Source organism: Blennius ocellaris (genome assembly GCF_963422515.1).
Source record: "Blennius ocellaris genome assembly, chromosome: 11".
NCBI classification, from domain to species: Eukaryota; Metazoa; Chordata; class Actinopteri; order Blenniiformes; family Blenniidae; genus Blennius; species Blennius ocellaris.
Window position 1 is genome coordinate 13,557,048 of NC_137660.1, and position 141,222 is coordinate 13,698,269.

General features: G+C 40.5%; 12 protein-coding genes across 16 annotated transcripts in view; 4 read left to right on the forward strand and 8 right to left on the reverse strand.

Moving 5' to 3' along the window:
- Nucleotides 1-19,076: 19,076 nt before the first annotated feature.
- Nucleotides 19,077-23,346, reverse strand: lmo2 (LIM domain only 2 (rhombotin-like 1)). Its single transcript, XM_080505610.1, has 3 exons — nt 22,969-23,346; nt 21,610-21,825; nt 19,077-20,219 (listed from the first exon to the last, which is right to left on the reverse strand). Exons 1-3 carry the CDS (start codon nt 23,007-23,009, stop codon nt 19,994-19,996), a joined length of 483 nt encoding a protein of 160 aa, XP_080361736.1. The 5' UTR covers nt 23,010-23,346; the 3' UTR covers nt 19,077-19,993.
- Nucleotides 23,347-32,222: 8,876 nt separating this feature from the next.
- Nucleotides 32,223-43,583, forward strand: caprin1b (cell cycle associated protein 1b). 2 transcript variants are annotated; one of them, XM_080504690.1, is made up of 18 exons: nt 32,223-32,359; nt 33,496-33,660; nt 33,831-33,893; nt 34,005-34,091; nt 34,167-34,405; nt 35,090-35,172; nt 37,291-37,461; nt 37,546-37,598; nt 37,686-37,769; nt 38,916-39,083; nt 39,160-39,268; nt 39,358-39,419; nt 39,496-39,588; nt 39,794-39,940; nt 41,316-41,469; nt 41,578-41,757; nt 42,833-42,939; nt 43,043-43,583. In XM_080504690.1, exons 2-18 carry the CDS (start codon nt 33,496-33,498, stop codon nt 43,127-43,129), a joined length of 2,052 nt encoding a protein of 683 aa, XP_080360816.1. In that variant the 5' UTR covers nt 32,223-32,359; the 3' UTR covers nt 43,130-43,583. The 2 variants fall into 2 exon arrangements, with proteins under 2 accessions (XP_080360816.1, XP_080360817.1); XM_080504691.1 differs by having other exon boundaries at nt 37,291-37,455.
- Nucleotides 43,584-45,862: 2,279 nt separating this feature from the next.
- nat10 (N-acetyltransferase 10) lies at nt 45,863-55,858 on the forward strand. The gene is made up of 28 exons (XM_080504317.1): nt 45,863-46,017; nt 46,094-46,185; nt 46,742-46,913; nt 47,501-47,623; nt 47,704-47,765; nt 47,860-47,974; nt 48,587-48,694; nt 48,802-48,935; nt 49,022-49,115; nt 49,213-49,311; nt 49,409-49,545; nt 50,254-50,378; nt 50,477-50,627; nt 51,094-51,190; nt 51,277-51,393; nt 51,531-51,632; nt 51,720-51,794; nt 52,827-52,943; nt 53,063-53,196; nt 53,280-53,328; nt 53,406-53,502; nt 53,590-53,697; nt 54,231-54,403; nt 54,489-54,608; nt 54,696-54,794; nt 55,272-55,345; nt 55,434-55,514; nt 55,595-55,858. The coding sequence occupies exons 1-28, from the start codon at nt 45,904-45,906 to the stop codon at nt 55,734-55,736; spliced, it is 3,111 nt and encodes a 1,036-aa protein (XP_080360443.1). The 5' UTR covers nt 45,863-45,903; the 3' UTR covers nt 55,737-55,858.
- A 155-nt stretch (nt 55,859-56,013) lies between these two features.
- Nucleotides 56,014-59,144, reverse strand: mapda (N6-Methyl-AMP deaminase). Its single transcript, XM_080504318.1, has 10 exons — nt 59,013-59,144; nt 58,745-58,875; nt 58,540-58,600; nt 58,377-58,464; nt 58,223-58,304; nt 57,913-58,039; nt 57,426-57,506; nt 57,205-57,343; nt 57,011-57,111; nt 56,014-56,223 (listed from the first exon to the last, which is right to left on the reverse strand). Exons 1-10 carry the CDS (start codon nt 59,052-59,054, stop codon nt 56,032-56,034), a joined length of 1,044 nt encoding a protein of 347 aa, XP_080360444.1. The 5' UTR covers nt 59,055-59,144; the 3' UTR covers nt 56,014-56,031.
- A 489-nt stretch (nt 59,145-59,633) lies between these two features.
- On the reverse strand, nt 59,634-75,804 carry LOC308136109 (tyrosine-protein kinase CSK-like). Its single transcript, XM_080504330.1, has 13 exons — nt 75,477-75,804; nt 67,247-67,380; nt 67,044-67,157; nt 66,779-66,891; nt 64,168-64,387; nt 63,002-63,095; nt 62,819-62,884; nt 62,024-62,123; nt 61,839-61,929; nt 61,679-61,752; nt 61,159-61,354; nt 60,980-61,066; nt 59,634-60,444 (listed from the first exon to the last, which is right to left on the reverse strand). The coding sequence occupies exons 2-13, from the start codon at nt 67,259-67,261 to the stop codon at nt 60,259-60,261; spliced, it is 1,356 nt and encodes a 451-aa protein (XP_080360456.1). The 5' UTR covers nt 67,262-67,380; nt 75,477-75,804; the 3' UTR covers nt 59,634-60,258.
- Nucleotides 75,805-78,022: 2,218 nt separating this feature from the next.
- Nucleotides 78,023-81,173, reverse strand: edc3 (enhancer of mRNA decapping 3 homolog; the record flags this gene model as incomplete). The annotated part of the gene is made up of 7 exons (XM_080504291.1): nt 81,062-81,173; nt 80,698-80,863; nt 79,566-79,792; nt 79,145-79,483; nt 78,903-79,056; nt 78,448-78,665; nt 78,023-78,357 (listed from the first exon to the last, which is right to left on the reverse strand). Exons 2-7 carry the CDS (start codon nt 80,859-80,861, stop codon nt 78,023-78,025), a joined length of 1,437 nt encoding a protein of 478 aa, XP_080360417.1. The 5' UTR covers nt 80,862-80,863; nt 81,062-81,173.
- Nucleotides 81,174-82,408: 1,235 nt separating this feature from the next.
- On the forward strand, nt 82,409-90,332 carry LOC308136158 (uncharacterized protein). 4 transcript variants are annotated; one of them, XM_080504390.1, is made up of 19 exons: nt 82,409-82,535; nt 82,617-82,681; nt 82,783-83,053; nt 83,668-83,765; nt 83,842-83,974; nt 84,078-84,203; nt 84,298-84,423; nt 85,382-85,611; nt 85,706-85,970; nt 86,512-86,617; nt 86,755-86,797; nt 86,907-86,970; nt 87,411-87,489; nt 87,579-87,661; nt 87,737-87,832; nt 88,325-88,444; nt 88,537-88,662; nt 89,582-89,642; nt 90,156-90,332. In XM_080504390.1, the coding sequence occupies exons 1-19, from the start codon at nt 82,449-82,451 to the stop codon at nt 90,317-90,319; spliced, it is 2,343 nt and encodes a 780-aa protein (XP_080360516.1). In that variant the 5' UTR covers nt 82,409-82,448; the 3' UTR covers nt 90,320-90,332. The 4 variants fall into 4 exon arrangements, with proteins under 4 accessions (XP_080360516.1, XP_080360517.1, XP_080360519.1 ...); XM_080504391.1 differs by having other exon boundaries at nt 90,159-90,332; XM_080504393.1 differs by having other exon boundaries at nt 83,842-83,947.
- Nucleotides 90,333-90,838: 506 nt separating this feature from the next.
- syt18b (synaptotagmin XVIIIb) lies at nt 90,839-95,129 on the reverse strand. The gene is made up of 5 exons (XM_080505127.1): nt 94,837-95,129; nt 93,330-94,324; nt 92,769-92,925; nt 91,297-91,457; nt 90,839-91,174 (listed from the first exon to the last, which is right to left on the reverse strand). Exons 1-5 carry the CDS (start codon nt 94,979-94,981, stop codon nt 91,028-91,030), a joined length of 1,605 nt encoding a protein of 534 aa, XP_080361253.1. The 5' UTR covers nt 94,982-95,129; the 3' UTR covers nt 90,839-91,027.
- Nucleotides 95,130-97,971: 2,842 nt separating this feature from the next.
- LOC308136074 (AT-rich interactive domain-containing protein 3B-like) lies at nt 97,972-109,551 on the reverse strand (the record flags this gene model as incomplete). The annotated part of the gene is made up of 9 exons (XM_080504286.1): nt 108,442-109,551; nt 107,023-107,613; nt 103,031-103,105; nt 102,856-102,928; nt 100,921-101,104; nt 100,296-100,546; nt 99,896-100,165; nt 99,722-99,811; nt 97,972-98,111 (listed from the first exon to the last, which is right to left on the reverse strand). The coding sequence occupies exons 1-9, from the start codon at nt 108,466-108,468 to the stop codon at nt 97,972-97,974; spliced, it is 1,701 nt and encodes a 566-aa protein (XP_080360412.1). The 5' UTR covers nt 108,469-109,551.
- Nucleotides 109,552-114,437: 4,886 nt separating this feature from the next.
- On the reverse strand, nt 114,438-117,635 carry cox5aa (cytochrome c oxidase subunit 5Aa). Its single transcript, XM_080504360.1, has 5 exons — nt 117,497-117,635; nt 116,357-116,473; nt 115,147-115,268; nt 114,924-115,045; nt 114,438-114,826 (listed from the first exon to the last, which is right to left on the reverse strand). Exons 1-4 carry the CDS (start codon nt 117,567-117,569, stop codon nt 114,932-114,934), a joined length of 426 nt encoding a protein of 141 aa, XP_080360486.1. The 5' UTR covers nt 117,570-117,635; the 3' UTR covers nt 114,438-114,826; nt 114,924-114,931.
- Nucleotides 117,636-122,725: 5,090 nt separating this feature from the next.
- On the reverse strand, nt 122,726-134,826 carry LOC308137006 (protein mono-ADP-ribosyltransferase PARP6-like; the record flags this gene model as incomplete). Its single annotated transcript, XM_080505562.1, has 24 exons — nt 122,726-122,822; nt 122,920-123,004; nt 123,175-123,238; nt 123,345-123,424; nt 123,531-123,600; nt 124,047-124,119; nt 124,629-124,741; nt 124,882-124,930; nt 125,056-125,123; nt 125,236-125,301; nt 126,109-126,234; nt 126,323-126,415; nt 126,514-126,609; nt 127,092-127,223; nt 127,357-127,498; nt 127,588-127,737; nt 127,844-127,910; nt 127,994-128,084; nt 129,468-129,528; nt 129,619-129,713; nt 129,981-130,058; nt 134,048-134,341; nt 134,477-134,577; nt 134,748-134,826. 24 exons carry the CDS (start codon nt 134,824-134,826, stop codon nt 122,726-122,728), a joined length of 2,370 nt encoding a protein of 789 aa, XP_080361688.1.
- Nucleotides 134,827-138,240: 3,414 nt separating this feature from the next.
- The window catches only part of pkmb (pyruvate kinase M1/2b), a 6,606-nt gene continuing 3,624 nt past the window's right edge, over nt 138,241-141,222 (forward strand). Inside the window, exons 1-3 of the mRNA XM_080504525.1 lie at nt 138,241-138,368; nt 139,215-139,390; nt 139,525-139,616. Of these exons, the coding sequence (XP_080360651.1) occupies nt 139,237-139,390; nt 139,525-139,616 (246 nt within the window). The 5' untranslated portion in view covers nt 138,241-138,368; nt 139,215-139,236. The remainder of the gene's footprint in view (nt 138,369-139,214; nt 139,391-139,524; nt 139,617-141,222) is intronic.

Sequence of the window (141,222 nt, forward strand, 5' to 3'; positions counted from 1 at the left end):
TTTGCAGGTCTCAATTTGATCACTGAAAAGAAAACGCGTACAGTATATCTTGTCAAAAATGGGTGTGTTATAATCTTCTGTACACCACAGTCTACTGGATTGTTTTCCATTTTTGGAATACTTTCGATATCTGTGCAATAGGTTTTTGATATTTTGAAGCCACAATATTGTTATATTCTTCCATGTGACCACATTCTCTACTTCTCGTATGACAGAAAACCTTCACCTCAGTCCAAAAAACAACTCTCACCTCTCGGTCAACTCTGAGCCACATCTGAACTCATTCATACATGATCAAATGACAATTCAGCTCCTATCTTACATCCTCACAAATTCATAAGCAGCATCAACACTTTTAAACTTTAGATAATATAATTTGTCTAATTGTATTATTGAAAGTTGAATGTGGTGAGGCAATGTGCAATTCAACTGCAAATTTAACTCAAACATTTGCAAAACTTTAACTTCCAGAGCAAAGTTGCTTGTGGTTCAGCATTTAAAATCCGATGTTTGTTGAAGATAGTGACTGAAGACTTCAAAGGGCACTATAGTATAATAGTGAGAAGGAATATGATGATTTCCTCTTTTACACTGACCGGTGGTCGGGAATATTGTGACGAGCAGACCTGGGAAAAAATTGCTTTTGGACTTCTTTTTTTTTTTGCTTTTAAGAGAAAGCTTGGGAGCCATTGTTTTAGCGAGACATGATTGTTGTGTATTTAAGCAGTACTATGTTGTCGAGGGAACAAACCTTTTATTTTACGAAGTTCTAATGTAGAATATCATAATTATTCCTGCAGTAATGGAGCATCTTCATTTTAATGATGTTAAAAATAAGGCATCTTGTTGATTGTTCAGACGTTAGAGGCATAAAAACTTCAGAAAGTCATGTTGAAAAGCTACGGATTCTTAAAGAAGAATCATCACTATTTCATATTAATTATCAACATATTTGACGTCTGCAAGACCACTTTCACGTCAAGTTAGCAGATGATCAGTTGTTGGCATGTTGGTCGTGACCTTTCTTGCAAGAATCTGATCTCTGAACAACCTCATGATGCTGATCAGCAAAATCAGCAGTTACAAGATCTGAGATCTGTTTGGAAGATTTGTAGAACTTCTTCCAGGACTCCATTTCACCATACAGCCTTCCCTTTAGCTGTCGCAGAGCTTTTGCTCATCATGAAAAATTTTACTATTTAACTTTATCCTGTCATATTGACATTTTAACTATTCTATTCTATTCTATTCTATTCTATTAACCACATCTCCTTATGGGACTTACTCATCAGAAAGAGTTCCACTGCAACTGCGGAAATCATCTGGCTCTTCGTTTGTCTGTGGAGCCAGGCCCGGACTCGGTCACCCACACAATGCCCCTTCTACTGCGACAGAAATTAGCCGGAAAAGCCATTTCCCCCAGGGCAGTCCTGGGAATCTTGCTCATCATGCAGCACCCTTGTTCCTGCGGTAGTATACTTGGTGACTTCTGTCCTTCAAAATGCAGGGTACCTTCTTACTGCAGAGAGCAATACATGTGTAATGTAGAAGTGACAGTGGCGATCCAATGATGCGATTTTCACTGGCCTCATCAGGAGTGTATGGTCATATGATCTGACAAACCAGGTCAGTATGTAATTCAGCCAAAAGGTTTATTTTCCGTTGTAGACTTGTGGAAGTTTAGGACATTTTTGTTTGTATGTAATATTCCTGAAGACAAAACTCAAAAACTATAGTCTGTGTTGTGCTTTATGAAGCTGGTTCCAAGGGGCCAGGAGACGAAAACCAATGGTTGCCAAGTAGCTTGAAGCAAAACTAAGAGCAGCACCAGAAAAGTTTGCAGCGTGTCACCATCATTCTGCGCCATCTTGGTGATGTTAGTTATGCTTCACACAGACACATGGCTGCATGCTGACTACTGACCGTCCCTGTAACCCGGCACCATTATCCTGATCCAACACACAGACACACAGACGCACACACACACACACGCACACACACGCTCACATAAACATAACTAGACATGAACGTTTCCTCCATCTTCCACTTTGTTTTGTCCAACGACCCACGCTCAGGCGTGGTTCACGGAACACACAAACACTAACATACACACAGGAACATTCAGCTTTATTTGACCAATGTGCAGAGTCCCTACACACCCCACCATCCTCACTGTGTCAAAACATTTCATTTGGAACCATCATAGTCAGACAATGCAAAGGATACTGTGAAAGGACTGATGCAAAGCTGCAAGATTTTCATATAAAAATTGTGCAACATTTTGAAGTAACTCATTCAAAACCAGTACACAGGAGATTGCGCTCCTCTGTGAGGTGTGGTCGTCCTCTTGACAATTTTATTTGCTCAAGATTGTATTTATGGTTTTTGTTAGTTTTTGTCTTCGTCTGTGATCTTACACTCAGCCTGTGGCGTCATCTCAAGATCATGCAAGGTAACATCTAAAAATATGGCATCATTATTTTTACACCCAGGCCTTTTCTGTCTGCCCATTCGATACAGTTCTCTTAGGTGTTTGGATTGTAACGGAACACCACATGTGTGCTGACCCAGCCTGATCTTCCCACAGCAGTGTCTGGATCAGGCAAATAGATGTGCACAGAGACGTCGGACCTAAACAAAACAAATGGGTCTGAGGGATCTGTCGATCCAGGGTTCAGCACAGCCACACAGAGCTCAAGGAGGACTCCTATCTAGATGGAAAAAGAGCCACATTCCCCCGAAATGAGCTTCTATGGGATGAAAGCCTTGTGTGAGCTCCCCAGATGACCCGCGACCCCGTCTGTATTTGTGCAGGGGGGAGCCCTGATCCTGGGTTCTCTGACTCCCTGCCAGGATCCTGGGGTGTCGGGCTGGGGTGGCCAGACAAGCCCACCATTCTACCCTCGGGTGTTTTGCTTTTAGGGTAAAGAGAGACCCTCAGATGAGCCGGCACTGTCACAGCTATAACCTTTCACCCAAGAAGGTTCAGAGCCGGACCGCAGGAGTTTGTTCCTGGTGTGCCGTGCTATCCTGTGTCAGTGTTTGGAGTCAACTTAGATATCAGCAACTCGTGTGATCTGCTTTCTCTGTTTAGCTTCAAAACACAGTTTGAGAGTTTGATATTGGCCAAAAAAAACTCTGATGTATCTCATTTCAAATCACAATCGTGTGATTTTACCATATTGTAGAGACCGAACGATGGCCAAGTTCTGCTTGGCAGGGCTCAGCAAAATGCATAATGGCTCTAGAAAATCGAATCTGTGTGAGGAGGTGAGGAAAGAAGCTGTCATCAGAAACCCGTTTTCTCCTTTTATCTCTGCCAGTGACGCTGTGCTGACATCTTCACACCCATCAGGCCACGACTCATTCAAAGGGTTCGAAGAGTAGAGGTGCAGGTTCATACAAAAAAAAAAAAAATCACCTTTCAGACTCAAAACAGTTGAAAATGTCTTAAAAAACTAAAGATGCTCAAAGTTCAGCAGCAGCAGAAGTCAACGTGGGGTTTTTCACCCTGAGCAGAGGGCACAATGCGGCCATGATGACTAACCTCTGCCCTACCCCTAAGGCTTTTCAGGATGTTACACTCAGCCCCAAACATACCCAATTACAAACAAACACAGATGCCCGAAATTCCACTTTCACTTGAAACAGTTGGCCGACCCCCCCTTTCGCCTCTGTTCAGGTTACCTCTACCCACTCTCCCCCTCAGGCCAATGTTAATCCAATAGAAAGCTCACTTTAAAGGGAGTTGAACAGAAAGACAATGTGGGTGAGCGGGGTCGAAATCAACCCCCTCTCCAACTTTTGTTCGAGAGGAGACTTAAAGACCAGTGACCCGATCATCACCGTTACTGATAAACTATGCTATAAAAAAAATCTACAGCCACACTACAGCTTTGTGAGCCACTACCTAAAAAAGCAGCTAAAAGCAGGTTTTTGGAATGCCAATATTCACACCCACAATATTTAACACTGCTTTGTAAATCAAAAAAACATTTCCACAGGCAATAACATAGTTGAAAAATGAAATGAAACTTATTGTCAGACTATGCTTAATGACAAGACGTATAACAACTCATCCAGAAGCGAACAGAATGTCTGAAATTTGTTCTTTGGAAATGTTCTGTGAAACTGTAAAACCCCAACTAAAATCCACAAATAATACCTGTGCAGCATATCGGCAATCCTTGCAGTAGTATTTAATACATTCTTGTTTGAATCAAAGGGGTAGATGGAGCAACTTTCTCATCCCTAACATTATGTCAGTGTGTAGATCCAACACATTGACATAACCATAACCCTAATTTAGGGTTCATATGCTTGAAGGGTAACTTTTATACCTAAAGAAACAGTATATATTTTTTACACTTATGCCACTATTATCTCTGATGTTTCACATTTTCTTCACTCCACTACTCAATATTGCTTCTCTTATCTTGTGCCACATTTTAGCTTTCGCTGCAGTCCAGTGAGAAATATCCGACTTTATGGCGATATCATGAAACAGTCTGACAGAGTGGCGTCCCGGTTCATGCTCTGGATGGTCCTGTGGCTGATCATAATATTCTATCCATCTGAGTGCCGGTCGGTCCGTTTCATTTTAATGTTGCTCATTGAACATCTATCCATCTTCTTTACCACTTCATCCTGTTCGGGGTCATGGGGTGCTGGATCCCAGCTATCTTTGGGTGAAGGCAGGTACACCCTTGTCAGGCCACCAGTCCATCACAGAGTGAAAAGAGATGCAGACAACTGCACACTCATATTCATACCAGTGGGCAATTTGAGGTCACCAATAAAAATCACATTTTTTGAGAGTGGAAGGAAACCATAGTGCTGAGAGGAAAGTGCAACTGTGTGGTCTCTGCCTTGCAAGATGGAAATAAACTTTAAGTGAATACTGTATTGTCTTTAAGCTTAAGTGATTATTAATCTGTTTCGTTGGCTCCTCACCTTGTTGCTATTTCAACTGCAAATCTGCCTCCAGATGCAGCACATGGTTTCTTAGCATTTCAGACTCTCAGGTAGTCACTGACCCAACGGACAAGGTCGGCCTTCGAGAGACAAACAGAGCTGTACTCATCCTTCTAATTGTCAGGAATGTTCTTATTTGGACAAGAAAGAGGCTCATTCACATGGCATCTAATCGGAGTCATGCTCTTTCCACTCAGTTTGGGAGGACACTTGTTAAACAACTGCCTTGTCCCCTTTCAAGCAGCTGCAGAAACGTGGAGTCTTGCTCGCCTCCACTGAACTGCCACAAGAAAATATTAGTTCACAGTCTGGCCTGTGTCACCATTTCAGTAATGCCACATCCGTCCAGTTACGTTTAACAACACCTCACTTTATTCTATTGTACTGCTGTGGATTATGCTTCTTTCTCCGGGGTTAAAGATCTGAGAACATCTCATAGAATTATATATTGTGTCCTATTTTTATTTTATGTATTTTATGTATTGACCATAATTTTTCCCTTGCATGGTGATAAATGGTTAGCACTGTTGTCTCCCAGAAAAAGCGCTCATGGCCTGAAGCCACTAGTTTACGAGGCCTTCCTGTGTGAAATGTGCATGTTCTCCCAGTGTAAGAGTGGAGTTTTATTTAGTTTTTTTAGGTACATCGGGATTTTGGTTTACTGTGTTGTGTTTGCCTGTCTCTTTAGCTGAATTTTGACCTGGTGATGACCACCAGTCTAATGAATTGGGTTGAGAACATGGATGTATTGTACATTTTCTAAATTATTTTTCTTAATTAGTATTTTTTTATAACCAATACAAGCATTTTTACTCACAATTTCAGTTGTATGAATTATTTGACATTTTATATATATGTATGTATGTGTATTTATATATATATATAAAATATCCTATTTATGGAAGACGTGAATATACCAATATCTGAGTGCCATCAATCCCGTTATGCACATGGGCTTAAGATATGATCTGAGGCAGCTAGAGTAGTCATCAATGCATTCAGGAGTCTCACAATTAATTGTAACAAAGTTTTACTCCATATAACATGAGAATTAGACCTTTAGCTTCCTTGCAGACCTCTGCTTTCTTCAGCAGAACACTCCTGTAAATCTAAGGGCCTTCTGGTCACAATTCAAGAGAGTGCAGGCGATCTTTAACAATATGACTGTTGGCATGTAGAATGATCATGCATTAAAGACATATGTTGGATAATACACTTGTCCACACACAACCAGTTGACAAGATTGCTTCCACAAGTTTATTTTTTAAACGGTGGCTCGAATTCTCTGACATCTCTACAATCCTGGATTTAAAGTTAAGATTTTGTTTTATATTTTATAACCAGTCTTGACTTCCTAATCCCACTGAGAGCGCGTGTCCCTTTGGTTTAGCAGCAGGCTATATTTTACAGACTTCAGCCTCTCTGAGGACTTTGATTTACTTTGAGAATTAGCAGACGAGAGATAATTTATGGAATGTTTTCACTGCGTCAGAGTAAAGCTTTGGAATGGGTCATTTTCATTTTCTCTATTATAATGCCAGCCATTTTCTGCCAAATTTGCATGAGCCGGGACAGATTGACAGTACACAGCTGTGAGAATGCTAGACGAATGGGTCTACATGCATCGGTAATATTTCTCAAAAATTCAGAGAGAATTCACAATTTCTTGAAGCTTTCTAAGTTGGAGTTTTTCTTATTTCACTTGTTGAAAAGCCTCACATTGATGCACTCAGTGCTGTACCCTTGGATTAACTCTTGGCCCATGCCTAACGTTCGATAGTTATATGACGGCAAACATTCCTGATGTATGACAGCAATGGTATTTGTGGATAATGCTGTGCTCAGACAATATTGTGGGCTGTTGCCGTACGATTGATCATCTAAAAAATTATGACTCACGTGGCAAACACAAGACACATGGCAAGCTAAAACCTGTGAACTGCGTAGGTCCTGAAATTGGTGGCCGAGACAACTGGACTGGTCCTCCCAGGGGTGATGGCCAGAGGCCGATCAGGCCGCGTGATTTAGCCTGAAAGGTAGCAGCAATGATGGAGGATTTTGGACAAAGGATCCACTCACCAGTGCTCTTTTGCTTTACGCCTCAAACTCACGCGCGCTGCCCTTCGATTGCTTATTGAATTACATCTAATCACTCAATTAAAGTCACATGGAGGACCAGCGCATATTGTCTGAGCCGTGCCTCAGAATGGCTGATAACGGGCGCTGTGTTGTTGTTCGTGGGAAGCTTGAAAACAACATGTCCGCACAGAGCAGCACTATAACGGGAGCCTCAATCTTCAAACTCTATCTTGGGAAAGCACCATCTCAAATCTCTAATATTTTTCTTCAGCCTGTTCTCACAAATATTTCTAAAATATTTATGTGTGAGCAAAAACACATTGGTGATGAAAGTAACATTCACGGAATTTATACTTAACATCTGTCAGAAAATGAAGGTATTTGAAAAAAAAGTGACATGCTCGATGATGACTGACTATCAGTTTCAGTTTATTTCAAAATCATCCTTTTTCTCAGAGTTTCATCTGTCTATCATGAGACCAACAAGCACAGCTGGCAAAAATACTCACTTTCAATACTAAACACAAAGTACAGATGTTTGTTTGGAGCAGGGTACATCCTGGACTGGTCACAAGTCCACCACAGGGAAACACACAACACTATAGAACTGAAGACATGATACGAAAAATGCAATTAGACATAATATGCCATGACAATATAGAGTTTGACACAATATGACAAGCTAAATGTGTATGTATTATTTGATAGTCCATGACAAAAAAAAGTAAAGCATCGATAAAGATGTAAAGTGGATGAGTGTCTCTTTTTTCTTTTTAATTCATTCTGTTTGTTTCTCGTTTCCTTTTTAATGTTTTGTACATGTTGGATATAAACAAATATATATCACAACACAAGTTATGATGCGAGATAGCCCAATACAAGTCGGCATTATATGACACATTATATGGCGTAGTATGATATGAGTTGATGCAATACAACATGACTCAATTTAAGAAGACACGATACAATATGACAAGTTGCTTCACATTATGTTACGACACAAGATGCAACATTCCAAGGTACGAGACAACGTGATAATCTACTCAGACTAAGATGGCTGAATACAACCGCACAGGACAAGCTACAATATGAGACGATGTGAGACAATACGACACAACACGATCAGTGACGCAATGACAGTGATATCTTATGACACGACAAGATACTTCATAATCGAACACGACATAATACAACACAAGATAAGGCACAATAAGCTTCAATGCACGACGACTGGATAGCAGATGGCATGAGATGAAGCAATGAGACAACACGATACAATACAATATAATACGATATGACACAATACAGAAGGATACATAGCAAATAGGATATGGTGAGAAATTACTAAGATATGACAAAATAAGTTGTCATATAAGATTACATGAGACAATGACGATATACTGTACAGGCAATATAAAAAAATGTAAGTATCAATTAGCTGCTTCACCATATCCATTAATCCATCAGCAACTGGTAAACACAAATATGAATGCAAATTTATGTGCTTTGATTAGACGTTAGACAGACCACACATTTTTCCAAATTAAACCAGTTAGTTCATTGTTACTGTGCTTAAAAATCAAGCTGTAAAGTACGTTTTCATCAGCTCATTTATAATCAGCAAAGTACTGACATTAAGAAATGTATCTTTAAAGTGTTTTACTTCATATTTTAAATATTAAAAAAAGAAATGCATCTACAGTGAAGCTATTACTAAATTATTGTTGAAATCATTGTAATCATTCCTTTTTCAGTTGATGTAATGACAAAGAATTTGATTACTTAAATTGGCTGAAATGAGGCAATTATTGGCACGCTTCTACATGTGTATTTAAGGCATTATGTGGGGTCACTTCCAAGGTTTTCTCAATCTATACAAGTTCCATGTGGAGATCCACGGGTCTGGAGCTGGTGGAGTGTTGAGAGTTAGCAGTGAGTGAGGAGGAAATGGGGTCTGGCATGTTGACTCAGGAGTAAATCCCCCTGGACTTCTCAAAAGGCTGCTATTAGAGTTTAATCACCCTGCGATCCTGGACACACTGAAGCCGAGAGAGATGACTGATGAGCAGACGGCGTACGAACTGTGAGCATCAACTCATTCAGAAGCTGCAATCGGCTCTTTGAAAAGAAAAGTGTATTCAAATAATGGAGAAACAGACAGTGCTGCAGAAAAGTGAAACTTTGACATCTAACACTACCATTTGATCCATTTCATTAAAAATGCACTCGTTCCTTTGTTTGGAACCATTGGTTTGTAAAACAATTGGGTTATACGGTACTTGTGAATTATACTTCAATGGTGAGCACAAGTTATTTGTCCATTTATTTAATTTTATCTCCTCAATTTTCACATCAGCGCACTCAATTTCTCAACAAGCGAGGCCCTTAGTTTTCATTACAGCCTGATTATTTATAGACAAAGCCACCACTGACTTGTCTGCAAAAAGCAGAGCACCAGTAAATTGTTTCATGGAAATTTGCATAATCTTTCACGAGTTATTTTGAGCCGGGTTTCCACCTCCCAGAATTGGCTGTTGGTGCTACATGAGAAAAGAGAGAGGAACAAGTGTGGATAGAAACCGACTAGAAAAGAAAGTAACTGAGCTTTCATGTTAGGACACTTTGATTGTGTTACAGATTGGTTCCAGGTGAAGCAGCTCCGACAGCGTAATCCAATGGAAGACAGAGGTTTATAACCAGGGTTGGTCCTGCCGGTATTCAAGCATTAGGACAAGATGTAGAACAGCAGGTGTAGAGAATAGATGAGGATCAAATATTCTCTTAAGGTGGGTGGGATCAACATGAGACACTCCAGCCGTTTTTGAAAGGGCTCTTATAATTTAATTTAATTTATGTTCACAAATGAATGCCAGCAAAGGAGAGTATGTGTGGCCATTTATACAACTGTATATTTCAGAAAATGTTATACTGTTTGCTTGTTTAATTTTACATTGTACATTTATTTTGAATAGATGTACAATCTGCGATTTTTATTTTTTCACATTTTTTCCACAATAATATCTGTGTGTAAATTATATGAATTATTTGTAAATTATTAACCTTGAAGCTGGAGTGGAAGATTATTCATCAGGGAGGTTAATCATTCAAACCACAGCCTTAAAAACAGGATGTTCAGGAAGTGATCACATACTAATCGTATTATTTAGTTTGCCTATATACCACATCTATTAGACTGTCATTATTTTTCAAAAAAACAGTTCGTATTCACATTTTAAAATTGCAAACAATCTCTGGATATTTAGAGTAATTATTGAAGGTTGTGGCGAGGGGGAGCAGTGGAGACCTAGAGGTTAGGGAAACAAGCATGTAACGGGAAGTTTGCCGACAAGCTGTGACTGTCAGTGGCTGAACAAGGTCCTCAACCCTCAGCTGCTCCCTGTAGACTGTACTTCAGCACCCCACTCGTATGGAACCACACTTTCGACGAGCATTTTCTGTGTTCTTCTGGTGCCCGACCCAAACCCTGGGTGAATGTCAAAGGTTCTGTCAGGAAGCGTTGCAAAAGAGAAATAAAACATGCAGATCACATTATCCACTGTGCGACCTAAGAACAGACCAGCCGAAAGACAAAATGTAATTGATCCAATAATATAATGAATTTATATATATATATATAAAGAGAGAGATTTTTATTTTTTTTAAAGTGTGAAGGAGACAAAGATGGCTCTGTGAGACATTTTAATATATTACTGATTTGAAGTGATTTGGTGGCATACAGCTACCTTGCAGCCCAATTTACCAAATCAACAAGTTTTCCATTTCACATTTAATAGGATGAAGGACTGTAATTTCTCTGTTGTCTCTGTACCAGCAACATATGTTTCAAAGAAAGATAATACGTGCATATGACATATTGCACAGCAGAGGGTGTTTTAAAATGCTGGCTCAATGAGCTGAATTGAGTGAGTTGAGGGAACACAGCAAACCAGCTTTTTTTTTCATTAATTTAATTCATTTATTTGTTTGCTTTTAACAGGAACATCGCTCCAGCAAAAAACAGTTTTTAGGTGCTTTTTTGGTGATCGTCGGTAACGTTTCTCTCATCAACTGCCTATCGGTAAAATTGTTTTGGATACAGTCACTAAAATGTCTGTAAATAAAAATGACACAAATCTTGCTGTCAATTGTGGTTTGCATTTAATATAATTATTATTTCGCCATTGGTAATACAAAACCGGACAACGTACAATGTAGGAATCATACACAGGCACTGTACCCATGGTACACCATCCGGCCCATGTCTGCCTGTTTGTAGTGATTGGAAGCAGGCATTGCGTGGGAAGTCCTATTAGAGACGGAAATTGTACAGAGGCCCGTGCAGTATAGCAAAGGTTTGCAGCATGGTCACTTACCTGCACATCTGCATTGATTTTTTTATTTTTTTTTATTTTTAAGCAGTAGCCACCTTTTTCCACCACCTTAATTGGAGTTTCCATTGCTTGATTACTTGAAGGAGGAATGCATTGACACGGTCTGCTTCCTGGTAACAGTTTGACTTTTCACAGAAGTTTGGTGAGAATGAGGAGGAGGAGGAGGAAGTGGTGCATGTCAGATTTTGATTTATACCAGGAACTCCTTTTTAATGCTTGCAAATCTAAATTTATGGGGTCCCCACGATGTGTGGAGCAACAGGTCATCCACTGGAATCGTGTGTGAATAAGATATATGCAGAAAGGTGTTGTGTTTAATGAGAAAATGATGGTAGTTGACCACATGAAAAAAATATCACCAATCAATCACTTAAATGTTAATAACTGAGCATTCTGTGGTATTTGTATGTGGAGAAGAATAAATCACAAAAGTTATAGAGAGTTGTAGTTATGAAAGAGATTTTTCTGCTTTACTCGACGGGCTCACTATTCATAATGATCCCCTCTCTCTGCTTGCACCTCAGACCGAAGTTCACCTTTGACCTGGAACACCGTATCTCCTCACTCATGGTCATACTGAACCCTCAAGAATGTTTTCATCTGTCATGTTCCTTCAATTTCTCAACCATTCATCCATGAAAACAACTCCGTGGTTTTGCAGTTATAAAGCACCTAATTCTTGTGGCTGTGCATTGTAATCGACATTATGTGGTCTCAACCTGCAGCTACATTTATTGCTCCATAATTTTGCTGCTTGCTCTTTCCAGCAGTGCTGCATTTTCTCGCAGCATGTTCGATGCAAATCTTTGAATAAGCCTCTTGTGCAACGTATAGCTGGTTTATCAGAAGCCAGAAACCCCGCTCAGCTTGTGGGGATCGGAGAAATGTACGCAGCAAAAAAAAACAACAAATACAGCAGATAGGCTAAAATCAGATTGACTATCCTTCTATCACATGTTTTTTCCAAATCAAAAGAATTTAGGATAAACTTCAAAATAGCTATGTGGGACAACTCGGGAAAGTTTACAAAAAGGAATAGGGTAACGTCTGTATGTGATCATGATAGTAAATGTGTATCTGTCATTGCTGAAAGTTGATGTATCACAGTAACATCTAATCTGAAAATATGATGCACAGATTACACATTGCACAGCAATACTGACAAACCGTTAGTATCATACTTAGTGAAGAGTAAAATTGCATTTTAAAGTAATTGCATATAGAATATATGCAATTTTAGAATATATTGAAATGAGCTTTCTTACCAGCAAGCTGCAGTTAAGTAACATCTTTTTCTATATTGCGCATTTTAGCAGCATGAGAACTCAGAGTAGTGACTACTAACAAACTATTATATCAGTAGCATATGAAGGAAAAGGAGGAAGGCAATTAACATTAAGGAGATGGTCGTTTATGCAGTATTTTCTAAAAAGGGGATTGAGGAGGTCAGATTAACCAGTTTTTCCAGTTTTCAGTATTTAAGCTTAACTAAATGAAATGATAAGTAACGCTGTAAAGAATGAAACTGAACACATTTAACAATATCTTAACATTTTTGTTTATGTACAAATTCAAGTGTTTTGGAATTATTTTATTGTAATATTTCACTAATATCAAATTAGGTCTTTTTTTAGTTTGTAAACAACTGCAATATGATTTAACAAATCAAACAATTGATTCTGAACCTTTATTAAAATGTATTATGAATGTGTCATTATACATTATTTCAAAGATGCTACCATAGATTTATAGAACTGTAATATTTTTATCTAATAAAGCAGGAACCAAAGATGGAAGTGGAGCTTTGGATGTCAACTGATTTAGATGTGGTAATTAACAAATGACCCAACCACAGTAAAATGTGCAGTAATTTCTGAACATGGTGTGAGAACAGCAGAGTGGAGGATCATGGTGATTTTGTCCCATGCAGCAAAATAATTTCTGGATTCTCGTTCTTTCTGTTCGAAGTTGAACAAACTGGTCTGAAGCCTTGGCTGCAGTGGCAGGCTTAACTGATGGGCCTTTGCTCTCTGTCGAAACTAAATTAACTCAACTTTTTGGGAAAATTAAAAAAAAAATTTAAACAATAAAGGAGACTGAGTTGCTCTGTTTGGCAGGATTTGTTTGTGAACTTAAGGCACACGTAGCAGGTAAACATAAAGGCTGTACTAGATGTTTTAACTTGCTATTGACTGGGGGATTAATTCATGCAAACAACAAATATGTCACATAAAAAACATCAACCAGTTCCATCCTTACATTTTTGAACTATCTTAAAAAGTTACAAAAATAAAGTCCAGAGTTATGTAATATAGATAATTGTGTCTTTTAACGTGATTCCAATTTACATTTGGATATAGTAGGGTTTTTTAATTTAATTTTACTTAGAAAAATAAAAATAAGAAAAGCCAAATTAATAATATTCCTCAAATTTATAAGAAAAATTAATGAATGCATGTTCTCATATATCACAACTATCTGATTTTATGTTCTTTTGAAATCTTTTATGTTCTATTTTACCTATAGCCTCTGCAGTACTAAGAAGAGTACTGGGATTAGGGTGAGCGTTCCACTTGAGAAAGTCAGATTTTAAATCCTTTACATTCTACATCGTTTTGGATTTTTTTTGTTTTGTTTCTTTTAATTTGGCTATGTGATTAGCAAATATACAATGCTGCTCAAACATGCTTTCCTCTGGAGTAACATGGCCGTTGTTGAATAAGTTGATCTGAACGCTCATTGCACCCCTGTGTTATAGTCTCTAAGCATTCCCTCTTGGCAAGCCAAAGCAGTAAGCATCATAATAATCAGAGTCTGTCACGTCACACATCTGTACACATGGCTGGCTGAGAGAACAATGAAAGGGAGGAAAGCTTGAAAGCCTTTAAAAAAAAAACTACAGAGTAAAAATGGATGTGAAGGGAGATGAAAATAAGTGAAGGAGATTGTGTGAGGTAAAAAGAGAAAATATAAGGTGGGAGAGAAGTCAAAGTGGAGGCAGCTCCGTTGTGGAGTTGTTTTGGGGACCCCAGAGGTTTTCTACCCAATAAATCCTCAGCACATATTTAATCCAGTCAGAGGGACAAGCCCACTGAGAGTTAAAGGATGCACACTTATTACGCACCTCTCCAGATCTGAATGTGCTGCCATACCAAACCCCCCCCACCCCAAAACCCTACTCCCACTGCCTGCCTCCATCCAGACTGCAGGCGCTACAGGCTATCAGAAAATCGGAACAGGAATGTGACTCCTGACAGACGCATCTCTCAGGACCTCAGACTGAATATGTTCCCAATTAGCTCCATCTGATAAAGTGTGAGTGCAAGTGAAACCCAAGGCGGGCATGATCAATAGCACTTGACTCATTTTTTTCAGATGGGTTTGACATTGACAGGCCGCACTGTGATTAATCACCACGCTGCTGCAGATAATTGTCCAACCACATCTTCCTTTGTAGGTGTTGTTTAACCCTCAGTCATGTCCATGGTGCTTTCAGTATGACTCCTCACTTTCAGTTCACTTCTAATTAATCTCCTCGTGAACTGGCAGCCATATGAAACCCAGCTTTCTACTAATCTGCCTGTCAGTTATTTCACACAAACACACTCGCACAGTGATTTTTTTTATTTTTTTATTTTCTTGCAGTGCCCAAAATACATGTACCTGGAGGAGAACTGCCATCTGCTGTCCACGGTGCACACTGCAGTGAAGTGAGGTCTCTGTGTGGTGGTTGTTTCAGTGGGGTGAGCTGTTTGATAAAAACAAGCTGCAAGCCACTGCGGTTTTATCCTCAGAAAGTCTCCTTGGTTTTCATGCGCGCACAGCTGGATGTTTTTAGGTTTGCCCATACAGGACTGCTGTGACATGGGCACTGGAGATGAAACAGGCCTCCCTCGGCACACAAACACAGCACTACACTCCCGGCCTTGTGTACAGCTGGTAAAGATGACACAAGAGGTACAGGGCTTTATTGAGTCCTGCTGAGGCTGCTGTGCAAGTCAGCGCAGTGCTCTGGCAAAGCTCAGCCTGCAGGGCAACAGCGGAGAGGGGGCCGATGGAACGCAGGCGGCCTGGCCGATGCCGAGCGTCTCTGTAGGCCAGTGTGCTGTGTGTGAAGGCTGTGATGATGAGACCTGCCTGCTGCTCAGGTCCACTCTTATTAAACCCTGTGAACTCTTTCAAGCACATTACGAATACAACACAGTTTCTAACTGTGTGTTCTGTTTTTACGCCCCCCCCCCCCCCCCCCCCCCCCCCCCCTGGTCTCTCATTCAAAGTGTTCAAAATACTCCTTAAGTAAATGTACTATTTGATCATCTAGATGTGGTTGTATTTCTGGTATTGAAGAGTTCAAGAAAAAAGTTGGATAACAGGTGTTCATTCATAATTTTGATTGTTTTTTGATAGCTATTTGACAGAAAAATTTATGAGAATATCAAAACCCCTCTCAGTTCTGTGTCTCCAACTCCGGTCCTTCGAGGGTCCGTGTCCTGAATGTTTTCGTTCCCTCCCTGCTGCAGGATGTCTGAATCTAATGATGATGTCATCACCAAGGTTCTGAAAAAGCCCAATAACAAGGGAGAGAGTTAAACTCTGCAGGACAGGGGCTCTCGAGGACTGAGGTTGGAGACCTCTGGTTCAGGGTGTAAACTAACCAACAGAGGGCACACACTCACAAGGAAAATAGAGAAACGGCTCACCTTAAAGGAACCATGACCATCAACCTGGAGATCAACCTCCAAAACATTACGTCCCACTATTGTCAGCCACACCTTTCTCTATGAATGACATTCTGACAAACAAAAATCAACGTTAAATCACTATGTAATGACTCATGTATGGATAGTGTTGGACCGATGCATTATGTGATTATATTATATTTCTTTTTCCAAAAAAGAATGTTGGCCTGACCTCGATTTACTTGCTTCTTACACAAAGATGCCCCAATAATTTTAACCTATCTACAGACATAAGCAAAAAATATCTATATTTCAATTACTAAATTGTGATTTTTCCTCAGTTCTTCTGCAAAGCATCACTTTGGTATTTTGGTATTTTTAAAGACAATACTGCATCTCTGAGGCCTTAAATGTTTATTTACCCTACCTGTCTGCATGTTGATTGTTGTCTCACCTGTTTATGTGATGTCCTCATAGTCATAAAGTTATGAGTTGGGTTTTTTCACTTACTATGTTGATTGACTATCCATTCTAGCATGCCGAAAATTGACTCTCCATAATGGCGCAGTTGGAAATACTGGACTATTCATTGATTACCTTAACCAGACTGACATAACGTGTGTGCACGTCTTTATTTGACTCCCAACTAACTGATATAACTTCAGCTGAGAATTCTAAATAGAAGAGATATTTAAAATTACCCCAGGAGTTAATTTTGTTTTATTAATTAATATAGAAACATAGTAACTAGTATCTCTAATCAACAACAGATTAAAAAAAAACCTTGACCCGCACTGTATATATTAGCTATTTGTTACTATGTAATATTCTATGAGAGCAAGTGTTTCAAGGTCATTTTAATTTAGGGGCCACACACAGCCCCATTTGATCTCCATTGGACCAGACTAGCAAATAACATGTGTGTTAACAGTCTTTCAGTGCAAAGAACTAGATTCTAAAAAAGGGTCCCCAAATTTCTTTTTTTTTTAAATTGTGATCTAAAGTTCTCTTGGCCACAGTAATTCACTGCATACTAATGTTTGCAAAAGCCTGTGACTTCTACGAATGTTTATACTTTGTAATGCCACTGAGGGAACTGGATTGGACCCCCTGGTGGGCTGGTTTTGTCCCGCAGGCCGTATGATCGCCATCTCAGGAGTGCATAGTGCATTCACTACATTTGGTCTTCTTCAATCAGCACTGCACTTCTGCAAGTTAAAAGAAGAAATGGTGTGGTGACATTTGCAAACGTACACATTTGTGAAATAACCAACTCGTCATGTAACTGTCTTGTCTTCACTCAATCACTTTCTTATCTGCTGCTAAACTGTTAATCATTCATATATTTAACATGTTGCTCATCTACTCTCATATGTTAATACTTCAAGCCATACTGACGATTCTATAGAACTCCAAGTGCGGAAAGGCCCGACATCCCTCTGTGTGCTTACGCCGTGTATTCCTTTCTGCATTGTGGGGAAAACCTGTAAGTTACTACAAGTATCTGTTTGAGCAGAAAGACAATCTCAGTCAATCAATCTGCAGCTTCTGTGTTCGAATTGGTCCTGGTTGTAAATTGTTTGCTCAGATAGCGTGGCAGGTATCCTCATTCTTGGCCAAACACACACCAGCAGCTCTTGGGCTGTTATTCACATTGAAGCTGAAAAGGCTACCCTGGGCTGGCAGGACGCTGTTGGATGTCCACTGGAAACGCACAACATGAGGCGAGTTCAGAGTGAGCTGACAGCTGGAAGTCAAGAAGAAGAGAACAGAGAGGACCATCTCTACGGACAGTCAACAAACAAGGAAAAAACATGTAAGTTTAAGCCCTAAAACATCATGAATTAATTTTTAGCTTCTATTTCTTGTCCTTCATTCATGTCAGTTGAATTTATTGCGATGGTCTATGTCTCATAACAGATGAACAAATCACTGCTTCATTCAACAGCTCTCCTTCTGTAGACAACAAAAACAGCTTCTCCAAAGAGACTCCCACTTTCAAAAGTTAGAACATATACATCTTTTGGTGACCTCTTGTGGCTAAAAACCAAATTCTAATGCATGTTGAAGCAGTATGGGGGGGCTCCAATAAAAAAGGTTGAAAGCCACAGCCTTGAATTCTGTATTATCTGTCACACTTAGTGTACAAAAGAAAATTCTAGTAATGTAACATGTTTTGAAGGAAGAATATGAAGAATATATGTCCTCCAATAGGAAATGATCAATCTATTTATACTGATAAAAGAAAATAGTTCACTTTCTGTATTCGGAGTGTATTTCTAAATTCTTCAAGAGCATCTAATTCCACTCAGTCCCAGACAACAGCATTTTGCATGTTCTCTCTGAGTGTTTTCTCCAAGTACTGCATTTTCCTCTAATGGTCCAAAAACACGTGTTTCACACTATTTGAGGACTGTGAAATTACCCCACGGTGTGAATCTTAACGTGTGATTGTCAGCTTGTCGAGGAGAGATGACTGAGGTGGTGTGACATACAGTCTGTCCCATCGAGAAGGAAGAGGAACAAGTATGTGACTTCATCATCATACAGGTTTTTCTTCATTTCAGTTGCAGACTGTTTTTCTGTTGTTGCACTTTTTGTTGTGTGTTGAGACAAATACTACTGTACCATAGGTTAAATCTCTATTTCAGTAGTCGTTCTTGGGTCATAAACTGTGATACTGCTCTTTCAAAATGCACACCTTCATCTCAGTGGAAGTTCCTGAGAGAACAGTCATGATTGTAAAACAAAACAATGAAGAAAAAAGGAAAAGTCAATTATGTCTCGTAATCTGATACATTCAACCATAATGAATATGATCCTTTAAAAAAAAAAGAAAAAACATACCTTGTGACTATTTATTTTGAATAGGACATATTGGTTATTCTTTGGGAATAACAAAAAGACATCACAGAATGTTTCAAAACATGTTGTTTATTAAATAAGCTGACCAGTAAATATCCAAAACCTTCGGGTGCATGTCCAGTACGCTGTTACAAATTACAAAAGACAGGCTAAAAACTTCCAAAAAGTCTGTGATATAATTATTGCATGGTTCCTCTCTGCCACTGGGACATGCTACCTCTGCAACCTGTCAATACAGAGAAATCAGTCTGAACCTGACTTTTCAAAAGAATTTTGTTTCACTCTCATGAAAACCTCATATACTTTCATTCAAATGTCTGGAATGATTTTCTCCAGATTTGTTAGGGGATAACCATACAGTGTAATGAGACACTCATAAGTAAATATGAGTGGAGCACATCAATCCAACATTGTAAAATGACATTTTTCCTCTGGCAAACAAACTTTTGCATATTAAAGGAAATGTTTCCAGTCATGAATAAATAAAAACTGACTTATAACTTAAATTTGAATGAAACAGACCCTTTAACAAGGGGTCCCGCTTTCAACACGATTAGGAAAGCATTAAGTGATCACATATCTATAAAAATAAATTACAGATCAAGTTAATATCAGAGCAGACTGAGGTGCTGCAACAGTGTTTGACAACAAACAAACGCGCCAAACGTTACATATTTTGTTCAATCCTAAAAATGTGAAATTTCAGTGTATAAGAAATGACTAACATTGCATGTTGTTGTTTTTATGTTTTTTTTATGCTTTCAATGAAGTGATCTTAGAAAGTAACGATATTGCTGGTGCAGTCTTCATTTGTCTTCAGACGAAGAAATCGCAGGGATGTAACTTTCTTTTTTGTATTTAAACGATTCCATATGAATGTCACTTTCATGATAAAGCCTGCATGTGCGACACATTGTTCGTCAATGCTGCACTCTCTTTAAAGTCTGGGGTGGGGGTGGGGGGGTGGGGGGGGCAGCTTCATTATTCAGCCAAAAAGAGATTCTTCTAAACTATAGTGTTGTTATTGAGCTTGGTCCACTCAAAGATGTCCTGTTCACACACAATGTCGGAGTTGATGAGAAGGTAGCGATCACCCACACAAAAATGCTTCTGGCAAGCGGCGCACTTGAAGCACTCCAGATGGTAAACTTTGTCTCGCACACGCATCGTCATCTCGAATGCCCGGATCCTCTTCTCACAGGATGCACAAAGACCGTCCTGACCAAACAGCCTGAGTCGGAGAGAGAATAATAACATCTTATAGAAGAGAAAAAGAAGACATCCATGAAGCTCTAAAAGTGGTCATCAACATAATTTTGAAAGTGCTGTACACCTGTACCTTGGCCAAGGGTAAATAATGCTTCTTACAAATCCTGTATTAACATCAGCAGAACTGTAAAGCTTATATTTTTCAGCAAGTGGTATTTCTACATAACTTAAAAATGTGGGTACATTAGGTCATCAGCAACACAGTTGGGCAAATTCAATCATTTTAAATCCTCATGGCCAGATGATCCAATTGTAGCAAAGCTCTGCTAACAATAGGATATATAAGAATTTTTAACTTCCTGATGTAATCAAAATACATAAATGAATTGAGGTTAACTTTTCCAATCAAGGAGGACTTGGATAGTTGTTGCTGAGCATTATTATATGCATGCACATAACCATTTTTGCCACAAAATGCTTTCAATAACACAGTATTTACGGAGTAACTGCAGTTGTACTAGTGACAGTAGTCGTGGACTTAAGCTAAATAACTTAATTAAGAAATGGCCAACTTCTTCTCAGTGTACCCTCAGTGCAACACATTCTGACTATTAAATAAAAAATATCCAGCAGAGAGTAAAATACACATAAATATATTAGAGTAGTTGGGGATTTTGTATTTTACATTCCCCAAAATGTTTTTGGCTACCCTGCATGCAAGCCCAAATACAAATCTGTTTTTGTGTAGTTTATAAAAATTGATAATAAATAAAAAGATATGAGCACTACTGAGAATTTGGGATTTTTCTTTCAGATCCTCTAACATGAACTAATTCATGGCCTTCTTGCATGATAACCATAGCTTGTGATACTCGTACAGTCTCTGATAGAGTGATTTGGGCCATTCTCAAGTTAAGCTGCTGTTTCGACAGACCTTCTTGAGAAAGCCGAGTTTCTCTCCTCTCTTGGCGAGTAATCTGTGCTTCCTTTACCACCTTGCAGGGATTTAAGATTGTGGAACTGGACGTTTGTGATCTGTGCCTCCTGCCCCTACCACATCTGCAGCATGTGGATTACAGTCCAATGTCAATTTCTTTTTCTTTTTTTTTTTGGTTTGCTTTCTATCTTCTTCTCTCCTGCTATCCCTATCCCAAAACCAAACAAAGATGAAATCTCCACCTCTACGTCTAATTTTGTTGTCGGTTTCCTTCCGATTAAGATTTTCCTTTCCTTTGCTGCCTATGCTTTCTGGCATGGAATTATTGTATTTTTTATCTATATTTTAATCATTAATTAAATAATTAAGTATTATGGCTATGTTGTGACAAGTGCAAAAAAAAAAAATACAATTGAAAAAATTAATTTCAGGACTCCAGAGGACAGTGTCAGGACATAACGTCAAGTGAACCAACCTGAGATAATCTCTCCGACACAGTTTTCTTCCTAGCTTGTAGTAGAGACGACGGCCCACCTCGCCCAGCCGGCACCCGCACAGGTCGCAGCTCAGGCAGTCCTCATGCCAGTACTGCTCAATGGCCTTCAGGAAAAATCTGTCCCCGATGCTCTGCTGACACCCACCACATGTCAGCAGAGACGGTGGCATCTGGAGGACCTCATCCACTGGCTCCCTAGAGAGGAGACAGCGTGTTTTCTTCAACGGTGAATTAACCAAAGATTTCCTCAGGTGTTTGATCCATACTTTTAGTATTAAACGTCTAAGGAGGCATTATTAGTGCTAGTTTCATCCAAAATGAAGGGCTTTTTGAAGTGCTAACCCCAAGACTGGAAATGTCCATATTGCCTAAATAATTGTACGCTCCCAATTGAGTAGTTTCCAAATAAAGTGAAATATCAATTAATGAATAATATAATTTGATTTTATACACTTAAATGCATTCTGAAACATCTTGCATAGATTTTGTTTCCAGAGTTTAGCATTGTTACAGCAATGTGAAAAGGATTCAGGTGAGACGATGCACCACATAACAGCAGAAAGGGGTCAGATTGTTCCAAATTAATTCTGCAGCGGATTAAAATGGCTCCAAACAATCTGCCAGTGTTTTATGAGCTACTTTTAGTGTTTCAAAGAATAAGTGATCTTTGGAGTAATGGTGTGAACACTACTTAACTGTGATCTAAACATAAATAAGTGTGTGTTTACGTGAAGAGATGAGGGAGGTGAACAGGACTGCATCCCCGCTGAGTTCTCCCAGATGTTGTGAAGATAACAAGATAACCTATAATATGTATCTTCTTTGATCTCTTACTTTTTTCATTGTATTTTGTTCCTGTCCACCTGAGGGAGCCATCAGATTTAGGATGTCCAAAGAAAAGGCGTAATTAATTGTAATTGTGAACCCTGCAAAAGCCCCCCACCACCACCTCAACACACCCGGTTTACTTGTCAGTGTTGTTATGAAGTTATGCTGACGCTGTATTAATATCCATGATTGAGCAGAGACACATAAAACACGCAGAGCAGTGATCACCTCAAGACGAGTGTGTTTAGACATTTAATGCGAAACCAATAAAAGTAGCCATAAACAGTGAAGTGACTTAAACAATGTTATCTCTGTCTGCTCTTGACTGGGACTTTCGTGTGACAAAAGCTCATTTAATGTCCCTTTTCACACTCAACTTAGTGTCTGAATAATTTCCAACTTGCAGGAGAACACTTGGAATCCCAGATAAACTGCAGTATCTTTTTACGCGCGGGGATGTCTGACAGCCACTTCAATAACATTTCGGCGTATTTTTTTAATTCTACTTACTCGTTGGCCTCCAGTGTCTTCCTCTCGATAGTGGATGTCATTCTTGAAACACTGCGTCCAGCTGGAGGCAGATGAGAGTCCACAGCCAGCAGTTCTACCTGTGAAGCGGTCTGCACCTGCTCCCACCACAGATCGTACTGAGTCCAGTCGAAATGGCCGAAAGGCAAGAAATGTTAAGCTGAGCGATGATGGAGGACGCTGTCATCATTTCCTGAGGCAATAACGCGCGGTGACACTTCCATGTATTTCAAGTGTGTTTCTCTCTCCCTCTCTCTTTCTCTCATCAAGCTTTGAGGGCGTTATCAAACCGCTCCGATGCGATCAGAAGGTCACGCGCCTGTGCGTCTTTCTGAAGTGCGTCTTTCTGCAGGCGCGCTCCTCCACATGAAGCCGCGGCTGCAGTTATTGTGCGGCGGCAGCGGCATCGTGTTTAAATACGTCGGGCCCCCCTCGATCTCTGCTTTCGTTTCCCTCTTCCTGCTCACGACTGTTTAACAATGGGGGGAAATCGGTCTTAAAGCGACAGCTTAACACAGCGCATGCTGCCCTGCCAGGCGGGGAGCCGCAGGTCGTGACTGAGACTAATGAGTTCATTATACGCTTTGTTTCGCCACGGTGCTGATGGGACAATAGATAAAGACTGGCAGGGTATTATTAGGACAGAATGGCCCTGTGTGTGTGTGTGTGTTTTTTTTTTTCTTTTTTTATTCTGATAATTAGACCACAGCCACCAAGAAGGAACAAGACCTGTATGAATTGTGTTGTGGCAACTAATTGCTTGACATTCAATTTCATGAAAGAGATGGGAAGAGCATGACAAATGACTGCTTATACAACTAACTACAACACGCTATACTGTACTCAGTTACAAGCGAAAGTATACTCGTCTCTGAAACTATCTAAAGTCGTAGTTAAGTGCCTCTGTATATCTACATTTGAAGCACATTTCTCTTACAAATGACAAAGTACATACAAGTTGCATGATGGTTATATGCAGATTCCAAACATAACAATAAAACTATATTATGATTTGAAAGCAGCAAAGTAGATTTAATATTGTGTATTTGTGCTCGAGTATGACTAAATACTGCAAGTACCCAACATTCTTCTTAAATATAAGTTGTGGCAGTATTTGCAGTAATGTCTGGTTATAGGCAACTTGTAAGACATAAATTGAGAATTGTCAGGTGTGAAATACCATTTTTGAAAGACAATCTTAGCATTGGAAGGTAGGAGTATTTAGTTAAACATTGTGTTTTGGGGGACTTTCAAAACTTTTTTCATCATTGATATTGATTAGGTTGATTCAATTGAATTTTCTTTTGAGTCATTGCCTTTTGTTGGCTCTTCATTCACTTTCTTCAGTTTCATGGCTGATTGGGCCCATTCAGACATGCACAATGTCTCTAAACTATACATTCTTTGTTATCATGTAGAACAAACATTTCTTGAATTTATCGATAAAATATTAAGATACAAAATTGCATCACATTTTAAATTAGATTGTTGTTTTTTTTAAGTCAAATTGTAGTACGTGATTTCAAATAAATGTATTATTGTTCAAATTAGAGAGACATTATTACTATGTGGATCACACCGACTGAACGCTCGACTGTACAAAGAGAGGTCTCCAAATAGGATGTTTTGAAGACTGTCTCTCTGTGGAATTAATGCAGTGATATTTTCACATAGTTCAGTGTATTTCTCTTTCAAACCAGAGCTGCTGTGGGCCCTTCTCTTATCTACTGCCAGTGCTGTGAGGCTGCCTGCAGGAGGGAGTGACACAGGCAGCAGTTGGACTGGGCAGAGAGATAAAGCACCTCAACTCCCACAGCCAGAGCTGGCTCCTCAGCCAGATGTAGTGGAGAGATCGCATAGAAACTCGAGATGTAGCCTGTAAGCGTCCCAGGGATACACACAGTTGTTGGACTCGGTAGGCCCACTGGATGAATACCAAGCTGAGAATGCCCAGGAGCAAGGTGAACGTGGCACTGCTGTGTGCCAGCAACAAAGAAGACAGTGCAGCTTGACAAAGATAAAGCTCGAACTACAAATCCTTCACATGAACAGCATTTCAACAATGAGATTTTAACTACTGGTTTTTTTGTTTTTTGCTTTTTTTTATAACACACAGTACAGGGGGCCCAAGGGCCTCTGTTAGTCTGAAGTAAATAAAAATACCACACTTATATCACACTAAAATCTCACAGATAAATGATTGAAAAAATGTCTTTGAAATAAAATGTTTACAGTAACGGAATATTAACTTTCACAATCACTCAGCTTTGATGGGACCACTTGCATACAAAGCAGAAACGTGTAAACACCAATGATTCTTTGCTATATCAATTATGAATTTCTGAGTTCATGTTTTCATAGACAAACATTTATTTGAACTATCACCCTTATCTCAGAAATGTAGTCTGGCATTGTTCATAAAAAATGTGTGTGTGTGTGTGTGTGTGTGCGTGTGCGTGTGCGCGTGCGCGTGCGTGTGAGAGAGAGCGAGAGACAGATGACAAAAAGTCATCCACTACTTCCTGTGGAGTCAACTGAAAAAGCCCAGAGGATGTGCAACTGGCATGCAGAAATAATGTCCTCGGGGGGGGGTCATGGGGTGCACATTGAATTCACTTCCTATCCCCCCTCAAACCCCCCCCCCCCCCTACACGATGGCACCTCTCACATGGTTTCCCAGATAGATCAGCAACTCCAGATGGTTTGACACCATAGCAGAAACATCAAACCTCTAACAACATGTTGCCATCAGCCTGTAAAACTCTTATCAGTGTTTTAAAGCCCTGGTTGATATCAAAATGAGATGCGCTTCCTGTAGTGTGTCATGCGTCACATTCTTGTTACAGCAGAAACACGCACATGAAATATTTTCAAGCACTGCATCTTTAACTTCGCTGCTTTGTAAAGTTGATGCACTTTGATCCGTTTTTGCTCTTATTCCGGTCTGCAGGGCGCTTTGGGTAGCAAATGGTTAAGAATGGAGACCAACTTCAGGGAAGTGGTGTCACTCATGTCCAACTTCCTGTTTTGCCTGCTTCGTTCTGAGAGCATTGTGGAGTTGAAAACAAAGTGGATTTTGAGGCCAGCTGGAAATACTATCAGCACTCAAGCGATCAGTAAAGTTAACCGAAAGATCCATCAGCAGCTGTCGGGTTATTACCATCACCTCCAAAAAATATTGAAAGGTTGCCTCGCATATGGTACAAGTATGAGAGTCAAACTAACAAAGATGACTGAAACAAAAAAATGGATTGTCTAAACGTCGTGATCGACGTCGGAATATGCTCGCAGAGCCATTTCCTGAGGTACAGAATAATGTTGACATTCAGATAACGCTGACTATGGACCAGCAAGAGCACAAATCAACCACTTTCTGCACAATCTTAAATGAAATGCAGGCTATTTACTTGCTATTACAATTTCCAGAGCCTCAAGTAAACCTACCGAGATGTTGTTGTCAACAAAGGCAGAAAACTGAGGAAGTAGTGCATTTAACCCAGAAAAGGTTTTTGCAGTAGAGATCAGAGGTCAGGTGAGCGCACACCCTGCTGTGGTTCTGGAAAACGGCTGCTCGGCTGTTGCCTGATTGAAATACAGCAGGCTGCGGAAATGAGTCACTCGTTGAAAGGGAGCTTCATTCACCCCTGGGAACCTCCCATAATCAGTATTATCCCTAAAAGAAAACACTTTCAGTGGAACAGTGCAATCAAAAGGCTGTGCAGCCATGTTAACTGCTTCCTGTATTTGGCAAAACAAAAGAGAGCTGGTGGTACATTCTTTCTCGTGCTCTGGTCTCCCAGTTCCCCTTCTAAAAGACCCTGAAATCATGTTGGGTACAAAGAGAGGGACATACCTGGGCACTTTTCAGATATCAGAACAGTTTCTACAATAAATGATGCAGATAAATGTCTCCTGATTTGGTGTGCATTTCTGCTGTTTGGAATGGAGAAAGAATAACTTGACTTTAATTATTTGATTTTCTTGAGGAAAGAAAGTATCCATGTCCACATACTTCAAATCGGTAGCATGTCATAGCATGACCTTCATCTGGACGAGTGCACTGTCCATGTTTTGATGTTGATCACATTGCTGAACTTTACTGCCACCTACTGTAACAAAAAAAAAACAAACAAACAAGCAGTTCTGGACTGAAGCTGACAGCAGTCATGGTCTCCTGTTTTAAATGTGCATTTCAGTTTCCATGAAAACAACTGTATCGGATTACATGAGTGTATCGGTTATAGGATGCTCCCTTTTTTCATTGTCAGAGATACATTTACAATTACCAGTGGCGGACCTGGCTGGTTTTCCGTGCTGGGCAGCTGCCCACTTTGCCCATAGCAACACCCCCCCCCACTGATTATTGTTTTTGTGATAAAACCACACACACACACACACACACACACACACAAATATATGATGGAGAAGCAGATGGTGCACTACACAGATATAGATATTATACATATATAGATTCTTTTTTGTTCTTTATTATTATATTACCGGTATTTTTATATATATATTCAATAGTTGTTCAGGAGAAATCACACTTCACAGTGTGTATTAGGGCCACGCAAGGGGGAAAAAATAGAAGATAAAATAAATGCCTTCTTGCTCAAAAAACACATCTCAACATTATATTTTGAATTTTTTTCTCCAAGAGCACGATGAAAAAAAAACGTAGAAACATTTTTTTTTTTTTTTATGTTCCCCTGATGAGTGGTCCTAATTCTGTCCACTTATGTAGAGATTAATTAGATTCATTATATTATGACTCAAGGAATAAACCAAACATCTACTTCAAATTTGTTTCATTGTCCCTTTTATTTGAGTGCATTGAGTGTGTAGTCTGTCTTCCTGTTGCCTTCGCAGGGAATGAACAGTGGATCTTTACGGACTCCACCGAGGAGGATTATCCTGGACATTTTTTTCTGCAAATGATGTTCAGCTCAAAAAATCTCAAAACACTTGGAAGCCCGGCATGACGAGGCAGGGCCCTGCAGCTGATGCTGAACCTCAGAACACAGAGGTATTGGCAAAATTTCACAAGAGAAACATACTACCTACACCACACTAATATTCCTGAATACAATGTGTTTAATGAAAGAGCTTCATCCACAATAGCCCAAAGCAAATGACTCCTTATCAGACAACCACCATGTCTGATAGAGCACATTACATTATGGTTACATGATGAGTTAATAATCTGATAACTCCAGAAATCACTGGGTGTGCATGTAAGCATGCTAATTAAATGATGATCTCAGTTATTAAGCATTTTTTTTATAATTCATTTCCCCCCAGGAGCTCCTCAGGAAAGTGTGCGGTGTCCTAAACAAAATGACCCCAGAGAAATTCGACCGTCTGATGCAACAGGTGACTGCTCTGGAAATAAACACGGAGGAAAGACTGAGAGGTGTTGTCAACCTGGTGTTGCAGAAGGCCATCGCTGAGCCCAGTTTCGACATCACCTCTGCAAAGATGTGCAGCTACCTTGCCACTGTAAGCATAATTTATTCATTTTTGGCTCAGGTGACAGAAAGTTGATTGAAGAAATGCACATGTTGTTGTTGGTCTGCTCACTTTCTTTGTCCTGAATGAAAGAAAAAAAAATACAGTTTTAGACCAGTTGTCTGGAATCACCATCTTGCACAAGCTGGGAAAATTAGTGCTTTAAGAAATGTGTTAAGTGCGGTTCACTTCTTCTCGTCAACTCAAACTCTGTCTTTGATTCACAGTTAAATTTCCAAATGAGAGACGATACGAAGAGCACTGTTAGATTCCGCAGCCTGCTGTGGAGGCGCTGCAGACAAGAATTCGAGAAAGAGAACGACGTGGAGTTTCAGAGATGACGAACTGGACTGCTGTATCGGTATACGTTGATTAAACTTCAGATTTTTGCCTGGATAAATCTGTAAAAAGTTGCAAGAACAAGTGTTTGTGTCATATCAAAGTTAGCTTTTGATTCATTGAAGGATATTTATAATCTTTATATTTGAATATATCGGTCTTGTAGGGTCAATGCATCTGTTTACCCATGTTTTAAATTACTGCAAATTGGAAGAAAAAAAATACCGGTAATCACCCACTTTATAATACTTTTGTCAAAAGCAACAACAATATTCACAGGAGTATTAACTTTTTTTTTGTGGGGAGCTGAAGTGGTCTTAAATCCTTTTCAATTGATCTGTAGTTAGCTCTCCCTGTTCACTCCCAAACATAGTAATGATTTTTTCTGATTCGAATTTCTTCATAAGAACAGTAATGACTCTTTCTGATCTTCAATCTTATCATAATATCCGATGCTTTTAGTGTCAAGATTTGTTTCATGAGAAAACAAATGACAATGGAATGCAGGAAGGCCATGTGCCATGACTATGCCATTCACTCAATACAGAGAGCCAGTTATACTCCTCACGTCAGCATGCCTGTCTCAATTAAAGGAGCTTCACAGGAGGAGAGCTGAGCTTCAGCCACCACAACAAAACATGCCTGCTTAATTAAATGAACTTAATTAAATGGATGGTGGACCATGAAATGGAACTAAACCACCTCTACAAGTGAAGTCAAACCATCTCCTACACTTGTTGAGCTGGAGCAACATAGAGATCACAGCTGACTTGACTGATCTGTGGCCCTGAACAGATGACCAGAGTGAGCACTCCATAGTTTCTGAACTTGTGCTGAACAGGCTGAAAAGCTGTAATCTGGCCATCAAAAAGTGACGGGCCAAGGTAGAAATTGTAAGACCTCACTGTTGTCTTAACACACCAGCTTCAGCCATTACATGAAATCGACCAGTGCAGGTCCTTTAAAAAAATCAAGTATCTTAGTGACAGGCAACTGGTCAACTCACAAGAGACCCTTCATTCAACCATGAACAGGGTTACCAGAGTCAAAGTCCACAGTGCCCACAGCTTTCATCACTGCCTCATCATCGAAAGTCATCATATAGAAGTCCAAGGTCAAACATTCTTTACTTGCTCGGCTAAAGATCACTCAGACTAACCTATAACTCCCTGACTCCACTGAGCTGTTTAAATGTGAGATCTCAGCTGACCACCTAAGGTGGGAGGAAGCCAGACTTGTTGCTGATTTATGCTTTCATTGTTTAACTCCACTGAACAGGAAACTTGGTCAAGCACATTAAATTGCTCTGAACAGGACTGCCAAGGTTATGGAAGCCATTTATATAAGGAAGGCAGCTGCCTTTTTTTCCCAGCCAGTCTGCCTAAAGATCTGGGTTAAAATATCAAGCATAGCTTAAATGTGGATACGATGTATCTAATTGCAGTGTAAGCTACACCAAAAGAATGGGACACACTTCAGGAGAGCAATGTTTCAAAAACCCAATCACAGTTTACACTGTAGTGGATTCCTCTGAAAGGCTGCAGTATGTGGCATGGTATCAAGAGTATAATTTATGAGTACAATGGCCACTGTGGGAGGGGCCAAATATATGCCAGTGCCCATATTCACAAAGCATCCTCAGGCTAAAAGTAACTATGAGTGATGTCACATTTAAAAAAGTCTTAGAATTCCTTAAATTTTAAGATTTTTCTTAGAATTTTCCCTTACTATGATTAAAGTAATTCACAAAGCATGTTAAGCTCTGAAGCTGGAAAACCGTTTAAAGGAGCGAGGCAGACTTTTAAGAAGCCTAAGAGTTTCTAAAACAGACCAGATGGTGTAAAGACAAAGAGAAAGGAAACATGTTTTCCGTTGATTTAATGACATGCTACCGGCTTGATCATGCATGGATAATGTTTGTGATCAACTTCATCGGGGATGAGCTAACAGGGCTTTCTAGTTCTGTTTTTGGTATCCATTCCATTTGTTATTTTCATCATTCTGCCAAATCAAATCTTTTTTTATAAGAGCTCCACCAATCACAAGAATTGGTGACAGCTGCGTTCACGTCCACCACAAATATCAAATACATTAAGTGGTAAAAATAAGCAGCATGGACAGAAAACATAACAATAAATTAATTAATATAATAATCAGGATGTGGACAAGGTAAGTGCAATTATTTTTAAGCTGTGTACAAATTAATTAAATTTTTCTGAGTTTCATCATCATGACAAATAAATTTTTAATAATTACAGGTAAGATATTTGATTGGTTAATTCTACTCTCCATTCATTACAAGGAGCACAGAGTAATTTTTCTTTCTTCCTTTCTCTAACAACCAATCACAACTTTGAGCAGACTGCGTTATACATAGCAACGATTTCAACCACACCTCCTCACTAAGATAAAAGTTTCTGTCTACTCCTTACTCAGAGTTGCTCTTAGAAACTTCCTGAATCACTTTTATGCTAAGATTCCTTGCTATGAATTTTTAGGCTATGTTAGGAGCTCTCTGAGAGGACTCTGAGACACTTCGAGGATACGGACAAAGGTCTATACGGGTATTTTAGGATTGCTTCTTGTGGATAAAGTTGACGTAATTTCTATTAGTCATCCTTAATTTATGCTGGGAGAAATAATGTGTGGTCTCAATAGAGGACCAGAGCTCACAATATTACATACAATTTAATTTGGCATGTAAGATTGAACAAATTTGCTTGTGTGTGGTCATTTATAACATTGTATTGCAATTAAGATTAGGATGAAACTTGAATACAAACATAGCCAGGAGCTATATTAGACGAGACTTGGCAAGATTTGTGATAGCAAAAGGCTGGGTAAACCATCAATTGATTAATTATTGGAACATGAATTTGGCTGGGAGCTAATATCAAGAATTTTATGTTTGGGAGCTTGTTGTTTGAAATCTGTGAAACATAATTAATTACTTAGTGTGTCACTTTTTGCACAAACTCTAAAAGATCTACGTATTATTTGTTTGATTTATCTTTAGTTGTGTTGACTTCCTCTAATAAAGACACTGGAGGAAACGCAAGTCCTCATCCAACATGGCAGCTTATACGGCCACTTGGGGTCCATCACATAGCAGCCTAATCAAAGCTAATGATTGTGCAGATTTTCTGAGAGGAGGCTGTTTACAATAGTGCCTGAATATAAATAACAACTTCCAACAATTTAATTAAAATTATCTACAGCAAATGTATATAAAAAATACACTTTCATTTGGTTTTCTGGTGTTCAATGTGGTTTCAAATAAAAACTATAAATTTTTAACATTTATTTCTGTCATTTATTTATTCAGGCAGTGCGTAGGTGGCTAAAAATGGATATTCGCCTTTATAAAGAGTTCCTCCGTCTTTCGAACAGTCTCAGTTGTCGGTGAGGCCGGCGGGGCGGATCCCACACTCGAGAAAAAGAGAAATTAAAGCAACACAACCAAAATAACAACTTCACCTTTCCTATATTTCGCTAGCCAGCTCCTCTGTGGATTTATAGCATCAAGGTGGGTGAATGTGGGCTCCTTAGTGCCAAGGTAACGGCTCAGCCGGCCGGCGACTTGCTAGCACGCGTTAGTGTAGCTTGGAGATGCTAAGTCAGAGGTGTGTGCTAACGGTGGTGCGGCCGGTGCTCGATGCTCCGATGTTACACTGGACAGCCGGCCGTCCCGTTATGGCAGTGCACGGCCACACACCCGGGAACAAGAGATACAGATATAGCTTTGGTTAGGCATTGATTGTATTGTCGATTAAAGCATGGAGCGCCACCAAACCTCTTCAATCCCGTTCAGTCAATTGAGACGAAAGTTAGCAGCTGCTAAGTGCACAGTTAAGATGCTTGACAAGCACGTCTATTGTAGTACAGTCCAATAGCCATTTTATTTATGTTCTATTTTTGCTTTCCATTCAGATGAATACCACAAGTGCCTTGACATTTGCCTGTATTGTGTTGCTTATACTATGACTACATCTCACCTCGATACTACACATATTTCCATTGAGACTGATCACACTCCTTTAGCCCAATGTGTTTACAGTTTTCATATAATAGCACCACATGCCCATCCCTTCTACTAAAAGTTGATCTGAGCCAAGAGTTTATTCAGTGCTGTGTTATCTTGAACTGGCCAGTCTGACTTGAGCTGAAACTACTACTAGTTAGTGTTTCTTAGTCAAGCTCGCTCGACTTTGAATGTAAAAACTAGCTGTCTATGATTTCCCGGAATAGCTTCAGTAACCTGTAATACGAGATCAGGGATTGTGTGTTGATAAGAGCTGAGTCAGGGCCACTGAGGATGAGTTACTGTTGTGTACAATGATGCTATTGTTAAACGTGCATCTGCACCGATAATTAGCCAAACTATGTCATGTGTTATTTCACACATTCTATTTCAATTATTTAATTCAAATAATTCTGAGAACAATCGTCAGCCAACAGCTGAATTCATAATCCCCTTAACGGTGAGGTCAGTTGTCGTCATGCAGCCATAATTTGCTTCGAGTCAAATTTCTTTAATGATTTTGACAGGTCTGCATATTTTGATGAGTAATGTTTTGTTCACTTTCTGATTATGAATGCTTTATTAATGAAAACATCCATTTACTGTCTGCACAGTTATGTTCTTCACTATTTTATTTTCAGATGCCCTCTGCAATGAATTCAAACATGACAGTGCAATCTGCCAGCCCAGATGTGGGATCCGCTCCAGGGTTAATGGGCAATTTTGCACTAGGTGGACAGTCTGACGTCTTAAAACAAGTGCTGTGTGTCATCGACAAGAAAGTTCGCAACATGGAAAAGAAAAAGGTGTGAATTTCTTGCAGGAAGTTGTTCCACATTTTCTAACAACTCTGTTTTAATTTGAGGCTGTGTATTGGTGAAGAGACTACTCAGACATCCTGATAACATGGGTTACTTTGCTTGGTGTGATAAAACCTGAGACTAGTCCTTCATTTTTTGATGTTTTTTTATTACAGAGCAAACTGGATGATTATCAAGTGAGGAAGGATAAAGGAGAGGGTCTCAATCAGGATCAGCTGGTGGGTGTATACAAGCCGTCAATGTTTTTTTAATTTGTGATCCTGAAATTCTTACTTTAAAATATGTGAATCTTTTTTTCTTTCTTTCTTTTTAAAAAAAAATCTTTTTAGGAAGCCCTCTCAAAATTCCAGGAAATCATGAATAACTTGGAATTTGCGCGAGAGTTGCAGAAGACTTTCATTGCATTGGGACAAGATGTAAGGCGACCCCATCCCCATGAGCTTTCAGAGTTGTGTCTGTAATGCTTAGCAGTAACTTCCCTTTTTCTTTAGATTCAGAAGGTGGTAAAGAAGTCTGCACGGCGGGAGCAGCTGCAGCGAGACGAGTCAGAGCAGCGGAGGCTGAAGACGGTTCTGGAGCTGCAGTTCTTGCTGGACCGACTGGGAGAGGACACTGTGCGGCAAGACCTTAAGCAAGGAGTCAGTGGCTCGCCACTGCTAACGGATGAAGATCTTGTTGCTTTTGATGAGTTTTACAAGTTAGTTGGGCCAGACCGTGACCAAAACATCAGGTAGCTCGAATGCTTCTATTTAACACAATTATAAAGTTTATGCTCTTGGCTCCAACAAAGATTTGCTACCGATCATACCTTTGTATTTTGTTAGTGTGATGAACACCCAAAAAACTCAAATTCATCACATTTATTCTAAGATAAATTGATTTCACTTGTGTAGTGTTTTCCACTGATTAGCCACCCCCAAAGCACGCCAATGACAGTGTTAGTCACATTCAAATGAGGCAGCTGCCATGCAAGGGTCTCAAGTCCATCCATTGGGAGAAATTTGGGATTCGGTGTTTTGCTCAGAGACACTTCAACATGCGGACTGATGGGGGAACAAGCCTGCAACCCACAGATTGAGAGGCAGTCCGTGCTAACTGAGCCAAAGCATTGGTCTTCTTTACTGTAGCTGTTTTTTTCTCCTTTCATTTGCTGTCAATCCCTTTTAAGTGGCTTGTTGTAAATTCAGTTAAATTACATTTACTACTGTAGTTTCCATTCTAACTCTTTATCGGCTCCATCAGTGTCTCTCGTTTAAAAAGTAAATTATTTACGTCTTGTTGCACCGGTCAAGGTGTATGGAGATTCAACACTAAAGCATAAATGACACCAATGTTGTAGATGTCTTGGTAGCTAAACAATACAAGAGGTTACTGATTAATGAAGAGTCTTAAAGTGATATACTTCGTCTTTCAGGTTGGTTGACCAGTATGAGGATGCGTCTGTGCACCTGTGGGACCTGTTAGAAGGAAAAGACAAGGCGGTTGTTGGAACCACATGTAAGTCAAATTTAGCTTGGACTATTTCATGTCATGGAAATGTGGATGATATTTAAAGCTTTGGTGAAATATCCTCAGGATTAACTTGATAAATCTAGCACTTTTGCACCAAAAGAGTGAGACATTTTCTCACGTACTAAATCAGCTGCCGTAAACATGTGAACCTGAACCTTTCATATTGTAATATTGTTTTTCTCTTCTTGCTGTTGATTGCCACTTTAAATGCCAGTCACGAAACAATTATCTTACAATTTAAGTATTTGATTGATTGGCTTTTAAAAAAAGAAAGAAAAAAAAGTCAGTTGTAAACATACTACATTTTATAGCAAGACTACGTTTATATAACGGTTTCATTATTCAAGGCAAACTGGCTTTATTTACAAGCCCAGCTGGTGGTGAAAATTGTTGGCAGAACATTTTATCAGATGGCTGTTGACACCACAGTCATCAGGAAGCTTCCTGTCACGTTGAGGCAGGCCATAAGTGATCTGTCACATACGTTCATTTAAGCGTGATGTAAGATATTACGAGATGGCAAAAGCTCAAAACTGTACCTTCTTGTCAAAAGTTATAGCCGCCATTCGCCAGTCTTATGTTAATGTTGCATGTGCACTGTGTTTTGGTAATGCAGCATGTGTGCAGTGCTGTGAAGTGAATAATCAGGGCTCGGGTATATTGGCTTACTGCATTCTCAGCGGTCTGGCCTCAAGCTTCACACTGCTGCATTCTGCTGAGGGGCTGGGAGTTGTGGGCTTATCCTGACTCAGCAGCGAGGCAGGGTGCCAGCGGCCACGTCGCCTGTGGTCCCACTGGTCAGATCTCTGGAGCCATATTCAGATACTGGTGACGAGAGTTGGTTCAGTCTTACCCGTTTTCAGATCATCCAGTGGTCACCTGACTGATGCCGTCCGGTGTTGGTGGTCGAGTCTTACCTGTGAAAGAACGTCAGACAGCAAACCTGTGTCTAAATTCAAATGTTGACATCCCATAAAACATCTTCGTTAGCTAACCATAAAAAGCACTCTACACAAACCCAACGGTGAAATGAAAATTCAGAGCACGACAACGGTCTCCTAATATATCGTCCCATAGAAATTATGTTTCGCATCGCTATTTTATTTTGACAAAGGTCTTTAAGAAAGTGCTTTGGTGCTGTTGATATGTATGATATTAAGCTTTGTTTTCATTCAGAAACGGATGCATGAAGCTGACATGGTGCACATCACAGTGTTAGATGCGGTCAGCTTTCTAAAGTCAGTTGTCACATGGTGAAACTGAAGGTTCATTTGGGAGATTTTCGAGCATTTCCCACAACCTTTGGTAGATCGGACACATAATCTAACTCCTTTGAGCTCCTTGTGGATAACCAATCGGCACATGACTACTGTTGACCTAGTTTACAGTTGTGCCATGAGTCAACCTAATTGCTGTACTTACAAGCTTCAAATCCGTGATGTACAGAAACGTTAGTCATTGGCTTGGATTTTAGGGTTGTATTGAAGAGGGTTTTTTTTCACTTCATCCTTGGATTGTTACGTGAAACCAAAAATCCTAATTGTTCTTCCTTACTGGTTCCTAACTTGCTTTGTTTACTCTCAAATGTCATATATTGTGTTTTAACATCAAAATGTGATGACACACTTCTCTCTTGTATTGTGAAGACATTCTTTATAAACAAATCTTGTTTGATTGAGCTGGATACATACTATTTTAAGATATTAGAATGGAGATTTAGGCTCTGTCATATGTGTAATGTGTAGTTTAAAAGCAAATAAAATCATTGTGTGTGATTACAGAAAAGACTGCACGTAATCTTCACTTTAAAGAGCCTGCATCACTGACAGTGGGAGTCAAGTCACCATAGCCTGTTTATAGATATTAGTTGAATTATAATTTATTGAAGTACTAAGGATCACAGTAATCACCATCCAAAGTACAATTGTGGTTTTAATTCTTCAAGGTGCTCCTTTGTTGCACATTATTTAGTCCAATCTTTGCTTGGTGTCTCAGAATTGTATTAAAAAAGAAAAATGTTTTAAACTTGATTGTGAAAGTTAAATGTGTGCTTCATTTGCTTGATTGTTGAATGAAATGCTGACAACGGTCTCCCTCTGCTAGACAAGGTGCTGAGAGAGACTTTGGACCAGGTTCTGCTGAGTGGATACTTTGACCGGATTCCGTCTCACCAGAATGGAGTGTGTGAGGACGAGGAAGAGGAGGAGCCGGTCGCGGCAGCAGTAATGACTGAATCGTCAGAAGCAGAAGAGCAGACTGCTGATCCAGGTTCAGGTTGTTCCCTTTATTCACGCTGCATAAACCTTATATTAAAATGTAATCGGTTGAGGAATCGGGGCTAAATTTCTCTCCTTGCAGAAGCTGAAATAATTGAGGAATTCCCAGAGCCCATTTCAGTGGAAACGACAGAGGTGAGAGCAAAGGCAAAATCCAAGTCTTGATTATATTTGTTGATTTTGCAATTTTGAGCCAGTTTCCTTTTATTTTCTCCCTTGCAGTTTGTAAACAGGCAGTTCATTCCAGACAGCACGTACAGCGGCAGTGAGAAGGAGCAGGGTGATGATTGGACCAGGGAAACAGAGGTAACCTGTAGTGATGTTCAAATTCACATCAACTTTTCCTCCTTCTTCCAAAGTCTTTTCATGTAACCGTGTCTTACATCCCGAAGGCTGTAAACGGTTGGATTGAACAAGAAGCACTAAGCATCTTTCTAATCAGTCCCTCTGATAATTGTCCCCTTTTAAATGCTCTCACAGCATGTGGTTTTGGAACTCTTAAGTTTATTACGTACTCTACTGTGCATCATGTCAGTAGGTTTGACAGCACATTGTAAATCTTTTCAGATCATCATGACCTACGTCTCTATGAATAACGCCTGTGTCCAAACAAACCTAACAAAGAATCTCCCAGTTGTTGTGGCTTTTATGTAAGCTACAACATGATCAGCAAGTTGTATCAGTGAAAGTTTCCATACAATCATTTGATGTGGAAATATAGATGAAATAATAATACATTCAGTGTACTGAAGAATAGATTATTCTCTGTTTTTGCATCTGTTCCTGTTATCTGGCACCAGCATCTCTTCAAAGACGTGCAAACCAGTTGTGCGGTATCCAGTTAGCTGATGTGACAACAGATTTGATCTTCTGGATTTTTGACAATAGAAACGCATACAGACCATTCCTGAGTCGAGTCTTGCTGATGCTTTTAACACGAGTCATGTAGTTGTGATCGGAGCAGTCAAATCATCAGCAAGCCGTTTCCTCAACAACCTCTATATGGTTCTCTTGCATTTCTTTGTGTTTACATTGAAGGTGGTAACTCGTTTGCTGTTCTGTTTGTTTTGAAGTTTCAAAAATATACCATTTTGTTGTTGAACTCACTTAAACAATAAAAATCTTTTTAGGACAGGTGAGGATTTCTAACAGGTGTCTTGATTCATACAAAGGCTTGTTATCCAGTAAGTGCTGGCAGGCGGATTTCTGACCGCCGCTCTGATACGATCTCTTATCAGTGGAGTACAGCTTGGGATTTGCATTGTACAGCATGGGCCAACAATTGGTCTGCATGGCAACAAGAAATGTATTTCGACAATGGAAGGCAACTTGTACTGTGACGTTTCATTTCGAACGATGTGACCTGAAATCCAATTAAAGGATAAGTGGGGAAAATGGCACTTGTTTGATTGTTGCAGGTTTTTCATTGCTGTGTTCTCTTTCTGCACTCAGGCAGTCAGCGCCTTGCAGCAGCCTGTACAGCCTGCAGCTCCCCCTGTTGCCTTGGAGACTCACCCCATGAACCTAGCATCTCCCGCATCGCCCACTGACCCCCTGGTCAGGAAGCAGGTGGTGCAGGACTTGATGGCACAGATGCAGGGAACATATAATTTTATGCAGGTGAGGCGTTCAAGCCCCAAGCACTCTTTGTTTGCTTCGGATGTTGTCGCGTAGCACTGATCACTTCTGTTTTCAGGACTCCATGTTGGAGTATGATGGACAGCCCATCGATCCCGCCATCGTGTCCGCACAGCCCATGAAACCTGCTCAGAGCATGGACGTACCACAGATGGTGTGTCCTCCAGGTATGTTTTTTTTGAAAAGTGCTCTGTGGCCTGCAAGTCTTTCAGTTCACATTGTGGTTGACCGAATTACATTGTTGAAACCGTTTCAGTTCACCCTGAATCCCGGCTATCACAACCCAACTCTGTCCCTGTCCAACCTGAGCCTACGCAAGTGAGTACAAGATCCGGACAAGTAGGATTCAAGCTGCACGTGGCCATGTTTAATTATTGCTCACGTCCGTTTGCAGGTCCCCATTGTCTCCCCAACACCTCCCCCTATGTATCAGACTTCACACACACCAGACCCCCGACCCTCGACAGAATCCATCGATCCCATCCAGGTAAACCATGCTGCAGTTTAATAAAACAGCTTGGATTGAAAACGTTTAGCTTCCTGTGCCTAGTTTTCATTTTTCAGTACAAAGCAAAAATTCATTTTTGATTGCCTGTTGTTAAATGCATGCACACAACATGTTTGCTAAACACAGTGTGTCAGTGTGGTAAAGTGCAGTTTCACATGCATTCTCCTCCCCCTTCTATGGTTAGACGTCGATGTCCTTATCAACGGAGCAGCCTCCACCTTCCGCGGCGCTCCCTCCCGCCTCCCAGACGCAGGTTTTCCAGCCAGTTTCCAAATCTCCTCACAGCAGCGGCATCAATGTCAACGCAGCACCATTCCAGTCGATGCAGACAGTAAGGCTGTGATGACACCGAATCCCTTCACATGTTATGAAATCAGTCGTCACTCACTCCCATAACACATGTTTGGAAAGAAGAGCATGTTCACTCAACATTTTCTGATTGCAAAAGAATAATGCTATGAATCGGTGGATAGCTACAAATTGCAGGTTAACAATAACACTTTATACTGAAAAAGGATCCTTTTGACTTTTAATTTGAGCTTTTTAAGAAATGCTTCCTTTAACTGCTACGATTTAAAGCAAGTAATGCTGTTCAAAAGCACATGGAATTCTTGGAGCTGTGCTTGTATCAAAGTACAGTCGGCAAAAGAAATGCCCAATACACCACCAAGTTTGCATCCAATATTGACTTTTGCATATAACAATGTGATTCAATGCATTTGCAAACTCAGCGTTTAATATTTTGAAGTACTCTGAAGTATTTCCAAGCACAAATGCTGGCAGGCGGCCTGCTGTTGTTTGTCCCTGTTTACATGATGATGATGATCGTTTTTGCCTTTTTGTTCAACTTCACACGGCAACTTTTGCGAGCATCAAATAGAATGAAATGCCTGAACCACTGATGTTTGCATGTCAGGCTCATCTTTGTTGCATCATTCAGTGTCTGTTATATGTAGGAAAAAGAAAAAAAGCATTTAAGTGTCCCCACATGGGATCCAGATTCTTGCTCTCTCGCTCTCTCTCCCTCTCCCTCTCCCTTGTTCCATAATTTGACTTTTAGAACAAAATCTTATTTTCCAATGTGTGTCACACCAATATCAGAGTGCAGACAAGACTAACATATTTATTCACTAATAACATTGAATGGTTTTTATCTTATTTTGTGGTTTTGAGTCAGTTGCTGCATAGAACTTTCTGCACTAAATGTTTGCTTAAAAAAATGAGCCAAATGTTTTTTTGTGTATCTCCTTTGCTTGGTAATTACATACAATGATTTCTCCACGTCATATTTTTCAGCTAAACATGACTCAAAAAATCTGCCATGCTTGATGCCGTTGTGTTTTCTTGCGCGCGCGGTGCATGTTTGCATGTATTGGCTTGTATTGCCGTAGCATTCTCGGTTGTATTGCAGCTCTGCAGATGTTGTCGTCCATCCTGGAGTGTGATCAAAGTCTGTGTTTACTCCAAATTGGAGTGTCAGGCCTGTCGTGCAGAGGAAACCAACTGTTCTGCCAGAGTCCAAACTCAATTGACTTTGATGAGGAGTTTCTTGTTTAGACCTTAAGTGCTCTGGCGTCAGATGGCATTTATATGGGTATGGAGTGGAAGAATCCGGAGAAGAGTGGGTGAAAGATGTTGCCCAACGAGCCTGTGACCTTTCCTCCAGTTTTAGCTTCACCACAATGTGGCCTTTGTCTGTCCCTCAGGTGTTCAACCTTAATGCCCCCGTCCCACCGGCTAATGAGGCCGAGGCTTTGAACCAGGCCAGCCAGTACCAAAACAGCTACAACCAGGCCTTCAGCAGCCAATCGCAGCATCCTGTGGAGCAGACGGAGATGCAGTCGGAACAGCTGCAGTCTGGTGGGCGCATTATTCCTTCCTGCTTCCATTGACGTTCAGTTATTTTAATGCCTCGCGTTTGATTGTGCCTGGAAATTGGCCTGAGTTTGTTTTGGGGGTGTCTTTTAGTAGTCGGTGCCTTCCATTCGCAAGAGCAGCCAGGAGGCCATCAGCAGCCCCCTCAGCAGGGCCCGGGCTTCGGGAGGCAAGCTCAGTCCTTCTACAACAGCAGAGGCATGTCTCGAGGCGGACCCCGCAACGCCAGAGGGCTCATGAACGGCTACAGAGGCTCGTCCAACGGATTCAGAGGTACGTGATGATGGATTTATGTTTTTCTGAAGTTTTAACGAGAAGAACTGGAAATGTTACATATTTAACACCTGGTACATGAATTAGCTGTGAAGCACTTGATAGTAGCCTTGAATGATTCTCTTGTTTTTATGATGCATCGTAATGAAGTTGTTTTTGTTCTATTTATTCGGCATAAAAGTGAGTGAAAACAACAGGGAGATAGAGCTGATTTTAATAGTAACTGTAGCGTCAGCACAGTCTCGTCGTTTTGATCATTTACATTATGAGGTTTTAATGCTGTACTCTTATTTTGTGGTAACTTGGTACAACCCCAATTTATAAAAACAGCAAACAGCCAGTGACCATGTATGGAGGATCAGTCCAAGTCCAGTCAACCTTTAAAAAACAAAAGTCTAATTTAAACTGTCAATTTTAGATAATGACATGAAATGTCTGCTCTACTGGATCTCCAGTTTTGTTTTTGTTGTTTTTGCAGACAGCTTTCACAGTTTTTAGCAGTCACTTGCTCTTTTCTCATTTCTTACTTCACTGACAAACACTGTGTTTTGGTTTCTCAGGACAGCGTGAGTTACTGATTAACTATGGTCACCAACCATTAGTTTGTGTGTGACTTCACTACCACTAAAGTGTATTTTTGTGGCAGCTTAATGTTAACTGGTGTGGGGGTTTTTTTTATGTGTATTTGGGTTTCTGTCTCCCTCCTCTCTAAACTGTAGTTGAAAAATCCATTTAATATCTACCAATGAGTCTTTACCACAATATATACAGCACCTGCTGTTATCCAAAAATGAGCTAAGACCCAGAAAATTGTGATAATGCAACATATTTGATATTGATAATTTGGTCTTGTTTAACTTTACCAGACTTTCCTGCATAAAAAGAGGAATTAATGCAGAAATAGTAACTTCAAAAATCTAATTAAAAAAACGATGACCTGCTCGATGCACTATAGAGTTTGATAATCAGTGGTTTAGTTTCTAAAGCAGTCGTGTGGTACATCCTGATATATTTACATGTGTTGTATATTTGTACAAGTGTCGAGTGAAAATAATTGTAGCTTCGTTATGGCTAGGTGGCTATGATGGCTATCGTCCCCCCTTTGCCAACACTCCAAACTCTGGATATGGACAGACTCAGTTCAGCACACCTCGGGATTACTCCAACGGGAATTATCAGAGGGTAAGACAGGAACATTCTCTGCCTTTTGTTGATTAAATGTCACCAGCGTGTTTGGGTGATTTGTTAAATATCTTTTCTTTTTTTTTAACTTCTGTTTCTGAAGGATGGTTACCAACAAAACTACAAGCGTGGAGCCGGTCAGGGACCGAGGGGAGTTTCAAGAGGCAGCACTCAAGCGATGCGATCCTGAGAAGGCCTTTCATGAAGACTGTGACTGATTCAACTTGCACCACACTGAAAACTCAAAAACTCAAAACGCATTTTCCCCAACTCAGTCATGTCCTCTTTTGTTTGTTTCTTCATCAGTGGTACTTTTCCTGATCAAAGTAATGCCCACTTTGGTATTTGGAACTGTTAAAACATTAAAAGGTTAAAACACAAGCAAAGCTGTAAATCCAATCATTGATTTACAGGGAGCCAGGTGTTTCAAAACTCTTGTAAACTTGAAAGATTTCATAAGTTATTTTTTGTATTAAAAAAAAATGCACCTGCCACTGCTGGTCCAATCTTTGGGAGTTTTACCCCCTTTCTCAGTTCTTTTCTGTCATTTTGGTTCAAACAATCGTTTCAGGTTCACGGAGCTCCCGTTTTCTTGTTTGTAAATTGATGTTGCTTCGAAAGTTTCAGTAAAGTTGTGTTGCATACCTGTGCTTCAGCCTTGAGTTGTTTTTGCTACACATTTACTTGAAGTCACTCAATGGATCACCGCATCAGCCGTCACATGTAGCTGCACCAGGAGCAAAAGAGCTGTTTTTGTGACTTTCCACCAAATCGAATATAATTGGCACTTCAAAAGACATTTAATCTTTAAGATGAAGCAAATAGGGTTTTACACTAAAGCTTCTGGTTCTAGTGACTCATGCAGCCTCAACAATCCTCCCACATCCCCCATGAGTCTTAGTCCAGGTGGTACCTCCGTCACTTTCGAGATCAAAGACGTCTAAAATATGTGTACAGTCAAACCTCAGACGAGGTTCATCGTGCATGGAGGGGTTTTCACTGTTCACATACCTTAATGGGTGGACAGCTTCTGTGAGGTTTCACTTCAGTTAAACATAAACTGGCTACAAAAGGCTCCAATCCAGCCCCACAAACCACTGAGCAAGGTGGTTATGTAAGATTTATAGGAGGGCTATTTTAACGCTACACTTCATTTTGCCCCAGAAAGTTTCATTAAAATTAACTTTATGTTGAGATTGTAGTCATTTTCAGTACCAATTGTTCAATCTTGCCAAATTATGGACAGTTTCATCACGTACCACATCAAAGCAAGACTTTCATTTATAGCAATAGCTCAAGCTGAAATTGGACCGTATGTGCCCCCTGAAGTCAACTTTCATTTTGTATACCTCCTTGTATATAGTATATTCATGTATTCATTGTATACATCTTTGTATTGGATCAGTTATGTACCATCCACAATTTTTGTCAGTGGGGCTGCATGAAAACCCGTCTTGCAGCTTCGGTGGCTGAAGTGAAACGGACTATTTTATTGTCCCGACTGACCCTCCTCTATGAATGAAAGAGAAGAGGTGGGTGAAGAAGTTTTACGACTTTGTTTGAATTGAGGTTCTCCTTGCAACTATTCCGTGTCGGCATTCAGATTAAACCAGTTATTGTCACTCATTTTAATCCAGGACGCACAAGAGAAATTTTTGGACGACTCAAGAGGCTGGGTTTGCGACTTGTTCATTTGTCGACAAGTTTTTTTGTTTAGTAAATGTTTTGTGATCTTCTCTATTGCTCTTGGTCTGATATGAATGATGTGAATGAGTCCTCTGAGTGTGATTTTCAAATTTTCTATGCTTTTTAATGTGTGGGGTCGACGGTTATTCAGTGGTGATTCAGTGAAAAGTGTCCAGGTTTGTTAATGTTTGTAAATGTTCAGATATGCTCACGGTTATTAATGAGTGAAAATATAAGAGCTTAAAGAAGCAGACAGTTTATTTTGCAACACGCTGTAGTTTGGGTGTAGAACATTTCACTTTTGTGTTTTTCATGGTATTTTCCCACACATCTAAGTGGATGTTTCATGATTTCTCAGAATAAATAGAATTATCCATCTACTTGTCCACTATACCACTTTGTACAGTTCACGGCCTTGTCCGAGACTCGATTCCATTGTGAGGTGAGATGGACTGAGACACTGACAATTTAGGGTTACCTATTAACCTCATCAGCGTGTTTATGGCCAGTGGGAGGTGACTGAATTACCTTGAAAAAATACACCTAAGAATACACAGTACACAGAAAGACCTGGAGCCTCATGGTGAGTGTCATAACTAAATTGTTCATCAACCTTTACACCAAAATGTCTGGAAAACTCCATTGAAAATGTCGACCAATGTTTTCCCCTTTTAGGCCAGAAGATGACTCTTTTCAGTCTTATATACATTAGATGTATGATACAAATACAAGTATGTGACGCTGTGCTGTGGGAACCCCAAATTGATGGAGAATGACAAGTTGAGCATCAGCTTCACAAGGACCTTCCGACATTTCTCAATCCTAAAATAAGGCAGTGCAAGATGACAAAAATAAGTACAGCCAGAAAACCACATGCATTCTGTCTGAATGTCAAACGGCACCATCTCCTGTCCAATCAGTTGAACTACGTGGAAATAGGCGGAAAAGAAGTCGTAGTTTTACTTGTTCCAAATTGTATCGCTTTTCTGAAACATTTTATTTTTACAACCTGATTCTTGCAATGATTTATATTAATTATAGCCGTAATCATATCGTTCTTCAATTTATGAAATACATTTTTTTTCAGTAACTTTTCAGAAGTGTCGCGTACTAGTGACGTCACGATGGGGTCCTCCATGAACAGTCGTCTCCACGTGAGAGTATCAACAGCGTGATGGCTGCGGTGTAAACTCGTCTGAGCTGAGTTGGTTGGGTATTTTTTTGTAGAAACTTTCAACCAAAACACCTGGAACTTGTGGAATTTATAACGGAAAAACGATGGCCACCGTACGGAAGAAAGTAGACAACCGGATTCGAGTCCAGATCGAGAATGGCGTCGCTCTGAAGCATCGCTCCATGTTTGTGGTGGTGGGAGATCGCGGGAGAGACCAGGTAATCTGTCAGACCCGTATGACTCATGTTGGATTGTCCCTGCATTCATCTATTCCACCCTGTGTGTGTGGTCCAGGTGGTCATCCTGCATCACATGCTGTCCAAAGCCGCTGTGAGGGCGAGACCCTCCGTCCTGTGGTGCTACAAGAAGGACCTGGGCTTCAGCAGGTGAGGCGCAAACATTTCACACATCCATACAGCTTAGAAATGTACTAACAGACTGTAAGTTACAGCACAAGTAGACCTTGTACTCTGACATTTTCGTTGACAGCCCGAGACATGTCTCCCAAGTAAGCACTTTGAAGAATACTGCAAATCTCGTAATATTATATTACTAGATTAATAATAATATTTAATTGTATTTATCAGCGCTTTTCGGGACAACCTGGATCCCTATAAACCGTGCACATATTAAAATAGCATTGGAAAAACAAAACATTGTAACAACATAAAATAAAACATTCATAATTTACAGTAGACCAACACTGTTTCACATGAATATTCTTGTTTATAAATATTAAGTTTTAAGGTGGGATTTCAAAGTGTCCAGTGATTTAAAGTTACCGGTGTTGGGTGGGACTGAGAACACTGTAAACGATCAAACTACTGGTTTCCATTTATTAGGCTTCACATTTAATTTAACATATTTATTCTCAAACGGTATTTCCGATTTAATTTGTTAATTTGTTTTAATCTTCCCACCTGTCAAATGTGTTTGAAACAGCAATCGAAAGAAGCGCATGAAGCATCTTCAGAAGAAGATCAAGACGGGAACTCTCAATCTGAATCAGGACGACCCATTCGAGCTTTTCGTGGCAGCAACTAACATCCGCTACTGTTACTACAACGAGACACACAAGATCCTAGGAAACACGTTCGGCATGTGCGTCTTACAGGTGAGTCTAACTGCCGCGGCCGTGAAGCAGTGACTCGACACGATCTGCATCTCAAGTTGTTGGGTAAGACGTCATGCCGTGTTTTGAAACTCGTCATAATTACAACTATTCCCAATTTATCAACCCATGACTGAATAGTGGATTTCAGCAACATGCTTTAATGAAAACTAGTTACATTTTTAGCTGCGAAATTAAAATTGTCATCAAATTCATAGTGTGATGCTGAGCTTGACAACATGCATATAGCAGAGATCTTACAATCTAAGAAGTGATCGCTTTTGCTCAAATCCATCATGTTTTGTTTACATTAGATATATATATAAAAAAAAATGTTTGTTGCATTGCACTATAACAACGGGACAATTTTCAGTTGTCTTTGTTTTTAAGACATTGTGGTACTTCCATACTGATCCTACCCGGGTGAACTCAAACTATATAGCAGTGGAACTACAATAAGTTTGACACCCCATGTCTCTAACAGAAATTATATTCCGTCTACTAAATGCTTACTGAGGATTTTGTAATTAGTTGATGTAGGGAGGAGTTTTTTTCAAGCTTTTGTTTCTGTTGTGTGATGTGCTGCGCAGGATTTTGAAGCTCTCACGCCAAACCTTTTGGCAAGAACCGTTGAAACAGTGGAAGGAGGAGGTATTGTGGTCATCCTACTGAGAACCATGAACTCTCTGAAGCAGCTGTACACCATGACCATGGTGAGGTTTTATTCTATTGTACATCCACACGTCGGGCTCAAGTCTGTCAGCGAAGTGACCTTTGACCGTTTTTCTTCCAGGACGTGCACTCTCGCTACAGGACTGAGGCTCATCAGGATGTGGTTGGACGGTTTAATGAGAGGTGACGCTTCACAGGCTTTCACGGGCAAATTTCACCAATGGAATGAAAATTAAGTCGGTTTTCTTTTCTTATCTATGTATTCATTTGTTTGTAGGTTCATTCTGTCTCTTGCATCCTGCAAAAACTGTGTGGTCATTGACGACCAGCTGAACATCCTGCCGCTCTCCAGCAACGTGGCAAATATCAAGCCAGTGCCCCCCAAGACTCAGGTAACCTGCTTTAAACTGGAGATGCATTTCTGAGTTGATTAAATACTCAGTTTTGTGATTGAATATTAGTTTACATCAAATATCAGGCCAGGTCACAACATCTACTTGAGAAGGTTTTCTGTTTTTCAGAGGGAAAATGTTTTTTTAATCGTAATTCAAACCCATAAGTCATGAAAAAATAAAAATACTTTATCAGACTGGATTAAAGTATTTCACAAGATCCAGTTTTTGTTTCAGAAGTTGTATTTATCACAATGCTTGAAACTTTGAAGTTTATATGTTATGGTTGAAGAAAAAAAACTACTAACACTTAACTTTTCTATGCTGTAATTTTTCGATTGGCTCCTGTATAGACACAAATCATGACATTAAAAGCCAGTCTTTTATTAACTTTTTCTTCTATTAAACCAAAGAAATTGCACAAACTATGACTGGCCTCTTTTATCAAAGTATTTGTTAAAAGGAGAATCCTCTCGAAGAATAAATTTAGATATTCTTGATGTATTGTTTTTTTTCCCAAATGTGTTTTAACTGTTGGTGGGTACATGAGCCCAGCTTTCCTGCGGGCTCGTTTCTTTCCCTAAGCAGCTCTCTCTCTCTCTCTCCCTCCAGGAGGACGGGTTATCTCCTCGTGAGCAGGAGCTGAAGGATTTGAAGGAGTCCCTCCAGGACACTCAGCCCGTGGGTGTGTTGGTGGATGCCTGCAGGACCATGGATCAGGTCTGGGTCTTTCAGATAATACCAACACACTCATGTCTGTACGAGTCATAAACAATCTGTGCTCACCGGTGTCATTTCTTGTTTGAAAATCGCCTGTTGTCCTGCAGGCAAAGGGCGTGTTGAAGTTTATCGAAGCGATTTCAGAGAAGACTCTGAGGAGCACCGTTACTCTGACTGCCGCCCGCGGTAGAGGAAAGTCTGCTGCTCTTGGCCTGGCCGTTGCTGGAGCTGTGGCTTTTGGGTAAAGTTTTAGACATCCATTATGTCATTGAAGCCCATTCTGCTGTCATCATTTGTTTGCAAACCAGGGTCTGATGTGTTGTACAGTTACTCCAACATCTTTGTAACCTCGCCGAGTCCAGACAACCTTCCAACCATGTTTGAATTCATCTTCAAAGGCTTTGATGCCCTGGAGTATCAGGTAGGCCGTGTCGGTCTCCTGCCCACATCATCGTTCCTGCTCGGTGCACATATACCACATGTACCACTTCATCCTCCTGTCCTGCTTGTACTCATAGGAGCATCTGGACTACGAGATCATCCAGTCTTTGAATCCAGAGTTCAACAAAGCTGTGGTGCGGGTGAACATCTTCAAAGAGCATCGGCAGACAATCCAGGTAAAAACCCCCCAAAAAGTTTTTGTTTTATTCCTCATCATTTACAGTGCATCGATGAAATGTGTACGTCTGACCTCCCTGTGACTGTGACCGGCAGTACATCCACCCAGGTGATGCAGTCAAGCTGGGACAGGCTGAACTGCTGGTGATCGATGAGGCTGCAGCCATTCCTCTGCCACTTGTGAAGAAGCTGCTGGGGCCTTACCTGGTTTTTATGTCATCCACCATCAATGGGTCAGTCACAACACAGTGTTGGTTGTTTGATTTGATGCTGTATCTATTGTAATTAGCACCTTTGGACACATGAATCAGTGGTTGTCGGAGAAAGACGTGATGACTGAAGATTAGTAAGAATTGATGGTGCCTACTTAAAACTTCAATTAACATGCTCTGGTTTTGTGAGAGTTGGTTGGTTCTCTGTCATTAGTGCTGAGGAATGATGGCTGGGTGTGAATTGTGCAAAGAACCATTCATCTTCTGTATCATTTTGTAAAATTGGGGGAGCTGGAGCTGATCCCAGTGGAGTATGGGTGGAGGCAGGTACACCCTGGACAAGTTCATCCCAGGACAGATACAGAGAGGGAAACACACACTCATATTTACAGATACAGACGAGAGGAAACCAGAGTACCTGGATGAAACCCACACATGCACAAGAACATGCAAACTCCACTCAGAAAGACATCATGGCCCCAACGTACATTTGAATTGGAGATAATCTTCCCATGAGGCGAGAGTGCTCCCCACTGTGACTTCTAAAGAAACAAACAAAAGGTGGTGCAGAGAGGCGTATATTGTCTGGGCCCAGGAATTTCAGATCTGTAAGATTGGCTGAAAGGAAACAGAACTGAGGAAAGCAGCAAACATACTCATACACTAGTTATATGGAATATGTAATTTACATTCGGTTGTATTCTGCTTTGCTTTTCCTCTTCTCTGCAGGTATGAAGGAACTGGACGCTCGCTGTCCCTCAAACTGATCCAGCAGCTGAGGCAGCAGAGTGCAGACAGTCAGCAGAGCATGTCAGCAGAGAACAAGACCATCAACACAGCCAGGCTCGCAGCAGGTGCGTATAACACTTCCTTCACTGCGAGCATGCATAGGTGTGTTCAGTGTGTCTCTGCAGCCTGAGTGATCGCTGTTGGCCTGTCCCTCCTCCGACAGCTCGCTCCCTCCATGAGGTTTCTCTGCACGAGTCCATCCGGTACGCTCCGGGAGACGCGGTGGAGAAGTGGCTAAATGAGCTGCTCTGTCTCGACTGTCTCAACATTCCCAGACTCATTTCTGGCTGCCCACTTCCACAGACATGCGACCTGTATCCTTCATTCAATTCACAGTAGTTTAGTCAAGGCTTATGACGCTCTAGGGGCCAGTGCCTCCGTTTTCACTGAGGTGGTGGGAAAAACAAACAACACACTTCAAGGTGAGCTTTTCACGGCAGTGTTTACTGTAAAAACTGTCTAATGCAGATTTATATGAATTAATCTGTGATTGATTCATCCTATTTAGTTGATCTGTAAATCTGAAGTTCACCCTGGTGTGTCGGGTAATGGAGACCTACAGTAAAAACCATTAATCAACAAGAGGAGGAAGGAAAATGGATGCATCAGCTTCCGTTTTGACTTGAGAATGAGGGACCCCGGTTTGAATCCCAATTGTGAAAGGGAAGACAATCTATCATAATAAAAATTGTCTAACTTAACACTACCTAACAATTACAGTTTTAAACGTACGGGTGTCTGCTGTGTTAAGTGTGATTGTCTTTAACTGGCACCATCCAGATATTACGTGAACAGAGACACGCTGTTCTGTTACCACAAAGCTTCGGAGGCTTTCCTGCAGCGTCTCATGGCTCTCTATGTGGCGTCACACTACAAGGTGAGATTCGTCTTTTTCGTCACACGCAACACCTGGGGTTGCGTCATTTGCTGACTCTGTGTTTTTCCTGTTGTTCCTGGCTCCAGAATTCCCCCAACGACCTGCAGATGCTGTCTGACGCTCCCGCCCATCACCTCTTCTGCCTCCTGCCGCCGGTTCCGCCCACACAGAACTCACTGCCTGAGGTCCTTGCCGTGGTGCAGGTAACGTTTGTCATTGTATAGAGCTCAAACACTCATCTTCAAGTAAATCAGCAGTGTATATATATATATTTGTAATTTTCTATGAAAAAATAAATGTGCCTTGTACTTGTATGTTTATATATTGTACGTGTCCTCAGGTGTGTCTCGAGGGGGAAATATCCCGACAGTCCATCCTTAACAGTCTGTCCAGAGGGAAGAAGGCCTCAGGTGATCTGATTCCCTGGACCGTGTCAGAACAGGTATTAAATGCTCACACACACTTGGAACAGAACTGCCTCAGCTCTTCATACTTTACTGGGTGGTGATACATTTTGCTTTCGTCACAGTTTCAAGACCCGGAGTTCGGCGGCCTTTCTGGAGGCAGAGTGGTGCGAATAGCTGTCAATCCGGACTACCAGGGGGTAAGAACGGGAGGCTTTCCATCTGTTTCTTGGTTGTCTGGAGGGCCCTTCCCCCGCAACAAAGGGCTTCGTAGGACTTCTGTCTAAATGAGCTTTTAGTCGGCGTTCACACGTAGTTCCCTTGTTTTAACCAAGCATTAAGAGTTGGCTTCATATTGCCTTATTGTCACTTAATCAAGCACTTAATCAAAACACGTGTTGCTGCGATGTTTATTCTGTAGCCTAACTTCCACAACAATACTTGCACTAAATGTAGCGCACTGCATCTTGGTTGATTTTTACCAGCTGAGAACTCACTGACAACCGATGAACTATATAAAGGAGTCATAGCAGCAGTGGGAATCTTCCCAGTAATTCAGTTCAATCACAATAAACTGCGAGGACACATTGCTTCTGTCGTCTGTCATGACCTGAATTTGATTTGCCTGCAGCTGTTTGGTTCACACCCGAGCTGTAGGTTAACTTTTTGTGTGCACAGAAATACTGTACAATTATTTGAGGCTATACATTTAAAAGTGTAACTTGACCGCTTCAAGGAATTATGAGGGGTTTTTCTTTTTGTTCATTTCAACGTACTCACAGTGCAGTCAGTGCATGCGCTACCATGGGGTACATAAACCATATTTGCTTTTCACAATGGCTGAATATGTGAATTGGTCGCCCCTAAAGAAGCCACTTCAGGGTTTTATTAAGGGGGTGGTTTCCTACAGACAAGTCTGCCCAAATATCTTTGAACGCAACAACACGCAGATATGATGTATGATAGACATCCAGCCATCTCAGCATTGTGGTAACATCGGACGAGTACGAATAGACAAAGTTATTCTATTAAATTCTCTTGGGAACCAATTCTAGTTAACATCCCGCTGCTGCAAACACACAGGATTTTAAAACTGTTGTGTTTAAGATAGATCCACTGGCTATTTATCGTAGTCTTCCACAAGCTTTGACGCTGAGATATTTCCACACGAGTTGCGCAGCCTGTCACCGAGTAGCTCTTTTGTGAGACTTGACTGGTAATGCATCTCACAGATGGGTTACGGCTCCCGAGCGCTCCAGCTGCTGCAGATGTACTATGAGGGCAAGTTTCCCACCATGGACGAGAGCGCAAGCTCAAACCACAAGGAAATCACCTCTGTCAGCAGTGAGGTAAGACGTCACAGGATTCACATTATTTCCTCAGTTGAGCTTCAACAAAATAGAACTCCCTGCATATCAGTCGAACAGATACGTCTGTGACACAAACGTAATGTTTTTTTTCTGTACAGGCCGTCATTCTGCTCGAGGAGGTGATTACGCCTCGCAAAGAGCTCCCTCCTCTGCTGCTGAAGCTGAGTGAGAGGAGAGCAGAGAGGCTGGACTATTTAGGAGTGTCCTATGGCCTCACTTCACAACTACTCAAGTCAGTTGAATACAGAGAAGAATACGGAATTGGTTTCAAATCTCTGAAGAGTCAAATATTAAAAATGGTTTACAACTCAACAGGTTCTGGAAGAAAGCCGGATACACGCCCGTCTACTTGAGACAAACTCCTGTAAGTGTGCATTTTGTGTTTCTGGCTTGTACTGCGCTGCACTCTCGCTGTAACTCTTAGCGTGCGGTTTTATCTAGAACGACCTGACAGGGGAGAACTCCTGTGTGATGCTGAAGGAGCTGAATACAGACGAAGGCTCGGAGCAGGGTCAGTGGCTGTCGGCCTTCTGGAAAGGTGAGCTTGTTTATACTTGTGCAGCTGAACTCTTGTGAGTAATCTTACTTGCATTCCTTCTGAATAGTCTTTATTATTTCCCTCTAGATTTCCGCCGGCGCTTCCTGTCTCTGCTCTCCTACCAGTTCAGCAGCTTCCATCCGAGCCTGGCTCTCAACATTTTGCAGAATAAGAAATCCAAGGAGGGGATGAGCAGTAAGACACTACACATTATCTCATTAAAGCTTTCTCAATATTAAACACGTTTCAGATTGTAACTGAAAATGCTTTCCAGCTGATTAATTGTGATCATGGTGGTTATAATCTCCATATGAAAAAAAAAAAAGTTTTTTTTTTTTTTTTTTTTACAAGATTCCTACTAGGAAGTTTATAAACAAGAAATATGAAAAATACACAAAATTAAACCACTGTTACCATTAATGGCAACTTATGTGTGAATTTCCCCTCGGGGATGAATATAGTGTCTAACCATCTTTACAACTTATCACTCCTGATAAGATTCAGTCTCCAGTGTCCTCAGCCTATTTTGTTTCGCTCTGCTCGCCCCTTCTTTCCGGGTAGTGCATCAGATGGAACATCCCAAAGCCGTTGAGCACCTTCAGCTGGCTTCTCATCCCCCAGTACAATCACCAAGTCACTGTTAATAAAGACTCCAAAGACAGAATATTGAGCTGGATAAAGTCTTGACGAATTACCAAACCTGATTTGACCCTCTCTTGTCTCGACAGTTCTCAGTAGCGCTGAGATGGCAGCCCATTTCAGCCCGTACGACCTCAAACGTCTGGAGTTGTATTCGAGAAGCATGGTGGACTACCACCTCATCATGGACCTGATCCCGGCTGTGGCGCGCATGTTCTTCCTCAAGCAGCTCGGGGACGTCTCTCTCTCTGCTGCACAGTGTGTGCGTATGGCCAAGCAACATACCGCATTGGATGTGTGTTCATGGCTGCTTCAGTAGTTGTTGATCGGCCCCCGTTGTTCTCCAGGCTTTGCTGCTGGGAATCGGACTGCAGCATAAATCTGTGGAACAGCTCGAGAAGGAGATCGAGCTGCCGAGCTCGCAGCTCATGGGCCTCTTCAACCGCCTCATCCGCAAATTTGTCCAGGTGAGTCGACATCACCAGAGTGACGCAGCAGAAAAACGGCAACAGTGACGCTCATGCTTCCTCTTGTTTTCGTCCACAATCGATCAGGTTTACACAAGCATCCAGGAGAAAGCCATCGAAGCACAGATGGTCACCACCAAAGAAGTGACCATGGAGCCGACCATTAGTAGCCTTCAAGAAGATCTGGTACGCACTTCAGATATGTAATGGATCATTAATGCTTGAACTAATGATCAGATAATAATAATATGATCTGTCTGGGTTTTTTTTGTTTTTAATTATGCTGAAATGGGGAACACGTAAATTAATAGATTTGTTTTTGCAGTGGAATTATAAAAAAAAATTCAATTCTGTACTGTTGTATTTTCATAGATAAGCTATAATAACAAATATCTCTGGTAATATTCAATTGATAAATTTGAAGGAAAAAAATTGTTTAGTATTCAGAACATGTTCCGTTTCATGAGGCTCTGTTCAGTACTTTTAATATGAAGGATGTAAGCTTTTGTGCAGCCATATTTCGATTAGTTTTAAAAAATTTTGATGACTTTGGAGTCAACATCTCTTCTCCCTTAATGAAATGTTGGTAGTCTAATGGTTTGTTTGACACTTGTAATCGTAAAGCTACTTATCTGTTTGACAGTAAAAATGTAATGATTTCAGAGTGAAGCGGCGAAGGAGTTCGAGGAGAGGCACAAACAGGATGTAGAGAAAGTAAAAGAAATGGACCTGGACGAGTGAGTGTGGAAGCTCGAAGTGGGTCCTTCTTCCATATTAGTTTTTTTGGAACCAGTGTTTCCTCAGTGGGTTTCTTTGTTTATTCAGGTACAGGATTCGTGGAGACGATGAGGAGTGGGACCAGGCCTTGAAGAAGGGCGGGAACACGGCCGTTGTCAGCATCAAAAGGTACAATAGTATCCAGGGTCTTTTGCAGTTGAAAATAATGCCGTTGAAATGTGTTTCTCATCGTGTCGTATTGCCCACAGCGAAAAGAAGAGGAAATGGGAGGGAAATGCTGTAGCGAGCAATGGCGCACCGCAGCACGGAAAACTAAACAAGAAGGACAAGCAGCATGGAAAATTCAAGAACAAGGACAAACGAGGAAAATTTGGAAAGAAACTACATTAATGGCGATGCATCTGAATACTTTGGACTGACATACAGATGCTGAAATGCATCCAGATGACTGTATGCCCCTTTTTTTTATTCAATTCTATTCTTTTAATTCATCATAAAACACACTGGCGATATTCCTTGGTCCATTGTTTTCCCTGTAATGAGTGTATGCAACGCTGCACAAACGTTATAAAGCAGTATAAAAGAACACACATTAGATGTCTCCACTAAAAGAATTAAACTGAAAGGATTCCCATTAAAACTGAAAACTTGAGGTATATAATTGTGTTACGCTTCACTGAACTGGTCACTTGAACACCTGAGGGTGTAAATCGTTCCACTTCTGTTTGAGCTGCTGCTTCACAGCGTCTGGTGCAAAGATACAGTCTATGGCCTGTTGGGAGAGCTTCCACATATCGGCACGGCTCAGGCCGAAGGTGGACGCTGCCAGATGGTATTCCTGAGACAAGTCTGTGCAAAAGACGCCTTTATCATCCGTCTGTGAGGAAAGAAAAGGCACAAGTAGTGAGTTTTCCCTTTTCTACTAGACTTTGTATTTGATAACTGATACTCATGGACAATGCTAACAAAAATGCTTTAACAGCTGGAGTATTTTATCAAAATAAGGTACGACGCATTCATACACGTGGAATTGTTAGTTCACATCTCATTGACATGAGAAACATAGTCTTAGGTACTGAGAATTGGATGAAATGAACCTCAGGAGGCACTTTTATTTTCACACCTTTGTGCTGTTAACATAGTTGTAACTATTGCGTTAAAGTTTCCTTCTAAAATTTACTGTGGACAGTATAAATAGAAATATTTTATATTGAGGCATCAATCTTCAAGCAGACACATCAGGCTTGAAATATTCCACTTCATACATCCATAATGAGAATTGGTGAATATGAATTGAAGATTTGAAAGAAAAATGTGTTTAACATCTCAAGCAACTGATAGAAAAGTAATTGATAATGTTTTAAAAGATATACTTTGCATTCTAACACGATTCATGATTTATAAGCTAAAATGATAAAGAATAATACAAAAACTGTTATACGCAATAAATGTAAGCTATTTTGAGATTTCTGGGTTTGAATGCACTATAACAGTTTTCAATGTGCCTGTCCATTCAGCGTTTGTCTAAATCAGGTGTATAGCTTTGCGCTCAGTACGCTGGTCATTATATTAGCTTGCATACATTTCACACAACACAAAAAAATACAAATATTCAGAGAACTTTCTTTTCGAAAGGCTTACTTGCTATGAGAGATAAAACTTACACAAATGACACTTGGGTGTCCTCGCTGGTACCAATATTTGAAGTGATGATCGGAGTAACGCGCCACAGTGCTCCCCTTGACGTTGGATGTCAGGCAGAGCTCTACAAAACAGATCAAAACAAGACATGCATGTAATCTATTAAAAATTCTTTTCACCATAATGAGAACGTTGTGTGATGTGGCCGGAGTGTTACCCAGCGGTATGTTGTTCTTCACCACTTTGTCAACCAGACTCTGAGATCCACCAACTGCAGGATGTAAGAAGGTCCCGTGACCGATTCTGTCAGGTGGAAGATTCAACAGCAGGTCTGTTTCCTCAAGCTGAGATGGAACCTGTGGCAATTTCCTTTTTAAATGACAGCACCCACAATGTGACAGAATCTGATTAACACAAATACAGCTATTACATTCATACTTCTGAGAGATGCAATGACAACTTCAGTCCAGAATTTTTGGCTCTCTGTAGGGCAGGAAGTAGGTCTTTCCCATGGCCCACCTTAAAAGGAATGAAAAAAAGATAGAACAACTAAATAAACATGGAAGTATTTGAAGTCAAATACATTTCCATCTCATTTCAAGAGGTTGAGGTTTGAATTTGTTTCATGATTTGTGTGTTAAATTCCTGATTTCTGCACATCGCGAAATGATTAAAAGACATATTTAATAACCAACAGCATATGTGCAAATGTGACAGCATTTCAAGGGGGAAAAAAATTCTAAATGATTATGAACAAGCAAGCACACAAAGATGTTCTTGGATGAGTGGTAGCTGACCATTAATAATGAAATGTTCCAAAAGCCTTTGAATTCACATATCATAATAAGAAAACTATCCTTCACTGAAAAGGCTGTAAACCCCCACCCCAGAAAAAAAAAATTATTTAAAGTGCCACCAGACAAACCGTGGGATCTCCGCTGAGGTCGAGTCCCACCACCAAACCATCAGATGACAGCATGAACTCTTCAGCCAACTTCACTGTCTCCATGGCAACCTCAGTCCCATTCCTGCGGTCAATCGCCACCAGAAACCTTCAAGATAGAAAAAATTATTATAATCTCCACATACAAAACACTGTAAAAAACAAAACCTACGATCTGCTTTGCTCAAAATATCTGTTCAAACATGATTTGTATTTTTTTTTAGTGGCTTCATTTAAAAACAATCTACATTTCTATATTTGATAGACTTGCAGGAACAGGAGATCTCTTTACCTGACATCAATGTCCACTCCCTCACTTTTACACTGTTGAATTGCGCTCATGACAGTTTCAACATAGCTCCTCTTTGTCAACCCTAAAGAACAAAACACATGTAACCACCAGCTCAAACAATATAGGCATTCATGTTCCACACCGACATCCTTACGTGTGTGTTTCTCCTCCCTCGGTGTACTTCTTAGCTCCAAATATTTGACACCATCAGCTGCAAACTCTTTTATTACATCTGTGGCGACCTGAGAAGAAAAACCAACAACTGTTGCTGACACTGAGAAGAGAGCAGGATTAAAGAGAGCAACACTCGCCCTCACCATCAGGATGTCCTCCTCGGTGTCCACCAGCTTGTGAATGACCTTAAAGACCTCAAAGCACCTGTGGACATGCTCGGTTAATGTTGACCAGTTCAATCACGCGCGGGTAAATACGACATATACCTGTCCATCATTGAGAAATCATATAAACTAGACTTTATTGGATTTCATGGCGAGATTTGAACGACGGGTTATGAAAACACACTCATCCAGTGTCCTCAGCTGGCCCTTTCCGATGGCTGTCATGCTGTGTTCAATGTTGAGATGCGGTTTTCTGCTGATGAGTTTCTCGATGGTTTGAAAGCTGACTGAGCCGTTCAGGTGAGCGTGAAGCTCCTGTGACAGGCGAAAAACGCCGACGTTAGCATTCAGTACAAACGTCGACTTTTTTTCTTAACAATCTCTCTTAAAAGCACTTTACCGGGTAACATTATCATACATTATATATTGTTATAGTTTTTGTGTGGACTCACGACTTTTGGCAGCTCACGATAAAAAGCAATCTCGTTGTCCATCTCAAAACGAAAACGATCCCGAGAGACGAACGCCGTGCTTCGTTTTCTGCCTTCAACCTGCTTTTGTTTTCAGGATGTATTTCCCCGCAGCACTACCGTGTGCAACAGAAACACCAGTCCCTCTACTGCACATGGTGCCCCTCTTAAAGTTCCGCTTGTATGTATCGCGCAGAAGTAAGTCAGACAAAAATGAACTACTTCTGACAAGAGAAAGAAAAAGTTACGTCTTTGTTTTAGTGCAGAGAAGAATGTACCTTCCAATGTTTCCTTTAGACTAAATCAGTCAGAAACCGTTTGTGGCACAGTGCTGTTGTATGTTTGACACCAGCTCCACTACATCACTGCCCCACTTCTTGAAGTCTTTCTTTAAATAGTCATTTTTAAATAGCAACAATTCCAGAATGAGATTTAGATTTTGCAACCTCAGTAAATACTTATAGCTTCAACCCATTATCAACTTTGGAATAAATATTTAGTATATTAACTTGGATTGTGTTAATGATCAAAAAAGATGTTTCTTTAACAAATCAGTTTAAAAATAATTGTTTTATTGTTGAAAAGGGCATAACATGACACTTATTAACATTCTGTTGTTCCCTTACATAGAAAAGTCAGACCTTTTATTGAAATCCAAAAGATTTGCTTAATAAAACCTTTATCGGTACTTGAGCTCCCATTTTGCTGAGAGATCACAAAGTAGGCATGACACATTTAACCCTACATAATAAAGATTAAAAGCTGCACAATCAACAGCTGTATTTTCCATTTAATCCCACATTCATGCAAGACTGTGTACCTGGAAAAAACATATATATACAGCTTTTACTCATGTATCAAAATTGTATTTTTATTTTAAAAACATTTTTTTTTCCTTGAACAGATTCAGTCAAGTGAGTTTAATGACGTTACTCATTGGGAACATTATGAATGAACACACCAACATGACGATCGATACAAATGTAAAGGAATGAGTCAAGGCACTATGGCTCTGAGGCAGCGCTGTGTTTTGATGATATGACAATCATGTTGATCTGTAGGAAAACATAATGAACCTCGATGTTCTGATTCAACTTTGTCAGAAAGACATTTTGCAGTTTAAACAACCAGGTGTGAAGCCTGTTATTAAGACAAGTACATTTGGACACTTTTTTGAAATTATGGTGGATTGGACAGTTTCAGGGTTACAGTTCAAGTGTCAGATCTCTCAATGTCTTTTTTCCACCCCTTGGCTGATGTGCTGTAACCACTCCTTCAGCATTTGAAAGCTTGGTCGAGCAGCAGGATCAATGTTCCAGCACTGCTTCATCATGTTATACACGACTTCAGGACAGCCGTCTGGACAGCCCATCTTGTACCCATTCTCCACCCGAGGCACCACGTCTTTCAATGGCTGCAAGGAAAAAGAAAAACTTTTTTTTTATTTTGCTGAAACATTTTTTTACAAACAGATGCCAGAGAACTGACATTTAAACTATGTGCCTGGCAATTTGGAACCTCAGATGACCTTAAAATACTTTTGATACTTGAAAAACATTTTTCTCTGTTGCTACATGCATTTTCTCAGGGCACTCTTCCTCCCGCAGTACAAAGACATGTATTTGCTGGACAATAGGAGACTATGAATTGCCCGTAAGTGTGAATATGAGTGCGTGTGCGACTATCTATATTGCTGTATTTGCTTTTTATGGACTGGTGACCTGTCCAGGGTGTATCCTGCCTTTATCCAGAGTCAGCTGATCGACCTCACAGAAGCTGGATAATTCACCTAATCTCATTTTAATATTTAATTAAAATGAGACTAATCTGTATTAGTATATGTGAGTGTTGCTCTTAATTCAGTCTATTTTAAATGAGATCATCTTCCATCTGATGCTCTGTGAGAGCCGCATGCAAACGTCTACATCCAAAGAGATATTGATGCTTACAATTCTTGGGTAAGGGACTCGGCCAAAAGAGTAAATCTCCCACAGCAAAATGCCGTAGCTCCAAACATCTGATTTGGTGGAAAACTTCTGTTGATTAGTGAAGAAAATAAAAACAATCGAGTCAGAGCTTTGCCTCATTGTGTGGATGGGTTTGCAAGTCAAATCAGATTACAACAGACCTTTTCTCTGAGGGCCTCTGGTGAGGTCCACTTCACAGGCAGTTTAGCGGAGTCTTCAGTGGACGAAGCCTCCTTGGTCAAACCGAAGTCACTGACTTTGGCGATGTTGTCCTCTGACACGAGAACGTTTCGCGCAGCCAAGTCTCGGTGCACAAAGTTATTGGCCTCCAGGTATGCCATAGCTTCACAGACATCTCTGTTACAGGCGTTAAAAAAAAAGAAGATAAAATACACTTGTGAGTTTGGATACAATAAATTCAAACTATATATAAGGACTGAGGCAGGATGAAAAACACTGAAAGAAGCTGGAAATGTCTGTTGATAATGTGCTCAACCAGGTGTGTTATTTCTTAGTCTGTTTAGTGTGTTTATTTGCTGATGCCTTCTTCCCTCAGCTTTTGTGTTTTGCTTCAATATTGCCACAGATATAATCATTGATCTGTTTAGAAACACCCTGATCCACAGCGTCGTTACTGAAAAGCCGGCAGGTTCTCATCATTGATCACTGAGATGTACGTACAATGTAAAATGGAGGAGAGCGTCTCCATCGAGCACTGTCCGTCCTCTGGAACGCAAGTAGTCAACTAAACAGCCCTGAAAACAAAACAAACAAACATGTTATACATTATTTGCATTGGTACCTTGGACGTTGACAGATCATTGGACTTTTCCACTCCTACCTTTGCCATATACTCAGTAACTATATACAGGCTCCCGTTCTCCTCTACGATCACTCCCAGTAGCTGGACAAGGTTATCGTGTCGTAGTTGCCTGTTCCAGGGGAGAAAATATGAAGGAATCTTTGTGTTCGTATTTCCAAATAAAAAAAAACTAAAAACATTAGGAATGTGGATTATTGTCTTACGTCATGACAGAAGCCTCTGCAATAAAAGCCTGTGCCGTTGCATCGTTTTTAATGCACTTCACAGCGACTTTAGTCCCTCTGTAGTCTCCCACCATGACATCTGGAACAATTCCAAATGGTGAAATATCAGTCTGGGTGTATTCCCAGGAAACCAATACGGAGAGGGGAAAAGAAAATGAGAAGACTTTGTGTCTTTTGAGATTTGAACCTGGATCAAGTGAAATTTGTTGACTGACGATGCGTCGCAGTCTAGTGGTTCAGCTTCATTGTGAAAATAGTATAAATAGCCCCTCTATTTTAAAGCACTTCCTGCAGGTTCATTTGACAACTGAAAAGCCGATTGCAACTGGTGTAATCTTGAACTTCAAATGTTACCAAACTAATTTTCAGTTCTCCAAGCAAAGCATTCGACGGGAAGCAACGGTGCAGCTGAATGACTGAGGCAGGCCACTGTTCATACTCTTTGTTGAAGTATGTTTCAGCTTAGTTCAAATTATTTTATTATTATTATTTTAGATTCTGCTAAAGTGAGAATGATGCTTTAATATTGTGAAACACACTTAAAAATGAATATTGACTTAAAAAATCACAGAATTTTAAACATGAAAGAAAACAGAGGTTAACCAAGATAAACTAACTGAAAACTTTAAAATCATTCACAATGTGAAGCATTTCATTTGTTCCTAAAATATTGACAAATGTGGTCATCACACACTGTTAACAAAAGGGATTGTGGTCACATTAACAATACAGTGCAAAGTTTGCCAAACTGAACATAAACCTGAGGTGACTTGCCTCCAAACTCTCCTTTTCCAATAACTTGGTGCAGCTTGAGATCCTTTGTGTTCAGCGACCAGCCACCTGTTGGGTCATTCAATGAGGAAATCATTCCAGTTAAAGACACATCATGCACATATGATTCCCAAAACTAAAAAGCTTTACAATCGGTTGTAGTTGCACAAATGATTAAAAACTCACTCCTGGAGAACTCGTCCTGAGCAGCCACTGTCCCTTCCTCCAGCTTTGGCTTGATTAGTCTGGTGCACAGGCCGTCTGCATCTTTGGTGTAGTGCTAGACACGAGGAACAATGATAGCCGACAATGAGCCAACAGATCACAAAGAGTCATTTTTGCTAACTTTTGGGGCTTTACATCACGACAATGAGTCGCCCAACAGGACAGGCTTTTGTGTGAAAAAGTATAAATAATTCATGCAAATTTTTTTCTAAACAATACATCATTTTATTAACAAACTTATTATTATGGCCTTCCAAAATAATATTCAAGATTCAAATTAGGAGCTCTAATTCAGACTGATAGATTTTAGACTGTGCAGTGCGGTGTTGTACTGGTGAGAACTGTTGCCTCGCCACAAGACAATCTGGGTTTAATTCTGAGTTTAGGCCTCGTGTAAAGAGTTGACATGCTTCACCTGTGTCTGTGATTGTTTTTTCTATGTATTCAGGTTTCTTCTGACAATCCAAACACATAATTAGTTGATAGGCTATGTATCCAAAATTCAGTTGAGCCTCATTGATTTTCTTTTAAAGATTATACCAAAGATCATATCAACCTTCACTTCTTATCTGTACTATATTAAAGAAACTGTCTGAAGTGCAAACATGATACAGTTCGCGGTTTACTGTCTTCACCTTTGGTTTATGATCAAATAAGTAAACACGGTAATAAAACTGTACCAGTGTTACAGTTCAAAAGCAGTAAAACTCAGAGAGCAATGCATCGTAATGCCCAACAGAGGGCCGTCTGGTCACATGAGTTCAATATCTAATGGCAGAATAATAGCTTGAGTGGGTCACTCTATGTTTAACCATGTACCTACAGTACTTCAGTCTGCAGGATTTTTAGCATCACCAGCTGAAAACGAGCCTCCCACGCATGAAATGGAGTCAATCTGACAGTGAATCCTGCACGGTCTCTTTGAGGTTAGAGTTGCTACCCTCAGCATAGCGTTCGCTTCCTCTTTCACGCTTCCTGTTCATGACATGTTCCAGGAACTGCATGTCGCTGAAGTTAACTCGGGGCCTCCCACACATGCTAGTAGACACTCAGTGAAGGGACAGAGTAAACACAAGCGACACACTCTTTGTTTATTTATCAGCCAGATATTTATCTTGATCCTCTACCTCCACGAGCTGCATGAGGTTCTCAAAATAGCCCTCCTCGTCAATGCTGAGCTTGCCGTTGTGGTAGATGATGCGGTAGTGCTCCACCTTTCCGTCGCAGCTCACACACAGAGTGTAGTCACCCGGGAAGTGGGTGCTCTCTCGAACCAAGAACAGGCCCGTCTCGGGAGGGTTGAGCAAATGCTCGGCTTGATCTCGAGTTATCTTCCCATGAAACCATCTGGAAAGAGACGAGCCGGCAGGAGGTCAGGTCAGTCAGTAAACTCGCCTGACACATGGTAAGTAGTGGTGTACTCATACAGTATGTATATAAACTATCCTGTTATCCACCACACTGAACCTTCTGTCAGTCAAAAATCCTCCTCCTGCACACTTCATCATGTCAGAATCATTTGCTGTGGAATATATGATGTTCATAATGAAAAATTACAGTAAAACAAACATAAAAATAAAGTATCTGACAATAAATACAAAAAAATTACTTTAGATGCCACAAGACATAAAAAAAAATATATAACAGATTGATATTTGATTTCACTTGTTCATATGTTTATTTTCAGTAGGCTGGATTATTGTCACACTGTGTTTACAGTTCTCAGTAAAAATAATCTATCAGACAGCTGCAGCTCATCCAGAGGGCTGCAGCAGGAGTCACAAAGACGGTGGAGCACATCACACCTGAGCTTCAATCTCTGGCTGCCTGTGTGTCAGAGGATCCACCTCAAAATTGTGCTTCTGGTCTATAAATCTTTATAGTTTATAGTCTCAGGCCTAAATAAATCTCAGAATTACTGGTTGAATATATAACATCCTAAGAATATGAAACATTATTAAGTTTCTCCAGAGTCAGAAGGAACAAGGTGAAGGAACTTTTAGTTCCTACCCTCCTCACCTGTGGAACAAACTTCCTGAACACCTGAGAACTGCTGACACACTGATTTCCTTTAAATCAGGCCTTAAAGCATTATTATTTGCTCAGGCTTTCCATTAGACAATAGATTTGATTAATTTCATTAGCTCTATCTTAAAGAAAAGTTTATGCTTAATTTATTCTCCTTTGGATGCTGTTCTTAATTACCTTGCTTTCATGTATTCCTTTTATTTCTTTGTAAAGCACTGTGAATTGCCTTGTTTCTGACTGGAGCCATGTGAATAAATTAGCCTTGGCTTGTGTGACACTGTCACTCAGCCGCTTAGGTTTTATTTCAGATTAATTTCACGCTTTGTCACATTTTATTTTTGCATATAATTATCCTTATCAAGATGGCTAAAGACTTACTGCAAGTTTGGTGGATTTCATTTCTCTATTTTTGTAATTTTGAGAAGTAGAATATTCATATATGGTGCATTATTTAAATGGTGTTAGCACTGACTGTATTTAAGACATTTTATGTTTTGTATTTTAGAATCGTGGTCAGTCGTAGTCAGCCAACTTTTTCTTTCTTTCTTTCTTTCTTTGACCATATGACCTCATCATGAGTCTTCAAATAGGCAAATATGATTATTTCCAGCATCCAGATATACACTGTAGATTTTAGTCATTTGCATACAACCAGTTTTATTACTGACGTAGTCCCATATTTAAATGCAGCTTTGAGGAAATAGACTCAAACAATTTGCATCTGATTCCATAAGAAAGATGCATTTGAATATGATACAGAAAAGCTTGTTGGAAAGCTGACACTGAGGTTTGGGACAGACTTTTACAGACATCATGACGCCTCTTCTCTGAGACCCTGCAGGCGCATCAGCATTCTGGTGTCAAATTCATTCCTAATGGTATTTAATGAAGCGCGCACAAAAATTGATGCCATGAGTGTTTGGCAGATTACTGCGATGTTGTAAAAAACAATACCACGCCTTTTATAATTTTGGAAATTCAGAGTTTCTTTCGATATTAAATGCTGCTATTTTTGCACAAACACGCATTTGTGGAATAAGCAGCCGAGCTGAGTATGAAGGTTGCCTCCATGAAATAAATGCCCAATCTTCTCTGCCCATGCCAAGCAGTTACAACAAAGAAATGATTTACTAAATCACAAATATCCCTTGTGTGTGTAATTGTAACTGCATATTAAACAATGACTTCCGTTGACTTCTGTTATATCCGTGTTCAGCTGACCAGCAAAAACAACTTGGTTGAAAATGAAACAGCTTCAAATCCCCCCCAAAGAAATGGAAAGGCCATTTCCCCATAAAAGTTTGGTCAGTCGGAGACGTCTTACAACTATGGATAAACCTGACATTCATTCATATGCAAACAGAAAGTACATTGTGAAGAAAAACAGGAAGATTTAAAAAAATGACTTTTGTCTGAAAAAGAAAAGAAACAACCGGAAATTGTGCTGAGATCTTGAGGTGGAAGCAGACGCAACTGCACTGCAATTACAACACAGCCCGACCAAACTGTGGTCTCCATTCACACAACTCCAGCATGACTGGTTCAACAAATAGGCCGTCGGCCTTCTGCAACCACACAGCCATATGAAGAGGGCGAAGTCGAGTCCTTTTAACCACGGCGGACAGACATGACACGAATCAACACAGCAGATATGTTTCCATTGACCTGCTTGCTCAGAACTCAATAAAGCATAATAATCTGTATACTTACGGCATTAAACTCAGCTTGCCTCCAGATTTCACACCTTCCCTTTTCAGAACGTAGTTGGCGGGAATTGTTCCCTCGCGGCCTGCAGTGTTTTTAGCTTTGTACCAATTTGGATCCTGAAACAAAATACAAGTAGCTGTTGAGATGAATAAAGAAATCTAAATACCTCTAAATCTAAATACAATGTCCAGGGTAATGAACTAGACGGCCCGCACGAGCACTCAAACAATAAATAGACCTCACGGGAAAATAAGCACGCAAATTTTACCTTTGTGACAACGATGATCGTCAACACATCTCCTTTGTTGAAGGGCAGATCATGCTCCGACGTGCCTTTAAAGGTGTACCTGGCCACACACTCTGTGCCCTGCGGCCATGGAATCTGCAGCGTCGCAGACAGACGGCGGTTTAGTTGAGGGCAAATGAAGGAATGTTGTATTTCTGAGTTTGAAGGGTCATCACTGCTTGTACCTGGACCTCTGTCATGGTGAGGTGGTTCGATCCTCTCACAGGTGAGGTCCTGGAGCTGCTACCATGAGAGCTGTTGAACACACACACCCTCACATACACACACACTCACACTCACATACACACAAACACAGTACCTATGAAGAGAAAAGGGCAGTGATCAGATGTTTAAAGTATTAACACTTTTTATTTTTATATTTTGGGGGGGTGGGTTAGTGACCATATTTGGTAACTTGATCATGTTTTACATTTCCTTCAAACAGTTGTGTTATAGATTAGGTGTACAGCTTCAGCTTTTTTTTGCTGACCTTCTCCTCCCCAAAATGTGTATTATACAAAATGAAAGGTAACAGAAGATTTAAACAAGACATATACATACAGAGGTCATTAAGCATAATGCATATCATTGCAGGAAGTTAAGAAACTACTTTTTTATTTTTTATTTACCCTAATCCCTGAATTCCGCTTGGAAGAATCATCTTAGGACATGAGCTGGTCATAGACCTTTGACACAAAAGACTTGGTGTGGATTAAACCTCAGTAGTTCGTCCCAGGGTGTACTGGGAGGTCGGAATGGGAAGTCTACGAGAGAAGACTGCTTTGGCACGCTCTCTGTAATAACACTTTAAGAAATGATTTTACAGATGGTTTACTTTTTATCCCACAATAATACAAATTCTTTGTAGCACTTATCAATAAGATAATCCTTTAATTCTGGAATATGCTTCATCAGAGGAATTAACAATTCCATTTGGTGTCTTTTGCAAATATCACACCATTTTTGACCATTGTTTAGACTGCTGAGACACTTTCTTCTTTTTTTCTTATACAATATTTGATTAATTTAGAACTTGTATGAAAACAAAACAAGCAACATAAAAACACAACAAGTCTTCAGGTACAGATGAGGTAAAGGAGGACGGGGGAACGAGACACCTTCTTTAATGCAGTGGTTGTCTATCCTTTCTTCACTTCACATATGTTCATATGCCATTATTGTATGTCAATGACCTCGTGTGTCTCCCTCCTCCCTGTATATTCCTGCAAGATCTCTGGCTGTAGATTGTGCCCTCTCTTGTCTTCTCTCTTATTGTCCTCTAATCGGCAACCAGTACGGCAGAAAGCAGCAAGCTGTGCATCTGGACCTGCAGAAGGTTTCTCCCTATGAGCAGGGAATTTTTGCTGACCAACGTCATGTACACTTCCTCTTTTGAAACGGCAGGTTTTTCTTCTACATGTCTCCTTAATGTAAAATACCATGAGATGGCTTTTGTGACTGGAGCCAACAAAACAATTGACTAAAGCAGTGGCTAAAAGTCACCCGTTGAATGTGAAAATATTCTCCTTTCTTATCTCAGGCAATGATTCACAACAAGGGGGGCGAAAGACTCCTGGATGGGCAGAAAAGCCCTCTTGATTTTAAGGGGTATAACATTTTTATGGCATAAAAATTGACGAGTCATCATTTAATTAATTTATGGCACAATACAAATACATTTAAGCATTTATGCGAAATGAATATAATTTATTAAAAAATACTAATTACAAATTGTGCCTGCAATATAAGCATAGGTAAGTTTGCAAAGTAAGCAGGGGGGTTCAAATGGCAGAGCGTCAGGCTAAAGAAAAAGAGGAATTAATAAAAACAAACAAACAAACAATAAAACTATACCAAGAGAATATTGAAACAATGGACAAAATTCGAGCTGAAAGAATATTTTGCAGTGAAAGTTTTAAATTGTAAGCTGAAGCGGCACCAGTAAACCAAACCCCTCTGAGACGGTGTGTTAACTCAGTGTTTAACCTCAGAAAAAAAAAAGAAAAGTAATGGTTACAGAATATGACAAAGACACTGTATTTCACATGTAGTGTGTTATGAGGTTCCTTCCACTTTTTTTTGGTAAATTGTGTAGGGTGTGTTGTGGCTGTCACCGAGGTTTACTATGGTAGGAATGTGGGTCGTCTAGAATGTTCAGAACCACAGATCTAATGCACAGTGGCCTCATGGTGAAAATGTCTCTGGGAAATTTTGTGTGTCGTTTGAATGATTGCAAATATGTGGCAAAGTTTCTCTTTTGTCAGTGGAAGTTTTTGCATTTGTACTTAGAATAAAGTATATTGTGGACTTTTGTTACTTTTGCTACAGAAAGAGAAGACCCTCATGCAAAATGCTGGCAAAAATCGTTGAGTGGGCAGTTTTTCTTTGTAAAGACAGGGAAATTCTCAGTAGGCATGTCAGGCACTGTCAAAAACCACTCAGACTGCCTTTATAAATAACTCAGTCATACAGAAAGCAGAAATAACAACTCTTCTTTTTTTAAACACACTTTCACAACTAGTGCAGAATGTTTCCATGACGTAAGACAACAGTAAAGAGAAGCTTTCAGGCTGCCAAAGAACCGATAACGCAGATTACAAAATCCTATTTGAGCTTGAACAAAGATTTTGGAAAATTCTGATGGATAAAAATGGGAAAGCTTGGTCTACATTGTACTTTATTTTACTCATGAAAGCTGAGCAAATGTTTTAACTAAAGCCAGATCTGGTTCTCCATCGAAGGCCCAGCAAATAGGCCCTGTCGGAATCAAAGTCTCTCTTCAGTTTGGGGAATGCAAACTTGGTGGTGAGATCTGACCAGACCCGAGGGACTCATGCAGCCCAACGTTTCTTCATGTCAATAAAGCAGCCACCAGTAACCCCAGGCCTGAGTCACCCTGGGACTTGGGTTTCCATGACACGTTCACAACAAATGGGAGCGCAGACGTCACGGCGAAGTGATGACGTGAGGATTCAGCCATGCCCCCACAATCCCCCAACGCTTCTCCCAAAAACCCTCAGTTCCTCCATCATTTCCCAGGGAGGGGTGGCAGCGGTCAGGGCTCAGGGAAAATCCTGGCTCTGTTAACCCGTCACTTTACATGAGGTCATATCCTTTGACATGTTCAGTACAGTGCAGTCCTCTTCCTGTGCGACAGCTTCAGAATACAGCGACATCCCCGCAGACTGGCGTGGGACATGAAAGACGGCACATGTGCTCTTCTCTTCCTTTTAAGGATTTCTCATCTATCAAAAGCATCATGTGGAATTTTTCACGGTGTCACAGCGTAAATAAATAACCAGCCATTCCTCACACGTCAAATGTGAGACGAAAAACTTGCATGTGTCCCAGACAGGACTGTCTTCATTCCAAATGAAGGCGGTGTGACAGATGTGGTCCCCTACGGAGCTCTGCAGCTGTCTTCTCCGTCGAGGGACAAAACTATCTGGACACATTTCCCACACCCTTCAACCCCACAAGAACAGCCCCACACCGCTCATCTCAGCATCTCCTCTATGTTATACTTTCCAGTTATTTTAGCCATAAACAGTGTTAAAATACCTGCTCCAGATTCTCACTTGCAGCCGCACTCTGTAATGGATTTATAATACTTATTAATCACGAGTTGTTCAATCACAGTCACTCAAGTCTTCTCACATTGCTTTGAGTATTGAGGCGTGGAAGTCTTGAGACCATCCAGTAACACGCATATGAAAAAAATACCCCGTTTGCACACAAGCTATGGTTCACTGTAGTAATCTTTAAGCACACGATAGTAAACACTATGGTCACTTATGTCAACAAGAGGAAAACATGCTAATCTGGGTATTGTGCTCAAAGCTACTCTGTCTAATGCTGCACCAGTCACATATGTGTCAGCATTAAACTGTGTTACATTACCCTGTGATAAACTGGGACCTTGGCACATCTGCACATGAGTGACCACGACCACGACCACGACCACGACCACGACCAGCACCCTGTGACAGTAAGTTGGGTAAATGAATATAGAAGATGCAGTGGGTGAGAGAGAAAAAAAAACTTTTATACACACTCTGTCTAACTTAACGTCATGGAGAAGCTGGTCGCCAGTTCATTACAGGGTAAACACTGAGAGACAGTCAACCACACACACTTACTTTTTGACCTATGGGCATTTTAGAGTCACCAATTAGTCACCCACGCATGTTTTTGGACTGTGGAAGCAAATCGAAGTTAAGAAAGAAATGCATCCACACACAGAAAAGTCCTCAACCCTGTAATCCAACCAAAAATACTCTTGAAGTGAGGCAACAGTCTCAACCGTAACACCAATAAGCAAGCAAAATATACATCAAAATAAATAGAAGTAAATATCTTTTGATACTGGACAACCACTTAATTTATTAATTTCATAGAGGAGATTCTTCACAAAATATAAAAAATTATTATATTGTTTTGACAATATGTAACAGGGGAATGTGTAGTTGTGTACATGGATTTATATGTGTATCAGTAAATTTTAGGGCACAACTCTGAGTTGTGTTCTTGCAGGGTTATTTTTTCTCTTTCCACAAACATGTCACTTCACTTACACGTTCAAAAATTCTTAATTATCAATATACAGACCATATTTTACAAGTCACAGATTCAAAACTGACACACTCACATTATTTGCTCTTGTTGCAGTTCATTTGGCACAAAACACATTTGTGCACCTGCATCGAACAATGTGAATTTGTGGACAAAATCTAAACATGTGCAAATCTATTGCTGCTGCAAACACATAAGAGCAGTATGAGCACGAGTTCTCCCTTTGGGAAGGAAATAGAGCTCATAAGGCTCTCGGATCAACGAAACCAACAGAAATAGGTCTGTACTTGGATGGAGGAGCGAGTGAGGAACAGCTCGGCAGTGGCTGCTAGTTTTTAATTCATCTGGTCTGAGGCACTGAATGCAGTGCAGCAGCAGGGGAGAGCAGCAGCTATGAATGCAACAGAACTCAGTCTGTCCGACAGTCACACTGCCGTTCTCAGAGAGCTTGACATGGAACTAAAGCTTGAGCTACTCAGGAAGTGCACAAGGCTGTCATTGTGAGTCTGTCGAGTCTCTTCTGACCCCTCGAGTCGTTGAGAAATCCATCATCATCATCATCAAGCTGTCTTGTGAGCGGCTTCCCTGAAAGCAGTTTGTTTCACCGTGTCAGAAAGTATGACCTGTTTCTCATATCTTCAAATGCTGCACAGTTAACTTGCACTTACCGCTCTGATACAATCCCATCAAATATTTACACTGAGATACCGATGATCATCTTCACTTGATGCAACTAACCCAACTATGAGTACATCTGATTAAGAGGTGCTAGGAGAGAAATACATAAACTCATGAAAGCAACAGGAAATTAAAAAAAAAAAGAAAAGAAAGAAAAATCCTGTCAAAATCAATGTGAATAAAGACCGTAAAAGATCACAAGACATGAGCATAAATGTAAGAATGAGCTAAAAGCTATATTTAAGATAATCTTACTATTGTTCCAATCAAACCTGTTGATCAACACCGACTCTTGTCTGGTGTAAGTCAGTCGGGGTCTGAACGGCAGAAGTGAGCTGTAGCCTGACAGCACAAAGCAAGACGGGACAGGAATGTAGAAATATCTTCTTTGACCTTGTTTGAATCTGCCACTCCCTCATCTACCTTCAGACAAATCATGAAGTAAAAAAAAATAATAATAAATGCTGAACATAGTTTGTACGAGGATGTCAGGCAGACAGATCTGCAACCTTAATGAGAAAAACAAAAAACATCATTGTACAAGACTTTGTTCCTTAATGTGAAAACAAAACATCCTTCAAAGTGAAAAAGGTTTGAAGGGAAATGATTTACGTAACATTTCTGGAGTGTTTGTTCATTATTGTTCTGGCACTTCCACCCAAGTATCTGTGGGGCTCCTATCCCTTATTTGGGTGCTGGAGGGTGATGGTCCTCCCATCCTGAATGTCCAGCCTTGTGACGCTGTGCTGCTGCTGCCCTGTTATCATCACTGTTACAGGAGCGGGGAGGCAACAGGACAAGTGAAGAGAGGACGAAACGTATCTTTCTGTCCACGTCCACTGAGCTCCTATCTGGCAGGTACACAAACAGAACCACTGACCGGTGAGAACTGTGCAGAAAGAGAGCGAGAACAAGCCAACAATTCACACCGGGAGCCTGCAGATGGCTTCTCCAAAGAAAGAAATCAGCTCAGCCTCTGGGGCAACAGCTGGACTGTGGTGCAGTAGCATGTCTCAGTGAAACAACTGTCTAAAAGAGGAAGTAGGAATCCGGTGCTTCGGCCTCGAAAAACAAGTCATTGCTGTACCGTTTCTAATGCTTGGTGTACATTCCTGTGTCTGTAACGCAAGCATGGAAACACATTACTGAGTTTATGGCTGAAATAGCATCCTGAATGTATTAAATAAACAAAAAACTTAACACTGTGAGACAAGGTTTTGTTCACAGAAGCAGGAAGTGTAAAATCACTGAATGTAAGTCTGGGGCAATCCCCTATATTTTGGCTCCCACCCATCCCAGTGAACTTTGTATTTTACTCCCATCCAAAGTTCAAACGACACACTGAACCTCTTCACGCTTATCAGACTGTAAGGAGAGTCGATTTCACTGAATAAACATAACGGAGAACACCATATAAGTGGAAGCTGCAGTGCAGACGAACACTTCCTTGCTGCGGTGCTGTGCAAACTTGCTCCGCTGGTGCAGCCATGCAAAACACATTACAGGGCAGCAGTTATGCTCTGCTGTGGTTTCATGAGCTCCCTTCATTTCCAGTTGAACAGCTTCTTCAGTTTTGCCACACGAAAATATAAATCCCTGATGCAAAAAAAAAAAACCCCAGTTAATGCAAACTTTTAACTATTTAATAAAGCAGGAGCATCTTGTTTTAGACTGTGTGAAGACGCCTCATGTGTTCCCGCCTCCTAACTTTCATTGGTTCAAAATGATGTCTATTACTTTATAAGGTAATTGTAAATGAAACTTCAATGTGAAAGCTATTTGAACATAAAGAATAGTACAAAACGTATTATGTCACTCATTGTGAAAGACTGAAGTAAATATTACACAATGTGAGACAGAGCTGTTGTTGTTTTTCCACCACTGAAGATACTCATGATGCTGTTCAATAGTTTACTAAATACAAAAGGGGATAATAATGTTCAACCTAGCACTAGTTGAGACTGCACAACAATATCTAAACATGTAAAATGTTATATTGTTATCAGGCAATATGACTTTATATATATGTGTGTGCGTGCGTGCGTGCGTGCGTGTGTGTGTGTGACATGCTTTTATAATTCCTACTTTGAAACAGCACTGTTGTTGAGAACAGTGGATCCAGATGTAACAACCTGATACTACTGGGCTGCATTTAGCTCCTTTTTGCTCACATGCAAAGTAATATCATGAATGCATAGAGACAAGAGAAATCAGGGATTTCGGAAGTTGTGAAGTTTCGGGGGGGAAAAAAACAAAAACATTTCTGGATCACCTACATATTTAATGGAATCTTCCATGGCCCAATAACTCCGTGTAGTGAACATTTTGACAAAATCCCTGCAGCAGTTTTGACGTAATCTTGCTGAAAGACATGCAGACAAACAAATATATGCTGTTGATTTCATTACGTCCTTGGTGGATGTAATAATAAATTAGCAAAATGTCATGCAGCACTAATAGTACAAAGAGAGTTCATAATCATTTTCATTTTTGATGGTCAGATAATGAATTAATAGAGGTTAAAAAAAAAAAGATGTGAACAACTAAATACACAAACTAAACACTTTTAGTTGGATTTCACTCAGTAGTCTGAAGGGGGAACCTTACTTTTAATCTATTCTATACTACTCGGTACCCCTTGTGCCCCTCAAATATTATTTAGATCCGCTCCTGAACAGATCGTCGCCTTCAATAAACAGCAGCTTCAATAGGCTTTTTTTTTTCTGTGGCAAACACACTTAACGCAAAGGCTATTTTTCATAAACATCAAGTTTGAGACAAAACAATGGGAATTAATAGTTAAAAAGAGAAGCTCTACTTCTTGTTTACATGGATATGCACGTTTCTGTGAGCCAGCGATACAAACTCAGCAACAGCTGTTTCCAGATGTGATGAAGGCAGAATACAAGTCATCTTTCAGTGTCATTATCCGACATGTCGCGACAGAGTCATGTCTGAAGCTGCACGATGCAGCTTCTTCGCCCCAGGAAGTAGAATATCTTCAGGACACCTCTCGACCCGAATACCTCTGCATATGTGCAATCGGTGTGAAAGCAACGTGTGGATAAACTCCGCACTTTGCATGCACATGCACACGATGATACGCTTGTTGTACCAACAAATCACATTACAGATATATTTACTCGAGTACCTCCAAGATCTTACCTGTCTGCAGGTTGAAGTGATTGTTTTCTGGCAAGTTGATCAGCTTCACGCGTCCGTTTGCATCCGAGCAGCGGAAAACAAATTCCCATTCAAGGAAAAAAAAAGGATTTGACAGTCTGTGTTGATGCGCAAGAAAGAAGAGAAGAAAGTCAATAGAGATCCGTACTCAGATAAACCGCTCCTGGTGCGTCTTCTGTAAACATCAAGCACACAAAAAACTAAAGAAAACAAACAAAAACTCTTCTGCAGAAACGTTGCCGCTTTTCTCTTTGTTAGACTCAAGAATAACCAACCAAAATAAAGAACTCATCAAAAGCGTCTGATCTGAGTGCACCTCTTCGGCACTTTTCCCGTCTCAAACGTTCAACTTTTTTTGCCCCACCTTGACTTCTCAGTGCGCATGCGCGCCGATGACCGGCGGCTAAAAATATCTATCAAAGGACCCGTTTCAGTCAACTTGATGGAAATTGATCAATAAGGCAATGTTGACAAAAGACAGGACAAAATAAACACTGCTTGATGTCTTTATTGGTTCAATCTGCAGACGTGACACGTGAGGACTGCACAGTAATTCTTGCACAAGAAACTTGACAGTGAACTTCGACCCCACATGAAAATAGCTTCAGTATTATCCCCCCCCCCCCCCCCCCCCAACTGTCTCCGAGCTGACCTCAGCCTCAGAGTGATGTCCATCACACTGCAGATGTGAAGACAACCCTGGTAAACAGAGAATCCACCTGCTCTCTGGTCCACAGTGTCCACAACCCGAGGCTTCACTTCCGTTCACATTTCACAGAGAAACAAAGTCATTTGAGAAAAATGGCATTAAGTACAAAGAGCTGCAAGCACATCTTGAACAAGGAAGCGCCGCCCGAACATTTGGCTTCACTGCCTCCTGGTGGTCAAACAACCACAACCGAAAATAAAAACGGATTTCAATTCACATTCAAAGACTTGGCTGATGTTTCTAGTCCAGACTTGTCTCAACAGATGTGATGTTCCACATCAGGCCAGAGGAATGTTGAAGGACTTAAACCAATGTGCATGTAAGACAATCAGTATATAAATCCTCTGGTTTACAGACTATTTTAGTCATATTTGCACATCACCATCTGGATTCAAAATGACATCAAATATATGAACTGGAGCGCTTCGTTTGTAACATAGCAAGAGTGGCCAGTTGGATTGGAGTCCGCTACATACATGGACCTCAGGTAGTACTAGTAGTAGTATTACATCTACATGGCTGCTCACTGATACAGCAAGTCATTGCTAATTTCTAAGTTTTAACTGCTGCCACAAAAGGAATTCAAACCGGGGTCCCCCCCCTACTCCCGCCAAGTGATACCGAATGAAACTGAAAGAAGCCTTACGGATGAAATCATCCTACATTGAAGACATTTCTAATTAATGCAGTCTCCCAGAGACAGCTTTAGATTTTGGTTTGACATCAGAGCCTTGAAACGGCACAAACATGCAGCTCGTCTTAAAGTAACTTCTACAGCTGAATCAGTGCGTTAACAGTTAAATTTTAATGTTCGATCGTACTGCTTACATTTTGTTTAGTGTTCGAGGCAACCAGGGCATTTATTTTAAAAGTGACATGAGGTGTGCTTCAAAACTGCATGACAGACTCGTGGTCCCTCTGAGGGAGTTCACAAAAATACTTCTCTGGAAAACAATCATGGATGGAAACTGACATCTTTATAGGGATTGAACCAAAGCTTAATGTTAGAGCCTGGAACTGAGGAGGATTTACAAAATAAAACCAATGCACCTTATTTGAAGGAATTGTAATTCTCAAACATCAGTAAAGCCCTTTGGCTCATATAACCTAGATCAAAACTTGGCGTGGGGGTTTTTCTCCTGCACCGAATGGTGACGTTTCCACAGCTTTTGTCATGCCGTGCCGAACGAGCAGAGCTCTTCATTTACCCCAGACAAACAATGTTAACTGAACTCCATCCAGTAAGATACCCATTCAACACCGGTGTAATCTGAACACGCAAATCTAGAAGAATAAACACTTCATATTTGTGTTAATGCGAAATGAATCCCACTGAAACACCTGGCGACAGGTAAGCGAGCGCTGTATGGCGAAGGCTGTAGGAGAAGCCAATGAGCAGTGGAAACAGCAGCATGAACAGTATTCACCCAGTAAGATTCTGTTTGTAATAACTGTGTGTGTGCACGAGTGAGGCTCTATGTATATACTGGATGGCTTTGGAATGAGGTTAGATTACAACGACATTCGGAAAGATTGTCCAACTCAAAAGTATCACGTTGCATCTTTTTTCACCTCCGTCAAGATCCTCTTTGTCCAAATGATTTGCGAAAGCAACCACTGTAAACATCATCAATATGTACCCAATTCTTCCAAGAACTATTGTACACAGTGATCAACCCTTGAATAAAAGGGAAATGTCTGGTTCAGACCAAGTAACAAACTTTGATTGAAAAAAAAAACAAAAACAAAAAAACTGCAGAATATCTGGAATATCAGGGTTAAAGGAAGGTGAAATGTGGAATCGCGACCAAACGACCCACTACGCAGAGTGCAAAGGGATGACAAATTTGCAGCCAAAGGGAGAAAGGTATTTGATTCCCACTTCCTGGAAAACCTGGCGAGGAATACCGATGTCACAGAGGTACACCCTGCCAGCCCCCTCAGCCAGGGGGAGGGGGAGGCAGAGTGAGAGGGACCATTTGGCCTCCACGGCTTGACCCTGTCCACTAATGGGAGGGTCCAGGCTGAGGACTGGGGCTCTATTCTGGTTCGCCCAGTCGGCTGCAGCCCGGTACCACGGCTGATCCATCAGGAATGTGTTTTCATGGCAGTCGAGACAGTTAATGATTAAATCCACCGGGGTGTCTGGAAGGTCTGTGCGGTCAGAGAGAAAAGGATGAGACACCTCGAGGAAAACAAACGAGGCCAACGGCAAAACTGCACGAGGCATCAAAACAAGCTCACCTTTGATACTGGAGACCTGTTTGCCTCCAGTCTTGTTGAAGAGCGTGAGCTCGCTGGTCACAGAGTCGAGCATCTTGACAAAGTTTGGCAGAAACAAAACGACTTCGACTTCATGGTTGGCCAGGTGACGACCGCAGCTGATGCCCTGAGCTCCCTGAACATGAGGGCCACACAGCAGCGCCACCGTGGGATGCTGGTGTAAGTTTTTGGGAGTGAATCTAAAGGAAACACAAGACGGTTCAGCACGAAGCGGCACACAAACACCAACGGTTACATGTCTTGCTATGAAATCAATTAACCAATCAATCATATTAATGTAGACCAAAATAAATGTAGTGCAACGAGACGTCACTCAAGTGTACTGGGTTAAACAAGGACATCGCCCATATACAATAAAAACTTAAAATAGTAACGAAACAAGAAATCCAAAGTCGGTAGCACCACTCCATGCTGACCTGTTGGGACCTCCCAGCAGCGTCAGTGCCATCTGACTGGCGCAGACTCCCGTCATCTCAAGTCGTCGCTCCAGTGAGAGTCCGTGACGCTCGGCCACGGACAACAGACGCTTGTGTAGCTCATAGGGGATACTCGGTACAACCAGCCCAGAATCTGTAAGGATGAAAGAAACCGCCTTGAGAAACGTACTCTTGTCCGCACCGTCACTCGTGTCATTTAAAAAAAAAGGACAAACACCCACCAGTGCAGTATTCTTTGGCCCCGGGCTGAGGTACAGTAATCTGCCTGTACACGATGGGTTTGGCCTCCAGGATGTTCTCATCGTGACGGTAGCGTGAGGGCGTCTGCTCTTGGGGCGTCCCCCGTGACCTCGCGCCGTTACGGCGCTCCGATATGTCGATCTCTGAGAAAACTGCCGCTTTGTCGAAAAGAGCCAAATTCCCTTCAAAGTCAAAGTCTGTATCCAGGCCGTCGTCCACGCCGTCTCCAAAACACTCGTCGTCTCTGTGCTTCATCTGACCGTTCTTGACCCCGTTCTTCTTCGGCGTCACCTGGTTTGCGCCGCGACTGCTCGACGACCCTGATGGGAAAGTAAATACATCCGTTGAGAAGAAATATCTTATTTATAATTTCTTCGCGGCCCGCATCAAAAACGGACTTACAGGAATTGTGTCTCCTGCGAAATCCTTTAGGCTGGCCCGGCACATCCAGGTGTCGCTCCCCGTAACTTTTTGAGCAGTGCTGTGGAGAGTTCACCTTCTCCACTGATCGGGGGTCACCCTTCGGGACGGCAAGTGGAGCACTGCTCGTCTTTGAAGACGACGTTGTGGTAGGCCTAATGCTGCCATTTCTTATATCCAAAATCTTGAGTTCCTTTATGTCAATGGCACTGCAGATGAGAAAGGTAAACATCAGCCGGCGGTTTTTCCAACCAAGGAGAAAAAAAAGAAAAAAAAAGGAAAGCTCACAAATCCTGCGAGTTCCCATACAAAAGGGGAGGAAGAGAGTTTGGTCCGTTTTTTATTGATTCCTTGTAACTTTCTTCTTTAAACTGCTGAATTAGGGCAGGAGAAGGGTGTACAGCTCCAATGCCACTTCTGACCCGATTATCTACCCTGTTAACATTTTAACTCAACCCCTCTCTACTTTGTACTCTTCCCTCAGTACTTATTTCAAACACTACTGTCCTTCTATTCCAAATAATCTAAATTATTGGGGTTTTCATGATCACCGAGTTATTTTTTTTGATAATCAACTCAATTTATTCCAAGCAGGTTGCTCTGCAGAGTTGTAATGTTGAGCATCTCGTCTGTTCAGCAGAGCTAAACATTGCAGCTCATATGAGCAGCAGGCCAAAGGGCACTTTTTCATTATAAAAAAGTAATGCAATACATGCGCTTCAGCCTGAAGCTGTACATGAGGACCAAATGTGACAAAGAGACAGTGTGACAAAACTACAACAATTGTCGATAAGGGAGGACGCATAGAGCCAGATGCTGCCATTTGCCACAAATGGTTCATTTTTGCTATAAAGAGCAATGGTGACCTCGTCTCTTCTCACTCTGGGAAAACTTTCTAAAGTTTCAAATGTTTAGGATTGTTCATGTTTGACACGTAAATCTTAGATGTATTTAGATCCAAGAACACTGAAAGCTGTTAAGAAGTAAGGTTTTGCAGTAAACGCCTGGCAATTGGGAAAACTGCACTCAGTTTTCTGAATTAATTCACACCAAACGTGCACAATGAGCCCTAACGAAAGGGAGTCAATACGTGCAGTGTGAGGAGCAACTTTACCTGAATGTGACCTCGGGAACAGGACACTTGACTCCGTTGTGGAAAGGCTGTTTCAAGGAGATGGTTTGGCTGCTCTGGTCCACAGAAGACACTTCTCCTTGATAGACTCCCAACGACGGCCCACAGTTAATTGACACCAAACTGCCCACCCAATCCGCGGCCATATCTGCACCGTGAGAAACACAAGGATGATTGGCCCAGACTGCTTTTTAATCAGCGAAATCGAAATCCAAAAGTAAAACTTTTAGCTGTACTTCATCAGAGAGGTCCAACACTCGCGTGAACGACAGTTAGCGTTAGCATCGAGCTAAAGCTACCACCTGGGCCTAACTACAAGACGATTAAAGTTCTACAAGTGTTGTACCTTTTCGGAATCAATGTGATGCGGAGCTTAGCGGAGGACACAAGTGCATTCACTTCAGTAGAAGAAACAGAATAATGAGAAAACAGCACTGTTCTTCTCGTGTTAGCCTGTTAGCTTGATAGCTTTTGAATGGCACCGAAGCTTCCGCCGCTTCCGGTCTCCTGCTTTTCAAAATAAAAAGCTGCACCGTTGATTCAAACACGTGCAGGTTGTTATTGTTTTGTTTTTAATAATAAAGACGTTTCAAATGAATATTTCTGGATCCAATTTACCAGGAAAATAGGGGTATTGTTACTCTTGTGATTGTGGTCGATTTACAACTTGTGTGAAGGAATACAGTGAAAACATTTTAATTCTTTGCGGAATCATAAATGCATGTATGTATTTCTATGACAGAAAAGTTCTTGAAAAACATGATGTATCCAACACTTCTGACCAATGAAGCAGTGCTCCCAAATAATACTTTGAGCTTATACAAAGAAATATCTTTGGGGTTAGTCAGCATCATGCAAAATGTCACACCGTTCTGTGGAATACGAGCATCATCATGGACACTTCATCATGTGGATACTCCCCAGAACAAAGTAACCACCTGTTCTAAAAAAATATTCACATCAATAATAATAATAATGACTTGGATTCATATAGTGCTTTTTTCAAGCTGACTCAAAACGAGTACAGAGACCATAATTCATTCACACCAGTCACATCGGTGTATATATATATATATATTTATTTATTTTTTGTGTCTCATATATATATATATGAGACACAAAATTAATCAGAGGAAAGCTATGTGTATCATAAGTTCTGTTTGGAGGATGTTCTTAACAACTCATCAACAAACAAACCAGTCAGCAGGCTGAGTGAGATCATGTGGAGACTATCCCAGGAGTGTCGGCTATGACACACTCACACAAGTGCATCCTGTGTGCGAAGGCTACCATGGATACACAAGTCAAGGACTGTATGCTGACAAGCTTGTAATCAAAGCTGTATGAGGCTCACAAACATAGCAGCAGGGAACTGTCACAGGACAGGGGGGCTTTCCTGCAGCAAGGTACCGTAAGAGAAATACTTTATTTTATTGCAGATAAATAATCTATTTCACTGTAGTGCAATTTAAGCAGATAGCCTTATGTTTGGGAGCAGCTAATGATGCAGAAAATTAATCATAGTCACAATCTAATCACGCCTTAGTGACAAAACTAGGTGTTGACCATCAAGGAAGCTGAGGAAATATGGAAACACGCGGCTCAGGAATAGCCTCACACCTCCAGCTGCCACCTTAGTGTTGAAATCTATTCGGGACACTTGAACGAATGTAGACAGAGAAGAACAGAAGCTTCTCCCAAACAGAGGAAGGTTATACCAGGGACTCTTCAGGATGTTCAGCTCTTCATACAGAAGTTCCAGTCGGTTTCCTTCTGTGGATCTTGATATGTGGGACACAAATTCTTGCTTTTCAGCCCAGGTAACAGTGTTTGTTTTTCCTTTCTTTTTGTAGAACTTTATCCAACTAATGGTAGTCATTTAAATTTTTTGTTCTTCATAGACCTCAGCATGGTGTGGGATGGCAGCTGCCTCTGGATCAGGGTTTCTATCCACAGTCAGCTCAAAGTAAGATGTTTTTTTTATTTATTACATGAGATAGAAATATTCATAAAAAAATAAAAAAATAAACAGCAGTGTATTTGATTTGTCTGTTTCCTCTTTGGCAGCTCTGGGGGATTTGGACTTAATGACCCAGGTCTAAGGAGGTGGCAGTCATTGTCCCATTTAGAACCGGAGCACCCGGCACGGCCGTTTCACCCACCAGGGGCAGAACTCAGGGCTGCACGGGGTGAAAGTAGCTTTCGGCAAGCAGAGGTGATGCAGTGGTTGCAGGATGCTCGTGAGGAGGTCGACACCCATTTGGACCAGCTGAAGACAAGAAACAGGCAGCTGAGCTACAACATGAGCAGTGCACAGCTGATTGACATGAAACATAAAGTAAGAAGTTTCAAATTTAGCTACGGACAGTTCTTTCTTTCTTTTTTTTAATCTTTTACAGAGGTGCCAAAATGAGGAAAAGGGCTACCTTCTAAATTGAATGAGTGAAAATGACAAATGATGTTTGTAGTCCTGCAGTCATGTAAGTGGAGATAGTGTCACAGTGGTGGACATCTCTAGCCTTCTATATTCTGATAAAGCTGTCCTCGCCACCTGGTTGGTCCACTGTGAGAAACAAAGACCTTCATAAGGCCTTTATCAGATCCCCTCAAGTTCATCTAACTGAAGCAGCAATATGGTTGGTTACTCTGGTGTACTCTGCCTCCACCCAGCTGGGATCAACCCTGGGCAGGATAAAACAATGTAGAAGTTACTAGTCCTCTGAAGAGTCTGTTTCAATAAGAAGTATTGCAAAAAAACCAACTAATTGATGTTAAATAAGATGTTAAATTAGTGAGTTACAAAAACAAAAAAAGAAGTCTTTCATTTTTTGGTTTGTGTAGATTCTCATTTTTACCTATTTTGTTCACTGGTTGGTTTTCCTGTGTTTGGAGGGGGCAATAGGTATCTCAGTTTGGCACAGCATCCTCTCACCCTGCATTATTGTGTCTCAGCAGCTGTCAGAAGCGAGGAGAGCTCTTGAGCGTCAGAAGGAGGCAACTCATTTATCCCAATATGAAAAAGGCCAACGCCATGGAGAGCTCCGTGAAAAGTAGGTCTGGAAAAGAGAGACAATTTGAATGGTTAAAGAAAGAAGGGAAATTCGTCATGTGCTCTTCCTTCACAAGGGTTCACAAGTTTGAGAAGGACCTGTTTGAAATGAGGTCTGGCTTGGACAGAGGCAACAGTCTCCTTCCAGAGAAAAGTCTTGGGTTGGACAACAAAACATCTCAAGTGAGTCAAGAAGATGTTGACAAGCAGGTGTGCATGTTCTAAGAAAAGAGATTTGCATATGAAATAATACCTTTTTTTTTCCAAGAGTTGATTTTTTTTTTTTTAATGGAACTGATGGCTTTGAATGCAGGAGAAGCAGAAGGTTGAAACAGAGATGTACAAGCTCAGAGAGGCTCTGAGAGAGGCTGAGGAGAGGGCAAGGACACAAGAAGAAGAGCGAAACAAGGCACTGCAGAAACTCCAGACTTGTCAAGAGGTTAGTTTGAAAACACAAGGGGTTAAATCAAAGCCTGAACGACACGGTATAAATATTTCCACAACTGATGTGTTTTTTTTTTCTGTTCATGTAGACACAAATTACACTGATGAATCAAATAGAGGAACTGAATGAGAGGCAGAGCCACGTCGTACAGAACTACTCTGAAGTGCAAGAACAGCTGAGTGAAGCAAACAACAAGATCAGCCAGGCCTGCCTGGTCAGTCACCCTTGTTGCATTTAATACTACATAAAATAGCCACAAAGTGAAGAAAACTATTACCTGTTTGTTGATATTATTTTAGGTGTTTATTTAGTTGGTGTTAATTCGTTTTAACTGCATGATTTGTACTAATAATTATAGATTAGATTTTTTTAATTGTGAATTTTCATCTAGAGTACCGTACGCAAGCTACATCTGGGGTTTGATATGATACTTTTTCCAAGCATGACTGTTTATGTTAAAATTTAAAAAAAAAGAGAGAGAGAGAAAAGAATAGAAAAGGAGTTATTACAAAGGAAATATAATTTTAATTGATGGAGCTCTTATTGATTAGTTTAAGAGTGAGATACATAGAACTGAATTTATTGTTCATGTAATGCAAAAACTAAAATTATGAAATAACTTTCAGTTCAATCCCTGTTTATATAAATACAGGTGAAACCACCTGGTCCACAGATATATATATATATATTTTACAATACTTTCAGACTCTAAAGTCCAGTGTTGTTTGAGTCATATTTAAAATCATGTGATATATATTTCCATTAATGTAATTATTTTATCTTAATCCTTGAACATCGTTATCCTTAATCTCCTCAGGAAAAAGCTATGTTATCGACTCAAGGGTTAAAGTTGGAGGACAATGTTAAAGACCTAAAGGTTGAACTTTCGAAGGCCTTGTCTGCTAAAGATCTCCTCATCCAGGTATATTATAGTATCTTTACCTATATTGCCAGTCTGAAAAACAAAATACAAAATTAGAGTATTTGTTTCATGTGTGGATGTATAAGAAAAAAACAATTCTTCAGAAGCCAGATTCTGTTCAAATGACATCAGATACAAAGACTGTTAGTGAAGCTGTAAGTTTGTGGTATTAAGCATGTGGTTATTTCCTCTCCTTCTTTCTTCCTTTGTGCAATTGCCTTCAAAGATCTGTACTGTGCCTTTTATCCAGGAGAATGAAAAGCTGAGAGAGGAGCTGGAAATGATCAGGCAGAATCTAGAGATATCACAAAGTCAGCTCGAGGAATTTAAAGAAGAGAGGATCGTGCACACAAAGCAAATCACAGATTTGGAGGCTCGGTGTTCTCGGCTGATCGGAGAGAAAGAGGAGCTCCTCGGTGAAACAAATGAAGGTAAAGACAAAGGGTCATCGGAGATGAAGGACAAGTGCAGCCAGCACAGGTGAGATGTCAACAAGGCATGCTTTTCTGTCATCAGTGATGTGATACAACACCATTATACACCATCAAAACATTGTGCCTCTTTTCATTTTCAGTAAATCTGTCAAATTGTTGGAATCAGAAAACCAAACACTGCGGGATCAGTGTATGTGTTTGCAGAAGGAGATCCTGGAAAAGGAGAAGGTGATGCACCTGCAGGAGGAGGATTATCAGAAACAAGATTCAGAGAGAGTTCGTACCATTGAGGAGCTGAGAGCCATGACGTCCCACTGGACTGAGAAATGGCAAAAGGTCGCTTTGACTCTCCAGTCCACACAAGAAGAGTTGGTCAAATATAAGAAGAGTGACTCCAGAAATGAAGTAAGTCTCTTTTTTTTTTTACCACTTCTTAAAGTCCACCTACTGACAAGTTTCAAAAGATACTTGTCTTGCTGATACACATTCTGACAAACATTATATTCATTAAACTACTCAAGAAGTATTCTAAATAATTTTTGGTTGCACAGAATGAGCAACAATAACAAATATATTCTTGCCAAAGAAATGTTAGAAGCCAGTAGACTAATTAATCAATTGCAATCATAATCAATCAATACCACATATTGAATCTTTATATTGTTTATAGTAGGGAAATAATAAATTACATACAATCCAAAGTCAGTGCATCAGAATATTTTTATTTTACTTTCGGGAAAGGATCAGTTAGCAATTCAATTTAATTATTTTTGTTTTGTTTTGGTTTCCCGTCCTACTGCCCAAGGAGGATGGGAAATCAGACAAACTCATCAGACAACAAACCAACCCGCATACTGCACAACACCAAGTTTCATTCCCTTCGGTCAACGATTCCTGCAAGACGGAACAGGTCTGGCTGGTCAAACCATACATGTGTCCCATACAGAAAGACTCCGACTCCCTGCTGCGCGTTGAGCTGGATGCTTGCAAACAGGCGCTGGAGCTGGAAAGGAGCAGGAGCCAGACACTGCTTCTCAGATACACAGCCAAAGGTAAATGTGACCATGCCTCTCAGCACAAAACTCGTCCTCGTGAGGATACAGCAGGATTCCCAACCTTTGGAACTTTTATCCTTCTGAACACCAGGGGGCGTTAAAAAAAAAAGAAAACAGTGGCCTTTTGTTTGCAGGTGATGGAGAGGTACAGGCTCAGGACAAACAGACCGAGACAGAGTGAGTGGATTTTAATTTTCAAAAATGCAATATCAGGGAATGCCCAAAATTTAATTCTGTGATCTCCCTCTTCATCATCTTCATCCTCATCATTGTCTGTGTTTATCAGCTTATCAGAATCCTCTTTGTTAGGGGAGCCGCCATTAGACTGCCACCAAAACAAATCCCCTCAGGTAACTCCACTTCCCTCCCACCCAGAGTTGAACTTCTGAACTCTTGATATAACAGAGGAAATATCACCACACTATCATGTATTACATAGTTTGCTCACAATGTGGAAGAGAAAACATTCTCCTACATAACAAGTTGACATTTATTGTTGATAGAGGTGCGCACAGAGCAGAGATGTATTAAAGGCTGAAACAAATGCTTATATAAAGAGCTTTCTCTTGATGACCGTCCATCATATGTTTTACATTTTATGGACAAAATATTAATTTGCTCTCTGATGGATCTCATCCACTCACAGGTGCTATGATAAAGAAATGAACAGTGTCATTCCATTTACCAACTAGTTATCTTATTATTATTATTGTTGATCAGTATATTCACCCAGAAAAACAGTTTTTATCTCCTTATCTCATCTTGTTTTTCCTTGAAACCTACGAGACAGGTCTCTCAAGACGATCAAGATGATGGAATCCATCAAGCAGACATATTGAGTGCTGATACACTGAGAGTCCAGCTGGATGGTACGAACGTGTCAGTATGTGTCAACGATCTCGAGACAGTTTTGCTCATTCATCTCTGTAACAATTTTTCCCCCCTGTTTTGTTTTCAGAGAGCCGGAGGAAGGTGAACCAGCTGCAGCAGGAGAAAATGTTGGCAGTCCAGAAGCTTCAAATGCTGAGGGAGCTCTTCCTGGTAAAGTTCTAGATATTCTTCACGCTGGCCTCCTGTGTGGGTGAATGCAATGGCTGACACACTGCTGGTCACCAGGTTAAAGATGAGAAACCATCCATTGAAGACAAGGACAAAACCGCTTGTCCAGTGAATCTCGATACTGACCTGCAAAGGAGAATGGTCACTGAGCAGGTATACTTAAAACCATTATTTTATTTCACTCTGTGTTTGTTGATACCACTGATGTTTTTTTTAGTTTTTTTTTTAACTAATTACAATAATAGTTCAATAGTTAAGCCAATATGTTTTATATGACTTTTTCATTCCATGCGGTGGATGAGACTTTCAACAGTATATTCATGGTGAATAATGACAAACAATAATGGTTTAGTGGAGGATTCTGTTCAGAATCTCATGCTCTGCTGGATAAATCTTAATTACAACCTCCCTTTGTGAACAACAGAGAGACTCAGCTGCATCTTTGAAACAAATAAATGTGATACGCAGCATGTGATTGACTGTCATTATCTATTTATTAACAACGTATTTGAGGGCATCGCTGATTGCAGCTTCCAGCTAAATACTCTAGTCATAATTAGAAATTCATAAAGGTTTCAGTGTGGCCTGTCTTGTTGTATCAGATGTACATGTCTGTAAATCTGTTGCATTGTTGTTTGATTGTAGTTGAAGAGTTTGTTTAAAAAGAGAGAAGAAACGGAGGCAGGAAAATCCAACAAAGTAGCAGCGGGTACGGCTGGAGCGTCCTCCCCTCAGGACTGGACTCCCTCCTCCAAAAATGTCTGGGTAAAAAAAGCTTCAGCGAATTAGAAACAAATGAAAACATAAATATAAAACCTTGATGGACAAACACTGACATCTAGAGCGTTTTCTCTCAGGTTGCTGTGGACAGGAGAAACTGGCTGCCAGGTTCATGCCTGATGCCAGTTTTTGAAGAGGATGAGGAAAACGATGAAGAGGGAGAATCAGCTGCTTCCAACAATCTCCACTCCCAAAGACAGCAGGTTAGAAATGTTTCACTTGCACAGAAACCCAAATCAGTGTATAAAGTGAATGTCAGGACTGAAATGTGAGCAATACTTCCATTTGCCCAAATGGATCTGATTCAAATAAAACATTAGCATTCTAACTGTGGCACACAGGCTGCATCATGGAATACAGAAGGCTACTGTTATTACATTACACACACACACACACACACACACACACACACACACACACACACACACACACACACACACACACACACACACACACACACACACACACACACACACACACACGCACAGAGACAGCGCTAATCCCAGCTTCAGCTTTAATCAAAGAGCATCCAGTGCATGGGGAGGGGTGTCAGTCTGGCTGCTTAATTCTATGTGAAACGCATTTCAGCTATAATCTCGAATATGACTCTTTCTACTTGGCAAATAATCGGATGTGAAGCTGAGGAGTGCGCCGCTTGGCTGAGCACATCTGACTCAACCATAAGAGGATAGGAACGAGTTACAGTATGTCATTGTCTCGTACTGGAAGGTCTGTTACTCTACGATGGGATGACAACAGAAAACCAGAAGCTATCAATATATACTACTCAAGTGGTATTTATGGGGTCTTTGAATCTAATATGAAGGTTCTTGTTTTTTTTCCCTATTTTGGCCAGTAAAATGGGCCATTAAGACATTTTGATGACAAAGAACAAAGCCATGACTTTGGCCACCTCACAATGGTACACCCAACTTCTCACCCAGTCTCAGATGGTATCAAAGCAAACTCCCTAAAGCCCCAGTCTGAATAAATTAGGTTTTGCAGGGTTGATGGATTAACCTATTGTAGCATTTTAAAGGCATTTGTAAGCTAAATCACATTTAGAAAAGCATTTTATGTAGTACTGTAAATCAAATCTTAAACTGTTTTATTTTCTACCAGATGTCAGCTCTGACTGCAGAAATCTGTGAACTGAAGGAAAAAAATCCCAACTTGCAGCAAGGTGAAAATTTGCTTGCGTTAGTGAAGTCTGTAGTGTAGAAATGCGTGCGCTGTGGACAGTGTTGTGTCTGTCATTTTTGGGACTATTTCTGTATTCATGTGTTTCAAACAGAGGCTTTTCCACAAATGTAATGATTAAAAGGACAAACAGAAATGGAAACTATTATTCAAATATGTGTCTTTGAAAGGGAACCTCATGCTTTTAGCAGCAATAAAAAAAGATCCGATTTTCAACAGAAAGGGGGATATAAACAATCGGTTCACTTCTTGATTTTCACCCATGCACATGTTGTGACCTGTTAATTAAAAATACAAAAATGGAACCACATTATTACTGAAAGGAACTTCTATTAACCAATAACTTTATTCAACATCTAGAATAACGGAAAAGTCCCTGGTTTTAATTAATGTGTATCCTCTTTTGAATGTTATTCTTCAAAGTTTGATACACTGTATAATGTTAGAGGGATATCACCCTTGCTCTAATTCTATATTTCCTTTTTGTCTTCCAAAGAAGTCTTAAGATTTAAGCAGCCAATCCAGTCTTCTTATTGTTTGGATGAATGTGACCTGCAGAGGATGAAGACGCCTGCCCTCTGCCCTGATGGGATATTCAAGGCTGAGCTTGTAGATATCTGTAGTCCCGATGAAGAGGAAGAGGAAGCAGAGGTGCAGTAGATTTTGTTGTTAGGATTCTTACTTTGTACAGTTCGGCCGACTGGATCTTTCAATCGATCATTATGGGAAGTTGCCCATGTCAGTTGTGAGCCTGTTATTTTGGAGCATTCTGCATCTATTTATAATTTTGAATGACTAATTCAGTGATTAATGCTTTTTGCTGCAAGTGAAAAACACATCATCTAGAATTTGATGTTTATTCTACAAAAAAAAGAAATGAATAAACATTATTGTGAAACTTCAGCCAATATATTGTGTTTTATTTATGACAAAATACAGCTGCCTACATAATGTTGAATGGACATTGCATACATCCAGAGATATTGTGAATCTCTCTTTAAAGAACTGTGACATTACTTTAGTCCATGAGGGTAAATAAGGTGCATCTGTGTGTATTAGATTATATAAATAACTCAATCAATCCATTATAAAACACTCAGTGACTTTGTAGACTAAAGCACCACTGTATTCCTAATAGTTAAATTAGTTCTTCAGAATTGTATAAAATAAAGCCAGTTTTCTGTTTTGATTGTATATGTCTACTTGCTCTGAATTGACGTCCCATTACACAAAAGAAAAGAAAACAACCAGTGGTTAATACATCAACATTGGGTCATCTTAACATTTTTCATTCCCCAAAAAGGGATTTCTCAGAAATGCAGTGCCAGTGAACAGTCATCGTCTTCTTCTAAGGAGACCACGGGAGCTCTAAAGCAGCTCTGGTTGAACAACGTGCCACCGTGCCTGCTCCACCTGCAGGCTGCATGTATCCCTCCAGTGAGCTCGTCCTGTTTCTGCAGCGTCTGCTCCGATGAGGACTCGACCAATCACTTCACCCTCAAAGAGGAGCGGCTTCTGCAACAGGAGTTAAAAGATTTACCTACAAGTCTCTGACAATTCAAATAAGAGCAGTTGTGCACGTTTTAGTACAAAATTAATCTCAGGAAATGAATTTTGGGTGATCAAAGTGAGCATACCTTCATAATCACAAACTCAAGCATGAGTGACAGCTGACTGATGTCTCCTGAAGGCAAGTCAAACATGAAGGAAGTATTCCACTTAGTGCTCCTCTCGGCTTTAGTTTCTTTGCTGTTGATTAAATGCCCCTCATGGTGCAGATTGATCACCACCTGGTAATCTGTACACAGAAGAAGCACAAATATTGGGAAATTTCACAAACAAGAATAGGCTTTACATCTTAATTCTAAACTTCATTAAAGAAAAAAAATGATTCTATCACATCCTGTTTTTGATTTGCAGAAAAAGCAGACCTGAGCATCGTGAAGCCTACGGGCTGCAGACCTCTCAACTGGACCATGAGGAAACAATGAGAAATTATATTTCAAGTAAAATGTAGAAGGCATGCCATGCAGCTGGTTTTCTTGTTATTTTGAATTCGGTCACTTATTTTTGTTCTTCTTTTTTATTATTATTGTTTTACAATGTTCGTGCATGTGACGAGTCCTTAACAGGACTCAACGAGAAGCAGTGCTTGAGCTGCTTTCTTTAAATTATTAGCTGACAAAGCTTCCCATAAAAGAAGAACTTTGTGATGCAGAATAATGTGTGAAAAGTGGGTTAAATGTATATAGCTATAGTAAATAGGCTTTACGTTACTGCACATTTTATCACTTCGACAGTCTCAGGGAATCACACTCATCCATTCATTGTGAACATTGTGTGTGTTTGTGTGTAATGTTTGAATAAAAATTGCAAACTCGACTCGACGAGAGCACTAACCACTGCACCACTGAGCGGGTGAATGTCAATACTGCCTTTGATTAATACATGTATTCATGCTGAATTGAATCGAATTCAACCTGTGGTTCAGCCATAATCAGCGGTCCTAGTTTTTCATGTGGCACCCTAAAAGCCAGGGCTGGGCAAATATATTTGCCCAGCCCTGGTATAAGGTTTACCCTCGGTTATCACTGTATTAAAGTCTTGTCTGCTCTATGTATGTTGTCAGAATTCCCATGAATAAATGCCATTCGGTATCAGATATGAAACAAAAAGAGATTATCTCAATGATGGATATGTGACATACTGTCCATGAAACAGATATCATAAAATCTAATGGCTCTATACATGCATTATGGGCTTGTCTGCAATGAAATGAGGTCTAGGCAGGCTAATGCAAACAAAGATTAGATCTGTCAGATCAGAGTTCTGGTGGAGATTGGAACATTTTTCTGAGGATTGTGAATAGTGAAGGATTAAACTACAATGTCATTAAAAATAGGGATGATCTCCTGTTGCATTCGGGTTCTGTAAGACATCATTTAATCCCCTAAACATTAAAAGCAAACATAGGGAATTACTTTACCTATGCCCCTGCAAGGCAAAAGTTAGTTCTCACGTATATTGCGTAAGGCATCTATCACAGTGTCCTCAGGAGGTTCAAATGTGTTTTTTGTCAAATTAAAGCAACACCACACTCTAATTTTACCTGCTCCTGCAGATGTGTTTGTGAGGCTTTGTAGGTTATCAGCTCTGAGAACTGTAGCTTTGACGCGATGGGCCAGAGGCTGATAGTGGAGCAAAATGAAGATCTGTGGTGGACAGTTAAGCCCCTTATAGATCAGCACATCCTGGGAAATCAGAGTCTGTAGTCAGGGGTCAAGAGTTCAGAGAGCAAAGAGAGAATTTTCAATCAGGGAGACAAGCATTACAATGATTTTGCTGTGTGTAACAGACCAAAACATAGGTCAAACAGCTCCTTACAAAACAAATACGATAACATCCCATCTTTATTATATCCATCTTTGGTTTGTTTCAGCACATAAAATCATCTAATTAACACTGTATTGCTCGTTGCCCCTAAACCTCTAGATTCACATCATTATGCCTCGTGTAGATAATAATAGTTAATAGTCCCAAGGTCAATACACTCAAGAGGACCCTTAAATGGGTTTCTCAACAAAGAAAATCAAGCCCTCGGTTCATTCAGCAGGCCTTACTCTGAGTCCTGAAAACATAAACACCTGCACAGTATTGTATACTAAAATACCTTTTCCATCTCCCCTTTGCTTGTGTTAAGCTCGACTGAGAAGTGAAAAAGATTATCCGGTCCCCAGTCCATTCCTCCACATTTGACTTCCAGTTGACCCACGGCGCTGCCCCTCAGGCTGTGCTGGTCCCGAGCATACACAGCTATTCTCAGCACACACCTCTGGAGCTCTTTCACAGAGCTCACCTTCAAAAGCAGCACCAGGCTCTGGGCTTCGCCGCCGAGGCTGTTCTGGGCAGACGCCTGTATGGGACAGGGGTGCAGAGGCGGCAGGCTGCCCAGCACATACACATCCTGCAGTCTGTGAGGCATAGCAGTCAGGTTAATAACAGTCACTGCCAGGCTTTGCTGCTCCGGAGAAAAGGCCATTGTGAAATGGAGGCAGGGTTTTGCCGTTGTTGGCTGTTGATGGCTTGCATCAGATCCATAGTTCAGTGGCGCCAGAGGGATTGGTTTCTCATTTGGAGAGACAGCGCTGGGGCTGGTGAGTCTACTGTGTTCATCATAAGATGTATTATCCTGCGTCACTGTGCAGCGTCTCTGCAGAGCCTTGCATGTACGGACAAACAATCCCAGCTTGGGAAAGGCAGGCAGGGAAGCGGGCTCCATGGGCTTATAAAGAGGTGTCGTTACCAGTGGCGAGCTGAGGCGGCGCAAAGAAAAATAAGACTTTGGTGGATCTTTTTCTCCAGCAGTATTTTCATGGTTAGAAAATGAGTGACGAGTAAATTCACAGACAGAAGGGGCCGGGCTGGTGAATGTCGAGGGGTACTCCAGCGTGTCTCCATCCAGCTCCTCGTATTGCAGCCTGGATGCTGCCATTGCTGCTGAGGGAGGCGGTGGTGGAGAGAAGGTCACTGGTTCAGCAGGAGCTGAAGTCACAGGAGGTTTGCTTTCAACACAAATATCACTGTTTTTCCAGCACAGAAAACATCCCAGCACCAAACACAGACAGAAGACGATCAGTCCAACCAGGAGGAGAACTTGGAGATGAACTGTCAATAAGAGAGAATATTCAGATATATTAGAGGACAACGATTTGGAGGCTTATTGTATTTTATTAAGTTCAAACACAACACCAAGAAAAATTCACGTACATGAAATTATGATTTCAGTTCATAACAGCCATGTGACATAACTTCCGTATTAAATAATTGAATAAAGATGACAAAAAGCCACATTAACTGACATCAATAGAAATACATCATAAACTGTAGCAGCTGGAAATAGTTACAAGTACACTTCCCAGTTTTTCTCCCCAGACTCTTTTTTTGAGGTATTGAGTAATAGTGGCGCAACAAAGAAGGGCGTTTGTTCTGAAGCAAAACTTGAAAACAAACTAAATTGTTGAATAATTCTATGAGATGAAATGATCACAGGGCACTTTGGTTTGGGGAGTTTGAGACGAGCACTGTGGGTTCTGCCCTCCACCTGGGATTCATGACGACCCAAGCAAAGACATATTTTACACTTGAATGAACAGAAATTTATTCTTAAAAGACCATACCTTCCAGTTGCTTGGTGAAGAGGACCTGCACCAGGAGCCAGAAGAAGAGAATGACCATGATGCCTTCGATCATACCCTTGCAGCAGAACAGCAGCACAGACTGCCAAAGAGGTTGGCCTGGATACTCTTCATCATGGTAAGGCATTGTGTCGGTATGTCAGTATGTTGGAGCCTATTTTAATACATCCGTAGGCGGAAACCTGGAGACCCTAGTGAAGACGACGATTGCTCACTGCCTTTGGGAAAGCTCATTTTGAATCTCAGTCCTGGAGAAGTCCAACTGCACATGGCTGTATCGGAAGCTCACCCTGATCAATTGATTCCAAGTACGAAAGCTACAAAGGCACCTTCCTGCAGTCCAAACTCCCTCGAAGTAGTGTTTTGCAGTCTTCATCATGGGCAGTGATTTCTCATTTGCAGAGTGACTTCACAAGTATTATTGCTCCCTGCAGGGTGGGGAATGTGGGCGGCGATATCCAGCTCATAATACCTCGTAGCATCTTTCTTCGTCAGTGCTCCAGATGTCAGAACAGCATTGTCAAATATAGAATAACTATCCCCCAGTAAATCCTGCAACCCATCCCCCCCGCCCCCCTGCTGTGACCCAGAGCTCTTATGTCCATTAGTACAGGCACTGTCGTCAGCCTACAGCAGGCAGTTCAGGTATTAATGAACAAAAAAATACTTCAAATATTTTCTCTTCTGCACAATGTGCAGAATATTGCGTGGTGAGTTTTATCTCACATGACACACAAACTTGATATATCATTGTGGCCATTAGAAATAAAATCTAGGAAATTGATGAAGACAAATCAGGGATCATTTCAAAAATATTTCCAAGGTGTTACTCAGTTCAAGAATAATGATCTTAATAGCAAACATGTAAACTGATGGAATGGTGTGTGTTGGGACAAGGTGGGAAATGCTTCCCCCATCTGGAGACTTGAGTACACAGTATTTTATGCTCGACTACTTTTTCCAGTGGCAATGATCGTCTAAGCGCATTTAAAACACTAGCGATTGAATATGAAAGTACCGCATTAATAATAGTCGCATCACTTGGGAATATCAGCACACGGAGGAGTGCCGACGCTGTTAGCTAGATCTACTAAAAGTATCTGAAAAAGCAGAGAAACTCAACCCATTATACAGTTGCTATTTTAATTGAATCCATTTATGCATTGATATAAAAAAAAAAAAAGCTGTGCCTTTCTGAGTGGTTGCACATGCTTCCTGTGTGCACCTTGCAACTTGAATAAAGCTGTATGGAAGATGAACGGATTTGTATGAAAAATTGTAATATTCTTAATATAAATGGTATCGAATAGTGTTTAAGCTATAATGGCACTGATTTCATAATCTGTGTCAATAGTACAAGAAAAAGTACAAGTCTGACTTGAGATTGTTTTGTTATAATGACCTTATTATACAACACTTTAACCCATGCATTTACATGACAATCAGAACTAGTACATTTATACTTTTGTTGGTTTTTCTTCAGATAAATATACTGATCTTGCATCACAGACGCTAATTTTTAACAGCAAGCTTTGGACGTTAAATACAAAATGAGAAAAGATTTTAAAGACATAATACAATGAAGAAAGCAGAAATAGGAAAGTTGAATGTGTATGACAACACATCAGAAAATTACCAATTTGGCAAAACTCAAAAAGTAAATAAAGAAATTTGAGGCCATTTTGATTTGGCAAGGTTTTCAATACATATTCTAAGGTGATCTGAAAACTAGAATTGTCCCCACAGACCAAAAAAAAAGATTTGAAAACTGAAAGATCACATGAACCTGTGACGCTGACTGCAGGGGCAGTTGTCGGGCCAGGGTAGGTGGTTTGTTTTCTGCAACCGCAACAAAGGATACTCCTACAACTTAAACACACTGTGTCTGTCGTGTGTGTGTGCTATATATAGGTCAAACTATCTCTGGTATTGACATTTGGAACAGGGGAGGCTGCTGCATTTAAACAAAGAAAATAAGAACATTTCCACATCACACAACCGTTTTATTCTTAATGGCTACACATCCAAGAAATGTTCATCAAAGCCCGATGCAGACCTTGATTGTCTTTTTCTTTTTTTATATACTATATATACCATTGTCAACTTCACAGTGGCTTTTTTTTTTGCAGTGATATGTCTTCTTGATTGTCCACATACACTTTCTTCTTCAGCAGATGGTTAAATGAACACATGCAGGATTAGACATTGCATATTTCTCGAGAAGAGTGAGGTAGGAGTGTTTTAGTGTTCACATGTCCAAAGCCTGAGGTCATTAAAGGTACATCCCTGCAGTTATACAAACAAAACACAGCAATATATTATGAGATATAGCATAATAAGTCCAGAGAGCATTCCTGAGTCCAAACAAAACTGATGTGAAATGAGGTAAAATATTACATTGAGGTAAATGTTGTCACTTCTGTTCTACCTTTCATTCATAGCCGGTATTAAAAAAAAAAAAATGCTCCCTTCCGAGGCCAAGCCACATGGTAACGAGAAAAAAAATATGAAATTGCGCCAAAGTCCTTTTGAAATTCAATTACTTTACAGACGTCACAGCATTTCTCTGGAAACTGATGGTGTGCGTTGTTTCCCCGACAACTGTGACAAGCTTTTGCTCAAGTTCAACTAAAAAGCGCTGCGAACACCGAGCTAAGGCTTTTTGGTCTTTGATAAGTTGCACTTTGAAAACGTCCTTGTTTTACTGACGGGTGTGAGGAAAGGCAGCGAGAATCTGGCAGCAATAAATGGAGCTGACGCTCAAAACAGGCGCAAACTTCACTCTCAACATGGGATTTTTCTCCTCTAAAGACACTTCTGATCAAACATAGTAAAGCTCGTCGGACACAAGTGTGAATGATAAAGTCTAACAGGCACTAAGGTAAACTGATCTACATTTTAGTCAATGTGGAAACCCGGACACCGACCAGAAACATTCTGACCACTGCTGACCAAGTAACAAAACGCACACACGACGACCCCCCCCCCCCCAAAAAAAAAAAGGCTTACTTCCTGTCTGGTGTTAGATTTTCCCTGAAGTTCATACAGTGCCTGTCTGACAAGAGAAGAGGTATATTGTGTATTAAATTGAGCAGAGATGCTGAAAGTGGGTGAGCCTTAATTTGGTCCCTTTGAAGAGGTGGAAGATGAAGAGGAGGGACTGTGTGACGAGGAGAGGGCACTAAAACCGCTCGTCCCTGCTGGAGTTACCATCTGCGATGATACGGGAGCGGCTGACTTCTGGGCAAAAAGTGTTCCTACGACAGAGAAACTCAATTTCAAAAAAGCAAGTGATGAAAATCTGTAAATGACAATTCCAGGGTAAGGTTTCGGGCAAATTTTGTCATTTGCACCCCAGTGTTGTGACCCGAGTGGCAACATTTATGAAAGACCCAAATCTGATCCAAAGATGGGAACCCAGTCACGGTTCTTTTTGTTTCACACATAAGCACATGTGCTTCTCCTGAAACTCCACCTTCAGTAAGATACCAAAAAAAATTTCCGGCTTGTTAAAAATATTCTTGTGTGAATTTTGCTATAAAAGCCATTTTGCATACAACTTTAATGTATTTATGTTGCATGGAGGAATCTTCATGTAGCTTTTTCGTGAAAGTGGGCCAGATGGTATAATAGAGTCCTCACATGCCAAATAATGATGTAAACTCAGATATCCCGCTATAATCATTACTCGATTGTTCTGTGAATTATTCCAGGGTGAAATTAGTTACCTTGGAAGTGGCTTCTTAAGATATATTCAAATGTAAAAATATCTCTCACAAGCTAGGATGGATACAACAGGACTTGTTAACCCCGATGTGTGACAATGACCTAAAATGCAACAACAGCCCAAATTGTTATGAAATACAATGTAATAAAATCTAAAATGTAATAACTGGTCAATAAGGTAACAAAAGTGCTGAGCCCGAAATGTAATTTAATAAAAAAGGAATAAAAGTGAAAATGTAATAACTGGTCAATAATGTAGAAAGATGTAACAAATGTAATCGTAAAGTGTTTAATGCTTATACATTATTTTGTACCGAAGATTAGAGAAATAGATGACAGATTATAGAAAACAGATGACAATAAATGACTTGGACAACAGCAATCATACATGAATACCATAAACTGTATAAAAACATATATGTACAAACAAACAGTCCAAACTCTTACAACTCATTCTTCCAGTGTTATTTGTATTGAAGCAGTCCAGACCATAGATAATCTACTCACTTTATTATTTATGAAATCACAATATTTTAAGGTTAAAAACATTTTAGCCTGCCCCATAATGTAATAGTGTTGCAATATATAAATACGCTTTTAAGTTTTGAGCTCAGCATCTTGTTATAATATCGAGCATTTATTACATTTTGGGTTTTCTTAAAAATATTTCTATGACATTTTGGGCTCAGAATTTTTCTTACATTATCAAACAGTTATTGCGTTATGGGTTTTATTGCATTATATTTTATAGCCATTTAGGTTATTGTTACATTTTGGGTGATCCTTTTATACTGGGCTCGAACGGGGCTTCATCAGCAGCCATTGGCCACTTAAGTCAGAGGATGTAGAATAAACAACAATTCCTGTATGCTAGATTTGTGATGTGTGTTAAATGCAAATTCAAAACTGGTGTAATTACTTGCACTTAATTAGCTAATGATGTTTGCTTGAATTAACTTCCAAAATATTTCATATGGTCAGAGGTTTTTCCATCTTGTTTCAATTGTGAACAGAATTGTCACAATTATAAACTTTGCAAGTATCAAGCTACTTTGAGATTTTGATTTGGGAGTGTATAAAAAAAAAACTAAAACATTAAAGCTGGACCAACATGCAGAATATCAGATTTGTCCTTACTTACCTGAATAAGTGGTCCCATTGACCTCAACAGAAACACTGATACTGGAGGGCCCATTAGTAGAGATATTCAGTGACAAGTCATGTTTGGTTTCTGCAAAACACAAAAACCAACAGTAATGTGGTTTATATAAAAGCACCCTTCATTTTCAGTGACAACAACACAGCAGCAACTTACCTTGTCCGTTGTTCAGTCTCAGGTTCCCGGGATTGAGGTGGGAGGCCATGGCCAGGAGGTTTTGTTGGAGGGCCTGCTGCATGAGGCGCTGCTGCTCCTCTGCGAGCCGCATCATTTTCTTCTCGGGACTGCTGGCTGCGGCTCCAGCTGCTCCACGCTCCAGCCTCTCTCTGAGATGCTCTAAAGTGGCTGCTTGCGCCAGCTGCTGCTGCTGCTGGCCCAGGGCCAGAGCCATAGGCAGCCGGGGTAGTACAGGGGTGGAGGTCTCATCTAATTTGTGAGGAAAAGTATTATCAAATTGGAGGAGAACAGAGACAGAGGTCAGGAAAATTAGCATTCTACTTCAGTCACAATGGTTGACTCCCATAACATGAATATACAAAAACACACTGGCGCATACCCATATGTCTCTTTAAGTTTGGGCTTGCTGCTGTGTTCAGGCCGTTTTGCGTGGACGGCTTGGGTTGCATGGTGGGAGAAGACAGGAGCGGGTGGGGCGCAGAGCTGGGAGACGGAGAATAGCGGTACAGGCTGCTGGTGTAGCTGGGCCGGCGACCTTCTCTGCGGTTACTGTCGATGGCTGCCTGCAGCTCGCCCGGAGAACTCAGGCCTTTCTTCTCACACTCGAATGGGTACAGATACTTCATATATCTGCAATGGACAGTTTCATGTTAGACTCTGAAGCATGAAAGTTGGATGGTTTTCCTTAAACTTCTTGACCACGAGTCAAAATTCTATTACTTTTTTTGCAGAAAAAGGCAGAATCCTTTTTTTTTTTTTTTTTAAATAGTATCCTTCAAATGGTAAAAGCAACACTCATAACTACAACGGCGAACAGCGAGTGAAATTAGATCAGTGTCACGCTGGAAAAATTCCATTTCAGCCCATTAACAGATAACAGTCATTGTGAAAAGCTGACTGTGATTAGATTATCTGCCACTTTATGCGTTAGTATGAGAGAAAATTTTATCCAACCGTTCGTGAAAGGACCGAGTGAAAGCGAAAATGCGTCAGGGGGCACCTACTGGGTGCGGAGCGTGAAGGCTGCACTGGTGATTGACGTGGGGAGATTGAGACCTTTGGTGATCTCCCTCCAGATCTTCTTGTTAATGACCTCCACCAGGCCTCCCTTCTCCGTCACCAGCTTGTAAAGCCTGTACAAGTCCAACACCTGCTTTGCCATGATGGGGATGCGGTTCACAGGAGTTCCTGCAACGAATGGAAGATTACATGCGAGAGGAAATGCGGCGACTGTCACTCAAAAGTTGTCACAAAGGAAAAAGTGACTCTCTTAATAAATCTTGAAAAAGGAGGGAGGGAATGAGACAATGCTGTAACCGATGCACCTGCAGGCCCGAGGTTAATGTTAGGTAATTTGGCTCAACACATATAATCTACGAGAATAGGCATGTCCAATGAAGCTCATTTCAAATGGATGGGGGTGGGGATAATTCCACGACTGCAGCTTTGTTGCTACATTGATTTGAGTGCAGGGGGAGGGGATTTCAGAACTAACAGTTGTTCAAGCATCACAAGACCGCCAACTAACCCTTACAATCCTGATTTGGAGAAAAGCCAATGAATGAAGTAGGCTACGAAGCATTTGAAGAATTACTGTGTGCTCAGGATGTGTACATGCCACTGACACATATGCAGATTTTTCAGGGTCGTGACCTTCGTCTACACGAGTCTCTGGCCTGCTACAGTTTCTGGACTTGAATTGTGTTGGTTTTTTTTCATCAGCCCAAAGAATCTGTCTGAAAATAAAAATGCATACACTGAAAAAAACCAAAACTAAAATCCTTCCCTTAATAGGATTTTAAAAATAATTTAAATATATCATGACTGACGTAAGAATAAACATTTTTGCAATAAGCGCACTTGGTGCCACATTTATGAGGGATGCAGGTTGCGTCCCATGAAGAACTTGCCTGAACTTATCTGCCAATGCCAACAGCTTTGCAAATAAAAATTGTGTTAAACGAGTGAATTGCTAACTGTTGTTACTCTAAGCAGTCTTTAAAGATAAAGGCACATCATAGTATTATTAGATCAGCATGAGGAGGATCCAGAGACACAAAATGTATTTGTCATTATATTCGAGCCATCTGGATTTATTTGGATTTCACGGCTATAAAATTGTCAATGGTACAATGAATGGGTGTTTTTGCATCTTTTCAAGTTCTTCAACTTCCAATTGTGCAGGTTACAAATGTGTGAGTCGCTGCTGAATCCTGTCAGTGATTGGACCGTCGCACTGCCGAGGCCCCGGGGACCGTTGGACTGAGCAGTTTATGGGTACAAAGCTCCATTTCTTTGCCGTCGGGCAGTGTTGTGGAATTTGTGGATATAATAAAACAGTCCAGGAGTTGTGGGACAGACGCATTCAGTCAGTGGAGACGAGACTAAAATAGAAGGGTTACATTCTGTCAAATAAGGCCTGATGCTAAAATTACTAGACAAGTTCAAGGAATGGCAAAAGACTCAATTGTTTCTGAGATATTAATAAGTGACCAAGAAACTGAGGGTGATTGTTCTGCATGATGTTGACACATAGACCCGCGTCCAGACAGATGACACGAGAAAGAGATTAAGTCTGCACTGCAAAAGTCCAAAATATTTTTTTTTAATTAGTTTATTCAATTAACCACTCTTCTATTTTTTTTCCAGTGTTAATGTAATAAGCTCTATTAATTTAGATCAATTAATCACGTTCAACAATTATCAGGATCTTTGATTTAATCACTCCACATTTTTTGCGAACATGTGACCATAAATGCATGAATAACACTGTAGTATTGTTACAATATAAACATCAGCAGCAATGCAGGTCTTTATATGTTTAACAACTGAAAATCCTCAAAATCTAAATTAATCTGATGCACAAAAGGACCCCCCAGAAGCGTGGGTGCATAATGTATAGTTATTTTATCCATGCACAAGAACAAAAGGAGAGGTACCTCGTTTTTGCATAAAGACAAAGAGCTCATCGAGGAACTCTTTCCGTTGTGGGTCATTATCCAGTTCATAAAGCTGCAAGTTTAGAAAACAAGCCATGGAGAAGTTAAGAGCTTTGCTTTAAAATGTGTAGGACTTTTGTCATGTTTCGGTCCAGCAATAGGAAAAGCCACTGACCTTGGCAAAGTCCCTTGATGGTTCTCCTCTGACTTTTGCCCCGTCCCTCTCCTCGGCCCAGATGTTGTTTTCTCTCTGTGGGTTCACCCAGCGAGGCAGACCGGAGCGCCAGCAGACAGATAACAAATATCAGATACCATAAAATTTGGACACAAAAAACACAAACTGCTTTCACGTCACGATTATGAGGAAGTTAGTGTAAAATGTTGAGAAGACAACAAATTAAAAATTTGGAAAAAAAACGGAAAAGCACTTGACATACTGTACGTCCTGGATGCGCTGTAACACAATTTATGTATTAATGTATAGCAGAGGCGCATTTCCCTAAACTGAGCCAAGTGAGAGAGAATTAACGAAATGAAGCGTGGTCTCCGGGTAGTTTAATATGACATGTTATTCCTCAGTCACCACCCCCGAACATGACAGATTAGGGTTAGAAATGTTAGTGGAGGGCATCGTATGTGCAACTGTGTGGAAAAGCCTGCTGAGAGGTTATTGTTCCGCTGACTCGCGCCGCGTTACATGATGACTCAAGAATGAAAATGAAATCCAACTGGAGGGAAGCAGTCCTGGGAAGAGGTTCTTCACACAAGCAACAACACAAATCATGATTTATTTTGCCATTTTCAGACAATTGTTGATACGGCTCCCGTTTGTAAGAAGTCGCAAGATCCTTTATTTCCTTTGTCTTTTTTACATTACATATCCCATCATATTCTACAGCAGATATTATTCCGCATATTGGCTAAAATGCTTATAGTTCATCTCTTCTTTTATTCCATGTACGACTATTTGTGCTCAACCCTAGTTTTTTTCCTTTGAACCTATATTCCTGCCTACCAAATGTTTCACATGACCACATGGTCAGACTGGAGCCTCAGAGCGTCAACATTTCACCCTTTTGAGGGGGGGGGGGGCGGCGACACTATTAGACGACTATATCGCTCCTTGTGTTTACACTGAAAACACAATTCAACTTGCAAATGCTGACACACCATCAACAGCTGCATAGAACAGATGAGAAATGGCTGCATCTGTTTTCAAAATGTACCGCAACGGCCCAGACGGTGTTGGTTTGAACGAGAACTACATTTGATTAGAAAAGAGTAAAAGCGGATGGGTTTGTAATCTTCTCATCCATTTACTCATCGTTTTTCGTTCAGTCCTTTAGCGTCCGTCTTGCTGAAGATTGTTTCATTTCAATTGCGCCTCGTGATACCATGACACATGCGTTGGCGCATCTTTAGACTTTGAATCACAGTGAATAACATTTCGCACTAAAGTGAGACTTTAATTGTAATTTTTCTTCATTAATGCTGGAAGAAAATCCCTTCTTTGTTTGACTGCTCTTTAGTGAAGGCCGACTCTTCCTCCACACATGCGGCTCATATTTCTCAGTTTTCAGTGGTTAAACTGGTTAGTGAATGTGTCAACATTACACACACACACAAAAAAAAAAACTTGCTCCGGTGGCAACAAAGCTGCTGACATATTGAATCGTTTCACTTTAAAATGCATATGATGAAGACCTTTCATTCTTTCTGCAGAAAACCGACTGAAGATGGGATAAACATCCCCACCATCAAAATGAAATAAAACCCCTCCCCCCCTTATTGATGAGCAAGTGAGACCTACTGTGGATCTATTAACAAAGAACTTTCAGTTAATTGCTCACAGAGCTTTCACACATTCAGGCCTGGGAATCCTGATAGTATTCAGAATCTAGGTCAGGAAAAGGTTGCTTTTGTTTTGCTAAAAAGACGACTATTATTTACAGGCTTTTATGTGATCTGACTGCACATTATCTGGCGAGTGCATATAGCTTCAGTACAATGCTGTAAAAGTGTCTCCATTTAAAACTAAAAATGCACACATAAATCATACTTTTTGTATTAAAATGTGCTCACTAACCACTTCTTGTAATCGGCTTCATTACAGCTCACACAGTTTCTCTCGCAGGGCAAAAGTGAAAGATTAACCTGATCCAAATTTCAATGAAACCACAGGGGGGGGCACCAAATTTTTAATCCAAATTAAATTATTATGCCTTCATTCAGCCCAGCAAGTCATGATCATTTATCTGGCCCCTCGCTGTGCTGTAAGCTTGGACAAACAGGGACTCTTTATTCCTGCTCACAGCAATTTTTTTTTTTTTTTTTTTTTTTTTTTACAGTGAGACCGCACATGAGGAGGGAACAATGGCTGTCCAAGCATGACAAGACTTGAAGAGAATGCCAAGATTTCCTATGAAGATTTCATTAATGAAATGAACAAAAGAAAAAGCAATACATGCTGTGAGTGGACAGGAACGTTTGTTTGGGGGGGGGGGGGGACCATTTGAGATGCCTTTTTGTTAGGATTCTAAAGACCATTTCAAATCAGTCAAGTGTTTTATATGCATGTAAATATCTTTTGAACAGTGACAAACACCAGCATGCATTTAAATTTTTAACAAAGTGCAAATTATTGTTTATCCATCAAGCACAGGCCGCAGTGTTGGTTTCCGAGAGTCGATAAAACTCCTTACATAACAGGAACCTATGACTGCTCCAACTTCCCTTCATAATGATGAGGCTTATATTGCGAGCACAACTTCTAGCAGAACACATGCAAAGACCTTCACAAACCACAGCACAAGTCTAGCAAGACAAACGCTGGACACACATTCCTTTTGATAATAAACTGAGGTTGTTAAGGTTTCTAGTGCTTTAAAAGGGGGCAAATAATGGCTCGCACACAGTTATGTCCACAAAAGTCTCTCACAGCTCAGTCCGGCGTTTTAATTAAAACACATAAATGTCGCTCATTGTTCAAGGTTTGCTGAGCAGGTCGAGCAAAAAAGGGAAAAGAAAAAAAAAGGAAACACGTTCTCACTGCAGAGGCCATATAATGTATTGATTACTTGCTGTGGAATTTAGCTGCCATTTAAGTGTTGCTAAGCGACGGCTGAATTATGCAAAGCTATCCAGCCAGCGCTGGTAAGATCAGCACTGAGATGTCACGAGCTCGTGAGGATTTTAATGAGCATCGAAGTTTTTATCCATGTATTCAGAAACTTTGTCCAACATGGAATTTATTTATTTATTTATTTTTTTTGGGGGGGGGGGCATATTGAATGATGGTTGTGTGAAACCCTCTGATAAATATCCCAAAAAGGCCATTTTTCTCCAGTGAAACTACTGTAGGTAAACTTTATGGGTAGCCATTTTGCCTGCTGTGAGGCACAAACCCAGTTGTCCCTCCAACCACAGGCCTCATTAATCATAATGTATTGTATTGACATGGGGCCTATTCAGGGAAACATACACACAGGAACCAATCAGATCAGCCACCATAAAAAGGGGAGGGAACAGTTATGAGAAAAGGCTTGCTTCAATACTACAGCTTCCCCAATTTAACACAATCTTTATGTTTGCATGAAATCAAATTGAACTAATGAAATACTTTTAACCCTTGATTTTTTCCCCCTCACCCCTATTGATCCTTGGCTCCTCTCACTCTTGTATAAACTGGCTTGTGTGAACACTTAGAATTGGACTGCAGCCAAGACCAATTAGCTCTGCCACTGGGAAGGAGGTTTTTTTTTTTTTTTTTTTTTTTTAAACTGAAAGACAGGAGGTGAATTATGGCAGAGTATGGCCAGTAATTAAACACTATCAAGTTTGGGCATCTTGCCAAAGAGGCAGGCCCTTCCTCTCTCCATGTGAGAAAACTGGAGTCGGGCCAGAAAGTCACTGGTGTGACATGGCATTAAGAAGTCAACAGGAAAGGGAAGACCAATTCATGTGTCATACTCTTTGTTTGTGTGTCATTTCCTGTGTCATAGAACAACAAGCATGACAACACCATTGTGAAGATGGAATAGTGCACTTGATCCACCTACTTTATCCAAACGTTTAAAGATTATAGAAGCCCTGAAATTATTCTGAAACTTAAACATGAACTGATACAATTGAAATTAAAAAGAAAAAGGAAAAAAAAAAAAGCCTGACCTGTTTGAACTGCTCCTCATAGCTCCAGTCAGGAAAGCCATTGGATGATACGAAGGCGTGTGGACCTGAAGGAGACATCAGGTTCTTCTCCTCCAGCTCCTGTTTTATGTTCACAGGTACAGACTGAGACGTTTGCTCGGCGGCGGCCGACGGCGGCGTGGAAGGCAGGAAGGGGAGACGTGGAGCCTGCTGGAGTCCAGCAGGTTTTCTGTCTTGTGGCTCAGACTCGTTCTCTTCATCCTCATTGTTCTCTTCTGGATCCAACATCTCCCGGCCCTCCTCATCCGAGTCCTCATCCTCCTCGGGATCCGTTCCCCTCTCACGGTCAGTTAAAGCTTGTTTGATAGTTTGATACGGTTTCTCGTCTGCGTTTCCGAATAGCGAGGGGTCCGGCCTGGAGCCGGAGGCTCGAGCTGCAGCTGCCTGTTGGGCAAACAAGAGCTGGGCTTGAAGAAGGTGTTTCCCTTGCAGGTTCATCTCCAGCTTGGCTTCTTGCTGTCTCTGCAGCTGCTCCATCATCGCCTCCAGCTTCAGCCCAGCAGGACTGGACTGTGGACATCTGGCTGAACTGCCCTCCTCTGATAAGTTCGACTATGGATGAAAACACACAACCTCATCAGAACTGAGAATGATTCAAACACACACACACACAAAAAAACAACAACTGTGACTTCCCCCCCCCCCTCAAGCTACACCAAAAAACGTATTCATGAATGAGTGTGCATTCAGCAAGGACACATTGATGTATTATAAAGCAAAGCACACTCTGACCAGATTGCTGTTAAGGTAACAGGGATTACTCCAAAGAGTTACAGGGACCAAACTGTGAATCCAAACTGAAACGCACTTCACTAGAAACCACAAAGTGTTATTCCTGACGCAAATATCACCGTGAAAACAAGGTGCTGGTTAATCTATACCAGAAAAAGTTGTTATCCATGAATAGTCGTTTTTTTTTTTTTTTTTTTACCTGAGTTGACAACTATTTTAAGCCAAGGTAAGAGATTTTTTGTTAAACGCTGAAACCTTGTAAATTCAGGTACACAACGAATCCAAAGAGCAGGGGGGGGGGGACCCTTGTATCGATAAGCCTTTTTCACTCTGGTGATCATTAACAGATGTCTCATTAAAATGTGTTGTGGACTCACTTCGTGAAAAGTTGCTCAAATGTGGGACAAAACAAACAAACAAACAAACAAAACCCACAGCTGGTGACTAATGAACTGTTCGGTTTCAAACACGAAATCTTAACTTTCTGCTGAAAAAGGAGAAATAAATCCTGCACGAATGCGCACGGGATCGTTTGTAGTAAAGCACACGGAGACTCCTCGGTGAAGCGTGTAAATGTGGCCCCAGCAGAACACATTTAATCGCTCCTTTGCTTTGTCACTGTAACAAACACGAGTCGTCGACACTCACCATCTGCGCCTTTGAGTAATTCATCATCGCCAACAGGTCCTATATCTAGTTGTTCCTTGTTTTCTCCGGCGCGCAAAAATCACATTGCACGACCGTTTTCTGTTCGCGAGGAGAGAGAGAGCGAGAGAGAGAGAGAGAGAGAGAGAGAGAGAGAGAGAAAGAAAGATTCCCCTTTGGATCAAATGTGACTTAAAAGCCCCTGCAGTGTGGAGGCCGGGGTGATCAGAGCTGGAGGAGGGGTAATAATGCTCCGTGGCCTTACCTCCCTGGTCACCGCGCATGGAAACTCAAACATCCTTGATTGTCTTTGACTGAGTGGTCCACACCCCCAACTTGCATGAATGAAAGGCCCGCCCCGTGCGTAAAGATCGGAAAGTGCTTCTTTCCTGCTCTGCTCTCAGCTCGCAGCCAGTGTCAAAGCCAAGACGCACCGTCTGCTGGTCTGTTGAATATTTACTAGCACTTTTTTATTCCCAGAGAAAGAAAGAAAAAAAAAAACAATATTTCATTCGAGGTCTGCAACCTTTTCGACCAAAAACATCCGGGTTTTGCGCTTTTCTGGAATCCATAGAATAGAACAGAATAGAATAGAATAGAATAGAATAGATGTTGATATAAATAGTTATTGATGCCTGTGGAAAGTTGTTATTCTTTATTTTAGAACACACACATACACACACATACGCAGCATAATTGTCAAAAATCATTCATTGTTATTGTGATGCAATAAAAAAAAATCAATAGTATTTAATATGTATTTTGACAGTATTTATAAATATGGCCAATGGTAGTGCTAATCCATGTTATTGTTGCCACCTCTCGGTCACTTCCAGGCAATAAAAGGTCAACTTCAGATGGTTGATATCGCTGATACATCCATTTCTTTCGTTCATCAATCTCTGACCATAAATATGCTCTTTAGGTTTCATTGGATAGAATAGAAATGACAAATGTCACCATGCCTTGCTATTTCTGTTTTCTATTGTCACTCCAAACAATGAAAGGCTTTCCACCTTTGCTTAATCTGGTCAGCAGGCTCCATGTTTGCCTCCTGGTCGTAATGTAACCAATAGGAGTTGACCTTGTTTCCTGGTCTTGTTAAACTGCTGCATCCACTGCTTTGTGACTCTAGTGTCAAAATGTTACTTAACCTGGCTTCCAGAATAACACCATTTTTTTTTTATACTTCCCCCATTTAATATTATATTTAGTTTTCTCTATATATTTATTCATTTGCAATTTCCAGCTATTGTAGCCATCATGCCTGCCCCCCCCCCCCCCCCCCTGTGATTTTAACTATTTTAGCAATTTTGGTTGCTTTAGCCATTCTAGCATTTTTACCAATTTCACCTTTGGATTTATTAGGGGGTGGGGTTGACATTTTTTATAGACACTTGTCACTTCAAACTGCAAGATAATTCCCATTTTGAGAGATTTTTTTCTGTTTGGAGAATTAGAAATGAGATGAAAATGTTTGTTTACATGTAATATTGTAAAAGCAGCTGTGCTGCAGAGGAGCCCCATCTCATTAGCTCATTAGTTTTGTTTTCAGCTGCCCATAAATCCTTATTTCAGAGGGATTGCCTCTTATCTCTGACAGTTCCTATCAACATTAGATTTATTTTTTTTTGTTTCTGTCTTCCATTGTGGAGTTTTTGTGCGGAATCTTTTACTACAGGTTATATTAGCTCAGACCTCAATATCAGAGTGTGGCAGAATTTCAGCAATATTAGAAAGAGATCATTGGATTTATTTTTATTTCCACATCCTGGAAAGGTCTTTCACAGTTTTATGTAAAACTTGTTCGTCTTTGGATACTGCCTTGTGGTGCTTAAGCCTGCAGTGTTTTGCCATTAGCTAAAGCCCATCTGGTGCTCTGCAGGCAGCTCCCTTTTCGAGACCATTTTAAACAAGAAATTAAAAACAGAGAGCCTTCTAATGTAATTAACCAACATTTATTAGCTAGTTTTGAATTTGTAAATGCTTAAAGTACAGGTCCGACGAGATTAGATTTTGTTTATGTAAAAACCAGCCAATGGTTTGTTTTAAAATCCAAAGCAGAATTGAAAGAGTCGTCATTGCAGAGAAACGGGTTTATCTCGACTGGATTTCTGCTCATTAGCTAACTTTAACCATTATAATGGCACCGCAGTGAACATCTGATTTGCTTCTATTCTGAGCAGGAGCACACAAGCTGTGATAACATGGCTTGCTTGGGAATTGGTGCCTCTGGTTCCTCCCACCAATCTATAAAAAGCACGAGGCAAATGCTGTTGATATGAGCTGATTGATTACAGGATACAAGCAAAATATCAGTTAAGAATGAGCTCTGCCTGAGCCCAGATGTCCTTGCGGGAGAGCTTCACAGTGAAATATACCTAATAAGAAGAATTGATCACTTCTCACAGTCCAACAGTAAAATAAAGCACTCATGAAATCCAAAAGCTTTGCAGGATAATGTTATATTTTTACATTTTACTCTCAGACTGCAATATTAACCAATCTCCTGTGGCAAGCCACTACCCACATGATTAATGGCTATTAGTTGAAGGGTATAAAATTATCCTGATTGTCGCACACAGACATGGTACAGCCCGTTACAGAAATAGAAGGGGAAAAAAACTACTGCACATATGCTTCCAATTACTCATTAATTCTGCCTGCTTAGTTGATTATGTGCTTTTATTTTCTCAGAATTGATGGAAATCTGCTCAAGTAATGTTAGCTTTTTAAACTTAATTGTTGTGGAAGGCTTTGTCACCTTTCCTGAAAGAAATTACACAAAAACTCTTACACTTTCAACAGACTACTTATTAAACAAGCCATTTAAAGTGTTTATGTCTCTCATTATCTTCAAAAATCAATTCAACCCACCTATTCACCTTATTCCGCCCCGCCCACTTTTACTTCTGTCCCACACTTCCGTTTGAAACGCATTTCCGGTTAATGATCACGACCATCACCTTAGGCCCATACATTTGATGATGATAATGTAGTCTAGTCTATTCTACAACTGAGAACAGTAAAGCATGAATGTAAAAACTGAAGTACAGCTACTTTATCTCTTATTATACTTTCTGTTGCACCAATAGTCTGTTATATTGTATTTCCATTTGTAAAACTTTGTTTTTCTGACTCTGCTAATTACTTGTCTTTCACTGTCTGTCACAGAAACGTGGAGAGAACGACATAGGAAGAGACCACACATGCACTGAGGAGCTCAGGAGGAATATCTTTGGCTCAATTATTTTAATGTACAAATAAACAAAGCCTACATTGGCAACAGTACTTGGACATAGTTTTTTTTTTTTTTTTAATAATTTGTTCATGTACATTATAACCTTTCATTGTAAATGGCAATAATGATTTAAAACAGGTTAGTAGAGAAAGTCCTGTTGAAACATTAATGGTAACATATCATTGTAACAAAGTATTTACAACTATTTACAATTGTTAACAACTAATCTTCTTCATGAATGATCTCCCCACGTAAGTTGCATAAAGCGGCGCAAATTCTCAAGATTTTGTCAAATTTGGGAGCCAGGCTAATCGGTACAGTCTGTGAAATGACTCTGAAGTTTTTCAGACGGCGGATGACCCGTTCCACATGGACACGCACATTGGCAATGCTGGTGTTGGTTGTGTCCTCTTCAGACAGTTGTATCCCTTTTTTGGTGAATGCTGGCATGATCAGCTTCACTTTTCGCTCATGAAGGAGATCTGAAATTACAAATCCTCTATCCGCCATGACCTCATCTCCTGGGCGCAGGTACTTCAAAAAGCCACTATCTGCTGTGATAAACTTGTCACTGCATCTGCCTCCATATGCAGCGGACACAAACATTATTAGACCACAGGGAGCAATTGCCACCAGGTATTTGATTGTATTTTGGCCGTAATAATGATTGTAAGACTCCCCTCTTGAGTTAAGATTATGGGCTTTCTGTATGGGGGTTTCAGAGCAGTCAATGATACAGGTTGTTGTCGGATAGTGATCTTTAAAACACTGTGGCATTGTTGCTTGAATTGTCTCCCTGGGCAGCCAAGGGATGTAACTCCTCAGCTTCTCCTCCATGATGTCGTACCACAGCGATGTGATCTTGCTGACTTGTGACTGTGACACATGAAATCTTTCAGCAAGGTCATCCTGCAGCAAATTTAGGCGGAGCTTCATCAGTGACATAAAGATCTGATCACGAACGTCCATCTGAAAGGAATTTTTGTAATCTTTTGTCAGCTGATCAGCCAAAAAACCAAAACCTTCCAAGGGCAAACCAGTGTACAGCAGGCTTAAGTGATCAGAGCGTAGGAGTTGTCTATACAGTTCGGGGGGACCTGAACACTGTGTTGCCTGATCACATTTAAGTGGCTGGTCTAATATTGGCCCAGTATCTGTATAGTTGTGGTCAGGAGGAAGTGAAGGTGTTTCTTTTCCATGGGTATTGTCTTCCACAGCACAGGTGGCAGATGCAGCTGAAGACACAGACAAATTCAATTAGTTTTTAAGAAATTATACAACATTCAGGGGCAAATTATAATTTCTATTGACAAAGCACACTGACCAGAGTAGTTTTTATTTTATTATTTTTTTTTTTTACCAAAGGTGGGTAGGGTAGAGTATAAAAATGTATACTTAAGAGTAACGTTATTACAAAACAATAGTCGGGGTTACTCACTGTGATACCACCACCAAAGCAAGAAAAACAATCATTTTGGAAGCAGTGCAAGACACAGAAGTGGTTTTATATTGTCAAAATAAAGCTTATTAACAAAAACGTTGACAGTTAAAAAAATATTATTCAAATGCATTACAAGTATATTACTTTAGGGTGTCAGAAAATGACTCAAACGTGCAAGTTTATGAAAATGTTGCTCAAGTTAACTGCAGCGAGCTAGTGTGAATGTAGCTAGCTAACAGTGGTTTTCATAGTTTAACAAAATGTTACATAAAACACATCACATAGTTACTTAACATCATTTTAACAAATCAAAGAATGAAGTTATTGTTTTTGGTTCGAGATCAGGCCTCGTCAAACGGCTTGTTTAAAGTCGATATCAACTTACTTGATTGTCTTACAAGCACCCGACGAGGTTTCTTCAGAGGAGCGACGTAGCCCAACCATTTCTCTGGGTAAGGATGTTCAGGTGTAGGTTTACCATCCACAAAGTGAAAAGAGCAGACAAAAGGAATCTTCGGCGGCTTCTTTAAATTCAGTGCCTTCAGCCAAGCTCGCCGATCCTCGTCCTTGGTAGGGGGGCGGTGCAAGGTAAACGAAGGACCACAACACTCAGACCTCGTCTTCTGGTGTTCAAAACAATGCTGCGACAGAGTTAGTTTACTTTTTCTCCAGTTATTATGACAACCACACACTGCGCAATTAACGCCGGCCATCTCTGATAGCTTTAAGTTGGAAACAGTTAAACAGACCGGTATCGCAAATCAAGTAGCGCGTATCTAAACCGGAAGTGTAATCACACTTCCGCACATGGCGCCGACCACGCAAACTTCCGGAATAAGGTGAATAGGTTTTGTTTCCCGTTGCATTGCCCCCTACAGGTTCGGCATGCTCATAGCAGCTCTGAACCAGGTGTTTATGTGAACTCATGTGAATTGAGAGTTGTTGTTTTTTTGGTAGAGGAAATATCAATTTTTCTAAAAACCCAGGTTCATGTAAACATGGCCTCAGCCAAGAAGTATGACTTGGTGAATACAGTATTTCAGAGAAAAAAGTCCTCTTGTGTACATAGAGGAAAATACTGGTTTGAGTGAGTTGAGCTCATGAAAAATGGGAGCAAAAACAAAAACTGTAATTTGTACTCTTGTTCAGTGTGAAGGTTCTATTCTATTGAGTGGTGGAGCAGAAAATGAGTCAGTTACTGCTGGTCTAACAAACTACTTCTGATAAGTATCTTCCTGCGTGAGAGCCTCAAATTGTCTTTCATGTCAAATTCCAAATATTCCCGTCTAAAACTTTTCTATAGTGACTGTACACCGCTGTCATTTGGACATGTTTATTTTCAACAGCACATAAATTCTCCTCAAATAAAACAGGTGAAAAGCAGATTTGATACAGTAGAATTATTTTTTACATTCAAGTGAAAACGTTGCTCCCTGGTGGCCAAATGTGACTCCATTCACATCCTGACAACATGCACCATGTCATGTCCTGGCACTCTGTTAAAGCGATTTGAAATGCCTTGAGAACTGAAAACTATCAAAAATATTCCAGTATACATGTGACACTCAAAAGATAACATTTTCCTTTATTATGTTCATCAATATTTTACAAGCAAAAGAACTTAATAAAAGGACAAATTAAATATCACACGCATTAAAGGGGGCAAACATTTGGGTACCAGGGTTGGATGTCCTGGTTGTATCCACCTGAAATAAAACCCAAAGCAAAAACATTACTTTCGATTACCATTGTATGACTTTGAGAGGGGGGGGGGGACAAAAATAAATACGAGAAATGCATTACCTCTGCGGTTACACTTTGTCAATGCCGAGCTCTTCGGGTGTAGAGATGCCCAGCTCGTCTAATGTCGGCCGCAGCTCCTGGACGAGGTACGGGTAGATATCTTTATGAGGGCCGGCTTTATCCTGAGGAGATGAATGAGAAACTCCATCAATCATTAACTTAGGATCACCACATACAAGTTTTGCCAGCAGGATTATATTCTCATGTGCTTTTCCTTGCTCACCTTCACAGCTTCCAAAATTCGGATGGCGCTGGCCAAGTCGTCTAATCTCCTGCAGGCTCTCAGAGCAGCTTCCAGGATCTTTGGCTCTGGCACCAAATCGTACCCAATCAATGTGTTCATCCCTGAAACATGAAATCAGAGTACAAAGAAATCAACAACTGTACAATCAGACGCATCTCATCTTTGTAATGCTCTTCAAAATGTCTATCTCACATTAAGGCATTGTTTTGGTTGAAATGTGTTTTTTCCAATTCTCAAAAATGCAGAGAAAATACACAGGTCCTCCATGAACCCGTTGTTTTGTTGCAATTATCAAGTGAACTGGATTTTGAGTTGGTCTCACAGACCTCTTCCTGCAGGAAAAAATACTCACCGATGCATCAAATCTCTATTAGTCCATGGCTGAAGAAAGATCGTAATAACTGCACCACTTGCTAGACTTTGCAGCAAAAATGCTCCCAGCTGTTTTTACGAGGAAAGTCCGTTTTAAAACATGTGTGAACCAGTTTTGTCACATACAGGTGTGACACGAATGACCATGTCAATCATTTCCTTTTTTTTATGAGTTTATTGACCTGACAAGTTCAGCTTAATGCAACCTCATTTTACAGACAGCCTCCTGTTAAAACTGGACTAGATTGCACTGCAAAAAATATGTTTTACCAACTAAAGTTAAGTAACAGTAAAACCATGACCAGAGACATTTTGATAGAACTGATTGGCCAATTTTCTACAAATTTTTCATTGGATTACCTTACATTAAGATGTCTATAGCAACCAAGTGACAATCAACTTCAGTAGATTTTCTCAGATAAATATCTGTACAATCCTCAAATGCAAAGGAATAGAAAATACTATGGGAACAGACTGGAACGGAAGGTTTTAAGTGACAAATTAGCTTAAGTGTTTGAAATTTGTCCTGAGCAAAATATAACTGAATAAAACCTCCCCCAAAAAGGTAACGAAGTCTTTTACTGGATATTTACATGGCTGTTTGAATGCTTGGCAGTCTCCATGCCGGCTGTAAAATGCAACAATAAAGTAAGTTGAACACCCACTGATTTACGTACAACACACACCAGAGCAAAGCTTTTATATTCGACAAATATTTGTCCACCATTTGACAAAAGAGACCACAGCTCTGACTCCATCGCGTGGGCCAAGTCTCAGCGTGTCAACGACTGAACATCGCCATCATTTATAAACGTACCCTTTCTCAGCTCCCATGCATCGATGCCTGGTTTGTTGAAATAAGTCACCCAGCGAGCGTCGAACTCTTCATCGGTCTCCTGCTTCCCATGTGAGTAGCACCTTGAGGCCAAGAGCGCTGTGTGATTAAAAATAGACATTCAGTTTAGCTGCAATACAAACTTGCAAAGAGTCCACTTGCATTCAGGGAAACTTCCTCCGTCACAACCGCGAGACTATGTATGGCAGTGCTACACAGATCATCAGACCGATAGGTCTTTCAAGAACACATCCAGTTCATCAAGGTGACTCCTTGCCATCAGGTATTTCTCTACAGTCCAGTTTAGTTTAGTAAATAAGTTCTACAAAAGTGCTATTTTTTTTAAAAGTAACTGGCCACTCCAAAGCCCCTAAAACGCCATTTGATGTTAATGAAAGTGTTGTAATGAAAAATACACTAACTGAGGGAGTGGTGTGAAATCTACTGCAGCTGGATCACTGCCAGCGTCCTGATATGACCCACCTGCAGTTATACACAGACACAACTCTGGAAATAATGCCTTGTGGGACTTCATTTGTTTACAAACGTGTGAAATAATCACACCTAATAAGACGTTCATGCTGTATGTATTAAACATGTAATAGATTGGCACATGTCCTTGCTACTTCCTTCTCGTTTAGACGGGAGCTTGCTTAGGTAGTAACACCTGAGTTGACCGAGAAAAAAAAAAAAATCACGATAGTGTGATACTAATGTGCAATTCTTGATTATTATCGTCTCCTCCAAGTCATGTCCTGACTAGCTGGTAAACAGACATGATGGACTTTAACTCAAGACAGCCGGTTAACAACTAGCATCAGCTGAAATCACAGGGCCGCAGTCCAAGCCTTACAACCGGGTCACGACAAGGACACCAGCCAGACACCGGGACAACCGCAGAGTCCCAAGGTTCTGGTCCAGCGAGTGAAAGCCGATTTCAATAAATGTTTACACAACCCGACATCAGAACTGATGTTTGTGTTCGAGAGTTATACCTGCTGATCTCAAACCGGCCGGTTAGCATAGCAACGGACGGTCACGTTTCATTTCCGCCACAACCTGTCCTCGACTTTCAATAACTCTTGTGTTTTAACACGGTGTGGTGACAGAACGGGACGTTACCTTGGCTGCCCGGTTGCGTGCGGGTTAAACTCCGGACCCCGGAGAGCGAGAGTCGGACGGCGGCTCTGAACATGTTGCGGACGCTACAACAGCGACTACACCGGTGTGTCTGGAGGACGGAGCTAATGCTAACTGGGGTAGCAGCACGTCACGTAGGCGGCCGCCTGCTGCGCATGCGCAGACCCAACCTGCAGATACCCTTGACTCAGTGAGTCCGACTGACTTTTACAAATTAAATGGCATTTTATCATGTAATGCGTTTCTGTCTATACGAGCTGCCTGTGAAAGGAAAACGGATAAGAAACCATTCACCGCAGAAACCATGAACACAGCTTTGTGGGAGATCATCTTTCATTCTCAAAAGTGAGAAGTGACAAGGTGCACATTTTGAATAGTGACATCTCTTAGAGATTATTTCTATCTATACGTAAATATTTTTTTTTTAAACCACCTCAATCACCTTACAGTGTTATAGTGATTGTAATCACTGGTCTTGATAAGAAGGTCCTCAGTTCAAGTGGGTTTGATCTTTCTAGTTTGTCTCTATGTTTTGCCTGTGTGTGGTTTTTGTTTTAATACCCTGGTTTCCACCTGGACTACATAAACATGGGTTTAATTTCAATTTCCATCCATCCATCTATTATCTATCCACTTTCATCACGTTTTGGTTTGAAGGCTGCTCCAACACACAGCAACTCTGACTTGGATACAGTGGCATAGAAAATGAATGGATGTGTCTAATCAGAACTCAGAGAGATAGTAAAGTACAGAAATGTGTGAAACAAGCCAAAGAGGAGTGATCATGTGGAAATGGATAATATATTTGGCAGAAAGTCATATCTAAAGTTGTGGTTAAAAAAAAAGATATAGGTTAAGTGAGATAGATGGCGATGAGAAGATGACACAGAACAACATGATACCTGACACAAGACAAAAATAGAAGTGGAACAAGAAGAATATGCAGATATTTGTGACTAATAATTTATGATGGTTGAAGTGTCACATTGTCTTGGAGCTTACTCATTCAAGTTTATATTTCAGTCTGGATTTTGTGGTTTATTCTGACTTAAAAACTAAATGAATAGAACACACACACACACACACACACACACACACACACACACACACACACACACACACACACACACACACACACACACACACACACACACACACACACACACACACACACACACACACACGAAGACAGATTGTACTGTATATGCATTAGTACATAACAAACAAAAGACAAATACAAAGAAGTGAGAGGACAAGACAGAGAGGACAACAAGAAAAACTTGATAATGGAAAAAAGCAGTCTCTTCAATGTGGTCTTTGTGTTCTGTTTATCAGTTGTTAAACCGAAACCACCTGTTATGTCCTTCAAATTAGCACTGCTTTTGTACTGTTGGCCAAATAACATCCATTCTGTTGTTTTCTTTCCTTGGCTTTTTTTTTTTTTGCCTTTGCCTGTGTTGTTATGGATTTTTGCACATTTTCTTTACATGGTTAAAATTTAGCACTAATGTCTCCTTGTTTTGTTGGTATTTTTATGTCTTCTTCATATATGTCTCTGCTGTGCTCAGGATTTAGTGTTCTGCATTTCTTCTTTAGATGATACTTGGTTGACCCATTCGGTAGCTGTTTTTTTTGTTTTGGTTTTTTTTGTCAGTGATGTGAACCAGACACACACTTATCGTCAAATGTTCAAGCGTAGCCTGGCTGCTCTGCTGGGACAAAAACCGCAATAGACACAAAACGTTGGCTTTAAACTGTTGATGTTGAATCTCAACAGTGAAAAAGAATTACCGTCTACTGTGGAGTGTCACCAGTGAAAAACTATGACGTAACTGTGATGCGTCCACCACAAAACTAAAAACTACCTCCCCCCCTTAAAAAAAAAATGCAAAGAGGTGAAAGAAATACAGATTATTGTTTATCTTCTGTCCCTCTGGTGCTTTCATGCATATTGAAACAGAGCATCTTAAAACTGTGGCAGTATTGTAAGTTAGGTTCTTTCTACTAAAATGGATCAAAATGAACTACTCCTACTTGACTCTGTTTGAATTTTATATTTTATGTACAGAAACACAGTATTGAAATTATATAAAATCCTCATTTTATGTCAGTGAAACCGATAATGTCATTTTGTCATTATTCATGGTTAAGCACGTGCATGCAGAACTAGAGGACAGAATGAAGATTACAAATATATTCATTGGTGATTACATACATACAACAAATTACAGACAATAATGCATGATCCTGTGAGCGAGTGCTTATATGGCACTGACCTACTTGGTGTAATTTATGGATGTTTTGCTTCAGATTAATAACAAATAATTACAAATACATACCTGCAGTACTATCAATATGTGAATGTGTTTCATGCTGCTGATAATAATTATAAGCATGCTTTACTGTTAATGACAAAGCATGCAAAATTCCAAAATTATTACATGCAATTTCAAGGTAAAGCTACAAAATATCTTCATGTTTTTACTTCCATGGCAGCTCAACGCAGATACAGCGCTGAGTTATTAGTGGTTTCATTGCATCACTCGAGGCGGAGACAGATCTTCACTTTAGTAGCAGAATAGCTCATGTACACATGGTATGAAAGTAAAAATGCAGGGGGTATATTCTTATTTACAAAAACTATTCTGAACTATTGACATTGCTTTTTCTGAGATTTCAGATGATCAAATGATGTTTCACTTCAACTGTCCAGACGGAGTCTCTTGGTTGTGTCCTGTAGGGCGGGGCTGTGGGAACTCCTGAACAGACCGGTGCGTCCCTCAGTGTCCTCTGCAGAGACACTGGGGGTTTGCGGGGATTGGTATCCAGGCTCCTGGGAATCGAGAGGGTCTTTAGAGAGCAGGATGCAGATTGCAGGGATTGTCCTCTCCATGGTCATACCTGGTGTCCCCTGGTGTGGGCCCTCCCAGACCTCGTTCACTGTCTTGTAATAGAGTTTGGAGACTTGATGCAGACCTGACACTTTACGTTTCAGGATCTCCACGCAGGTGATGGTCTTGGTGACTCCCCTGCCTGACCCCGTAAAGACCACCTGCCTCACTGATGTCCCACTGCTGTTTCTGTCCTCCCCTTGTATGCGAGCCGACGCAAACCTCAGCAAATTGCGGATCTTGCTTCCTTCTTTCACCCGCATGTGCAGGATGTCCGCGGCAAGGCCGGGGATCGGATAGGGACCGCCGTCTTCAGTGCGACTGATTCTCCTGAAGTTCCTCTGACCAAGTTTTGAAGATGAAGATGTGACGAGGACAGAAGGAGTGAATGATGTGGACTGTTGCACTGTAGAGCTATGTGCAGCATCTGAAGCCTCCATGTAACCCCGGGGTTAACTCATTGCTTTGAAAGCAACAAAATAACACTGCTGGATGCTGCGCCTGAGCCTGCAGCTTCAGTTTATTTGCAGATCCCCCTGAGGTCTGAGGAATATTCTTGTTGTTTTAGTCGAGGAAAGTGAAAACTGATAAGCTGTGCAATACAAACTTGCCACTTATGTTGACGTCCTCTCTGTCTTCTGTCCAAGCTGCAGTTCCATTTCGTCCTCAAAGCTCGGAGATGACGTCCAGCAGAACGAAGAGGGCATTTCTTCCCCTAATCCCATTGATGTGAAGGAAATGATGTCCTTGCTCTATTCAGCACTGTGGACAGCTGATGCCAACAAACACATATGAGGCTCTGAGAAAGTCATGTACAGTGGGACATAGTGCTCTTAAAGGCACATGCAACATTTTGCCTCATTTAATGTCTGTCACATCCTAGTTTTTTTTTTTTTTTTGTAAAAGGCTTAAGGGCTCAGAGATGTTGTTTGTATGTCTCGTTGCTTGCGTTTTATGGATGAATACGCACGAGTTAATGGGATTTAACAATGCATGCAGTTGAAACAATTCTTTGTTACATCTGAGTTAGACTTGATTGTCCCATTTTGATGACATTTTTCATGTGTAGTTTTTTTTCCAGATTTGCATCAAATTTAGTCTAAGTAGCATAAAGATTTAAAGAAACATTAGCAAGGACAAATACGATGTACAGTCAAGTGTGGTTTCTCCTGCACTATCATCAGAGAGCCATATGGTCGGAGACAAATGTCCTCCTTTGGGCTATTACAGCAACTTCACTGTTCTCTTCCCTTTAGCCTGCTGGGTTGACCCAGAAAACGTGTAGTCTGAGTTCTGCCTCTTTTTCCCCCAAAAAATATGCATACAAAGAACTCAGAGCTACAACACACTGATAGACATTTCAAAACAGAAAATAATGCACTTGGACGAAGCATGTCAACGTGTTTTCAAATTGCAAAGAAGTGATATAGTCATATATGTGCTTTCTTGGGAGAAGAAAATCCGAAGGAAGCAGCTGCAGGGCCCATATGGAACCAGTATACTGTTATAATGGAGCATTCTGCCTCACAGGATGGTGAGCACCCCACGTTATTCACGGACTTAAACAATGAGCACAAATCTGTAGCTGCTGGTGTACTCCACTTAGGTGGTGGAGGACTATTCATGACTGGCAATCTAATCTCCATAAGTGGCTATGTTCACAAAACAAATGATTAATTTAATGTGGTTTTTGTAGTTCCCTTAAGGCATATAAAAACACCCAATTTTGTCTTTGTATGAGTTCTTTATGTTTAGAATGACATCACCTGATTGTTCTTGTGTGCTCCACTTGTGCCATGTGTGTTTAAGGCCATTGAAAGCAACAAGCTCATATTGTAGTTCATAGTTCAGATATTTAAGTTAGGATTGTGGAAACATAACTGTGTTATTAAGAATAGACGTTTGGAGAATGTTGCATGTTTTAGTTACATCCCCATCTTGTGGTGAGATGCGTGTATTTCATGAGTTTTAGAACAGAGATAAGAGGAAACCTGGTTAAAAACATAACAGGAGAGAACTGTACAGATTGTATAAATGTATTGTTAAAAAAAAAAAATCTAAAATTTGAAACATTCACCAAACATACATTTTTAAATGTATGGTGATTACATAAACAATTTAAGGTGATAGTACATTTCAAAAGTAAAAGGCACAAAATGACACAAGCAAATGTATTCGCTAATACTGTCACTAATCATAGACAAAAAAAAGTATTATTAAGCTTTGCAATCAAACAAATACTGCTCAGTTCAAAGTTGGTCTGCTCAAAGTTACATCACTCTAACTCTCATTCTCTCTCTTTCCCACTCAGTGTGTGTTCTCAGCACGGCGTTGAAGCAATTGCTTGTAAAATTTCCCTCTGGATTGGGGCTTCCTGGGTGTTGATGTGGACGTCTCCCACCTGACCATTTTCATACCTGTGGAAGGCAAAAAACAGAACAGACAACCAAACTATAATCTGGAAACTTCTCAGTCCAACAGAGGTTTTTTCCTGCTTCTTTCTGTTTTACTTACACAAACAGGAAACGTGTGCACACATGAGCCGATCTTGGACAAACCCAAATGTTTCCATGTTTCTGAAGCTCTTTTGAAGTTATCACTGTTGACATATAACATGGAACATTTATATAATATAAATAGCTGGTGAACCACATTGTGATACACTTGGCCAGCATGCGCTCCATGATACATACAACGTTATTAAAACAATGTCACACCTCAAATGTCTAGATCGTGACATTTTGTAAACCTTTGGCAGCTCATATTTACCTTCACACAGTGCAATACAGTTCAGGTTGCTACTTTGCAAGAACCTGGTTTCCCCAAGCTCCTCCTAAACACAAAGAGAACAACAACAACAACAACAAAAGTCATTAAAGAAACAAAAGGGTTTGTGGTCTTCATACAGGATGCAAAACTTAAATATAAGATGAACTGACCTCTTTGATTCTGTTAATTCGGTTGTATTTCTGAATGAGTTCACTTCTGGTTGGTATTTGGTGTTGACCTTTGCCCATCTCTGATAAAAGTGGTGGGGGTGACACACAATTTGTTTTTTTTGGTTTTTTTAAACACACCAGTGAGCATTTTATGAAAATGATCAAGTCCAAAGTATGTGGTCTTACCTGAGTATCCAAAGGATATGCTTGACAGGGGGCTCAAATAGATCCCTTTCCCATATGCTGCCCCATGAAGCTAAAACAGAAAGAGTTAGTATTAGATGTGAATGTTTTGTTAAATTTTAGGGATATTTGCAATCACTTCTTTATTTTTGCTGATTTAAATGTATGTGTCCATTTGGCTGCTCGCTTTGATTGCAAGTTATTACAACTTGTACTGTAATCCCAGGCAAGGTCAAGACAACCAAATATGCAAAAAGGGGCACCAAACCACACATATAATATTATCTTTCTATCCTGATTTCCATAGCCATCTTCATTCTTTTTTCTTAAGAGTACAAGTTTTTATTCATTTACTTAAGTTTTTTTTATGGATAGAACTAATAGAACTTTATTGTTGATTTGCAGTACTTCAAACTGCAACTGCACCAAACGTACCTCAGTTTCAACCCTCTAAATGTGTTGAAACCTTCTATTTTGGTTAATGTTTAAAGGAGTAAGACATTCATATTCACGTTTTACCTGTAACTTGGTGTAGGAAGCATTAACGAGCCCATTCCTCAAAATCGAGTGCCAGTTTTCAATGTGAGAGCCACTGAAAGGAGAGAAAAATTGTGTGAGCTTAGAAATAGCTGTTCTGTATTGCTCATGCTCAAGGTTTTAATAAATATGTGGATCTGTGTTATTGTTCTCATCCATCAGTCTATCGTGTTTCATGTTGTGGGCTTATCACACCCTATATACACTCTTGTATTTGAAAGATCCAAGTTTGTCCTGTCAGTCAACTTTATAATCATGCCTGTGTGTTCATGTCTGATTTCCACTTTGCCACTTATATTCAACTGGGATTGGCTCTAAGAACCCCTGACCCTGAATTTGATCAAGCGGAATAGAAGATGAAAGTATGTAAATCTCATGTCGTCTGTTTATATTTCATGTTGCAGGTATTTTGTAACTGTTTCTGCTTAATATCCATCTCAGTAAGGATTGCCATTAGTTTCTATGTATGTATCTGCGATAGGATCCTCCCCCCTTGCACCCTGACACTGTTTATAAGTGATATGACAGTTTCCCAGAACAGTGCCCAGCGTTGACTTTACTTACTGGAAAGCGAACGTGCTGCCGTGGAGCTTCCTGGCAGTTTGAAATTGAGCCTCTTTGGAAGGAGGGCTGCTGATCAACAGGAACTGATGAGGTGTGTGCATGAACTTCAGTTGCTAATGTGCGCCAATAGATCAAATAAACGGATTTAGAATAACAAAAAGGACATTGGTAAATACAATAAAAGTTATAGTGTTTTGTCTGCCAGTCGAGAACTACAGCTACTTTAAAACTTGCAGCTACTGTTCTAGCATACCCTGTTGAGTGGAAGCTTGGCAATGTGAGATCTGTTGCTGGCTAAAATCCTGTTGTCAAACATACAAACACACACCTGGATATGAATCTATATCTACTTGAATCGAATGGCAATAGTTTTTTATAACATGAACACCAATGATTGGCAGCAACATAACATTATTATTTCTCTTACCACTGCAGTAAAGGGTGAGCAAGAGGGTCAATCTTGTCCATCTCCTTTTTAATGTCAGAGTACGAACCCTGCGTATGAGAAAGTATCACTTCAGCATTCAACCGAACCAATGCAATCAATGGAACAGAGTATGTTTAACTTGAAAATTAAGAATGTCGCACTTAATCCAAGATCACTGACCTGTCCTATCCTCCTGGTGATCAAGACACTGTCCAGAGCTTTTTGCAGCCTCTCGTAGCTCTTTCTCTGTCAAAACAAAACAGAATATGCTTGAATCGCAGAAACGATCCACGTAAAATCAGATCAGGATTAACCAGTGAGCAATTACCCAGGAAAGAATAGGGAAATATATATCTAATATATACATCTGCCACTTTTGTTTCATTATTTGGACGGCAGGTGTACTTTGAGAAAATTGTGGCATAATCTTTCAATTTTATCTTTAAAGTTTTTCCTTTGTTGTGGCGTTGAGTCGACATTTTTGAAAGAATGATTTTACGGATAAGTTCTGGGGAAACAATTCTGTGAAATGTCCAGAAAAGTAGCAGTTTTAACATGTTATGTGTGTTCTCTGACATTTGCCCTTCCATAGTGATTAAAGCTTCTTCATCAAACAGACCAGACAAAGCAGTTCAAATAAATGCATTTGAAAATAAGCAAGGCAGAGCTGCCATCACTCATTCATCATGAATAAAACTCAATCAAATTACTCTAAACTCACTCTCAGGCACTGTAGTATTCGCTTGATGCCAAATAGTAAATTTTATTTGAACATTAAATACTCAATTTATAGTTAAGTCAAATATAACAAATGTTATCATGAATGGCTTATTTTGTTAGTATCATACCAGTGCATTAATTTCTTAAATATTAGCTTGCAAAGCTTTGCGTTTTGTTTTGTTTTTGAATCGTCTTATTAGTTTCATACAAACGGCATTGCTGCTTTATGTATTGCACTGATGTCCTTTCACTTTTATAACCCCAACCCAATTGTAGGACCCCCCCAACCCCCCGTTTTCCTCATTCCAGAAACAACCGTGTCTCAGCTGATACCTTAGGACTAAAAGCCAGAGATTTAGGGTTGCATGGGTCAACAACAGATGGATATGGTTCAAATATGATGCTCTTTCGTGAAGACTGAAGAGCAGCTCTGCACATGGCGACCAACAAATCAATCACCTGCAAAAGCAGAAAATAGCTTTTGTAATGTTGAACTCCTCACACATTGATGACTCTTACTATGCTTGTATGCAGAGGCGTTACCAACCTCTGCACCCGTGGCCACTTCCTCTGTTGCCCCTGACATAACTCCGAGCATATAGAAGGAAAACACACACAGCTCCCTGGTGCAAACTGCAGGCTATAATCACAGAAAGAAGAGTATTGATCATGTATTTACACTTTCTCATTGTGATCTGTGGAACAGCCGCCATCTCATTGTGTTGTCAGAGCTCGTACCTTAAGCATTGGGCCATTTTGAAACACATGCCGTTCATCACAGATGACACAGTATTCGTTCAGGGTTAAGAGTCTCTGCTCAGCGTACCTCATCACCTGTTTCCACACAGAAAAACAAACTGTTACATTTGCTTTCACTCTGCAGCTTTATACATGCCAAAGTATAAACTCAAATTATTTAACAATGTGACATTTTGAAAAGATGTTTGATTTGTTTCTAGTTTGTTATCCACCTTCTATACTACATTTTACACAATTCAGGATTTTTACCTTCATATAGTGTGGTAATTTAACATTGTCTCTCATTATTGTCATATTATTGTTATTATTATTACTTAATCTGTCTAGAGATTAAGAAAAGGATATATTGTATTTCTATACTCAGTTGCTCCTATTCTTTAAAAACAAACTATACCACGAAAAAGTAAATACATTTGATTGTAACCATGAAAAGAAAGAGAAAATATAACATACTCGACACGATTCGTTTAAACAGCAAAACTATAATCCATGCCAAATGGATTTATGTATCTTTATACAATGGATGTCTTTAATATGAATTTGGACAAGGGCTTTACCTGGACTAAGAACCCGTGCTGCAGAGATGGTGGTGTCTTACAGTTGACGATGGCCTGCGAGGTGAAGAGCAGGTCCAGCAGCTGTTTGGTGCTGAGCTGTGCTGATGACTTGACTGCTGAAACCATCACCCTCTGAAGACAAAAAGACAAAACCTAGTTATCAAAGAAAACCTGCAGATCCAATTGCATTGTAAATATTTTTTTGGGGGGGACACAAAGTATTTTTCAAAGGTTATCAACAATGTAACTGAGAGTGAATCCTAACCTTTCCACTGGGTGTGTAGGTGAACAGCTCCCCAGCTGGGTTCTTGATGTTGTACGAAGTTGTATGATTTGAAAATCGGTTCATTTTCATTGTTGGTAGGACGATCCTCCCCTTGACAGCTGGTTCCCGAAGTTGATTTGTTCTGCTCAGTCAGGAAGGTTTGATTGAAGGCATTGGAGATTGTTTACAGTCATCAGCAAAAACATCCGTGTGATCAAATCTGCCTCTTACTTGGACAGCGGTAGCCAGATGCTGAGTCTTGCACGGAACTTTTTGATGGTTCCACTCGGCCTGAACCAGCTGTGCCGCCTCTTATGTTTCACGACCACATTGTCATTTGTCAGACGTTTCCATTCTTGAGCTATGAAGATGGTGAGAATGCTGCAACAGAGAGGAGCAGCTGGTCATAAATTACACAAAAAACGTGGATGAAGCAGATCAGATGATACAGTGAGCAATATGATTATCTAAAGTATGAACTGTTTACTTTTTCAGCTGTTTGCCCACACAGAACTGGTCAGGACTAGACGACTGGAAGACCTCAACTGAAGGGGCTGCAATGACAAAAGCATCACTAAATCAATTGTCCTCTTTCCACATGAAACTCTTGGTTTCCAGAAGTTCTGCTGATGCTCACCAGGACCGTCCAGATACTGAGATACAGAAAAGTGAAGACGAATAACGACGGGCTCGGACTGATTAATCCTCCAGGATTTGGCTGCTTCCCCCTGTAGACACCAAACAATGTTTTAATTCAGTTAAAGAAATACTTTTAGATGCACCCGTTAAAGACCTTGTACCTCTATAATTATGATTTGTGTTTATGTCACATAAATGGACTTCACAAGAAACACTAATGGCTGTCAGGTGATGCCATGCAAGGCACTTTCAAACCTTTGGAAGAAGCTTGTAACATGGGTTTACGCTCTTACCCACGATGCTTTAATGATTGACAATTGAACTGCCAATAATGGGATTGGACGACAAGCTGGCCATATATAGCATGAAGACCATTGTCCATTTCATATAGACTGGGAACATTACTAAAGTCTTTGATTAGTGGTTTATGTCTTAAAATAGCAACTAACTTCTGTGCACCTGTATGAAAAGCGTTTGTCTGCATACATTGGAATAATCTTCTAATCTCGAGAACACCCTGGACTGGTCATCACTATACAGGGCAAATACAACTAAACATTCACATTCTCTATGGGCAGTTTTAGAGTCAACCAATTACCCATTACTGTCTGTGTTTGGACAGTAGGAGGAAACTGAGGCAACCAGAGGAAACTTCACCCATGCAAAGGAAGAACATACCAGCTCAGCACAGTAAGACACCAAAACCTTGGAATAATCATCCTGGCACATATGGAAGTATATTGAGATAAATAAAACTGAGACTTTCTTGTAAAGGATACAAGACACTGTCAGAAAAATATGATGAGAGGCTAGAATCAAAGAGATAAAGTGGTTACCTCTGAAAACTCTGGAGGAACATCAGACACAGGTCAAATTCAAAGTTGAGTTGGAAAATTAATGCTAAAATTGAATTTTTGCATTGACCTTCCTAAACGTTCAACTCAATTTGCATTGAAATGTGTGATAAACCCATAGACTGTTTCTGCTTTGAGTTTTAATGCTTTGTGGAAATATATTATTTCAGATACTTTCAACATTCATTCATTTAGTTAGTTATTTATTTCAGCAAATTTTTTTTAGTCAGTACAATGCACATGAAATAGATTTATGAATAAAACATTTTGTGAGTAAATTGTCACTGGGGCAGGTTGTCACTAGATTTTTTAATGATGCTTTTAAAAGCATCTGTCTATCTCATCATATAAAATGCTATTTAAGTATAGTAAGTGTGACTGATGCGTAATATGCAGATATGTTCCGTTATTCTCGTCATTAACTTATAATGGTTTTGAAGAAACCATCAACACTTACTAGTAGCAGCTCAATGACAGATCAAACTGGACACATGATAGTAATTTATTGATAAGATAACTCATTGAATGAAACACTATGTAATATTAAACATTAAAAATGCTTCTTTTTCAATCAGTGTGTGAATCAGTTATGTATAATGAATGATGACATTAACTTACATCCAAAGAGTTGACATTAACCTTTAAGTCAACATCCACATCATCGATGGAGCCGTACTCTCTAACGGGGGAAAAGGAAGGCACATTTTACAATTCAGGAAAAACAGCTGGACCCTCTCGGCAGAAGACAACGAGATGTTGAGACGCTCACCTGACAGACACGGCAGAGTCTGAATACAGACTCCTGACAGCCTGGATGTCTGTATCCAGCTGGGGGTGGTGATTCAGGTCAGCGGCACAGCTCTCCTGCCAAGGCAAACATTAATACACTTACTCCATGGCCCAAACAGCTCAGCTCTGCAGGGAGGCTGAAGTAAGAAACCACTCACTCAGTTCCACTACAAGGAGCTTGAAAGACCTTTTCAGAGACAAAACTGTCAGAGACAATTTTACTCAAACCTCAAGAATATAAATAATTAGATGTTTATTTGCTTTTAGCCTGTAACTAAATATCAAACGCGTCATGTGTTGACTTTGATGTTTGCATATGTATACAATTTAAAGAATTTTTACTTGGATTCCACACGGCGTTTCTTCTGTGTCACTGTCCTCGTCAGTGCAGCTCTGTGCCCACTGCTGCCACTCACAGTCCTGTCAGGTTAATGGAAAAAAGCTGTCAATCATGGGAGACGCTCATTTACACTGGTAATTTGATCCGTCTGTTCACCCAAACAAAAGTCAGCCAACCATGCTGGCAAGGCTGCCACTGATGTCAACACATTTGATGGACACAATGCTGCATCTACTGCACACACTGAAACAATTGAAATCTCTCAAACTCTACATTAGAGCATTTGAAAATGATTTGCTCTTGATTACATGTTCACACTTTTTGGCCTGCAAAATGGCCAAGAGGAGATGACAAAAATGTGTCATCTCCCATATAATATATCGTGTGTGTGTGTGTGTGTGTGTGTGTGTGTGTGTGTGTGTGTGTGTGTGTGTGTGTGTGTGTGTGTGTGTGTGTGTGTGTGTGTGTGTGTGTGTGTGTGTGTGTGTGTGTGTGTGTGTGTGCGTGTGTGTGTGTGTGTGCGCTCACCATGTATTCACTTCTTTTTCTTTTCTGCAGCAACAATCCACAATATAGTCACTCTGACTGAAACCATTCAGCACTGTGCCAGAAAATTATACAGGACTTCATCAGTGTCACCATATCTGCAACATACAGGTCAAGGGATTTCACTCAGTTTAATCCTAGTTCAAATACAACTCCTATCTTATCAAGGTTTTTCACTCTTGCGTGATGCTGTCATATAAATTAAATGGAAGAGATGATTGCAAATGTTTCCTCGATAGAACAGAGTTTGGGTTTAGAACAAGAATTAAACTCTTACCTTCAATTCAGAAGGAACTCTAACATTTCCACATATTTGTATACTGAACAAATCTATAATGAAAACTATATTCATCCACGTGACTAATAAAACAAAACAAAACAAAAGAACGGCTGTATATCCCTGTCTGACAGCTTGTTGTCTGAGTGTGGTTCTCCTCGGTCCTTCTGTTATGAACTGAACAAAGTCCCACATGGACAGCCGGACTTGTAGGTCATGTGACTGGCTGTTGCCACTGACGGTAGGAACAGCTAATCCCAGTCATACAGAAATCAGAATCGCAAGAGGAGACCTGCAGCTTTTACTGCATTATTATCATCATTATACTTTTTTTTGTTTATTTGTTTTGCACTCATAGTATCTCCCAAGCACCATTACAATATTGATATATTATCATCATCAGTAAAAGAGGAAAGATCAAATAAATACTCTATCCCAGCATGGCATTACAGCGTGCTGAAAAGCTCAGCTCATGAATTAATTTCAAGAGCCAAAAAAAAAGAAAGATCTCTGGTGTCAAATATGAAGGATGGGGAGACGGTTGATGTTTGGCATTTATTAGTCCTCCTGTGTCTCTGCGGTGTTGAAGCTTGACCTTAATCGGTTGTTACCCTTGTTAGCAGCCGCCTGCTGCTCTGCAGTCTGGCCAGATTAGACACTTCTTGGACCTCATACATCTGTGCAGGTCTTTTCCCAACAAAAGCTTTTCTCGAGGTAATCCACTTAGACACGAGTGGATGTTTGCATGGGATAGACACAATGTGCTGCCATTTTTAAGCCTGTGCATCTAAAGAAAGAAAAAAAAGTGTCAACCACTAGTGGCAAACATTTAATCTCACCAGCAGGTTGACCTTGAAAAGTCCAAAAATAACAAGACGAGGCTCAGACTTTGTTTTTTTTGTAAGTAATTAGTTTCTGATTGGTCCACCTGAAAATATTATTATGAAATGGATGATGATGGATGAAGGAGTTTATATCTATTCGGTATTTTCAGCACACTGAAGCTGTTTATCAGGTTCACATTCAATCCAGAAGAGTTTTATGCAAAAGTAAAAATAAAGTTGCTGGAGACAATTCTACTGGTTGTCCACAAGAGAGAGCTGCAGCTGAAATATTCAGAGAGAGAGAGACAGAGAGAGAAAGAGAGAGAGAGAGAGAGAGAGAGAGAGAGAGAGAGAGAGAGAGAGAGAGAGAGAGAGAGAGAGAGAGAGAGAGAGAGAGAGAGAGAGAGAGAGAGAGAGAGAGAGAGAGAGAGAGAGAGAGAGAGAGAGAGAGAGAGAGAGAGAGAGAGAGAGAGAGAAATACATAGGCACATCATACAAAACTATTAAGTAGATTCATCATGGAACTGTTTTCTGTAAAAACAGATTTAACATTTTTTAAAGGGAGGAATTATTGTGATTGTCGGGCTTAATGACAGATCTCCTTTTTTTAACCCTCAAAAGGGGTTCATGGGCTGCATATTGTTGTAGTGTGTAATCCTCTCCTTACATAGCAAGAATGTCCCAGGTTGGACTGTAGGTATGGCTTGAGGGCCCTCTGGTTTCCATCCACAATCTAAAATCATGCGTTTGAGGCTAGTTATGAGGGACCGAGGCAGGATGTGTTCGGTGGGTGTTGGGTGAGGGGATGAAGCAAGGATGAGGTGGGAAGTCATAATTTCAAAAATGTAATTTGATTAATTTTAAATGCCCCTTTTTCTTTTTTTTTTTTTTTTACAAAGGGAGAAAAGCCAGCAGTCCCAGTCTTTTCCATTGGCTGCCACAAACTTCTGTAACATGCTCTTCAATGTTTGATTATATCGTTCAACAAGGTTGTCAGTTTGGGGGTGCTAAGGAGTGGTTCTGAGGCCTTTGATGCCTAACCAGCTATAAACCTGTTTCAGGGTCTTGGACAGGAAGCAGTATCCTGAGTCAGTCAGGTTTCTCAGAGAATTCCCAAACTGAAAATGAACTGCAACAGGGCCGAAGCTATAGGGCGAGCTAAAATTTCACGCAGAGGAAAAGCCTCCGGGTAGCGTGGGGCATAGTCACATATAATTAAAATATGTATATTTATAACCATTCTGGGATCTCTCCAGGGGTCCAATCAAGTCCATAGCTATGTGAGAGAAGGGGGTCTCAATAATGGGCAGTGGCTGCAGGGGATAAAGGCTTGTGTTTTTCTTGCTCGTCAGCTGGCACTTGGGGCAACTTTTACAAAACTCTTGCATTTCCAGACCTGGCCAAAAACAACCTAGCTGCTATCCTCTCATACAGTAGGTCTTGGAATTGCTCAGATGTACCGACCATGTGACCTCAAGGCCTAACACTAGCACCTTTTCCCAAAGCTGCCTAATCTCACAATAAAGTCTTCTCCAGACGGTCTTATTCACCACAGTTGGTACATCCTCTATATGTGCGACCCTGTCATATGCGCCCTTCAGTGTGGCATCTTCCCTCTGCAACTGCTCAATGTCATCTAGCACATCACCCCAAACATCATCTGGCTGAATACCCTGTAGCTCTTCCTCCACTGTACCCACTAGCTTGGCCTTCCTGTGCTGCATGCAGGTCTTCCTAGTTTTTACTCTGGCAGGGGTAGAAATTTCTACTTCAGCAAAAGCCAACTCCTTTAAGCTATTGGGCTCACTGAGCTAATTCTTTTCCTCCTCAGGGGTCTGGAACTGGCTCTGAGAATGTGTGACCACCACGTTAAGTGGCTTACAAGACCGGAGCAATTCTGGTAGCACCACAATATCCTGTCCTATGACCACTGGGTGACTCAGCTTCTCCACCACCCCCACAATCACCTGATACATCTGATTTTTAACATTGAGGTAAACTTCTGCTGGGCTGCCTTCATGCTCATCCCTGTTCACACAAAGCACTTTCCCCTTCCTACCCTGTATGAAGTCTCTTTCATCCACTAAGTGGGGCTGCACCAAAGTCTGGGTACTTCCTGAATCAAACAGAGCAGGAGCAGGCTTCCCATTAATTAGGAGATGGATCGTTTGCAGTCGGCCAAGAAAACATATATTCTTGTCTTCTGGTTTTGGAATACAACTATTACCAGAGTGTTCCAACTTAATCTGTCAATTAGGCTAAATGCGACCTTCCTCTTGGCAATGATAGCACACTACTTTTCCTGCGACTTTCTGCTTGGAGCTATCCCTCGACTTGACTGGGGTAACTGGGTTCCAAGCAGGCATCTTATTGGGCTCAGCAGACATGGAACCACTCCTATGGCCAAACTCCTCAGACCTACCTCTGGTTGTTGGTCTTGGCTCCCACCGGAAATTTGTGTGTGGCCGTGTAGACATGAAGGTCTCTCCCAGCTCTGCTGCCCTCTGGCCATCTGTTGGTCCATGTTCTTTGACTGACTTCCCCACCGGCCTGATCCACTTGTAGAACATGTCCTTGAGGTGCGGTACACCTCATTTATTTCATATTTATGAAGGATTGCTTCCTTCAACCGGTCGTAGTCCATTGCTGCAGCCATGTCCATCGCAACATAGGTGCTGCAGGCCTTCACAGCCACATACGGCTGCTGCTGCCACCGCTGGTAGTGTTGGGGAAAACGGCTCAGTCTCCACACCCTCTCAATGCTGGTTCAGCTGGGTCTGGACACTCTTCCAGTGCTGCTCCTGCCTGTAGGTCTCCTCCTCCTGGGTTCTCAGTCTTCTCCAGGAGTTGCCTGGACCTCCAGGTCCTCAGGTGCCTCCATCTGGTCCCCTCTGGTCTTCTTCCTCTCCGGGTGCACGCCCTGCACCTGCTCCCCTTTTTCTTCCTCTCCAGCTTCTCAGATGGCGATACACATCACTGCCAACAAATGTGAGTGACCAAGGCGGTCACCCCGACTCGGGATGTATTTGGCATGGTTGTGGTTATGAGGATGAGGCAAGGATGAGGTGGGAAGTCGTCATTACAAAAATTAAATTAGATTTATTTTAAATGTTCTTTTTTACAAAGGTTCACAAAAGCATTTAATTTCAGCCTCATAGCAGGCTGGCTGACACAGTCTTTCTCTTTCGGTCTCTCAGTCATCTGTGCCACTGACAGTTGGCCTCTTTAAATAGGCCCAGCCCCACCTTGAATTAGGCCAATCAGGATTGGCTGGGCTGAAACAAAAGTCCAAGGGTTGTTCAACCCACGATAAATTAAGATCACAGACAAAGTTTTAATAATAATGTACATGTCAAACAGACAATCCTTATTACATTCAAAACATATACTCTACATTATTTTGACCTGTCCCTAATTCACCACTATACATATTTACATACAAATATACCAACAGTGCACCCCACCCAGTGGATTGTGCCACCTGCCTCTGACGGCTGAAATACAGGTGCTCCGCTGAGTAAAAGTCTTGTGAGCAGGAGCAGGAGAAGGAAGTGCGTGTGGTGAGTTGTGTTGGGAGTTTTTTTTCACTATACAGAAGTCTTACTGTGCGCCACTGACACTGGGTGTAGTGCAGTGACTTGTGGTGAGGTTCATGGCTGGTGAGGCACTGACTCCTCTGCACTCAGATTTACATTGTAAGAAACAAATTGAAGTATAGAGATGTGTGCAGCACAAATTTAACTTTAACCTTCAGTAAAAAGTTCAGTTTTTCAAACTTTAAATTCTGGTGCTTTAATCAATTTTAATAAAGGTTGTCTATCAAAATGGTAAGGGAGAAATTATTTTAGGCCAAAAGTTTAGTTATCACATACTTGAAGTTTTTTTCTACTTATTGCACCTTATTTAAAAAAAAACCCATTGTGACCAAAATGCAGTTCACCTACGCCCCCTTGAGGTGAGGCTGGTTACCTACCTGCCTCACTGGCTTGACTTTTCTCTGTGCTTTATTGTACGATCAGTGGGTACAATTTTCTCTCACACGTACATTATTAAAGACATGACACAGGCTGTAGAGAGTCCTGCTGTACACAAGTATTTATGTAAAGTTCATATTGGCGATATGCTGAGGAACAGACAAGGGCAGCGTCATGTGACCCAGTTTATATTGGATCACAGTCAGACATGAGGCACAGCTCTTTAGTTCCTCATCTGGGATTTCTGCCCTGGATTTGATCGTCAAGTACTCAAACTTGCCGATTTTTACTTAATAAAATATCAAACGTGTAGAGACATACTGAAAATGCATCTGTAACACAAATCATCTTGCCTCCCCTGACCGCATATCACTGGTGTAGTGGGTACCTCACTACAGACCCGAGATGTTGTTGTATAGTGTCAGCAGTGGCCATGGAAGGTTTGTCAGACTATGTTGTGGCAAAATGTACGGCAACATGCACTCGGTCCCACCCAGTGTGAGTGACACGACGCCACAACCCATCCCCAACACAATCCCCTCAATGTTCACAAGCACTCCCCCTTCAACACTGCGTGCATGTGCTCATAAGTCTGTTTTACAGTGAGAAGGGAATGTCACCTTTTTGCACCAATAGAGTGCGTGTGCGTGTGCGTGTGCGTGTGCGTGCCCACCCCCTGTGATGGTCTATGAACTGTTTAAAATGAACCTTGCCTTTGCCCAACTGCGGTGGTCTCCAGTGCCTTGTGGTCATATGCTGGATAAAGTGGTACAAATGATGATTAGGCATGTGTCTTGTGAGAACAGTTTGGCGCTGAATATTCTCTTTGTGCAGAAGCATGGGCATACTTCAGTCTTGTGCATAGTCGTAAAGCCTTTTGAGCAGACTGGTGGTAATTATAGGACATGCAGCTCTGGAGCTCGGTGTGTTGGTGGACCATACCACGGTTTTCAATTAACCACATAGAATTTACATACATATGTAACAAATTCCACAGTTTGAAATAAATATCAGACAGATTCAAAAGCTATCCATGCCTGCCAATGCAAACGGCACCACTTACTGTACCTTTGCAGGAACCTATGGGATTTCTTGTGTACGTAGGCATGTGCAAACCAATTGGCTGACCTTTCAGTTCCTGGTGACAAGCCCTCCAATAAAAAAAAAAGTAATCACAAATTATTGCTCTATATTTGGCTGTCATTGATCCCTTCAACCCATCTTTAGGTGCTTTTATGACACCTCCAGATTGTAAATTTATCCTTTCAGACAGAGGGGGGCAGTTTTGACTCCAATTTCTCCCCTGTAAAGATAAACCCATTTACATACTCTTGGGTAATTTAGAAAGTATTCAATAGTTGAGTTTATTTTTATGTGAAAGAGCTTTGAAAAGTATCGACTGGTAATTGCATTCTTTTTAAATTTCAATCAGTTTCTTTTTATAACTGATCATTTGGTGCCCCAAAACTTTCAGTGAGCTTAAGTCAGCATAGGACACCGATTGGATTTTCATCCCTTTGGTAGTTTAATAGTAGCTAAATACAGAAGAACATGGATGGCATCTGTGGTTAATGCACACGGAACATGTGAATGCACAGGCCTCATTTGTATTTAAAACTGATGGCATTACTGGGCAAGGCTGAACCCACACATGTTAAGTGGATTGGGTGTCATCAAGGAGACTGCACACACATGTTGAAAATAGTACCAGGTGGATCTAGTTTTATGGTGGCGTACAGAATGTTCTCGCATTCCATATGGAGACTGGCATCGCTCAACTATATATATGTGGCATGATTTTGCTTGTCAGTGTGACAACCGGATCTGAAGTGGGGTTTCACATCTACAGTTCATCGACTATACTCTATTTCTGTTGAAGTGATGTCATAAGATCCTGAATAATGTGCATGTATTCGTACATTGTTAGCACATATATCTATAAACTTGTATGGAGTTCGTAAAGCTGTAGGTGGGATTTTATTGCATGTATGGCAAAAAAATATAGCTATGTGAACTTCTGCAGGCCTCTGCTACAATCAGGTGTTGTCATCATGCATGTAATTTGCAATGCAGTATCACCTTTGCTCTGCTCGGAATTTATTGCAGTAATTAAAGGTTTCAAGTGAATGGTTCAGTCTCATGTGGTGCTGCAGAGCTCATTCAAACCTGGGTGCATAAAGAAATGGAGAAATTTGTCACATTTGAAATGATAGTCAACAAAATGGATACAACACATTTAAGTGAAGAGAATGATGCATAAACCTGCAGTGCATGAAAAAAATAATCATGGTGCTAATGCATGCAAAGACAAATGTAAAAAACAATGTTTTTTTTTTAAGTTTTATTCATGATATACTTGCATCTTTTTTTTTTTTTTTTTGCCAGAATAGCGCGAAGAGAAAACGTCTCAAATGAGTTGCAAGAAGCATAAGGTCTGATCAGAGGCGCGTGTTTAAGTATGAGCGCACAGCTCTGTGATTGGTCAGGTAGGAGAGTTTAACTGATCCCACATAGTTTCTTTTAGAGCTTTAAAAAAACGTTTCTTATATGGCAAGATACATTTTCATAATTTTGTAAAACAACTCCCCAGAGGAGGAGAGAGGCTGTGCGCCTCTTCCAGTGGTGATCATTACCTTAATTGTCGTGCCCTATTTCCTGCGCAGTGGCTGGCGCTCCCATAGGAAAGTAGTCCCGGTTCGTGAGGAGAATAAAAGCTGTCGCTCCAGTAGATCCCGTGGCGCTTTGGTCCCTGCAAAGTTCACCCAGTAGGTGAGTAACAGCCAGAAGACTCAGCTTTATTAAAATAACTCATCAGACTAATTAAGCCCAGGCAGTGGGGATAAGTTACTTTGCATGCTGTTTGTCACTGCTAGATAAATACACTACATTATGTCACCTGCCACTTGTTCTCCAGACAATTGTGTTGCAGCATCTAATTTTCAATAAGTTGGTCCGTGTATTTAGAGTGCTCATGCTTTTTAGTAGCATTAATAACATTTAAAGATAGAAATGTGTATTACTGAATTAAACATTTTCACCTCACATTTTTTTGCTAAGGTGACTGTAAATCACAATCACTCAACTGACTGTTATTGGTAAACACAGGAATGGAGGCCCTCCACACTGCATCTATGTTGCATTCCTCAACTATAAGTATTGGTGGAATTCTGATTATTTGGCCTTGTCCCCTGTAATGTGCAGTCTTTGCGTTCTCTGCCGCTACCACACTTCAAGTGGTGTAAATAATAATTTCCAGACTTCTGTTGAGGTACATTATATATTGTTCTATGTTGGTCTGAGTCACCTTCTGGCTATGCAAGAAGTAATCTGAGCTGTATCTGAACTCCTGCTGGAGACTGAAGTCGGAGGGTCCTCACTTAACTAAAGCTTGGATACAAATACTGGATGTTTGGAGTAGTAATCCACACAGATTCCACACCTGTTATGAATTTGCACCAGTTTATTCAGATTATATTTTATTCTCTATTTCTGTGTTTTTTTTACTTTAATAGTTGTCTGTAACCTTTAATCGTCAAGTAAGGTATGTCCTTGTGACCCTGTCACAAATATCACTGGTGCACTCATGAGGAGATGAACAATCCTTTCCCTTTGCAGGACGTTTCCTGCAGATCTAGTCATGTCGACTAAAACAAAGGATATGGGTTCTTCCATCATCAACACCCAGCAGCTGCAGGCTGCCATGGCAGACACCTTCATCGAGCATATGTGTCTGCTGGACATCGACTCCGAACCTGCTGTGTCCCGCAACACTGGCATCATCTGCACAATCGGTCAGACCTATCGCCATGACTCACTGGCTTATTCACATTACAGAAATAATCCATCGACCACCCTTGGGCGTTTGGGTTAAAGCATCAATATGCCCTGACACACTTTATAATCAGTACTTCTATATTCACTGCAGGACCTGCCTCCCGTTCTGTGGATATGGCCAAGGAGATGATCAAGGCTGGGATGAACATTGCAAGAATGAACTTCTCTCATGGCACTCATGAGGTGATTTAAGCAATGTTCTTTTCTTCCATAATACTAAATCAATTGGTAAAAGCAGTAGCTTCACAAGAAAGGCAACAGTCACTGATTAAGACATTTGCAGAACCTGAAGTCCAGATAAAGCAGCATTGCAATGTTTCTTTGCCCTTTGCAAGTGCTTCAGTGAGGATTTACCCTTTGCGATGGCTGCAGTCAGTGTGATATTACACTTGCACCCCGTTAACCGTCTGTAACCTGATCTGTCAACTTGTACTTGCCCCTTCAGTGACAAGTCTGTGTAGTAGCTTCTCGCTCAGCGGTATTGCAGCCAACCTTATACTACTGACCTCTCGCATTTAAAAGTCATCTCTCTTTAATGTTTTCACTGTCATTTAAGATCTGTTTCAATCATATAATGTATCAGCAGTAGTGAGCACAACAACTCATAATAGTTGAATCTTCAAAGGTTGAGGAAAACCTTTTTTTTTCTAAAGAAACTAAACCAAGTGTAGTTTTGTGCAGTGTTCCCTCTGCTTGATGAATTAAGAAAATCTTGCCGTTAACCATAGCATTAACAAAAACCCACAACAAAGTGGACGTGATATTTGTTATGACATGGAAAAAATGCTTTGACCTCTGTCTCATTGGTGTGCCAGTTGTCAGTACAGCTAAAAATAGGAGTCACTCACAGCAACAGCATGAGCAGGAGGCATGTAGAGGGCAGTCATTAGTGACTCAAGACAGTTGATAAGAGCTTTAAAATTCTGAACTAACTTTATTAAAACATTTTCCCACATTCCCTGCTGCCATGTAAAGGACAGGCAGTTTTGTAACTGCATGTTACAGCTGCTAGGAAATCAAACATACTTGACCTTAATTGTCAAGATTCTTGAGTATGTGTTTCAAGTCATAATATCTGAATTTATACCGACATGGATGCAAAAGATCTAAAGACACTTTAATTTCATCCGTCGGAATAAAGAGACTTCCAAATTTTTGTTCATTGCCAAAATGAGTCTGTGAAAGAAAATGTACATTTAACACGCCCTCCAGTAATGCCTGACAGTCAGTTATTTATGTGCAGTGAAGCTAAACAATGTCATGTGCTAAAACTGTGTTGCAGTTGTGTTTATATATAGTTATGTAATGTGTAACCAGGCTTGGTGACCGTATTGCAGTTTTCCCACCTGCTGTTGCACTTAATGTTTTTTTTTAAAGAATTCATCTCATTTAGAGGTTAGTCTATTTATTCCAGTTTATTTCAATAGTTCATGTTCTTTTAAATGTTTATGACAGGGGTGTCAATACACATAGGTCAGAATTGGCCCACTGAAGGGTGTTTTTGACCTGTGACATGAACTTGCAAAATGTATATAGAGAAATGAAAACCAATAAAGTGTTTTTTTTTATTAAAATGACTGATTGCATTGGCATTGCACTGTTTCAGTAAGAGTAACTGACATGACACAACTCTGAGACCTGAGATCAGTGATTAGCAGTGTAATTATGTCAAAGCAGTCATGTGTCGTTTAAATGTGCAACTTGAACGCTCCCAAAATCCTAGTCTCTTAAGACGCAGAAGCCTTTTGCCTCCATTAGATGGAAGAAAAAAAAAACCCCCACTGTTTCA

Bases quoted from the DNA above. Each gene is read 5' to 3' on its own strand.
- nat10 (XM_080504317.1), top strand. From the start codon at position 45,904: ATGGCCACCGTACGGAAGAAAGTAGACAACCGGATTCGAGTCCAGATC. The intron at 48,695-48,801 runs GTCTGGGTCTTT...GTTGTCCTGCAG, and splicing joins CCTGCAGGACCATGGATCAG to GCAAAGGGCGTGTTGAAGTT. The intron at 55,515-55,594 runs GTACAATAGTAT...TATTGCCCACAG, and splicing joins GCCGTTGTCAGCATCAAAAG to CGAAAAGAAGAGGAAATGGG.
- caprin1b (XM_080504690.1), top strand. From the start codon at position 33,496: ATGCCCTCTGCAATGAATTCAAACATGACAGTGCAATCTGCCAGCCCA. The intron at 37,599-37,685 runs GTGAGAGCAAAG...TCTCCCTTGCAG, and splicing joins TTTCAGTGGAAACGACAGAG to TTTGTAAACAGGCAGTTCAT. The intron at 42,940-43,042 runs GTAAGACAGGAA...CTGTTTCTGAAG, and splicing joins CCAACGGGAATTATCAGAGG to GATGGTTACCAACAAAACTA.
- mapda (XM_080504318.1), bottom strand. From the start codon at position 59,054: ATGGACAACGAGATTGCTTTTTATCGTGAGCTGCCAAAAGTC. The intron at 57,507-57,912 runs GTTTGTCTGGTG...ATTCCTTTTAAG, and splicing joins ACCTCAGCGGAGATCCCACG to GTGGGCCATGGGAAAGACCT. The intron at 56,224-57,010 runs GTAAGTTTTATC...CTTTCCTCACAG, and splicing joins GACACCCAAGTGTCATTTGT to ACGGATGATAAAGGCGTCTT.
- LOC308136109 (XM_080504330.1), bottom strand. The intron at 63,096-64,167 runs GTAGAGGATCAA...CCTCGTGTCTAG, and splicing joins ACCTCATGCAGCTCGTGGAG to CACTACACCAAAGATGCAGA. The intron at 60,445-60,979 runs GTAAGCATCAAT...TTTTCCTTGCAG, and splicing joins GAGTCCCTTACCCAAGAATT to CCATTGAAAGACGTGGTGCC.
- lmo2 (XM_080505610.1), bottom strand. From the start codon at position 23,009: ATGACATCCACTATCGAGAGGAAGACACTGGAGGCCAACGA. The intron at 21,826-22,968 runs GTAAGTAGAATT...TCTCCTCTCTAG, and splicing joins AAGACACTGGAGGCCAACGA to GGAGCCAGTGGATGAGGTCC. The intron at 20,220-21,609 runs GTTGGTTCACTT...TCTCCGACTCAG, and splicing joins TGTCGGAGAGATTATCTCAG to GCTGTTTGGTCAGGACGGTC.
- LOC308136158 (XM_080504390.1), top strand. From the start codon at position 82,449: ATGTTCAGCTCTTCATACAGAAGTTCCAGTCGGTTTCCTTCTGTGGAT. The intron at 84,424-85,381 runs GTCAGTCACCCT...CCTTTTATCCAG, and splicing joins AGATCAGCCAGGCCTGCCTG to GAGAATGAAAAGCTGAGAGA. The intron at 88,663-89,581 runs GTTAGAAATGTT...ATTTTCTACCAG, and splicing joins TCCACTCCCAAAGACAGCAG to ATGTCAGCTCTGACTGCAGA.
- syt18b (XM_080505127.1), bottom strand. From the start codon at position 94,981: ATGCCTTACCATGATGAAGAGTATCCAGGCCAACCTCTTTGGCAGTCT. The intron at 94,325-94,836 runs GTATGGTCTTTT...TCTTATTGACAG, and splicing joins CTTCACCAAGCAACTGGAAG to TTCATCTCCAAGTTCTCCTC. The intron at 91,175-91,296 runs GTATGCTCACTT...CTCCTGTTGCAG, and splicing joins TTGAGTTTGTGATTATGAAG to AAGCCGCTCCTCTTTGAGGG.
- cox5aa (XM_080504360.1), bottom strand. From the start codon at position 117,569: ATGTTCAGAGCCGCCGTCCGACTCTCGCTCTCCGGGGTCCGGAGTTTA. The intron at 116,474-117,496 runs GTAACGTCCCGT...TTAATCACACAG, and splicing joins CACGCAACCGGGCAGCCAAG to CGCTCTTGGCCTCAAGGTGC. The intron at 115,269-116,356 runs GTACGTTTATAA...TTCATGTTTCAG, and splicing joins TGCATGGGAGCTGAGAAAGG to GGATGAACACATTGATTGGG.